Below are 144,179 nucleotides of genomic sequence, written 5' to 3'. Positions count from 1 at the left end.
AAGTCTACTTAGACACAGTCAAGAATCTGGCCTACTAAGTACAAATTATTATTATTGCTTACCATGAATTATTAGTTATTTGAACACAACAAAATCATTTTAAACTGAATGGACTACATTCATTGCTCCAGTATACATGGCACTACTCATTTGAAATCAGTGGTGCTGCATCTTCTTGTAGTGTGTTTCAGTTTAGCCCTATTCAATTTCTTTTTCTTCCTTCCTTTGTTTTCTTGTCAGGCAAAAATAACAGAACCATATTTTGCCAAATCTGGCAACAGAAAAAAAAATCTGTCCTACACAAAAAAATTCTGGCCCAAAGAGTTATATTTGCCATAGCTGAAACTGCTTGAAAACAGAGGGTTTGTTATGAATGGAAATAAATGCCTTCTTAATCTTAACTATATAGAAATATTGCAAACAATAATTGATATCAGTGAAATTAGCTGATATAATAAGGTGAGTTAGGATAAAGCAACACTTATGGATTTTGTACTTAAAATCCAGAGACTGATTCAGTATTTTGAAAGGAAAAACAGCCCACCCACATACACACTTGTAGCTAGAGAGATCTTAAGATCTAAAAAGTGATTGCACACCTTCCTCACTCATAATAGTAAATTGTATAGAACAAGTTTCATGGAGTGAAAAGGAAACCACAATCCAAGGCATTCATGGCAGGAACAAGAGAAAGGGTTGGAAAAAGGTAAAGAGGTTGTATGAAAGTTCATACAAATAAATGAACACTACAGTACAAGCATATGTGGAGTGAGCTTTTAGCCCTTTTCCTGGACCCATCCTGTTGCTTCTTAGCCAGAGATTTGAAATCATTGAGACCATTATGCCAAGTAAGGTTATGGAAGGCATTTAGTAATTCTACCCCAAGGGGATTCAGGTTGGGCAATGCAAATCCTAGCAAATTACAGTTACACTGATATCATCCTTTCTATAGTTGAAATGTCATGAACATTAAAAAATATTACAGTAACACCAAAATAAATTTTTCTAATCTTTACTTAATTGTATTTTTAATAACATGACTGCTTCACATTAGTTATTATTGTCTCTGTATTTGGATAAAAGAAAACTATTATAAATGCTTTTTAAATTAATGCAAATTGCAGGTTGTTCAGAGAGGCTGTCATACTAGAGATATCTGAGGAATTAGTGAGCAACAATCTTAGACAAACTAAGTTCAATTTTATTTATTTGTGTGTGTGTGTGTGTAATTTATTCTGCTGTATATTGTAAACAGAGGTATCTGAAAAGTTTAGCTGCTGAAATGTAAACTGGCAGATTTAGCATTTTTTGGCTTTATTTTCAGCACTGTAATTTAGCAGTAGAGTAAGAGTATCAGGTAAGAGCTAAGTTAGGAATCATGGTTGTAGATAACTTGCTCTGTCATTTCTCAGATTCCCTACTGTGCTGAAGGTATTTGAATAAGGGGCTTCTTCACAAACTTTCTCTCAGCTTGTAATAAACCTGTTGTACTAGGGCTACACAGAGGAAAGCTGAGGGACTGGGGAAAAAATCTATTAATGTACTTTCCCTTCTAAGCAAAACTAAATTTTCATAATCTTAGCCAAGGAACAGAGGCAGCACCACGGGACAGACAAACTTACCTTAAGATATACATTCCATGAGGAAAAAAATCATTCCTATGAGTAGTAGAAATAAGTCAGCTCTAGTGGGGAAATTCAGTTGTCTCCAAAGGGCTCCTCACTGACTTCAATGGGGCCAAGATTTTCACTGAGACAGTGAAAAACTCCAACTAGACTTGGTCAAAAATCAGAATTTCCATTCCATGGAAGTTCCAACATTTGAAGAATATATTCTTAATCTGAATCAGTATGTAAATTAACTAACTAAATCTAAATTTTAGAAGAAAAGAGTTTTGTTTCTGGTCAATTAAAACCAGTCACCAGGACCAGATGGCATTCACCCAAGAGTTCTGAAAGAATTCAAATGTGAAATTGTGGAACTATTAACTATGGTTTGTAACCTGTCCTTTAAATCAGCTTCTGTACCCAATGACTGGATGATAGCTAATGTAATGCCAATATTTTAAAAGGGCTCTAGAGGTGATCCCGGCAATTACAGATGAGTAAGTCTAACTTCAGTACTGGGCAAATTAGTTGTAACAATAGTAAAGAATAAATTTGTCAGACACATAGAAGAACATAAATTGTTGGGCAAAAGTCAACATGGTTTCTCTAAAGGGAAATCATGTCTTACTAATCTAGTAGAATTCTTTGAAAGGGTCAACAAACATGTGGACATGGGGGATCCAGTGGACATAGTGTACTTAGATTTCCAGAAAGCCTTTGACAAGGTCCCTCACCAAAGGATCTTATGTAAATTAAGTTGTTATGGGATAAGAGGGAAGATCCTTTCATGGATTGAGAACTGGTTAAAAGACAGGGAACAAAGGGTAGGAATAGATGGTAAATTTTCAGATTGAAGAGGGGTAACTAGTGGTGTTCCCCAAAGGTGAGTCCTAGGACCAATCCTATTTAACTTATTCATAAATGATCTGGAGAAAGGAGTAAACAGTGAGATGGCAAAGTTTGCAGATGATACTAAACTGCTCAAGATAGTTAAGACCAAAGCAGACTATGAAGAACTTCAAAACGATCTCACAAAACTAAGTGATTGGGCAACAAAATGGCAAATGAAGTTTAATGTGCATCAATGTAAAATAATTCACCTTGGAAAAAATAACCTCAACTATACATACAATATGATGGGGGCTAATTTAGCTACAACTAATCAGGAAAGAGAATTTGGAATCATCGTGGATAGTTCTCTGAAGACATCCATGCAGTGTGCAGCGGCGGTCAAAAAAGCAAACAGGATGTTAGGAATCATTAAAAAGGGGCTAGAGAATGAGATGGATAATATCTTATTACACTTCTATAAATCCATGGTACGCCCACATCTTGAATACTGTGTATAGGTGTGGTCTCATCTCAAAAAAGATGGCATTAGAAAAGGTTCAGAGAAGGACAACTAAATTGATTAGGGGTTTGGAATGGGTCCCATATGAGGAGAGATTAAAGAGGCTAGGACTTTTCAGCTTGGAAAAGAGGAGACTAAGAGGTGATATGATAGAGTTATATAAAATCATGAATGGTGTGAAGAAAGTGAACAAGAAAAGGTTATTTACTTGTTTCCAGAATATAAGAACTAGGGGCCACCAAATGAAATTAAAGAGCAGCAGGTTTAAAACAAATAAAAGGAAGTAGTTCTTCACACAGCACACAGTCAACTTGTGGAACTCCTTGCCAGAGGAGGTTGTGAAGGCTAGGACTATAACAGGGTTTAAAAGAGAACTAGATATATTCATGGAGGTTAAGTCCATTAATGGCTATTTGCCAGGATGGGTAAGGAATGGTGTCCCTAGCCTCTGTTTGTCAGAGGGTGGAGATGGATGGCAGGAGAGAGATCACTTGATCATTACCTGTTAGATTCACTCCCTCTGGGGCACCTGGCATTGGCCACTGTCGGTAGACAGGATACTGAGTTGGATGGACCTTTGGTCTGACCCTGTTTGGCTGTTCTTATGTTCATCAAATCAAAATGTTCCATTCCAATTTTTTTAAAAAAAGTATATTACAATTTATATTTGATAATTAATAACATAAAAATTAGAAACAAAAAGCCACTTACAAATGAAAAATTAAAAATTTATATTTTTCAATTTTTTCTCCTAAACTAAATTTTGTCAAAATTTACACATTTCCCCCAGAAAGTTCTGATTTCCATGAAACGAGCATTTTCTGACAGAAAAACATGTCAGAGAACATTTTATACTAGCTCTAACTCTGACTTTCTTTTCAATTTGGTAGCAGAATTTTAACAATGGACTTTTGGGAGCCCTCAAAAGCCTCCATCTGTATATAACTTGCCAGATAGCTTATCTGAATTAGCTTCTTCTCTTACCTGGAACTAGAATCATTTGGGCTGTTGCCTTAGGAGATGTCAATATTTTGCTGGAACATAGCTCATGTACAGGAAGTGGGATCAAAGTCGCATGGGTGCCATAGTTAAGTCTGAGTACAACTACTACTTATGCTCCCAGCAGGACAAAATGTCCAGTTTTACTATGCCACTCTTGGAGACAGATGGACCCAGCTGAGTGTCAGATTTCTCTGATGCTGGGGCATTGGTTCAGTACTGACTAAGTGACAGGAACTCTGTCAACTGATTCCTCAGCACCATCTCTTGCAGTATCCTGTGTTTTATTTCAAGGTTTTCCTTCTACCAAACAATGTATATTGGCTAGACTTAACCTTGCATAGATCATTCAATAGGACAAGATCAGAATAGTATGGCTGCACAGTTGTACAGTAGTGGTGTGGGTGTAGTGGTATAAGAAGATGGTAAATTACCCATGACTGGAAGCATATTCCTGCTGCAAGTGTGTATTGAGACTGGCTCATCTCTCATATCAGTGCACTAACAACAATATGTTCTCAACTTATTACCTTATCACACTGCTGAACACTGCAGGAGACATGACCATATACCCTTTCAAAATCTGGTGGGCAATATGGTGGGAAAGTAATTTAGTTAGCAGGAAAGGTTTCCTACCACTTTATTTTCATTGTTTAACACATGAACATAATTATTTAAAAAATGACTACAATACAAGTTAGAACAGAGCAGTTTTATATGGAAAAAAGCAACAGGCATAGGGTTCTAACTAAAGTTGGTGAAGGGAACATTTCATTGCCTTCTTTATTATTGTTTAAATAAATTATCAGCCCTGCATCCTATTTGATTCTCTGCACCTACAGCATGAAAAATAAGGGGAAATATCTAATAGTCTTTTTAATTCTTTTTAGCAAAATAGAGATGAATAATCGACTCCTAATGGGAAAGGGCAGAAAGCAAACAATGACTGTTCCTTTCTCTTGCTGAGAGCTTTCTCTATTGTATTTGCTCACTTTTCAGTATGAAATGAGTATTTTAGGCAGATAGTTCCATTTTTCAGATGAGACACACAACAAAGGTCTTGACTTGATGTTAAGCTTTGCCTGAACCTTTAGACACACCATGAATAAGGGGTTGCCTCAGTAGGAGACCTGGGGTGGAATTGTGACTCAGAGTCAGACTCAGTCACAATTTCTCCCGTATGCCTTCCTGGATCCAGAGGGAAAGTGTTTTAGTGCACCCCTGGAAAAGATGTAATTTGCTTCCTTCCTTGAGCCAGGTCAGCTCTGTGGAGAGAAGCATACCCAAAGCTTTCCTTCCTTTCTGTCCCTATCCACTCCCTCTCTGCCCATCAGCTAATGGAAAGGAATATTGGGTACACAGCTCTTGCTTTTCCTATCCTGTGCCTCTACCCACAATATGGAGATCGTTATTGTGGAAATCCAGGCAGGGTGAGTAGGGTCTTACTTCCTCCCAATTCCCCTGTCCATCACATTAAGGAGAATCACGATCTGGTTCAATGGGATACCAAGTCCCTTTTTACCAAAGTTGGGGCGTTAGCCCAGTTGTCCTGGCCAAATTCCAGTATCAGTGATTACAGTGTATCTGGCTATGGTTAAGCATCCTATCCCTTACAACTAAAAACTGTTGTGCCAAAAATCTGAGGTGTTTTGCCTTAAAAGTGGCTGAATTTCAGCAATGAATAAAACAATTCCTGTATAAACATAGGAAAAAAATTGCCCTCACGTATTTGTGGTAGTTTCTGACTCTTGACAGCCCCATAATAGAACTCCGACTGATATAATTAGGAAATTACCTACTTGCATTCTTCTGCTTTTGCTGGTATGGGTCTGTGCTCTCTAACCTCCTACATAAAACGCATACTTTTGCCAATGGCTGCCTGTATTTATGCAGTCATTCAGGGCTCTCTCATCCTTTATGTTCTTCACTAAAATACAGATGCTAAAAGGTAACTCTTCTCACTCACTAGGTTTAATTTCTGAGTGCATGAGTGTGAGCTAATTCTAATCCCACCTCTGCCCTTCATTGAGAACTTGTGCTTGTTGAAGTCTGTAAAATCTTTAAATTGTTGGGCCAGGTCCTCATCTGCTGTAAATTGATTGTAATAGTGCTACACCAAATTGCACCAGCTGAAGAGCTAGTCCATTGATTTCAGTGGGAGTAGTCATAATACTGACCCACCTCACACAGGTGATGAGAGCATTAACTGGTTAGCTTTTGTAAAGTGCTGTGGAGGTGTTGACTATATTGTATGCACACAAAAATCTTCATAACCATGGAAAACCACTAGATCTTACCAGCAAAAGGAACCAATATAACAGTTATCACTGTGTGTGACTGAGAGAAATAAACCCAGAATTAGTAGGATAAAGCCTTCCAAATCCAATACACTTTGACATTTACACAAGCCTATGTAAGGGGCTCAGTCCTCAGCTGAGCTGAACAGAAAAGGTGTTTTTAAACCACATTTCTGCTCCCCCACTCTTGGACCAGCAGAGTGTCAAAACAGCACCAAGCATAACTTCAGCAATCTTGAGGCTCCCCTTAGTGGCACCAGCTGTAGACAGCTGCTGCACCAGCCAGTGATCTGGTGGAATACACAGCACTATGCCTGGCCTTCTGAAACGCCTTCCACATCTCTGACATATCCCTTACATGGTGCAGGGTAGAAGAAGGCAGGTACTGTGGAGACAGCTGCACAAGCTTTGTGCCACCCAAGGTTACCTCTGCATCAGGGAGAAGTCTCACATGCCCCTTTAGGGTAGCTTTCTAATTGCTTTAGTCTAGCACACAGCACAAAGAGGCTTTAGGTAGCACAAAGCATTTGGAACAGGGACCAAAAATTGAACCCAAGGTGTGCCTTTTTCTTGAGAATATATAGAAAGTTAACCCTTAACATGTTATAGACATCCACATTACAGTGCAATGGTCCAAACACACATTTTCCATGTAGTATAATATTTAAAGACCCTGGAAAGCTATGAAAAATATTTCATTCTGGAGAAAATGCTGCTGCTGCTATCCTTCTGTAAGTTACATTTTTGGTGGGGGGGTTTCAATTGGCTTTATCAATTCAAATTTAGATTGTTAAAAACAAGTGACAAAATTCAAAACAAATAGAAATGTTTCTACATAGTCTTTTAATTCAAATGGAAACAGTTGCTTTATAATAAATGTGCTCATATAGTCAGTATTACATTCAGAAATCAGGACTCAAAAATTATAGGATTTTGAAAATTAATAAATGTTGTCTTTCATATCTTTCTAGCTTTTGAGTCTTTAGGATTCACCTTTTATTTTTTCCCCATAATTATGAAAGCTAGAAACTGACTTTTCTTCTTTCAAATGAAAGCTGAGATTTGTGTGTGATCTCAGGAGTCCAGGAACTGGGGTTTTATGACTAACACCAAATATTATGAGACTTGATTTGCTCCATTTTCAAGCCAAGCACTGCAGATTTGAGGACCTGAAATCCAAACAGAAAATTCAGAAGCCATGAACCCAGGGGAAGAGTCAGGGCAAGAGGACAAAGGAAAACCACCTCCATACAAGGGCTCTTCTTAAAAGTCATTGGGAGAAATCGTTACCCCCACTCTGTCTGCTTTACAACATGTAAAGGAGCCAGAGGAGCATAAGTGGGTCCTGAAAGACACATATCTTGGTCAGGGATGAGTCTGCCACTGTAGTCACTACTCCATCACATATAGGGATTTGCCTGGGATGGGGGCTGGAAGAGCTTTTCAGTGGTGGGGCTGCAGCACTTTGGCTAATGGGAGAGGCTTTTTAATTTATAGGTCCACCAGAGCTCTCAATATTATGCTGGGGGCTGAGTCCCTGGAGCATCCTGACCCTGGGCCACAAGTCATGTGCTTCACCTCTCAGAAGGGCAGCACAAAATCTTACCCTGTAGGGTTGCCAGCTTTGGTCAGTCCTGGAGAGTTGGCAACCCTACAGCCATGGGGACCTTCCACAGGTCCTCCATGAATTCAGATGGACAGGGATAGGACTCAGGAGATACATTGCAGATGATTTAGCATATACTCTTCTAATCCAATAGTGACCCCTATGCATCTGCTCATGCTGGAATTGTTTATGTTACATGACTGTCTGTGTGGTTATTTCTGAGCCAGACAATTCTGTCTGGGCTAATTCAAGCTGTTTTTGCAGAATATATTTGCACATATTTTGAGAGATAGAAAGAGAAGATGGAGAGAACTGGGCTCCATAATTCTGAATTAATGTTTTCCTTTATTTTAAAAGAGAGAAAGAATGATGTCTTATAACACTTTGTCACTCCATATATCCTCATTCCATATCCACACAAACACAGAGTGTAAATAATGAGTTTAGTTCACAGACAGCAACACCACACTGTTAAATAAATGAATTCAGCCACCAAAATTCTGCTCTCACTTTTATAAGCTCATGTATTTAGATCAGCTTAAATTGACTGATTGTTGACTGTGAACAAGGGTAGAATATGGGATGAGGTCATTCATTCCAATAAATACCTTCCCTATTTGAAAGAATAATTGAAATGTAGCTATGTTAATCTCACTGGGTGTTGCTACAGATATGAGCAAATACATATGTTTATAATTTATAATTTGTATTCTAGTAGCACCCAGGTGCCCCGATTTAAGATCAGAGCCCCACTGTGATAGGTCCTGTGCAACCATACAGTAGGAGATACTCCTCACCCAAAAGGAGTTCTAGTCCAAGGCCTTCATCTTTCAAATGTGACATGATGTTCAGTGTGTGTTACATCTTACTTTCTGTGCCTCAGGATATGACATTGTTACCCCTTACATCTAGTAGAGTCAGTCTCTTAACTCAAGTTATACCGATTCTGTGCACAATTTCATTGACACCAATGCTGTTTTACACTGCTTTTGTCAGTGTAAAGATTCCTTGACGACCGGCTCCAAGATTTTTTCAGGGACTGAGGTGAGTCTGGTGGGTCTGTAGTTCTCTGGATTCTCCTTCCCTTTTTTAAAGATGGGCACTATATTTGCCTTTTTTCCAATCGTCTGGAACCTCCACCGATCACCATGAGTTTTCAGAGATAATGGCCAATGGCAATGCAATCACATCAGCCAACTTCCTCAGCAACTCCTGAGGATGCATTAGATCCAGTCCCATGCATAGGACTTCTGCATGTCCAGCTTTTCTAAATAGTCTTTAACCTGTTTCACCACTGAGGGCTGCTCACCTCCTTCCCATACTGTGCTGCCCAGTGCAGCAGTCTGGGAGCTGACCTTGTCTATGAAGACCAAATTTAAAAAAAAGCATTGAGTACTTCAGTTTTTTTCCACATCATCTGTCACAAAGTTGTGTCCCTCATTCAGTAAGGGTCCTACCCTTTCCCTCATCATCTACTTGTTGCTAATATACCTGTAGAAACCATCCTTGTTACCTTTCAAATCCCTTTGTTCAGTCCTCACGGTCAAGTCATGCCTGAGAAACCTGATTGCCTTCTATGATGAGATAACTGGCTCTGTGGATATGGGGAAAGCGGTGGAAGTGATGTATCTTGACTTTAACAAAGCTTTTGATACGGTCTCCCACAGTATTCTTTCCAGCAAGTTAAAAAAGTATGTATTGGATGAATGGACTATAAGGTTGATAGAAAGTTGGCTAGATCATCGGGCTCAATGCGTAGTGATCAACGGCTCGATGTCTAGTTGGCAGCTGGTATCAAGCAGAGTGCCCCAGGGGTCTGTCCTGCGGCTGGTTTTGTTCAATATCTTAATTAATAATCTGGATGATGGGATGGATTGCACCATCAGAAAGTTTGCAGATGACACTAAGATGAGGGAGAGGTAGATATGCTGGAGGTAAAGAATAGGGTCCAGAGTGACCTAGACAAATCGGAGGATTGGGCCAAAGGACATCTGATGAGGTTCAGCAAGGAAAAGTGCAGAATCCTGCACGTAGGATGGAAGAATCCTATGCACAGCTGTATCCTATGTAGCTGTATCAAGCTACAGACTGGGGAGCAACTGGCTGGGGAGCAACTGGCACTTCTGCAGAAAAAGACCTGGGGATTACAGTGGATGAGAAGCTGGATATGAGTCAACAGTGTGCCCTTGTTGCCAAAAAAGCTAACGGCATATTGGGCTGTATTAGTAGGAGCATTGCCAGCAGATCAAGGGAAGTATCTATTCCCCTCTATTGGGCACTGGTGAGGCAACATCTGGAATATTGTGTCAGTTTTGGGGCCCTCACTATAGAACAGATGTGGATAAATTGGAGATACTCCAATGGAGGGCAACAAAAATGGTTAGGGAGCTGAGGCACATGACTTCTGAGGAGAGGCTGAGGGAACTGGGCTTATTCAGTCTGCTGAAGAGAAGAGTGAGGGAGGATTTGATAGCAGCCTTCAACTACCTGAAGGGTGGGGGATTTCAAAGAGGATGGAGCTTGGCTGTTCTCAGTGGTGGCAGATGACCAAACAAGGAGAAATGGTCTCACATCGAAGAGGGGGAGGTCTAGGCTGGATATCAGGAAACACTATTTCACGGGGAGGGTGGTGAAGCACTGGAATGGGTTACCTAGGGAGGTGGTAGAATCTCGATCCTGAGAGGTTTTGAGGCCTGGCTTGAGAAAGCCCTGGCTGGGATGATTTAGATGGAGTTGGTCCTGCTTTGAGCAGGGGATTGGACTACATGTCCTCCTGAGATCTCTTCCAACCCTAATCTTCTATGATTCTATATTTTAAAGTGGGTATATGTTACACTGAGGGTATGTCTACACTGCACACTCCTTTTGGCAGTCTATAGAGTACATACACTGCATGTTCCACTAGCCTGGGTATAAACAGCAGTGTAGACAGAAAGGCACTCCCTAGGCAAGTAAAGACACCTCTGTATCCTGTGTGTATGTAGCTGAGTACCCTCCAGGGCTCTCTACTCACCCAAGTTCTGCTTCCCCACCTATATTGCTATTTTTAGCAGTGAAGTGTCCTGCTGCCTCCCCACTGCTAGAATCCTTCCCAGCTGCATGAAAAGGCTCCAGCAATGGTGGAAGACTGGTAGGAGGGAAAGAAACCTGCAATGGGGAGCTGCCAGAGCCCTGTTGCAAGAATATTTCCCTGAAGCAAGGAAAGGCTCCGGAAGCTCCCAGCAGTGAAAGACTCCCTGCTACCTCCCCCTGTGCCAGAGCCTTTCACTGAAACATGTAGCTAATGGACACAGCAAGCTTTTCACTGGTGCATGTAGCTACACAAAGCCTACATGCCACCACTAGTGGTTTGCAGTGTAGAAGAAGCTTGATACGCATTATACACCATCAAAGTGATGGAAAGTGGCCCTTGTGTAAATGAGAATCGGGGCCTTCAACTCTTAGAACTTGAGGTCCCTAATGTTGATCAAGATGCTTGTTTTTATATGAATTTAGGCACGTAAGTAACTTTACACATGTGAATGCTGACTATTTGTGCACTGACTAAGTGTAAGGATCAAGACCTAGAGTACGAGACACAACAGGCAGGTGGGTGTAGAAGTGGAGAGGAGAGGAAATTAGGCTAATATCAATGAGGCCACATGGTTATTTAGGTCAGTAATTTTCAGGCTTCAAGTCAGATTTTTTTTAATTGCCTGTATTTAATATCTGGAATATCATACCATGGTATGTTGCTCAAAAATTAGAAGAAGATAATATAGTGGGCATATGAAGTATATGTTTTTTAATATTTTAAACATGCCAAAGATGCTTGTCATCTGTGAGGACAAAGTTTACATAAGATTTGAAGTTTTAAAGGCTAATCTTGGATTTAGTTTTATCAGTGGGAAAAAAAAATCCTGGAAATTCTTTTCATGAATGTGAGATGGGGGAGAATGAGTCAAAAAGAGCTAAACAGACTTTAACAAGACATTAAAATCAACAACAACAAAACCTTCATGTTGATAGCAAAACTTAAATGTTAGACCAAAAGTATTAGTTGTTTTTTTGGTCAGAAATATTTGTATTCCTGAAAATAAGGGTTCAGAACAAAACAAAACAAACAAACAAAAAACACATAGCTGTATCAAGCCCAGTAACATGCTAGACGAGGGACAATCCATTTTATTAAAACTAAATGAAAAGACAAGTAAAAGCCTTAAATCACTCAGATCAATTTACCAGCCAGATTGTAAGCCAATAAAAGTCAGTCCTCCTAACATAAGGCCTTTAAAGCAAATTTTCATTGTGTTGAATAAAATTTGATATTTGTGAAGCCTTCCACATATAAAATGCACAGGTAATTTTCCTTACTGAACCATGTGATTTTTAAAAAGGGAATACATTGTTACAGGACTAACCTTGGTCACATGGCTGTAATTATTCCTTTATAATTGTATGTTTCTTTCTTCTTTATTTACTCACATCCTCTGCTGCCTTGAGAATTTAAGAGGCTTTCGTCAACATATAAAACAAATATAGATGTGGCCATTACTTCATCTGAATAAGATCATGATTTTTATCATGAGAAATAATCAACTGTTCAACAGCTCAAAGATTGTAAGAATTTCAGATTAATCTGTTAACTAATGTGTTGAGAGAGGAAATGATATTCAGGAAATCAGGCCTCTTGTGTTTGTTATGACTGACTCCATGTGTAACTTTTTGCCTGGCACTTAGAACCAGATCCTGGAAAATCAAAATGAAATAAAAAATGTTATCAACATTTCCTAGCCTATGTGAAGCTGAATGGGAACATGCCAGAAAATGCTATGACATCTTTCTTGAAGGAAAAAGAGAGGTCAGTTAAAACTGTAGGCTTTGTTTTAAAATAGAACTGAAGGTCGAGGCTCATCCAATGAGTGCACTGAAGTTGAGAGTCAGATTCATCCCCATGCTAGTGCTAACACTGACGTAATCCCAAGAACAGAGGGGACATGGTTTAATTTAAGGATTGCTAGAGGCCAGTGCTATCCGCAGGGCAGGATAGCATTGCCACGAAGAGTGCTCTAAATTGTACCCCTTCTTCAGTGGCCCATTTGGGACATTGCAGGGGTTCCAAATCACCAGGGCACAGATTCACTCTGGCCAAGCACCCTCCCACTATCTTCCACCTCTGATTCACCCCAGCATAGCTTCAGAATTATGTGCGATTTATTTTTATTCTTTCAAGCCTGACTCAATTCACCCTTTCCATTTTGGAATACTTTATTATATTCTATATAGTTCAGTATTACTGTTAGTTACTATACACACACTTTATTGTTTCGTTTTTTTTTCTTTACCTTGTTTAATTGCTTTATTTGCCTTTGTTTACCTTTACCTACTCTATTTAAAACAAAAATACCAATGCTCTCTGAAGGAAGGAACTGAGTCTAACATGACTTTGTGCCTTCAAAGCAGTGTTCTACTCAAAATTTAGCCCTGAAGTCTTTTAGGGACACTTTAGCCCTGGAAAATGTAAACATTTAGGGCTGGATTTGGAACCTTTATTCACATTGATAAGCATTTACCCACATGTGTAGTGCAAATTGACTTGGAGTCTGACCGAAAGACCACTGAGGTTAATGGAAAGATTGAGATTTAAGGTCCTTGAGTGGGAGAAAATATTCATCAGCATGAATAAGGATTGAATATGCAGGCCCATTAAATAAGGATAATGTGGTGGCGCTCGAAACCTAATTTACTCCATATTAAAAAAAAAATTTCCACCAAATTGTATGGTCTATCCTGCTGATCAATTAGGTCTAGATCATATCTGTCAGGCACAGCCCATAACAAGGAGTGGTGACAGATTCATAATACCTCAAAGGGAACACTGAGAGACATTCTGCCTTGCATCTAAATTATAACTGAGGCAAACCAATGTGTTGGCAGATCACCTTACTGTACATTAAGGAACATAAATTTGAAAGCAATTATAAATTAGTTGCCTGGGCCTCTAATAGTTAAACTTATTTGTTGTCTTTCTATTTCTGTTTGTCTGCCGTATATTTTAGATTGTAAGTTTTTCAGGGCAGGGCTGTAGTCAAGTCTATGTTGTACAGTACTGAGCAAGTGAGGCACACCGGTCCCTGTCAGGTCTCCTAGGTGCTATCAGAATACAATAAATAAATAAAGAACTTAATATAATCAAAACTTAGCCCTTATCACCAACCTCCCCCCCAAAAAAACCAACCAAACAAAAAGAAAAGATATTTGATTGGGAAACGTTCTCTGGTCTTTAAAAGTAATTTCTGCAAGGTGCTGTTAAGTGAAGATTCTTCTCCTCCTCTAAATGTCAGAACTTGTCATTTGTTGAAAAAATGGGACAAAAAGAAATCTTCCTCTTGAAAGACAATATAATTTTAAACGGCTACCATGGAACAATATACTGCATTTTCAGCTGCTTAGACTGTGCAATTTGTGCTTCCTTGCCGCCTTGCAATTTGCAGGTGATTGCTAACCCCTAGTGGCAGCTTTCCAGTGAGTAGCTGCTCCTTTAGATTGTTGCTGGCTCTTCAACAAACAGATAATGGATTGCAAGGAGAGCTATTGGCATGTGAAGCCCAAGACGCTCCCTGCCTAACGTGTGTGTCTCTGTGTGCATGTAGTGCTTATTAAGAATTATGTTGGCCTGATTTTTCCAGGAAACGTTTAATGCTGAAAATAATTTTTAAAAGGCTTATTGGAAGAGCTTTTCTCAGCTACCCACATTAAATTCAGTTGAACAACAGTAGTTCCCTTAGGCAGAATATCAGACAGGTCTGTGCCTCTCATGCTGGGTAGATGCAGGCTCATATTTTGGAAATATTATCATTGTCATTTGTATAGATTATTTAATCATTTAAATTTACACAGTCAAGGTTAGAATCATCATCCATCCAGAGCTCTGAGTGCATTTCATGTATTTTTAAGATGTGGCAAACTCTACAACAGAAATAAACATAGCAGCCTCCCAAAACCAGAGAAATAAACCATCAAATCACTCCAGCTTCATATATTCACTTTTGCATTTGCACGTATGCTTGCCCTCAGCTCACCCTTCCTCCCCTAAAATCTGGGAAGAGATGCACTTTGCCCTGAAAGTCAAAAGATTGAAGCTATTTCAGACCAAGGGGAAAGCGATGCCTTTAGTCTTGGGCCCTTCATGGAAAGAAAATCCCTTCAACTCCCTCTCATTTAAACTAAGGGGCCTATGCTGACTGCAGCTGCAGCACTCTGAAAGAGGAAGTCTGTCAAAGTGCAGTTTCCAAGCCATGGAGGGTTTTATAGATCAATGCCAACACCAACCTAATAACCGGCAGGCAACCAACAGAGACCATGGGCCACTGGTGTCATGTTCACAACAAGGCACTCCACTTAACAAGCAAACTGCTGTCTTCAGCACCTGCTTCACCGCAGCCCATTCAGAGCACATTGCGGTGCTCTAAGCCCAGTTGCTTTAAAGATTAAAAAGCAACTACTAATATTTTTTCTTTGCTCATTTATTTTAATTCCCCATTTCTGGCAGGCAGCATTTAGCACCAGTCACAGGGCCAGAATCAGCATTTGCTACTTAACTGATTAAATACTATTACAGCCCCATCCTGGCAAGTAAAATGACTATTGGGCGATGCCTAAACACTGGTAACTGATTTTGGGGTTGAATACATCAAACAATCTCTTGGGACTGGGACAAAGGACTTAGGGCACTCTATGAGGTTGACAACACAGATGGCCCAACACATTTCACGTCTGTGGAGACAAGTGGGGATGACAGAAAGCGCAATGTGAATGATCATGTCAAGAGCAGCACGGCACCCATTACACCAGAAATTTTCAAGATCACAATTATGGCATCTCCACCCAGAAGCCTGGGGGCCAGATCCCTTAGCTGATGTAAATTGGTGAAGTTAGGGTTACAAGAATTGAGGTAGAATATGGCCTTTAATTTTGTTTCCAAAGTATAATTCATGCATTTGCTGTCTGTCCTTTCTGCCCTACTACACACACTTTTAATATTGCTGATCAGTTCTCTTGGAGCTGATGTAGCAGCTCTATTTTGCAGAACAAGGTCAGGCTTTGCTTCAAAGCATTCTATTTTTGTCGTAAGAAAAATCTGCATGAATTTAGGCACAATGGAATCCCATATAATACTTAAGAAATTAGGTTTCATAAAGCTATTCTGCGTGGGGAAATGAAGACAAAGCCATTCTCCTTATCTAGGAGCTGGCCTTTCGATTTCTTCAGCCCAAGTGGGCTGAGGAGCGTCTACCCTGTTCAGGATTTCCTGGCCAGTTAATCCAAATAGGTTTTTCATAAATGAAGTCACCTGCAAGTGAAATGTGAAAACACTCAAAATGTATGTATGCATTTGAAATATGAATGCAAACCTGAACATATGGCTGCAGCCAGATGGAGGTGAATAAGTCGGATAGGTGGAGCTACAAGTGCTTAAAAGGGAGGATTGTAGCAAGTGAAACAAGGAAGCCTGGCTTGGGGAATGTGCAAATAGCCTCAGCCCACAGTCATCAACATTTTGTAATTTAGTGTATGTCTTTACTGCAGTAAAAGGCTCATGGTGCAGCTCCAGCTGGTCCAGGTCAGCTGACTTGGACCTGGGCTGCATCTTGGACTCTGAGACCTTCTTCACGGGATCTCGGGACCTGGGCTCCAGGCCGAGCCCAAATTCCTACACTGCAATTTTTAGCCCTGCAGTCCAAGCCCTGCAAGCCCAAGACAGCTGACACTGGGACTTGGTGCTGCGGGTTTTTTATCGCAGAATAGATGTACCCTTAAGTTGAGAATCATGAGGACTACAAACTCTTCAAGCCTGAGGCTCAATTCCATTGATGATGCAAATATTTCACAAATCTTTAACACTGACAAGTGATATCACATCGCATGTTGTATTTGGTATACATTGCAGGGGGGCTAATGTCACACCCATAGCTATATCAATCAAAGGTAACTAAACCTCCAAAACAGAAAACCAAAATACTATTAAAAGCCAAATTTTCTTTATTTGACAAAAAGAAGATCTGGCTACCTTTTACCCAGTGTATCTTCCTCTGCTTTGAAATAAAGCTAAAAATTACAAGAAAGTGGAATTCCTCTTCAAAAGGAAATTAACAATTGAGAATGCAGCACAACAAACTGTCTAATGTGTGTATAGTCCAAAGAGGTGGGGAAGGTAGTGGGCATGTTACATTCCTTTAAAGTCAGATATTTTGAAATGTATAGACTGTATTTCTGTTTTCATTAGGATGCTTCTGTGCAGTTCCTCTCTTATTAAAAATATTTTAGGCCTCTGTCTTACCATATTGAAGGTAATGCCAAAACTTCCATTGATTTAAATGGTGTAAGATTAGGCCTTAAAGACAGGCCTGACCCACACACTAAATTCCAAGACTCATAAACTTTGCAGCTTGGGTCTGTCTTTACTGTCCCATTACAGTTTATCTGCCAAGGTTCCTACTCTCTGAATTGAATCTTTACTTGCCCTATGTTTTCACATATTTTATTTTGAGTTTAGTTAAAGGAATGATGTGACTTAAAATTGACTTTGTGAAAATATTGGCGAAAACTTTTCATAACATAGGCCAAGGAAGAGGAAGAAGATAAAAAACACAGGATATTACATTTCACAGGCTACCAAGTCCCTGAGAATCATCATCATCATCATCAAGCAAAGAAAAAAAAAAGTCATCTTGGATTTTCAGTGATAAAGTGACACTTTGAGACAAGGCTACAGATATCAGTAGATCTCTGCAATATTGTCTCTGTTTTGAAGTGAATTCCAACAAGATGAGCCCTTTTCTCTCAATCCTGCCGTCTGATGACTGATACTGTGGTGTGTGTACACGTGTGAGTTTTATGAAGTCCCTGACTTGCACTACACTTGGCTCCTGGCTGTGTTCCAAAAACATTGATCACAAGAGGCTGAAGCTTGCTGAAAGTGCAGGGAGAAGCAAACAGCATTACTAGGTGTGTAGTGAATTTTCATGGTATAATCTTATAAAAACTATAGGCAGGGATCAAGAGCACAATATCTTTTCTCTATCTCTGTCTTGGTTAAAATGCTCAAAAGGATTTTCAGTCTGAGGCCCATAAAAAAGCCAAGTTTAATAAACTTTTCTGCCAACATGTCTCTGTGAAAGTATGTTGTTATTACCAATGTGTTGGGGCCTGATCCTGAAATCAATATTCAGTCCTTATTCAGACAAATCTCCCGTTGATGCTTTTGACTGAGTAAAAACTATAGAACTAAAATCATTAGAACGTGTGCTACTTGTGTGTGTGTGCGTGGAAACACAGAGACAGAGGGCACACAAGACACTTCAGACAGCTTTTGTATGGGTGTTGGAAAAAAAAACCATTGTCAAAAAATGTTTTCAGTTAAAAATTTGAAATTTTCAGTTAAAAAGTTGTGTTCTCAACTTACCTCTCCCTCTGCCCCTTTTTTAATTGAAAACTGAAGGGAAAAAAAAGATTTTTTCACTGAAAATGGAAGGGATTTTTTAACCAAAACATGATTATTTTAACTGAAAATGTTAAACTGAATGAAAATGTTTGTTGCAGTGGAATAGTCATTTTACATCAAATAATGTTGCAACCGGAGTTTTGGTCAGCTCTATTATTCAGCTTGTTTGGACAAACAGTTTTCAGCATAGAGGCTGTCATAAATTATTCACTTTGACTATTCACTGTTTGGGTTGTGTGATTGGTTTCCAAAATCACATGGTATTATTTCTGCTACTTACTGAATGGCTAAAACATTTTAAAGAAGGGACTAAAGAATATCAAATCAAGTGTGTACCTCCAGTGACTTCACTGGGCTTTGGATAAGATCCCAGAAATCCTGCATACTGACATGTGGACAAGGGTATTCATAGAGAAAAAACATCCCCAAATATTCTTGCAATAACCTTTTTGGATCAATCTTCACTAACAGTGGGTCCGAACATGGTGGAACAGAATGTCTCTTCAAAATTCAAATTAATATTCATGAACACTGTTTTTGCACTGGTGACCAGTTCAAATGGTAAGAAAATAAGCTTTGAAAACATGTTTCTTTCATTGTTTTCTTTGCTGTTTTATATCATAATTATTTCCTCTTCAGTTCATAAAACATAACACAGTGCTATGTTAAATGATGGATTTTACTCTATCAAAGCTTCATAGTTTATACACCAGCATGTAAGAGACAGAAAAACAGGCACCAGTAGTAAGTGCTGATAGTAAACCTGCCTTGCAGCATTCTCTGTTTTTCATGCCCAAGTAAAGGACATAGAGAACAGATATGCCTTGAATGATTAATAATTATTAATTCCTCCTGACTCTCAAAAATTGGAAAAGCTATCCACCACTGTTTATCCCAAAATATGAGCCACCTATGAAATGAAAGCAATAAGAAAATGGTTCACATCATGTGAGACACTTTGTCAAGGACCCACAGACTGGGTAAAGTGTTCCACTCTCCAAGAACAGAAACTAAACAAGAGTATTGTTAATTGTGTAGGCAAAAATCTCTCATAATTCACATACCGATAAAATCTCTTTCTCTGTCCCAGTCTAGCTAAAAATAGTCTCAAAAGTTACACAGGAGGGTAACACCCTGCTTTCCTATGCAAAGTGGTTCATTGTACACTGTGAGTGGATCCAGAGATGGATGGGGAATTGACGATTGACACAGGAGCGGATTTACCATGAAACAAACCATGCGGTGGCACATGGCCCCCAATGATAGGGGGCCCCCAACTTGCAGGACAAATATCTGACAATCTGCCCCTGAGTGCTGGCCAGCAGCGCAGCAGAGCTCAGGCAGGTAGGCTGCCTGCATGCCATGGCTGGTGGCCTCATCCTGCTCCCGGAAGTGTCTGGCTGCTGGCACATCTGTGCATACCCCTGGAGGCAGGGGTGCAGAGATGTGCCAGCAGCAGGGCTAAGACAGCTCCCTGTCTGCTCTGCCTCCCTCCCTCCGCATCGTGCCACTCCCGGAAGCAGCCAGGATGTCCCTGTTGCCTTGGGGAAGGGGTGTCTCCATGCACTGGCCCCGCCCCGTGCGCTGACTCTGCAGCTCCCATTGGCCAGGAACTGCAGTCAACAGGAGCTGTGGGGCGGTACCCGCGGGCAGCGGTGCGCAGAGACCCCCTGCCCCCTCACACCTAGGAGCCACAGCCAGAGGGGTGTGTGTGCTGATCACTTTGGGAGCCGTGCCGCTCAAGCTAAGTGCCGCCCCCTGCCCCCCTTCCACACCCCAACCCCCTGACCCAGCCCAGAGCCTGCACCCAGCACCCAAACTTCCTCCCAGAGGCTGCCCCCTGCACCCTATCCTGCACCCTAACCCCCTGCCCCAGTTAAGGTACCTCACTTTATTTTCATTTACTTCCCATTACTTATAATAGGAGGAGGATGAAGAAAAAAATAATGAAAAATGGGTGGGGGCAGGAGATAAGAGAGAATGTTCTTTTTCTTGGCTAGGTCCTGAGGGGGTGGGGGTGCTGAAAACGAAGCTGTGCACAGGGCCCCACTAACTCTAAATCTGCCACTGGATTGATGTTATCAGCAATTGTAATACAACATCTTGGAGTTTGTCTTCACGTACAGCACTGCAGCTGTGCTTCAGCATTGCCTCAGTGAAGACACTACTATATCAATGGGAGAGCTTCTCCCATCATTGCAATTAATCCACCTCCCCAGTAGGTGGTAGCTATGTTGATGGGAAAATCTCTCCTGTTGACATAGTGCTATTTACACAGTGGGTTAGGTTGGTATAACTAAGCCCTGGTCTACACTAAGCTCGGGGGTTGAACTAGGGTACGTGAATTCAGCTACGTGAATAATGTAGCTGAATTCGAACTACCCTAGTTCGACTTACTTACCGTCCAGACGCCGCGGAAGCGAACTCCGCGGCTCCAAGGTCGACTCCGGCAACTCCTCCTGCCGCGGTGGAGTACCGGAGTTCGAACTAGCGCTTCCGGGGTTCGAACTATCACGTCTAGATCAGACGCGATAGTTCGAACTACGAGCAGTCGAACTCGCCGCGTCGACCGTCCCGGTAAGTGTAAACGTACCCTAAGTTGCTCAGAGGTGCGGATTTTTCAAACCCCTGAGTGACATAGTTATACTGTAAAAGCAACAAAGAATCCTGTGGCACCTTATAGACTAACAGACGTTTTGCAGCATGAGCTTTCGTGGGTGAATACCCACTTCTTCGGATGCAAGTGGTGGAAATTTCCAGGGGCAGGTTTATATATGCAAGCAAGAAGCAAGCTAGAGATAACGAGGTTAGTTCAATCAGGGAGGATGAGGCCCTGTTCTAGCAGTTGAGTGAAAACCAAGAGAGGAGAAACTGGTTCTGTAGTTGGCAAGCCATTCACAGTCTTTGTTTAATCCTGAGCTGATGGTGTCAAATTTGCAGATGAACTGAAGCTCAGCAGTTTCTCTTTGAAGTCTGGTCCTGAAGTTTTTTTGCTGCAGGATGGCCACCTTAAGATCTGCTATTGTGTGGCCAGGGAGGTTGAAGTGTTCTCCTACAGGTTTTTGTATATTGCCATTCCTAATATCTGATTTGTGTCCATTTATCCTTTTCCTTAGAGACTGTCCAGTTTGGCCGATGTACATAGCAGAGGGGCATTGCTGGCATATGATGGCATATATTACATTGGTGGACGTGCAGGTGAATGAACCGGTGATGGTGTGGCTGATCTGGTTAGGTCCTGTGATGGTGTCGCTGGTGTAGATATGTGGGCAGAGTTGGCATCGAGGTTTGTTGCATGGATTGGTTCCTGAGCTAGAGTTACTATGGTGCGGTGTGCAGTTACTGGTGAGAATATGCTTCAGGTTGGCAGGTTGTCTGTGGGCGAGGACTGGCCTGCCACCCAAGGCCTGTGAAAGTGTGGGATCATTCTCCAGGATGGGTTGTAGATCCCTGATGATGCGCTGGAGGGGTTTGAGCTGGGGACTATATGTGATGGCCAGTGGAGTCCTGTTGGTTTCTTTCTTGGGTTTGTCTTGCAGTAGGAGGCTTCTGGGTACACGTCTGGCTCTGTTGATTTGTCTCCTTATTTCCTCGTGCGGGTACTGTAGTTTTGAGAATGCTTGGTGGAGATTTTGTAGGTGTTGGTCTCTGTCTGTGGGGTTAGAGCAGATGCGGTTGTACCTCAGTGCTTGGCTGTAGACAATGGATCTTGTGGTGTGCCTGGGATGGAAGCTGGAGGCATGAAGGTAGGCATAGCGGTTGGTAGGTTTTCGGTATAGGGTGGTGTTAATGTGACCATCAATTATTTGCACCGTAGTGTCTAGGAAGTGGACCTCCCGTGTAGATTGGTCCACTTCCTAAACACTACTTTCATTCTCCCTGATTGAACTAACCTCGTTATCTCTAGCTTGCTTCTTGCTTGCATATATAAACCTGCCCCTGGAAATTTCCACCACTTGCATCCGAAGAAGTGGGTATTCACCCACGAAAGCTCATGCTGCAAAACGTCTGTTAGTCTATAAGGTGCCACAGGATTCTTTGTTGCTTTTACAGATCCAGACTAACACGGCTACCCCTCTGATAGTTATACTGATATCAGTTTGTTGTTTCGATCTGGTCTTCGTGATCTGCATACTTCCTTGGTGTAACCACTGAATCTCGACTCTAGACTTCGGCAATTACTTGCAAGACTATATTTGTGCTCAGTATATGCTTAGAACTTTGGTTGTGTCTACGCCTGATTAACTGTTTATTGCATACTCACTGAATTAATACATTGTTTTGTTAAGAGTGACCATATGTCCTGATTTGAAAGGTACTGTTCAAGGTAAAAAATGATCTGATAAAGAACATAGCATTACATTAGTAAGCTAACTCTCCCTGGACTCAGTAAAAATGACTTTTCCTTTAGATTCCTTCTAATATTCCATGCATCCGATGAAGTGGGCTGTAGCCCACAAAAGCTTATGCTCAAATAAATTTGTTAGTCTCTAAGGTGCCACAAGTACTCCTGTTCTTTTTGCGGATACAGACGAACACGACTGCTACTCTGAAACTTCTAATATTGGGTATAATATGCATCAAATTGGTAAATCTGGTTTGTTAGATTTTAGCTTGAAAATTTAACTGGCACATTGATAAATTCATAAATGGATCCCTTTCCATGCTTACACACATCAGTACAAGTCTATCTACAGCAGGCAATTTTAGAAAGACATTCCCATGGATTCTGCTATTGGTACAGCTGACCAAGTGGTTGCATTTCTAGGAACCTTAAGTACAGCAGGGTCCACTTACTTCCAGCATTTTGACCATCATGTTAGTTAAACTGGCTTTGGATCAGTTTTGACTTAACATGATAGTTATAAACACCAGAAGTAGCCAGAGCTCTGTCTACCCGAGGGCTCCTATTATTGCAAATGCTGATCTAGGTCAGAGTCATCTCTCCAGTGGAAAAAAACATGCTGTTGATTTTGCTGCTAATGTTATTTGTCTTAATGCTGTGAAGTAGTAAATTAATCAAATGCTGCTGTAACAAGCACAGAAATTCTTCATGTTTATCATTTTGAATACATAAGTCCTATGATGGGAAAGGAAGGGTTTGGTGAGGTTTGCAGCATCACCTTAGGCAAAATCTTCGCCACCCCATCTGCCAGCCCAAATGCTAAATCCAACAAATACCATTGAATTCACCCTCTGTTGAGCTAAACCGCGTCAGTGGTTTTCATCAACAACCAAGTGTTACCACATAAAGGGTCAGGCGTCTGGTATACAGCCCAGAGGGACCATAACTCTAAAAGGGTTGGCAAACAAAAATAATGGGGGAACTAGTAAATGTAAACCAGGGATGTTAGTTTCTGGACAGCACACTTACATAAATGGTGTGAAGCAAGGTGTGAAAGTCATTCTAGAAAGTCATTCTAGTTCTCAGGCAAGTCTAGCTCACAAAGCATGCTCCTCCTATTGTTGGCAGTATTCATTTCCCAAGGATGAGCTATTTATTGGAAAGCACAAATAGATTTAGCCACAAGCCAACTTTCCTCTCTCAATAGAGCATGCATGACTGATGTATTTTTCCCTGTTCACTACAAAGTGGTAGACTTTTAACAGGAAAAAAGTTAACAAATTGAGTTTCTGGAGAGACATTCTGGCCAAAGCTGACTTCAGAGATCTGAATTTTTAACATTCAGAAGGATCGTCATGATCAGCCACCCTGTACTGTAATCCTGTCACATCCCATAAACTAACAAGGATCAGGCTGTGTCCTTATGTGAATGAGAAACATCCGGCAGCCACCTCTATATTTCAAGAAGTTGATGTCAGTGATTCAGAAGCTGGCACTCTTTCTCTTGGATTATTACTGAGCCAATGCTCCAGAACAGTGCTAGATGACACTAAACAGCTGGAGGTGCAGATTTTCAGATGAGACACAAAGAGTGAAGTCTTGACTGTGTGCAGTCATTAAAAGAGCCAATGACATTTTCCCCTGCGGCTCTGGATTTTAAACTGGTTTCCTGACCATGTGCCAACTTGAGCATTAACTTTTTTCCTTTGGAAATTCCCCTGCATTTTCAATTCAATTGTAATACTGCTATTCTTTGTAATTTACTGGACTAAACTCTTGTGGAGTTCTGCAGTTTATTGTTGCTGCCACATTCTATCTCAGAAATTGAGACTTCTGTTCAGTGCCCTATATGAAATGAGTTTGTTTAATTTCAGTTCAGTTTCCAGTGGATATTTGTTCACATCCAAGTAGGCACACCAAATTTTCACTTTTGTTTTTTGGCACCCTCAGTCTGGGGGCCAAGCATCAAACAGTTCATTGAGAGGCCTGCTTTCTTACTGTCTTCAGTAGCACTGATCCCTTCAGGTCAGCCACAGCTTGTGACAGTGTGTGGTAGTGAACTTTGTAAATAAAAAAAGAGCCTCGGATTCCAGGACTACCAATTTGGCACCTTTCACCAGCACCAAATTTCTGAGTGATTGAAATATTGTAGAATACTTTCTCATACACAGTTCCTATTTATTTATTTATTTATTGTTAATTGGTCATATTTATTGTGACAATTGCAAGGAAAATCCAATTTTCAGCTTATACTAACATTCCCTCAGTGATGCCTTTTAAAGCCTCTAGTGTGGTCCCCCTGATATTATCCTATGGCTGTAATTAAGTGCCAAGCTTGTTTCTGATTCATGCCCTTATGTTGTTGTTTTTTTGTGGGGCAGGGTGAGTTATTCCCTTTCTCAGGACCTAGAGCCAAAGAGTAATTGGAAAGATTTGTTGATCTTCTGCACTAACCATTCCATCATTTGGTTCCCAAAATTGTTTTTTCCCCTTCTTTTGGCACAAGACAAGCATGTATTCCCTTGACTCAGTTTTGAGAGGAGGAGATGATGCGGTGATAGCAGCAGGTTTGGCATGATGAGTGGCAGCATCAGGAGTCCCCAGAGGACTGGAGAATGCTTTTTGAGGTAGTCACTAGCACAGTGTCATGAAGCCTACCTGTTGTTGAATTTCTTGTGCTGGGGGAGGTTATTTCTGTTTTGGTTAATATCATGCCAAATGTTCTCTCCTTATGAGGTCTTATTCAGTTTTCATAAGGACCAAAATTTTCCTCGAGGGCAGATTGGCAGAGGCCCTGGAGGTTTTTCGCCTTCCTCTGCAGCATGGGGCACAGGTCACTTTCTGGAGGATTCTCTGCAGCTTGAGGTCTTCAAACCGCAATTTGGGGACTTCGATAACTCAGACATAGGCTAGGGGTTTGTTATAGAAGTGGATGGGTGGGATTCTGTGGCCTGCATTGTGCAGGAGGTCAGACTAGATGATCATAATGGTCCCTTCTGATCTTAAAGTCTATGAGTCTATGAGTCTATAAATAAAAAGGGAAGGGGGTTTCTATTCTACCTTAGTATAAAATGTGCACTCAAGACCTTGATTCATGGTCTACCCAGATGTTGCTCATAACTCTGCATTTCAGAGTTCCTTTTGAATGTCTATGATATGGTTGGTTATGCAGAGCAAGCATAATAAATTAAATTAACATATTAAAACAATACAACAGAAATCAGAGCTGGAAAAGACCCATTAAGCCATCGAGTCCATTCTCCTGCTCATGCAGGATTCTCTGTACTACATATTACAGTGTTTTATCCAGGCTACTTTAAAAAGTCCCAAGTGATCTAATTTACTCCACTGCCTTCGTGAGATTACTAGAATCTAACAGATCTCATTGCCATGAGTGTTTATCTGATATTCAGCTGAAATATTCTCGGTCTTAATTTTGTCCTGTCATTCTTAATTTTACCCCTTGTGCCATCCTCAATAATGTTGCTAGCAATGAAGGAGGTTTGTACACGGATTGTAGCAATTAAAAAAATCAAAACCTCTATCTCAGTCTTTTCAGAATTATCTTTTCTTACAGCCAAATCCTGCAGTTCAGTTTCAGCCTCACTTGGGTCAAGCTCACATGGAAGTCAATGGGAATGTGCCCAAGGGAAATACTAAGAACTCTAGTATTTAGTCATTATGTGGTTATAGCATAGCTAAAGCTAGAACAAGTTGCATAATTAGTTGCATATAATATTTGTTACAAATTTTCTGAGAGTAATTATTCATGAATAAGTTTTCCACTATTCCACCATCTCTGCAGGTTGTCAAATTATATTTATGAAACTAGTTTTTCACCTTTTTACTCACTCAGTTGGTGAATTATCCAAACATTAAATATTTTTTCCGCTATTTAACCAGCATTACTTAGAACAGTGAACTCTGTAAAATGGTACCTCTTTACTCAACGTATTGGCTCCCTGTTCAGCTTTGAATAATATCTGCTTATGTTACCAACAGAGAAATGTGTTTTTTCCTGTTAGCTGTGAAATGCAGCTAACCAAGATTGAACCCTGGCTAATTTAGCTATTGAAGAGAAATCTAGATTGTATACAGACTCAATCACTGTCACTAAGGGACCTGTTGATGCCAACTGGCAAAGGGCATAGAGGGGTGCAAAAGGGTTACAGAAATCCACTTGGTCTGGTATTTACATTCTAATTCACCAAAGGGGTCATGTGAGGTATCTAATAAAAGCACGTGACATGTTGCTCATAAATATTATTGGAAAATGCATGGACAGATGTTGGGTAAAGCATTCTGAATATACAGTGAAAATTATATTCTTGTGGTCTGTGTCTAGGGACTGGTCACCAGCAAAGGTGAAAAACAGGTTCTCTTTCAGGCAAGAAATATTTATCTCTCTATTCACATGTAAATTAAGTATTGTATGGTTCACAATGGGCCTCCTAGCTGAATATGAATCATCAATATGTTGAAGCTGCAAAAAAAGCTAAGAAGATTCTGGGGCATATTAACCGGAGTGTTGTATGTAAGACACAGGAGGTAATTGTCCTGCTCTGCTTGGCACTGGTGAAGCCCCAGCCGAACCACTGTGTTCAGTGCGGGGCATCAGAATTTAGGAAGGATGTGGACACATTGGAAAGACTCCAGAGAAAAGCAACAAAAATGCTAAAAGGTTTAGAAAACCTGCCCTATGAGAAAAGGTAAAAAAAACTGGGCATGTTTAGTCTTGAGAAAAGAAGACTGAGGAGGCACCTTATACCAGTCTTCAAATATGTTAAAGGCTGTTATAAAAAGGACAGTGATGAATTGTTCTCCATGTCCATTGAGGGTAGGACAAGTAATGTCCTACCCTAAATCTGCAGTGAGGATTGTGTTTGTATGAGGCAGCAAAAAAAATGGAATTTTAGATCCCAGAATTATTTTACAACCCTTATAAATGCAATAATAAACAAAACCTAATAATCTGATGTGTAAAGTGAGCAAATTTGCTATGTAGAGTGAGGGGGGAAATGGACCTTCATAATATCTTTTTACAAAGTCACTTTTCTTACTATTACCATATTTAACTTTAAAGTTGCTTCATTTGACCCTGGGTACAAATTAAATAAGATCCTATCTTAGAATATATAAGAAAGAACCATATGAGTAATTATAACAGAATCAAAGTTTACTGCAAGTGAAAATGAATGACTTCTATCCTAACACAGCTACAATTTCTAGAACATTACTCAAGTTGTGAAAGAGGTCTTGTTTTTTGTTAGACAAAAACTACGTTGCCACCTGCGTCTCACAACGTATCTGTAAATAACAGATTGGACCAATTATGTTAGTGTTTTGCTGCCATGCATTAAAATGAAATGCAGCAGAGGGAATGATTTATGGCAGAATGCACCGTTTTGATTTCTAAAGCTGATAAGCAGAGAAGCATGAATTATTAAACTGAGTAGCAGCTTTATAGAAAGGCCAGTAATCAAGATTTGCTTGCACAAAACAAGAAAGCTGTGACTAATTTCATATAATGATGTTTGCCTAACAAAATGGTACATTTAAAGGTCAGCTTAATAATGGAAATCGGATTTTAAGGGAAAGGAGCACCTTTAATTTTGCTCTATAATTCACTTGACATACACAGTATGTTGAGAGAAATAATGCAGAGTCTCACTGCAGCTTCAAATGGAAGCTAAAAGCATTTGGTAAGAGTTCAAAATGTTCTTTTAAAAATGTATTTTGTAGCCATGTAAGAATCTGAAACTGTATGGAGGAAATGCTTGGGCAAGGACCCAAAGTTCAGATACTTTTAAGGGTTCTAAAAAGTATCTGAATCGCTTGAGTGTAAAAACTATGGCTAATAGAGTCTTGATGACATGCTTGATTATTAGATTTCTGATACTTCTGGATTTGGGAGGGACTGAAAATATCTTGAGTAGCTTTTTTCCTGGTGTTTCAGATCTTCTGCTTCTAGGCACAACCAAAAAGTAGAAGAGAAGAGGTGCATGAAAAATGTTGCTCCATGTGCCTACTTTTATCTATCAATCTTACTATCTGACCTGAAGATTCATGTTCCTATTTTTCTGGGCTGGATCATCTTTCCTTAGCATTATAGTATATCTTTTAATACCTTAACATATCTAAAAAAAACCCCTCCTTATAGAATCGTTGGTATAGTTCTACCATATCTGAACCAGGGGCAAGGGGAGGGGGGCAGGGGGGTGAGGCCCCGCCCAGAAGAGGGGCCCAGGGCTCCGCCTCCGCCCCCCCCCCCCTCTCCCGCTCTGTCCTCCTGACAGCGCAGACAGCAGCGCGGCAGCCAGTCCCCGCCCGCCGCCCCTCGCCGGGAGCCGCCAGGAGCGGGGGGCGGGGGGGGGGGCTGCTGGGCTGAGCTGGCTCCGGCTCGGCTGCTCGGCTCCCCCCCCCCCCCCTCCCCCCCCCCTGCCCGGCGGGGCAGGCAGGCCCGCCCCGCGCTGCGCCGCTGCGGCTGCGGCGCTGAGGAGGCGGGAGAGCCGGGAGGAGGGGGGAGAGGGGGGGGGGGGGCGGGGGGGGGGGGGGGGCCGCCTGCGCGCCAGCGCAGCCCGGCGGCAGGCGGGTGGGGGCCTTCCATTTCCATTCCGGACCGCCGGCGTGCCCCGAGACAGGGGCCCCGAATCCTCTGGGCGGCCCTGATCTGAACTGTAGACACTAGGAAAATCAGAATGGTTGGCTGGAAGGAACAACCATTAAGTATGAATTCTCTACATTTAGGGGCATATCACTCACTACTACTTCCAGTACTCATGAGTAATGTCTGTCAGATAGCAGAAATTAGCATGATTCAGCTACATGGAATGTTTGGAGAAAGTGTAAGAAGCCATTTTAGGGACACTGCAACTCCTGCATGGTGTTCAGTTGGTCTCTATCTGTAAAAGTGAAGATAGGTATTTTGGGAGAGCTGGTGACAGTTACTGAATCTACAACTAAGCAGGTCCACAAGGCAAACCTCTCCATAGGGAGGGCAGACTAAGGTGCCACAAGGATTCCTTTTTCTTTTCTTTTTGCTAATACAGACTAACACGGCTACCACTGAGAATGTACTGTAGTAGTCTGGTATTGAACAAAAAATAGCACTGCAGACACTCTGTTTCCTGTGAAGAGAGAAGCCCATTTCTCTAATCCTGCAAGACTTTCCCCTTACTGCCTGTTTGTTTGCACTGTATGGAAGTACCAGGATTATACAGTTGATGCAGATTTTCCCTCTGCTATTCCCTGAAATGCATTATATTTAGGAGTACCCTCCACTACTGGTGCCTCTGCCTGACAACTGTTCCACTGTTGAATTGCTCTTACAGTTGGAAATGTTTTCCTTTTATCTAATCTCAGTGTACTGTTCTTTAGTGTAAGGGCCAGTCCATCAGTTGTAAGACATCCTTAGTCAACCTTGCATAAGTCTTCTCCTTCCTCCTGTTTTATCTCTCGAGTATTTTTTCAGCACTATTATCACATTCCTCTGCTCCTTTGTTTTCTTACTCTAGAAGATGTTCAGTCTCTTCATGTTTTACTCATATATCAAGAGCCTAAAGTTCTGAAAAGAAAAGAACAGAAAAGCTCATATTTGAGAGGTTTCACATAAAACAAAGAAAGCTGAGAATTATCCTGGCACCTTCATACCAGATTACTTAAAGCAGCCTTTTATTTAATGTTGAGAGGCCAAAGTCTCTTTCTGATGGGCTTTCAGTACTTTCAATGTCTGCATCTACTGTTTTCAGGAACTTCAGAAAAATATTTAAAATATTTACAGGGTTTGAATGTTTTACACATTCTGTCACCTTATAGCGTTAATGATCTTGGATGTGGGTGCTTATCTTGATTTAGCAACACTTAAAACCTTTTAGCTCTCTTGTTTGCTTTGAGTGTAACAGGATGAAAGGAAAACTTAATAGCAAATAAATAGTAAACTACAATATGTATAATTTCTAAAATGAATTAAGTCATTTAGATTAATAAACCATAGAAAAAGTATATGCATATAAAAAAGCCCCATCCTGCTCCCACTGAAGTTAATGGAAAGACTTCCATGGGAGATTAAATGTGTCCAGTAAAAGGAATTATCCATGATTTTGGAATTCTTTAGAAAGAGGGGAAAATCCCTCCCAGTTGGTAATGAAAGTGAGAGTTGAAATATAAAGTAGAGGAGGCTAAGTCACTTTCTTGAACAAAATGTGCTTTCATTTAATCTTATGGTTGGTGCCCAGACAACATGATGAGAAACACTATCTAAAAATAAAATTCTAAGAATAATAGATTTAAAAGGTTGGCAGGCTATATATGCTACTATTTTTTTTAAACTATTCCTCTGTGTTATATGATGGGATCGGACATCTGCAAACTTGGTAGAGGGGCCAGCTGTGCACCATCCCCTCTTGTCCATCAAAGCATAGAACTGGGAACAACTTAAAGTAGCCCTAAGGCTGCTATAACTTTCACCACAGATCCATGTAGCCTCTTGCAGAATTGGGATAGGCCTGGAGGACTGTGTAAAGTTGTTATAGTGCCACCTTTTGCCCCCAATCTGCTCTGATCCTGCAGAACCTGGCCAGACTGAGGCATCTGGCTTCCTTTGTTTAGCAAGTTCATACATTCCAGAAGGGATCATTATGATCATCTGGTCTGATATAGTGTATAACACGGGCCATCAAACTTCCTCAAAATAATTCCTAGAGTCTGTCTTTTAGAAAAACTTTCAGTCTTGATTTAAAAATTATCAGTGATGGAAAATCCACCACAACACTTGGTAAATTGTTCCAAGGGTCAATTACTGTCACCATTAAGAATTTACTCCTTATTTCAATCTGAATTTGCCTTGCTTGAACTTCCAGCCATTATATGGTGTGATGCCTTTCTCTGCCAGATTGAAGAGCCCATTATTAAATACTGATTCCCTAGGTAGGTAAATACAGACTAATCAAGTCAAGCCTTCTCTTTGTTAAAATAAAGAGATTGAGCTCCTTTAGTCTATCCCTATAAAGCATGTTTTCTAATCCTTTAATCATTCTTGTGATTCTTTTTTGAACCCTCTCCAATTTATCAACATCCTTCCTGAATTGTGGGCACTAGAACTGGACACAGTATTCCAGCAGTTGTCATAACAGTGACAAATACAGAGATAAAATCACTTATCTACTCCTAACTGAAATTCCTCTATTTATTCATCCCAGCATTGCATTAGCTTTTTTGGCTGCAGCATCAGACTAGGAGAAGGATCGGCAACTTTTGGCCCACGGCCCGCCAGGGTAAGCACCCTGCGGGGCTGAGCCAGTTTGTTTACTTGCTCCCACTGGCCATAGTTCGCCATCCCAGGCCAATGGGTGCTGCGGGAAGCAGTGCGGGCTGAGGGATGTGCTGGCTGATGTGATTGGCTGAACCTGCGGATGCAGCAAGTAAACAAATCGGCCCGCCACGGGGATTACCCTGGCGGGCCATGTGTCAAAGGTTGCCGATCCATGCATTAGGAGTTTGCATTCAGCTGATTATCTACTACGACCCTCAAATATTTTGCAGAATCACTGCTTACCAGGATTGAGTCTCCCATTCTGTAAGGATGGCCTACATTCTTTGGTCCCAGATGTATACATTTACATTTAGTCATATTAAAATTCATATTGTTTTCTTGCAGCCAGTTACACCCAGATCACTTTGAATCAGTGACCTGTCCTCCTCATTGTTTACCATTTCCCCAATTTTTGTCTCATCTGCAAACTTTATCAGTGATGATGTTATGTTTTCTTCCACATCACTGAAAAATGTTTAATAGCATATGTTCTTGGCCCTATCCCTGAGGGACTCTACTGGAAACAGACATACTTGATGACGATTCCCCATTTATGGTTACATATTGAGACATATCAGTTAGCCTGTTTTTAGTCCATTTAATGTGTGCTGTGTTAATTTTTTATTGTTCTGTTTTATATTCTTTAATCAAAATATCATGTGGTAAAAAGTGAAAGACCTTACAGAAGTCAAAATATATTACATCAACACTATTACCTTTATTAACCAAACTTGTAAACTCATCAAAAATAGATATCAAATTAGTTTCACAGGGCATGATCCATTTTCCAAACACCCATGCTGATTTACATTAATTATGTTAGCCTCCTTTAGCTCTTTATTAATTGAGTCCCATATCAGCCGCTACATTATCTTGCCCAGGACAGATGTCAGGCTGACAGGCCTGTGATTGCCCAGGTCATCCCATTTACTGTTTTTAAAAACTGGCACATTAGCAATCTTCCAGTCTTCTGGAACTTCCTCAGTGCTCCAAGAGTTATTGAAAATCAACATTAAAGATCCAAGTTTCATGAATATAATTTAGGAACATAAAAATATAGGAATTGCCACACTAGATCAGACCTGGTGTCTTTCTATTCCAGTATTTTGTCCCCAACAGTGGCAAGCACCAGATGTTTCAAAACAAGGTGCAAAAAACTCTGCAGTAGGCAGACATGACACAGGCTGCTCCCCAAAAGAGTCACCTCCTAATTCCTGACAATTAGAGATGTCTTAAGCCATGAATCATGAGGTTTAATTTTTTTGTTTAATAGAAAGCTCATCAGGAAATGTTTTCTGTTCCCAAGAAAAATATGAAAAGAAATAAAAAATAAGTTTTGCTCTTGCCAATTTCCTTTCCCGCCCTCCAAGTTCAGGTTTTTGTCTCACAGCTAAAACCCAAGTTGGTTTTGTTTTCATTAGCTGAAAACAAAACAGAAATATGACAATCATTTTTCTAAACAAAACGCTTAAAAAATCCTGTGAATAGCTGGTTTGATGAAAAAACATTTTGAATGAAAAAGTTCTACAAGCTCTACTTTTAAAACTATTTTTTTAAGCATTTATTATTATAACCCTGGAAATTTTGAATCTTGTTAAATTCTTGGCTTCTGACATCTTTTAGCAATGAGCTACACAGCCTAATTATGTATGTTTTTTTAAAATGTCCATTTATTAGTTTTCACTAAATGTGACCTTAATCTTATTTTATGAGATGGGGAAAGTAGAAGTTGCCAATCCACTTTCTTAGAAGCATTCATTTTTTATTTTTATTTTTTTACTATTAACTTTTCATTTAAGTGATTACTATGAACCTTTGTCTCCTCTAAAATATTCCATAGTACTAAAAGATAGAAAAAATGCATACTGTTTTACTGTATTATTTTTTGAGAAATAGTATGTAATCGTGTAATTGATGACAGTGGGCCTGATTCTACTCTTCTTTACATTGGGGTCAATTAGAAATAACTCTACACCAGCTGTGGATCTAGCCCACTATTTTTTATCCTAATTTTAAAGATATGTGGATAGGACCTGATTTACGCACATTACACCAGTTGAACTAGTTCAAAACCAGGTTTTGACACAGTTATATTGGCTTAAACATGACTTATATTGGTAACAGACTAAACCAGAGTAACCAGTTTTAAACCAATCTAAATTTATCCACACAGAGATCTGCAACATCTTAACTAAATTGTTTTTTAAACCAACTTTTCCTAAACCAGTACCACCTGCGGGTGTAGACAAGGCCGAAGACGGATAGAAATTCAGTAACTCATCCAATTATAGTCAACACAGTGCAGAAAATAGGACCAAGGAGTTCTGACTCTGAACTCCTTGCTTCAAGACACTAGACAACCTCTATGTCCAGACTACATTCTTTGTATCTGTGCTGTTCATGACGATGACGTAATTTCTCTGATCCAGTCCCCAAACAGTATGAAAGTATCTCTTTTCTCATGACTGGACAATTGGAGGGAGGAAACGAGACTCATGCTATCACACAATTAATACCATGCATTGATCTCTTTGGATAATTAAATCTTTATGGAAGGAAGAATAACCAGTTAACACCACAACACAAAGGACAGCTCACAATAAGTTGGGCTAAAGCCGCATCATCTCTTACTGAAATATTTAAATAAGAAAATTTGTTTGTCTTACATTGTATAATGGAATCCAGATATGGGCAGCTATGACTTGTTTCTTTTTTTAGCAATTTTTATCACAATTTGTTGACAGTAAACATGGGTGAAATCCTGCTCTCATTTAAGTCAATGGCAAAGTTCCCAATGGCTTCACTGGGGCCAGAAATGGGAGTTTTGTCATAGACTTTAATGAGAGCAGGATTTCACCCAATATGTTTGTATTTCTGTAATGTGTTTTTATATGGTCATTTTGTTGGATTAATTGCCATCCTTACTGGTCAGCACAGCCATGGCTGTCAGCATGACACTGACTTAGCCAACAAAAGAACCCACCACCTGTATATTGAGAATGACTAAACAAAGAAAGAATAATCAGAGGTGGAAGAAAAATAGGTAGGTCTGTAATTCACAGGTCAGATTCAGTAATCCTTATTCACATGAGTAAGATTATTTGTATCAAAAAGGCTTGCAGAACTAAACAGTAATTTTGAAATATTTTTGTGGTAAACATTGTTTTAATCTCAAACCTGAGCCAAAATAAAGACTAATTCAAATAAATTAAGACTCAAATCCAAGCTTTTCTGAGTCTGAAAAGAGTTCAATAAAATGTATACTTCCTCCTCTCACTGTTCAGCTACACCAGGAGAGGAAGTAATGAAATAACCAGGAATTATGTTCTTACTGTATTTCCTGCATGGCTACAAGCAGGACATAGTAGAAATAGTAAAATGAGAAATAGCTGAAAAAAATTTTAAAAGATTTTTCCAAAGAAAAAAACCCACATATTTTGAAGCTGTTCCCATTTCTCGGGTTTCAAACAAGTTGGTTTAAAAAAAAGATTTTTTTAAAATGATTGACATTTCAAATTTTCAAATTTTTATTTTTTCTTCTTCCTCCCCCCTTTGCCACTGAATACAAAAAAAGAATTATGTACCCTTTTTTTCCCTTTTGCATTCAGCGGTGACATAGAATAAAGAGAGAGAAAAAATTGAACTAACCAAAATTTTAAATTGAGGCAAAGAATGAAAACATTTGGGTGGGGGACAGGAAGCTTTTTGTAAAAGTTTTTTTGGTTTTAATAAAAGGCCATTTTTCATTTTTTTTTTAAGTTTTTTTTTTACCAATTCTAATCACACACGCTCTAGAAAGACTCTCAGCATAGGCCACAGTTCATGAAAGCACCCGCTTCTGGAAGACTCCGATAGCACAAGCTTAAAATTAAGCACCTGTTTAAACGCTTTCTTCAGTTCGGGCAGTCATCTGGATAGTTCAGATAAATTCTTATGATCTTCTCTGAATTGCATTGAATCATCTAATCTCACTGTCACAGGGTACATGGTGAACAGCACTGCCTTCTTGCGGTCTTCTAGTCTCAAACATACAGTGCCCTTTTTGGGTTGTTTTAAACCACGTATACCTTTAATTCTCAGTTTCCAAATATGTCAGGACATAGTACAGTTATGCAGCAGAAGGAGCTTTTCATCCTTTTTTCTTCTCTGACCTCCCTCTTCCTCCCAATTATGTATCCTCCCCTTTACTAAACCAATTACCGCATTAGCCCAACAATTTCCACCAAGCATCTGTAATCCCAACCAGTAACTGGTTGATTGATTCCAATTAAACCTTGCATCCTTCTCTGTGCTTCAGCAACCTCCGTGAACAGGGTGCTACAGCATCACACTCTCCTATGTACTGTACTTACCCCAGTGACAAGTACATGTAATTTTAATCCATCAAACATATTTCCTAGTTGATCATCAAAAAGAAAAGTTAATTGCACCATTATCAGTATTGAATATAAAAGTTTAGGTCTTCAAATACTAATTTCTGCACTTCCCAACATGAAAATGCTTGGAAAAAACACTGTACATAATAAGACCTACATCCCAAGGCTGCTTCCACCTATTCGGTCCATCCATCTTCTAATACAGGGAAGCAGAACATATAATCAAATTCATGTTTCCAGGTAATAGTCTTCCTAAATAAGCAGCTTTGACTAAAAGTTTGCCACAATTCGGTTTATTCAAATTTCTTAGAGTGATGATATATTAATTAAAACTAATACATCTTCGAAGTAGGAGTGCTTTCAAACTTCTTTTATCGTGAGGAAGGGCGTGCATGAATCACTAATTACAAAGCATTGCTCAGCTTCTCTACTTACTTTCATCTTGTGAGGAGATTAATAGTCATCCTTGGGACACCAGCTGCTTTCTATTTATCAAAGGGATGCCAGGGGCTGACAGCTTTTCTCAGGAACCATGGAGGAAGACGGGGTGTGTGGAGCAAGAAGCATCCTTGGAATCATGCAGGGGAAAGGAAAAACAAGTGCTTCTGGGTTCTAAGTCTGATACTCCCAAGTGGCTTAATATTTATTTATTTGTTGTATGGATGGTATGATCATACAGCCTTCAAGATTTCTGTTATGTTACTCAGTTTAGCTGGCAAGCCATGCTAAGGTCAATACAAAGTGTTACTTCAAAAGACTACAAATTAATTTCATCCTTCCCCCTCCACTCCTCATCTAATAAAACATGTTGTCTTTCAGCTGGAGCTATTCTTGAGCATGCATTGCCAGCCTCTGGCATTTCATTCTAAGGATGTCTTTTGTGCTTTGTATCTATGATGACTATCAGACCCCATCAAATGCAAGCCTTTCTTTATTTTATTTTTTAAACCCAACACATTCATTGCAGGCTCAACGATGGCAACTACAAAAGACATATCTCCACCCACATTTCTCACCAAAATATGACTAACTGTATTATGTATGTCTGTGATAAACTGGCATGAAATGGTTCTTTCCTTTTAACCTTTTTCAATATGAGAGTAAAGTGAGAATCCTTTTAGATGTCATATACTGAGGGTACAGGCACCATTCAGTATATTATCACATGTACCACAGAGTGTTCAAAATGCACAAAAAGATGTATCAGCTGTTTATGATTCAACTTTTTATTGTGATTGTGTTTTGTGTCAATTCTTAAACCCAAATGAAAAAGGTGGAATTGGATGCCAACCACTTAAGAATTTTACAAAAGTAATTTTGTCCCTCACAAAGTGTTCAAATTCCTAATGTTTTACAGCCACATCCTTTAATACTGAAATCAAATAAAAGTGAAAATCCCCATTTATATTGAAATAGAAAGAATGTCTAATATTATTTCAATGTACAAGTTACAATATGGAATTTCTCATTTATGTGTCCACACCCTGGAGTCCTTAGTCAGTTACAACAGCCCCCCCCCCCAAATGTGGAATATTTGTTTTAATTTCTCAGTGAATTTTCTTTTTCTGTTTATATTCCTATGTGCGGGTCAGAAAAAGGCTTTAACACCACAAAACTCCCCTATAAGTCTTCAAAATAAGACTTAGCATAGGCCTTGTTCTGGCTAGAGCTGGACAAAATGTTTCTTGCAAAAAAAATAAAGCCCAGAAAAAATAGATTCAGGTTTGCTGACTTGTTTTGGTTAAAAAAGTCTGAAAAAATATTGTATGTTGACATTTTTTAACCAAAATGTTTTCTCTATGAGGAAAGAAATGGAATTTCAAGCTTCAGGGTGATAGAAGAAGGCACAAGGATAAGAATAGTAGAAGGGTTTAAATAGGAAATGTGATATTCAGTAACTGAATCATTTAACTAAGATCTGAATGAGCCCAGTAGCAGTTTGCAAAATTAAGACTTTAGAGCAGGGGCGAGAGGGGATTTTTTTTTGGGGGGGGTAAGGGGGGGCCGGGGGGCATGGGGAGGGAGGCCCCATGGGGAGGGAGGCCAGGCCCCCCCCCCCCCCCCCCCCCCCACCCCCCCCCCCCCCCCCCCCCCCCCCCCCCCCCCCCCCCACACCCCCCCCACCCCCCCCCCCCGCCCCCCCCCAGCCCCCCCACCCCGCCCCCCCTCCCACCCCCCCCTCCCCCCCCCCCCCCCCCCCCCCCCCCCCCCGCCCCACCACCCCCCCCCACCCCCCCCCCCCCCCCCCCCCCCCTCGCCGCCCCCCCCCCCCCCCCCGCCCCCACCCCCCCCCCCCCCCCCCCCCCCCCCCCCCCCCCCCCCCCCCCCCCCCCCCCCACCCCCCCCCCCCCCCCCCCCCCCCCCCCCCCCCCCCCCCCCCCCCCCCCCACCCCCCCACCCCCCCCCCCCCCCCCCCCCCCACCCGCAACCCCCGCCGCCCCCCCCCCCGCCCCCACCCCCCCCGCCGCCCCCCCGCCCCCGCCCCCCCCGCCCTCCCCCCCCCCCCCCCACCTGCTCCTCCTGCCTCCTCCCCTGCCTTCCCCTGCCTGGCTGCAGTGGCTGCAGTGCAGCGCACGCCGGCACGCGCGCCCAGCCCCCCACACACGCCCACGCGCCACTGGAGCACGCAGGGGCTCCAGAGCCTGGGCTGCTGCGCAGCTGCCAGCAGAGCCACAGCAGAGCCTTGTGCCGGCTCCGGGCAGAGGAGAGGGCGGGCGGGGGAGGGGGGGGGGGGGGGGGGGGGGTGGGGGGCGGGGGGGGCGGGCGGCGCTCGGGGCTGGGCTCAGCAGGCTCGTCGGTGGAGGTCGTCGGATGTGGCCAGGGCATAGTTGCCCACCCCCACTTCTACACTCACTTGCTCTTCTTCTTGCTGCCATGGGTGGTGCCATTTGGGGTGGGTTTTCTTTTTTTTTTTTTTTTTTTTTTTTTTTTTAGTTTTTCTTTTCTTTTTCTCCTGCTCCATAGTGTTGAAACTGAGAAGAAGTGCAGAGTTGAGCTCAAGCGCCATGGCCGCCATATTATATTATATTTTATTTTTTTTGCTGGCCAATAAAAAAAAACTGACCCGCGGGCCGCAGTAGGCCCGCGGGCCGTAGTTTGGACACCCCTGCTTTAGAGGGATGCAACCCTTAAGATCAAGTCACCTCTGAGGATCAGGCCCCTAACAGAGCATGTGAAACTAAACAAAACATCCTCAGCTTTGCAATTTAAGTAACTTATGCTAATTAAAAATATCTAGGATTTAAAACATTCCATTACTAGCTTTTGTTTTGGTTGAATGTTTGTACTTTTAGTGGTAAATCTTGACTCTGATGGTTTCCTTAAATACACGGGAACGTGTCTGGGATTTCCAGATATATAGTTTAAGCAGACTATCAAAGTCAAGAATTCCACTAGATATTTTTTCTTTAAATGGGCAGTGGTGTTCATTTCTCCAGTGTAAACGACTTTCTAAAACATCAGTTACATGCTTATTTATGAGGTAAATAATTTTCAACCATAAAAGTGAGGGAATACTACATTTGTGTGGAAATTAGGCAATTATGGGTCTAAAATGAACGAAGATCTTTAAATGAAGGATATTTGAGAGATACCTCTCTTGCTCTCTCTCTTTTTTTGTGGTATAAAAAGCATGCTATGAAATGCAGTACCTAAGTATCATAGGCAGTGTGTATTTGAAATATCATCTGTTTTTCTGTTTAAGTATAATCAGATCAAAATCCATAAAATAGCTTTTGTTGTTTTAAATGAATCTTAGTTGTGACAGGAAGCTTAGTAATGAGACTAATTCTGTTACATATGTTGTGGTCATATACAGTATACTAGAGGCACAGTGTAATCTCATTAGCCTTCGTTCTAATGTAGAGGGTTTTCTCTTGTTATGTTGATGACTTCCAGCATGTTTCACGTAAGTTACATTTTCTTTTATCTAGCATTCTTCCTTCTTGGAAATAAAAAGACAATCTGTCACTGGAAATGAGATAATTGTGTGTAGTTTTGTTTTTATCATTATCCGTATTACATTACAGTACATCCCTGGGCAATACAACTATTTAAGTTACATGGATAATATTGCAATGAACTTTCCTGAGTGAGGCATATACATATTTCATTTTCATTACATTTCAGTCTGTAGGGGTGACAGGCACACATTAGCTAAAACATTGTGTTCTAATGGTTGGAGCAGGGAAATCTGAGACAGGATTTCTAGGTTCTATTAAGAATTGAGAAAACTAGTCATAGAAGAGATTTGATCTGATGACTTTAGACAGGTTATTTTATTTATTTATTTGCTCATGAATTATCTGGGAAAAGACTAATTATTTCAACCTTTTTTATTGGTAGTTATTTGGGAAAAATGCTTTATATAGATGTTACGGGCGAAGCTACCCTGCACTGACCCTGCAGGTGTTAACTCTGCATTGCAGGCAGAGGAAGCCATGCCACTCCATCCCTGCTGGATGTGATCAACCTGGAAACAGGGTATAAAGGGAAGCAGCCCACTCAGTTGGGCCAGACTGCTGAGGAGGAAGGATGCATACTGCAAGCTTGCTCCAGGGAGCTGCCAGAGCCCTAGTCTTTGGAGACCAGGCACACAGAACCCCAGGCAGATACTGGACAGCCTGCAGAGATGTGGGAGGGGACTGAGTTGCTGCAGATCTTACCAGTTGATGACCCCAGAGGACCCGTGGACTGTTATATTGGAAGACTAGGTAGGAAGTGACCCAGGGGAAATAGACACTAGTCTGGTTGTAAGACCTAGAAATCTGTCAGCATGTTTTGGACAGATCGCCACTGACCCAGTGGTGGAACACTATGCCACTGTTAGGGGCCTGGACTCGGACCCAGTGGAGTGGGGTGGGTCTGGGTCCCCCTAACTCCTGCCAACCCCACATCGGGGTGGCAACTCTACCACCTTAAGCCTAGAGGCTTGCAGTTGTCTACTGTTCATCAGAGTTAGAATGCTGGACTATGTTTGCTGCTCCACCTTACCTGAGGGCCTGAGCACCTCAGACTGTGTGTTCACTGCTCTGCACTACCTGAGGGCCTGAGCAGCCCAGACTGTGTGATCACTGCTTCACCGTGTCTGAGGGTCTGAGCATCCCAGACTGTTTGTTGCTTTACCCTGCTTGAGGGGTTGAGGCTCTGGATGATGGCCTAATCTATTCTGACCCCGAGGTTGTGCTGCCCTGAGAGCAAGGGTAGCCTCAAGGGATTCTGACTACTAGGTCACACTGCCCTGAGAACTAGGGAGCCCTAAGGGCTCTGACTGCTAGGTTACCCTCTCCCATTTTGTGGGTTAGACCATCAGATAGACTCTAGCGTTGGGGCATAACCTCCTTTGATGGGGTGTATCTACCAGTAGCCAACAATAGCCTTTGGAATATGCATGGATTGTTTGTAAATGATTTACTCTGACTATTTCCTGGTTATTCGGTCTTTAATATCACAGTGTATGTTTGGCCACCCATCAGATCATATTGCTTATGTTCACTGGTTGGATGACTGCAATTTTTTTTAAAAACAAGAAGTGAACATTTCCAGTGCAGAGGGGTAAAAAAATCACCCAGCCACTGGGAAAGTGGCCTGGACTTTGATGCACCCCAGAAAGGGAACTGAATTCTATTAGTGTCCCAGCTGAAGAGTTGGGGCCAGGAAGGCCTGGAGAGGTGAAGAGTGTCCAGAGTGGGAGACCTGGGGGGATGTGGCCCCACCCAGGGCCAGGACTGCTTGGGGAACAGGGACAATTTGAGAAAGCCAGGAAGAGGCTGAGAGACAGATCAAAGCAGAGTACTGTGATAGGCCCTGCTGGACTGATTGAGGATTGAGCCCAGAGATAAGACTGCAGCTCAAAGGACCTTATAGAGGGTGTGTGATAGGCCCCTTGTTGGACTTATACACCCAGAAAGGGTTTGCTTTATTTTATTTCACATACAGACTCTGTGTGACTTGACTGAAGGGCTGAGTCACCAAAGACCCACCACAAACAGAGAGAGAGAGAGTATAGACACACAGACTGAGTTGGGGGCACTCACAAGAGGTGAGTGCACCCCATTACATGACCACTTTGCACTACTTGCCCAATTCTCATTCCATTGTCAGCTCCATTGTCAATAGCTCTGCTATTGAGTTCCATGAGTGAACATGGAAAAGTTCCTGAACCATTCTTTGACTTAGTTTCCCCATCTTCAGAATGGCTAAAATAGTGTTTCTCTACCACATAGGGTGTGGAGTGGAATGAGTGTATAATTAATTATTGTTTGGAAAACACTTTCATATTTTTAAGTAAGAGTTGAGAAAACTATTAATAAAAGATAATTTATCTGATGAATTTAGGCATTTTTGTCTCCCCATGAATTATCAGTTTTTTATGGGTAAACCAACAATAATCTATAAATAAAAATTATTTCATTAATAAAATATAAAGGACTAGATTTAGAAAAGATGCACAATCCAGGACTATATCACAATGTTAATCTCTACATTTTAGTGGCAACTCAACCCCTAAAACATCTGTGTTACATCTTTATTATTATAGATCAGGATCAGCAACCTTTGGCACGCGGCCCATCAGGGAAATCTGCTGACGGGCCAGGACAGTTTGTTTACCTGCAGCATCCTCAGGTTCAGCCGATCGCAGCTCCCACTGGCTGCAGTTCACTGTTCCAGGCCAATGGGGGGCTGTGGGAAGCAGTGGCCAGCACATCCCTCGGCCTATGCTGCTTCCCGCAGTCCCCATTGTCCTGGAACGGCAAACCACAGCCAGTGGGAGCTGCGATCGGCCAAATCTGTGGACACTACAGATAAATGAACCTTCCCAGCCCGCCAGCAGATTTTCCTGACGGGCCTAATGCCAAAGGTTGCCGATCTCTGTCATAGATCATATGAGGTATTGTCCTGAATTTACTATTTGCAGTTTGTCCATTCCTAGTTTATCAGCCCCGGTAGTTCTATTTTAGGGTCTGGCCTATGGCTAAATATGGTATCAGTGTAGAAGCAATGAGAAGAGAACAGTAGGTGGTTGTTGTTTTATGCCACATTCCCCTTGCACCTCCTGGCTAAAGGTTTCAATCTCTCCACTGACATGCATCCGACAAAGTGGGTATTCACCCATGAAAGCTCATGCTCCTAATACGTCTATTAGTCTATAAGGTGCCACAGGACTCTTTGCTGCTTTTACAATATCTCCACTGTAAAAGTGCAGGATCTGTTCTGTGCTAACATCCCAGCAGGGCTTACATGAAGGTGATCTTCCATTCAGAAGAATGTGTTACCCTCCCCTCCATGTTGCACATGCAGACATGCACCTCCTGCACACCTGAGAGCTCCAAGAAGCACTTTCCCTCCCTGAGGCACAGTACCTCCTGTTGCTCTACCTCATTCCTACTCCCCACACATGTTGAGCTTTGCCTAAACAACATACTAGTACCCTAAGCTGAAATATCACACCATTCAAAAAACCATTTAAATGGAACGTGAAGATCCCACTTTGGAGAGTACAATTTTTGGATTGTTTGAATGTCTCAAGAAGAAATTTTTGGCTTTAAATTCTCTCTCTGATCTATTCTCTCCATAGATTCATAGATTCTAGGGCTGGAAGGGACCTCGAGAGGTCATCAAGTCCAGTCCCCTGCCCTCATGGCAGGACCAAATACTGGCAGACATTTATCTAACCTACTCTTAAATATCTCCAGAGATGGAGATTCCACAACCTCCCTAGGCAATTTATTCCAGTGTTTAACCACCCTGACAGTTGGGAACTTTTTCCTAATGTCCAACCTAAACCTCTCTTGCTGCAGTTTAAGCCTTCTTGTTCTATCCTTAGAGGCTAAGATGAACAAGTTTTCTCTCTCCTCCTTATGACACCCTTTTATATAGACTCTGCTAAAAGATGTTGTGTATAGTGCTTGTAAAACTAAAATTATAACTGTTGTTCCAAGAAGGGCCAGAATGTGGCATCTTTCACTTTATCATAGGGTGACCAGACGTTCCAATATTATTGGGACAGTCCCGATTTTAGGGGACTTGTCCCACGTCCCGACCTTACATCAGTAGGGACGCACTTTGTCCCGATATCGAGGGACCGTCTGGGGGAGGACTCAAGCTGGCACTTCTGGCGCCGCTCACCTCTTCTTCCTGGGCCTTGGTGCAGCGAGCTGAGCTCCCAGCGCCTGCTTGCTGTCCGGCAGGACTCTACAAAGTGCTGCAGCCCCACGCCCCAGGCATGCACAGAGGCGGCGAGGAGGTCTCCGCTGTGAGTTCAATCCTTGAGGAGGCCACTTAGGGATCTGGGGCAAAAATTGGTCCCGCTAGTGAAGGCAGGGGGCTGGACTCGGTGACCTTTCGAGGTTCCTTCCAGTTCTAGGAGATTGGTATATCTCCAATTATTACCTATTACCTTTTATTACCTGTGTGCTGCAGGGGCGGGGCTTGTAGTCCCCGCCCCTGCTCCCACCCCAACCCGACCCAACCCGACCTGCGCACAAGCGATGCGACCTTAGGAGCCAGAGGGATGGGACTACCTGCTGGATTCTTCCTGGGAGCTGCTCCAGGTAAGGCTAGCACTGCTGGGACTCACCTGGCCCCCTGGCAGGTCCCTCTGGCTTGGGGGGGAGGCTCTGCATGCTGCCCCCACCCCGCTTGCGCTGATCAGCTGTATGGCGGCACAAGCGCTGGAGGGAGGGGGGAGGTGGAGATGGAGCGGAGGCGAGCTGGCGGGGGGGCGGGGCGTGGAACTGCCGATGGCTTCTCAGACCCCACTAATTTTTCCTGTGCTCTGGCGGGTTATTTTTTTTTTGCTTCGCCGCCGGCTTGTTTATCCCCATCCTCCCACCCCCCGGTTGCTGCTGTTTGGGAAACATTTTAATACATGACACACTGGGATGAGGACAACTGCTTAGTCTTTTGACTTTCTGTGAGCCCTCAAGCCATGGAGAGAGAATTAGAGGCTCTAATCTGAGAATTAGGCCACTACTGCATACACAGAATGATTAATATTCTTTCATTGCTACCCTGAGGAACTGACCTTGGCACTGGTGGGACCTGAATCCATGAAAAATCCCCATCTCATCTTTCATTAATATTACCCATCATGGCCACAGCTTTGCCCAGATGTTGGGCAGCTAAGTGAATCACAGAATGATCTTTTATCATCAACACATGTGAACTCTCCCATCTATAACTTTTACAAATAATAGAAAGGAGGGGGGAAGGTGGAGGAAAAAAATGCATAATGTATGGTTATTTTTCTTTTCTCTCTCACCTGGCATTTCTGTTCCTAAATAGCTCAGCTGTAATATTAACAATTACATGAATCATGCTACATGATTTTAACTTTCTTGGTTCTTATATAATAATAGCTTAGAAGTTTTTAGAAATCACTTTTCATTATTACAGAGTGACTGTGAAACTGTTCTATTATTCAAGATTTTTTTACAACAAACTATTTTCTGGCTGCTACTCTCTATTGCTTTGGGCAAAGTGTCCCAGGTGATTTGTCTGCCATATAAACATCATTGCTATTGTTTTTATTTTGCCTCTTGTTTACATTTTACTTCCAAAGTGTCCTTTCCATGGATATCCAAAGATACAGATTCCATGGAAGCAGAATTCCAGAGTGTTTTTCTATCATTTGCAATATGCATTTGTTTCTCCCTCTCCATTACAGGATAGAGCAACTGAACATTATTTATGCTCATTTAATGCCCAGTCATGCTCCCATTGAAGTCAAGAGCAAAATTCTTGTAAAGATCAGTGGTACGGGGTCAATACGGACCCTGGACTTCAGAAAAGCAGACTTTGACTCCCTCAGGGAATTGATGGGCAGGATCCCCTGGGAGGCTAATATGAGGAGACCTGGCTGTATTTTAAAGAAGCCTTATTGAGGGTGCAGGAACAAACAATCCTGATGTGCAGAAAGAATAGCAAATATGGCAGATGACCAGCTTGGCTTCACAGAGAAATCTTCGGTGAGCTTAAACACAAAAAAGAAGCTTACGAGACGTGGAAACTTGGATAGATAACTAGGTAGGAGTACAAAAATATTGCTCGAGCATGCAGGGGTGTAATCATGAAAGCCAAATCACAATTGGAGTTGCAGCTAGCAAAGGACGTGAAGGGTAACAAGAAGGGGTTCTACAGGTATGTTAGCAACGAGATGAAGGTCAGAGAAAGTGTGGGACCCTTACCAAATAGGGGAGGCAACCTAGTGGCAGATGATGTGGAAAAAGCTGAAGTACTCAATGCTTTTTTTGCATCAATCTTCACTGACAAGGTCAGCTCCCAGGCTGCAGTGGGCAGCACAGTATGGGAAGGAGGTGGGCACTCCTCAGTGATGAAAGAACAGGTTAAGGACTATTTAGAAAAGCTGGACGTGCACAAGTCTATGAGACTGGATTTTATGCATTTGAAGGTGCTGAGGAAGTTGGCTGACGTGATTGCAGAGCCATAGGCCATTATCTTTGAAAACTTGTGACGATCAGGAGAGGTCCCGGATTATTAGAAAAAGGCAAACATCTTTTAAAGAGGGAAGAAGGAGAATCTGGGGTACTACAGACCGATCAGCCTCACCTCAGTCCCTGGAAAAATCATGATGCAAGTCATCAAGGAATCCATTTTGAAGCACTTGGAGGACAGGAAGGTGATCAGGAACAGTCAACATGGATTCTCCAAGGGCAAGTCATGCTTGACCAACCTGATTGCCTTCTATGATGAGATAACTGGCTCTGTGGATATGGGGAAAGTGGTGGATGTGATATATCTTGACTTTAGCAAAGCTTTTGATAGTATCTCTCACAGTATTCTTGCCAGCAAGTTAAAGAAGTATGGATTGGATGAATGGACTATAAGATGGATAGAAAGCTGGCTAGATTGTCGGGCTCAATGGGTAGTGATCAACGACTCAATATCTAGTTGGCAGCCGGTATCAAGGGAGTGCCCCAGGGGTCTCTCCTGGGGCCGGTTTTGTTCAACAATCTCATTAATGATCTGAATGATGGGATGGATTGCACCCTTAGCAAGTTTGCAGATGACACTAAGATGGGGACAGAGGTAGATATACTGGAGGGTAGGGCAGGGCTGGCTCCAGGGTGTTTGCTGCCCCAAACGGTGGGGGAAAAAAATTAAAAAGGCTGCGATTGCGATCGGTGGCAGCTCCACCGCACCGCTTTCTTCTTTGGCAGCAATTCAGCGGCAGGTCCTTCCCTCCGAGAGGGACCAAGGGACCCGCCGCCCAAAAGCCCTATGTGCCACCCCTTCCCCTTGGCCGCCCCAAGCACCTGCTTGCTGAGCTGGTGCCTGGAGCCAGACCTGGGGTAGGGATAGGGTCCAGAGTGACCTAGACAAATTGGAGGATTGGGCCAAAAGAAATTTGATGCGATTCAACAAGGACAAGTGCAGAGTACAGCACTTAGGATGGAAAAATCCCATGTACTGCTACAGGCTGGGGACTGACTGGCTAAGCAGAAAAGGACCTCGGGATTACAGTGGACAAGAAGCTGGATATGAGTCAACAGTGTGTCCTTGCTGCCAAGAAGGCTAACAGCATATTGGGCTGCATTAATAGGAGAATTGTCAGCAGATCAAGGGAAGTGATTATTCCCCTCTATTCGGCATTGGTGAGGCCACATCTGGAGTATTGTGTCCACTTTTGCCCCCCCCCCACACACACACAGAAACGGTGTGGACAAATTGGAGAGAATCCAGCGGAGGGCAATAAAAATGATCGGGGGGCTGGAGCATATGGCATACAAGGAGAGGCTGAGGGAACTGGGCTTATTTAGCCTGAAGAAGAGAAGAGTGAGGTGGGGATTTGATAGTAACCTTCAACTACCTGAAGGGTGGGAGGGTTCCAAAGAGGATGGAGCTAGGCTGTTCTCAGTGGTGGCAGATGACAGAACAAGGAGCAATGGTCTCAAATTGCAGTGAGGGAGGTCTAGATTGGATATTAGGAAAAACTGTTTCACTAGGAGGGTGGTGAAGCATTGGAATGGGTTACCTAGGGAGGTGGAGGAATCTCCATCTTTAGAGGTTTTTTAAAGCCTGGCTTGAGAAAGCCCTGGCTGGGATGATTTAGTTGGGATTGGTCCTGCTTTGAGCAGGGGGTTGGACTATATGACCTCCTGTGGTCCCTTCCAACCCTAATTGTCTATGATTCCATGATTCTAAGACCTGTGACTTGAGTGGATGACTTCACACATTAAACTAGATATCCAAAAAGGTCAATTGATTACTATCAAGTAAGTAATCAATACCTAAAGAGAGCCTGATCCTGAAGAAGATGAGCATCTGCCACCCACATTGACATTCACCTAGCTCCGTTAGGTCCCTCTTGAGTTCCATCTTTTTGTTTTCCATGACCTATGGTAGAATGGAGAGGTTCAATTTTCCTTTGCCTGAGCCTCACTTTTGTGTCAGATAATGTTTTATAACTCTTGTAACAATTCTTTGAAGCAGTTTGCTTTTATTAAATTGTATAATAGAGATAATATTCTGCAAATAAATCAGCAGTAAATAGCCAGGCCAGGAGTCAATAGGATCGTTTGAGGACAGGAGATGGAGGGAAGCACATGCTACATGAATAAGATATTGTTAGATGCATTAACAAATTATTTGTCTTAGTCTTTACAAGTGATATGAAAGGGCACATTCTAAAGGCAAAATAAGAGGCATGAATCTGTGTTTATGTAAACCCTGTCACCCTTTGGCTGGGGTGAATAGGACTGCCCTTTCTATCAGGACTGTGTGGTCTAACCGCCAGAGTCAATAGATGCCCTCTTTGCCAGGGCTGTGTGGCCTAGTGGCCAGATGGGTTGGAGGGTTGGGCCACCACCTCTGGGTGGGTGATGACCAGGGTAGGGGTACCTGAGCCATCCCTACTGCAGTGGGTCCCAACCCAGGGCGGTGGCAGGGATCCTGCCAAAACATGCTGAGCTAACCTTTGGCTCCATGCCCGATTCCCCATTAAATTCCTCTGGGTTACTTACTACCTGTTCCTCCACAGCTTGTCATCTCAGGGTTCCCACAGTCTCTCCTTCCTATGTGGGCATCAAGAGTCTGAGGCTCATGGGTCGTCACCTTCTGGCTGGCCTCCATGTCCTGAAGTGTCGGCGGTCCTTCCACAGGAGCCTGAAGTGTACCTCCATTCAGGAGTGGCAGATGCTCCCTAAAAGTGGGTGGGGGCCACCAGTAGGGTTGCCAACCCTCCAGGATTGGCCTGGAGTCTCCAGGAATTAAATATTATTTTTTTATTAATCTTTCATCAAAAATCAATCTTTGTGATGAAATTTCCAGGCATACATCAAACCAAAATTGGCAACCCTAGCAACCAGGGCCCAAACCATTGCCCTGCCTCCCGCCCACCTCTAATCCCTGAGCCCCTAACCTAGCTCTGGCCCTTTCCCCAAGGCACCAGTCCTGCACTGCTTCTTCCCCACCCCAAGACCCTGCCTCCCACTCACTCCTCTCTGCCCCTCCCCCGTTGCTTGCCCTTATGACCCCTGACCTCCCCTGTTCTGGTGCCCCTGCCTCTGTTCCCTCCTGTGGTCAGCCCAGACTGAGCTGAATTGCTCCCTTTTATATCCTGGTTCCAGCAGGAGCAGGCCCAGCAGAGCCAACGGGGTGTGGCCTCCTTGGTCCAGAGAGTAGGATTAACCCTGCTGAACCACATCAGAGTAACTAGGAAGTTGGATGGACTGAAAATAAAAAAGTGGAAAAGTAAAATTATGGTACCATACAGTCCTGAACTTCCAGGAAATAAAGCGCTAGACGGTGTCACTTTCATTCACATGGAGTAGTGCCTTACTTCACACGTAGTCCCAATGACATCCAGGAGTGAGGACAGAGTAAGTGCATCACATTCTGTCCCAGAAGTAGAAACTCTGCACTACATACTTACAACTCACTTTTTTAATATGCAAAAAAAGTGACCAGTATGTCAGTGTCTAACGCATTTTTTTCATGTTTTCCTTTTGGTTCTATTTTAAAAAAAGGGATGACATCAAAATACATTGTTAGGACTGGGTATGTATTCATGGGGTACGTACAAAGAAGAATTAGGTACTTAATTAAATGAGATTCTTCCATAGCATCATTCCAAGCAATGGTTTGGTAAATGATATTGCACTGCTTGAAGTGCTGTCTTTTGTATAGGATATAAAACTGAGATTCTGACCACCTATTAACTAGTAAAGACCCCATGATCTCCCCCGCCTCTCCAGTGTATAACGAGGATGACCAGATGTCCCAATTTTATAGGAACAGTCCCGATATTTGGGGCATTGTCTTATATAGGTGCCTATTACCCTCTACCCCCAGTTCCAATTTTTCACACTTGCTATCTGGTCACTCTATGTATATCAGGGGTGTTCGCTTGATTGTCCTGGTCAATTTAAACTCAGATAATTACATTCTGCGTAATTGAAATTCATCTGTTTCAACTGAATATGGCATTCCTTGTTCACTGTGTGTCCTACGCTGTTTAATGTTTGTATTCTACACCAAAGAAGGCTGCATTTGATTGATGGCTATATACAGTTTGTATCTCAATATTTTAGGGCATTGGGTATTTTTGGAAATAAAGAGCATTATAATTTTACTCTAACTTAATAATTACGATTATGCCTTTTGGCAGAACTGTGGAAGTATTCTTTATCTTCTTCTATGGAAGACTCATGGAACACAGTAGAGTTCTTTCTCCACTCTGCTGTGAACTCGGAAGGCTGTAGAAGCATTCCCCACCCCACCCCAGCCCCACCCACAGGTTCAGAGGTTAATTCAGCAAAACACATTTATTGTTAATACAGGGCCCTTATAAATCAAATGAATGTTTTAACAATCAGGTAAGTAAATCTGATCCTGAAAGTAACAATTTGTAAATCAAGCCTTAAGAATTAAGATTTACCAAAAGGATTTATAAATCAGAATTCAGCTGTTTGGATCTGTTTTCTATTATGCCAACTCAAATAAAATTTTCCATAATAATGTGAACAAACAGCACCCATAGTTCATCATGCAGCAAAGAACACATCAAATAGACTGTCTGAAATGCATTGCAGCTTCCTAAAGACAGCCACCCACCCATGTACACAAATGACCCAGTGCACACTACACAACGTAGCCACCCAAACGTCTTAGTATGATAAGACACAAAGGGGGTGGGAGGGAATTAATGCTTTGTTTTTTTTTAAATAAGTGTAATCTAATTTAGGATCACAAACAATAAAATGCCTTAATCATAATAATGATTATTGCCTGGTGTCCCTACATAGCAGAGTTAAGGTTGGGTGCCCTAACTATGCAGTGCCATACCGTAACAATTTTGGATTTCTCTGAAGTGTAACCTTAACTCTTCATGGGTTTATAATGTTTGGTCTTGGGATAATTAACAGTCCTGTAATGTATCTTATCCTAAATTATTAATACATATCCTTAACTTTATCAATATACTTTTGTCTGAGAATACTACACCACTTTGGATACCTATATAAGGATACAGTTGTACCAGTTCAGGAAACACCAGGGGATGTTCTCACTCAGAGGTAAAATTCCAGTCTGTTGTTCCCAGCATGCATGGGGACCATTCCCAGAGCTTAAACTCTCACCTGAACTTTGGGTGTTTTAAATCCAGAACCAAATTCTGCATCTTCAGTGCTATAGGCCTGTGAATTAGACATCTTATTTAACTGAGCCACAGAATAACTGAGCCACACAGATGTTAAGGACTTAGGGTAAAGTCCTGGCCTCAGTGAAGTTAATAACAAAAGTCTAACTTCAATGGGGCAAGAGTGAACCCCTTTTTAGAATGATATGCACCTGCAGCTCCAGCTGAAGTCAAAAAAGGAGCTGTGGATTCTCACTCAGCATCTCTGAAAATCAGATCCTAAGTGACTTGATCAAGGTCAAGGAGTGAGTTGATGACAGAACTGATCACAGAACCCAAGAGTTTGTGTTGCAGGGCCTTGCTTCAGCCATAAGAGAATGCTACTCTACTTTCTGTCCTTTCTTTGCATATTAATACAGAAATTATATTTCTGTATTTACAAACCCAATTGCATTTTTAGTCATTCTTTAGACGTCCCTCAGTTTGAATCATGATTCCTTCCCTTAAGAAGAAACAAGCACCAGCCAAAAATATTAACCACATCAACTAACACTGCCTCCAACTCCAAGTCCTCACTTCACCTCCAATAATGCCAGATAAATTCCTTATTTAATCATGAACAACAGAGCCAGCCCTTGGGACTTCACCCCCAATGAAATGCATACACCAATCTATACCAGATAGACAATGATATTAAACACCCAAAACATATAATACATATTTCCTATTTAAAAATGAATGTAACAATCAGGAAAGGTGTTGACAGTCTTGGAAATGGACATCTGCTTATCTGTTGAAAGGAACCAGCACAGGCAGAAGTGCAAGCTTACATCATAATACCCTATTAATAAACCTAGTTGAATTAGTTGTTAGGAATAACAACCATTGTGAATTCAGACATTTATCCTGCTCAAGAATTGTTTGCAATCCTATCCTGATTTATATAAGTATCTTCATCTTTCATAAGTATTATAGAGATAGTTTGGATGAACAATTTTCAGTGATTGATTTTCGTGAGCTATTCAGTTAGACTATTTGTCATACACTGGTCATTTCTGAGGCATGTGATTGGTCATCTAAGTTCCAGGATATTATTTCTGCTCCCTGATTGGATGGTTATATTAGCAATAAATGATACAGAAAGCAGACAGAATTGAAAGAAACTGTCATGCTTTCTCCAGTTTCAATCATGACAATATATGGATGGCTGAAACTTTTGAAAGTAGGGAATGGCAAAAAAAGAAATGAAAAAGATGAGGAATATATCTTCCTCTGTGAATTTTCAACAAATAAAGATATGTGCTAAAATGTGTAAAGAATTTAGGATTCATGAACATTTGAGATATCTAGAGGTTTTCTGAATATTCACGAACAAGTAATATGACCTCATGAATAATAGAAAAAAACAAACAAGGCACTTCTAATCATGAATATATTCACAAATCAGTTTTTAAAATAGTCTACCATCTCAACAGAGAAATGTACCTCAAACCTGATATGGAGAATATTTAGTCTGCATAGCTCATTTAGTCCTCAGACTCTCTGCTGATAAGTTCAACAAATGTCATGTGTGATACTGGCTTTATTTAATTAAATGTGAATACCTGGACCCAGGTCCAGCCCTATGGTTGAGGAATTCAAGCCAGTTCCAGGAGGTGGTGCAAATGTAGCTTTATCCACCTTTGTGCTACCTCAGTCCTTGCGCTGTCAAGTTATCAGTTGAGTTCTCAGAATAAATCAGAGCAGCCTTAGGCTACTCTAATTTATGGTGATTGCTTATGGTCCCTAAGAGCTGTCCCAGCTTCCAGTTAGCACTGTAATATACAGAAGAAAAACACTTTTTCCCCGGACCATGCCTTCAGGGCCAGCAACTAGGATGGTGATGGGATCAAGATCCAGCCTCCTTCCTCGGGGGAATATCCAGGTGCTGGCTACTGCAGCCTTAGAGCAACTTTGCACTGGGGGAGTGGTGCAAATAAGCCCTAATGTACAAGATATTCTGACACTTGTTCTCCAGAAATTGAAATAATAGAATCATAGAAGATTAGGGTTGGAAGAGACTTCAGGAGGTCATCTAGTCCAACCCACTGCTCAAAGCAGGACCAACCCCAAATAAATCATCCCAGCCAGAGTTTTCTCAAGCCGGGCCTTAAAAACCTCTAAGGATGGAGATTCCACCACCTCCCCCTAGGTAACCCATTCCATTGCTTCACCACCCGCCTAGTGAAATAGTGTTTCCTAATATCCAACCTTAACCTTCCACACTGCAACTTGAGACAGTTGCTTCTTGTACTGTCATCTGCCACAACTGAGAACAGCCTAGCTCCATCCCCTTTGGAACCTCCCCCCCCCCCAATCCTTCAGGTAGTTGAAGGCTGCTATCAAATCCCCCCTCACTCTTCTCTTCTGCAGACTAAATAAGCCTAGTTCCCTCAGCCTCTCCTTGTAAGTCATGTGCCTCAGCCCCCTAATAATGTTTGTTGCCCTCCACTGGATTCTCTCCAATTTGTCCACATCCTTTCTGTAGTGGGGGGCCCAAAACTGGATGCAATACTCCAGATGTGACCTCACCAGTACCAAATAGAGGGGAATAATCACTTCCCTCGATCTGCTGGCAATGCTACTACTAAAATAGCCCAATTTGCCATTAGCCTTCTTGGCAGCAAGGACACACTGTTGACTCATATGCAGCTTCTCATCCACTGTAATTCCCAGGTTGTTTTCTGCAGAACTGCCACTTAGCCAGTTGGTCCCCAGCCTGTAGTAGTGCATGGGATTCTTCTGTCCTAAGTGCAGGACTCTGCACTTCTCCTTGTTGAACCTCATCAGAATTCTTTTGGCCCTGTCCTCCAATTTGTCTAGGTCACTCTGGACCCTACCCCTACCCTCCAGCGTACCTACCTCTCCCCCCCCAGCTTAGAAAAGCAACTCATTTATATGCACAACCCAACAGAATCCGATGGTAATGACTTTCATTCACTACCAAGCCAATAATACACTCAAATAAATGAGAGATTTCTTAGCAGATCCTAAGTTTAAAAATATACTTACAGGAATGAAAAAGTTATTACTGCACTAATTCCACAATTTGAAACATTACTCAAAGTCTGCAAAATTGTCTTGAAAAGAATCACTTATATTAATCAATTATTTTGATCCAAGTAAAGTAATTATTGTGTAAAATGGAATTTATTCTTAAATTTCAGAAGTGATTACTTGATGATATGACACTAATAAAATGAAATTATGGAGTTGGTAATTGCAGCAATTACTTTTTTTACTTAAAACAAATAAAAATGGAACATTTTAAAGGAGTGTGCAAATACATAACTAGCATTTATGAGCCCAAACAATTATAATAAGTGGCAGTGAAAGAATAAGCATATGCCTTCTATAAAAGTGTTAATTGGGTCTTCTATAATGGTGTGGGAGTGGTGTAGCATGTAGGGCAAATGAGAGCACATAATTCTGAAAGGCATGTCTTGCCCTGTGAGAAGATGAAGAGGAAGAGATTTTAGGTGTACAAGGGAGCAGGACTGAGAGGAGGTCATAAAATAGGAGTAGTAGGTTGTGTCTCTTTCTTGATGCATAATAAAGTATATTTTGCAGCTATCTGTGTAAACAAAACATAAACACATGCAGCTGGATGAAAGATGCACCATTTACCATAGAAAAGAGATGCTAGGAGAGTGAGAGGGAAAATGTATTCTATGTTTCCAAATTATTTCCCCTGCTTTTTAACATAAAGTGCTCCACCATTTCTCTGGTGGAGACTAATGCTCTTCATTTACAATAGGTGGCCTTTTAAAATTCTAGCTGTCCTGCAAGGTGAATGAGTATCCTTAAACAAGAGTGCCTCTTTTGTTAAGGGAATCACCAATGGCTGGCTATTGCAGCCTTAGAACAACTTCTCATTTCATCTCAACGACAAACTCATTTTACATACACAACCCACTAAGAATCAGATATTTATTCTTAGCCCAGTACAATCCATCCTCACGTGCATTGACATGCATTTCTGACAGCTTTGGGACAGAATGAAGAGTATAAATACTGAACATCCATGTTTTCTCCCATGAAGAAGATCCAATGTAGAGGATGAAATATAAGGGAGCTTGTGATGGGGTGTATAAACTCCACACTGGGCAACATGGGGTTAAGGGATTATTTGGGGCTCAGCCAGCCCTGTCCCACCACACCTGCAGCAAATTCTCCATCTGCTGGAGGAATTAAAAGACAGAGAACTATCTCATTTGGTTTGCAGAGCTGGAGGTGAGCAGACCTGCAGCCCACAGCTCCAGTAGTGCAGCAGGAAGTCTAAGACTCTGACACAGCTGCCCAAAGGGGCTCTCCCTGAGAGAAGGGAGGATCCACCCCAGAGATAGCCAGAGAGGGAATTATCCTGTGGACCTTGGACACTGGTACTTATTGTGGTTTGGGTTTCCCCACCAGGGGAAAGCCTTGGACTTAGCTGAGGGGGGATGAGAGGAAGAGGCCCAGGAAAGACAGCCTTAAGCAGCCTTGGTTGCCAGACTACTGGTAGCCCAAAGGGCCCTGGGTCAGAGTCTGGTGGAGTGGGAGGGACTGGGCTGTCCTCCCCACAACCAACTTGGTAGTCAGGAGTTGTGGCTGTGACCTTTAGTCCGTGCTCCCCAACCAGACCCCAAGCACTACAGAGCTATTCCTTGCTCAATGTATAATCAAATGAGGCCATTAAATACACATGCTGTATGGGAAAGAAGCTCTTGTTACTATCACTACACAACTAAATGTTTACTGTTTGGAAACTCTGGCCACCTTTACACAGAGTTTTCTGTCTGGAGCACTGTGAACCGATGTGTACTAGTGTCATAATGGTGAAAAGTAAAACCCAGTTTCACATGTAAAGCTCTACTGGTATCTGGGCAAATAGTGGAGGTATGTCTGTTTTGTTTACTTCAGTGCATGTACTCTGAGTTTAACACTGTTATAATTGTAAAGACAGAATTTGGGCAGTTATGAGGCTCATTCACAACCTATCTCTACTTCAGTGCGTAAGCACTGTCCAAATTGTGCACTGGATCAGGTGAGTATGCCACAGAAGTGATAGTGTTTGTACCTATTTATTGTGTATGCACATATCATAATGCATGCTACATGGTGGCAGAGTTAAGGTTGAACAGGGGACCTTAACCTTGCCATTCCCTGCTTTTTTTTAGTGATCATCTATGAGAATATAATGTTCTTCAACTGTAATATTTGTATAAATTATCAAATGACAATTAAGTTTTGGAGGAAGGGCAGAATCATTTCACAGACTATCATCAAAATCCTAATATGTTAGTATTCCTGCAGCTGCCCTTATTTGGGCTGAGAAAGCTACCACTGAAGTCAACCCCCCATGATTTCAGTGAGAGTTTGATCAATCCCATAGTACTATGACCCTCCACTTAAATCTTACAAGACATGGGGAATCTTTGGATGCAAGACCCTTAACAAACACCCAGATACATATTTTCAGGCTCCTTGACAAGGGCACTCATGACTAATGGCCAGAGCAGGGTCAAACCTGAGGCTGAGAGTAACAGAAGAATTCATAGTCAAGATCCAGGTCAGGGTCAATAGCAAGTATCAGAGAGCAAATCAGTTTTCAGCATCCAGATCACGAATGAAGGTCCAGGTCAAAGTCAGGCATTCAAGAACATAGACAGCTACAGAAGATCCTGGACATTTGCTGGAATGTTCCTTACGTTTATATAAGGCAGGAAGCCAATCAGGAGCCATGAGACTGCTGCCTGTCAGATCGGTTGAAGCAGGACTTCCCAGGGTCTGTGTCTGCACAAGCCACGGATAGTAAAGCATGAGCTAGTGACAGCTGCTGCTAGGTGGCCGTGTGGAGATGTTCTCTGTCTAGTAGTTCTATAGGCCTTGGTCTGAGACATACTGGGCCTTACACATATAGGAAGTGGAGGTAGTGATTCACCTGAGTCAATATTGCCTACTTGGTGGTGCCATTTTTCAAATGAGATTGTTAAAGGATGACTGGCCCCTTTCAGAGGAGTCGGGGACAGTCTCACCTATGCCATAATTAATTACTGCTTCCAGCCTCAGGAGGTAGGGCTAAGGGAGTCAGCTGGTGCTTTAATGGACACTGGGCCTTATAAAAGGACAGAGTGCACTCTGGTGTGTGGAATCCCAGAGAGTGGACAGGGTTCTCTAGAAGCCTCTGAGCCAGGGCCTATAGAGTCCAGGTACTTCAGGGGAACCAGTGTTGGGAGACTAGTGTTCTATATAGGAGCAGAGAAGGACACAATGGACAGAGCTCAGCAGGGGCTGATGACAGTACTTTAGGGGAACCAGCCTGAGGGCTGTGTGGGCTACCCCAGAGCCAGAAAGACTCTAATAGATAGCCTAGAAAGGGGCTGGGAACAGTGCCCAAATGGTGTGCTGAAGAGAAGCTACCAAAGTGCAGAAGAACCTTTTGGTTTATTTGGACTCTTGCTACCCTGGAAAGTATTAAGTTTGTGATTTGTCTGGAGGGCTAAGTCTTGTCTCCAGTACTCGCTCGTGTGTGGAAGGCTGAGAAGACTCAGGTGGGAAACTTAGATAAGGAATGTTGTCATTGCCACGCTTGGCCAATAGGGGTTGTTACAGAACAAGCATGCTCCATGACAGAGATCTAGAACTCAGGTCCTGACCATTTTTTGGCATTAAAAATCTCATAGTACTTTTTGCAGTCCTAGGAATATTAACCCTAGTGCCATTTGGGTAACTACATTCTGCCTTCCTAAATTCCTCCTGCAGTTTCAACTGGCTACAAATATTAGTTTTGAATTCCTTCCCTAAAATATCATATAACGTTGTTCTGAGCTGTTCAACAGCTACTGTATTTCAGCCCAAATATGGCTGCTTTCTGCTGACGAATAGCCTGTTTGTTAAGCACTCTAGTATCTTTTGGGATAAAAGGTGCTATGTCAATTCACTATATTATTATTTCACTTATTTTATTAGATAAAAGATGTTAAAGCTCCAGAAGAAGAACATGAATGAAGTTATAATTTCTAGCCAACCAATGTAGCTATTTTTTTCAGTGTGTTTTCCCATTTTCTCATATTTTATGGATTTCATGCATCAGGGAAATCAAATGACTCCAATATTAGAAAATAATTTGCTTATTAATATAGAGCATTAACATCAGTGAAGATCTTTTTTTTTCCTCAGTGATAAAGAGGTGCATTTTAAAAAAAAAATCTATGCAGTTATTCTAATGACTGCTATTTTCAGGTTCTATCGTACCACTTTCTTCTGTATCCTTGTTCAAAGCCACAGGTGCAAAGATGTGTGTGTCAATTATTAACAATCAGCAAGAGGGTGCTTCAAAGAGACTTTCCACCCAGAGAATACAGAATACTCAAAAGAGGAGAAAGAACAAAGAAGAACTTATATTTGATGCATAACACATTAAGCTGGGTTTAGAATGTTAATATATATGGTGATTATTAATAAAAGTTGTCAACAAGAAAAAATGTAGACTATAGAGTGTCTAATTTGCAATGGTTCAAACCCCTATTGAAAATTGCCTATTGAGTCAAATGCAATATGTCCTCTACAAGAGCTCTTTGCCTCAATGTAGATGTCATTTACTGCCTACTCTGTACTGCAGATGAACACTGAAATGTTTTCCTCCTTGATCTAAGTAAAGAGTACCAATTGTAAAATGATGTCATTTAAGAGACTATTGTGCTCAAGGTGTTTCTGATACCGTTTGAAAAGAAGCTTCTCTGGGGGTCAGGGAAAGTCTGTGGTAAGTGCTTCAGAACTAACCAATATATGCTGTTGTGGTTCCTATTGATGTCATCCTTGCTTTCCCTCCCGCTAACCCAGTTGTGTCTACATCCCTCTGCTGTGTCTTGTCTCTATTTAGATTGTAAGCTCTCTCAGGCAGGGGCTGTCTTTATGTCTGTGCAGGGCAGAGTACAATGGGCTCCTAGACAGTACTGTAATGCAAATGTCTGCTACTCATTACAGGTAAAGCCACAATCTTGACAGGGGGTTCTTCTAAATTGTGTGTTCTGCATCCCCAAACTATGTTTGCCACTTTATCAGTTAATTCTTGGGTGTCACAGCATCATGACATTCCATCATCAAATTGCAATTTGTGGTGCCATCACACTGCATGATGATGATCTTCATGGGCCCTGATGGTAGTCCTAAGATTCTATGTGGGACGCAAGTCGCCCTGCTTAAAAAAATAACCCTGGAAAAAGCAGAGTGGTTGGCAGCCCAAGGTCCTAGCTACTTAGTCTATGGCTGTCTTCTGCCAAGTCATCTTCTGTCCATGTATTCCACACACTGCCACAAGCAATGTCTTGTTCATTCTTATTTCCAGTATTCAGACTACCACAGGGGTTACGAGATTTTTTTTCCCACTTGAAACCTATTTGGTAACATAATTCTTACCTCCTGATTTCTTATTGTATAGACTTTTCAGCTACTAGGAGTGTATAAAGTGATTTACTGCATGAGAGTTCCTTTAATCATTCCTGCTTCCTTATAACTTGACTGGGATTTTTTAATCATAACAGCAGTGAAAGGAAAACCAGCTATGCCACTGCTTCTCTAAAAAGAAGCCCTGCTCACAGAGAAGGAGGTAGTGGGAAACAGAGAAACAGCTTTAAGATTCTTTAAATGTCAAAAGCATTAAATGAGAGTTTGTAACCAAAGCCACAGTGAGTGGCCCTTAAAGAGACTACTAACATATATTAAAAAAACCCAGACCAACAGACAAAGAGAGCAACTTATTGTCCTTTTGAATGTCCATAAATCAAGTATGGGTGCAATGTGCCAAGCGGGGAAGAAATGGAGATGAAATTACTCCATTTATTCAGAAAACAGGGATAGCGAGGCAATAGCAGGTAAAACTAACCCCAGTGCTTCCTGACCATTTGCCTCAGCCTTGATATAGATAACCTGCCATTAGGGGGCAAGACTAAAAGAAAGATAAACTGTAAATGTATTTCTTAGTTGGGCTAGCTCTTTTCTGTTGCAACTGCTGGGTTGAGGTGGCTTTTTTGATGTGGAACATCAAACTCATAGAACACTGGACAGCCATCATGTGGTGCCATCTGTCACTAACAGTCTGGTTTGGATTAGACCTGGCAACCTAGGTAAAAGGATCTGTATTCTCCAATCCCTCATCATAATCTATTTATGCTTAAAGTAGCTCCTCCAGTTCCATAGGTAACAGGCACAGAAAAGGTTAAAACCCTCTTTTAGCTAATTATTGCAAATGTAGATATCACCCATTAAATGAACTGTTTTGCGGAAGCCAAGTTCTTTTCTAACCCTATTGCCTAGCTAGTCTTCTGCTGCTCCTGTATCATTTCAAATTTACAGCAAGATTTTAAGATTCCCAGAGTTCTTACTGGGAAATATTAGCTTTAGAATTATACAGTATCCTATGCTTTGTGACAGAAGATTTCCTTTCCTGGGTGGCTCAGCATCCTATCTCATTTATGAGCTTTGGAGGCTGTCTCCTTGAACAAAAGAGAAGTCCTCATTCTCATTCTATAAGGAAGTAAACAATTGCTTTGTGTGCAGTTAAAAAAAAAAAAAAGCTGCCACTGAGGCTGGGGAAAGGGCAGGGGCATATACAAAGACCGGCTAGTGTGATGATCTTGAAGTTGTTTTCCTTTTACTACTGGACATGAAGCCAGCCTTGTTTTCTTTCAGAATGAAAATCAATTTTATATAACTAACCAACAAGACCTTGAAGAGAGTGTGAGGGAGGAAAATTGCTGCAAATCATAGGAGGGAAAAAAGTGGCCTGTATGTTTAATGTATTCCTTTGTTTTCTACAGTGTGGGACGAGCCCTAGCAGACAACTGACCATCTGTATTAGAGAGAATAAAGATGGAGCATTGCAACTTGGGACTTGTAGTCTCCACAGGTTGACCCTCTGCATTAAAGAGGATGGGGGGGGGGAGGGCTGTAATTTGCTTCGTTTTACTGTGATGCCCCCTCCAGATGGATAATTCCCTCTTAAAAGTGGAGAAAGGGCTCGGGAAGCTTTGGGAGGGAGACACACAGTCATGGAGCCAGGAACAATCTGCAAGGGATACTTGATTTGGTGTGGGATAGTTGTGTACCTCCAGCATGTTCTGGAGATTTGGGAAGATCTCTGGAGATCTGCACTGTTTGGAGTAATTCTGGGATGTTTTAGCAGGAGTGTTATAAGCAAGACATGAGAAGTAATTCTTCTGCTCCACTCCACACTGATAAGGCTTCAACTGTGTCCAGTTCTGGGCACCACATTTCATGAAGGATGAGGACAAATTGGAGAGAAATCCAGGGAAGAGTGACAAAAATTATTAAAGGTCTAGAAAACATGACCTATGAGGGAAGATTGAAAAAATTGGGTTTGTTTAATCTGGAAAAGAGAAGACTGAGGAGGGACATGATAACAGTTTTCAAGTACAAAAAAAACCAGGAGTACTTGTGGCACCTTAAAGACTAACAAATTTATTTAAGCATGAGCTTTCGTGAGCTACAGCTCACTTCTTCGGATGCATAGAATGGAACACACAGACGGGATATTTATACATACAGAGAACATGAAAAGGTGGAAGTATGCATACCAACAGGCAGAGTCTAATCAATTGAGATGAGCTATCTTTTAGCAGGAGGAAAAAAACTTTTTGAAGTGATAATTAAGATGGCCCATAGAAGGTGTGAGGAGAACTTAACATAGGGAAATAGATTCAATTGGTGTAATGACCCAACCATTCCCAGTCTTTGTTTAACCCACAGTTAATAGTATCTAGTTTGCATATTAATTCAAGTTCAGCAGTTTCTCTTTGGAGTCTGTTTTTGAAGTTTTTTTGTTGCAAAATTGCCACCTTCAAGTCTGTCACTGAGTGGTTAGAGAGGTTGAAGTGTTCTCCCACTGGTTTTTGAAAGTTATGATTCCTGATGTCAGATTTGTGTCCATTTATTCTTTTGCGTAGAGACTGTCCGGTTTGGCCAATGTACATGGCAGAGGGGCATTGCTGGCACATGATGGCATATATCACGTTGGTAGATGTGCAGGTGTATGAGCCCCTGATGGCGTGTCTGATGTGATTAGGTCCTATGATGGTGTCACTTGAATGGATATGTGGACAGAGCTGGCATCGGGCTTTGTTGCAAGGATAGGTTCCTGGGTTAGTGTTTATGTTGTATGGTGTGCGGTTGCTGGTGAGTATTTGCTTCAGGTTGGGAGGCTGTCTATAGGCGAGGACTGGCTTGTCTCCCAAGATCTGTGAGAGTGAGGGATCATCTCTAAGGATAGGTTGTAAATCTTTGATGATGCGCTGGAGAGGTTTTAGTTGGGGGCTGTAGGTGATGGCTAGTGGTGTCTGTTATTTTCTTTTTTAGGCCTGTCCTGTAGTAGGTGGCTTCTGGGTACTCTTCTGGCTCTGTCAATCTGTTTTTTCACTTCAGCAGGTGGGTATTGTAGGTTTAAGAATGCTTGATAGAGATCTTGTAGGTGTTTATCTCTGTCTGAGGGATTGGAGCAAATACGGTTGTATCTTAGAGCTTGGCTGTAGACAATGGATCGTGTGGTGTGTCCGGGATGGAAGCTGGAGGCATGTAAGTAAGTATAGCGGTCAGTGGGTTTCCGGTATAGGGTGGTATTTATGTGACCATTGTTTATTAGCACAGTAGTGTCTAGGAAATGGACCACTTGTGTGGATTGGTCTAGGTTTTCAAGTACGTAAAAGGTTGTTACAAGGAGGAGGGAGAAAAATTTTTTTTCTTAACCTCTGAGGATAGGATAAAAAGTAATGGGCTTAAACTGCAACAAGGGAGGTGTAGATTGGACATTAGGAAAGACGTCCTAACTGTCAGGGTGGTTAAGCACTGGAATAAATTGCCTACCGGGGTTATAGAATCTCCATCATTGGAGATTTTTAAGAGCAGGCTACAGGGATGGTCTAGATAATACTTAATCCTGCTGTGAGTGCAGGGGACTGGACTAGATGACCTCTCGAGGACCCTGATTCTATGATTCTGACTCTTACTTGAGGCAGAAGTGGTAGTGGTGTGGGAATGTGCACCCACCACCAATGGCAGAATTTCACAGATTTACTATTTTGCTTCCCCTTTCACATGTTTCCCCCCACCCCTCCCCACAGGAGGGCACAATCTGGCACCAAATTAGTTGTGACATTTAAACTCCTGTTAAATTGTCATTTCATCCCTTAGCTGGGCATAGTCTGAGCAGCCTTGCTGTGGAACTAACTGTGAAGCTGTCTACAAGCTTGCAAAAAGGCACCGTAAACAATATTGCTTGGAGAATTGGATTGCTCTGGTTTCATGGTTTATGATTTTGTATCATGAAGAGACATGAGAACTCCTGCTGGGTATAAAATAATCAACTGTTGTTGTAACATGGAATATGGATTGTTTGAGTTAGCTTAGGAAATGTAAAACAGTGCAGTGTACTTAGAGCATAACAAAAAGCTCCTTGTGACAGAGACTTTGGTTTTTTTTTTACATGTCTAGGTGCTACTGTAACACAAATAAAAATAATAATTCAAAACTATATGATCGAATAAAAAAAAACATAACATAATTTACTTGCCTCCCTGTAGGCTGCCTGAATGATAGTTATTATGTCCCAGACTGATGCTTTATGGACTGTCCAGTAGAATAAAGCCTCATTTAGCATGACTTCTGAGGCAAGTGGACTCTTTTTTTTAAAGGTGAATGTAGTGAGTTATCTGCTTTTCTACCTGGTGTTTTCAGTATATACCTCTGCTCTTAGCTCATTTTTTCATAAAATCTTTGCAGACTACCTAAAAAAAGATAAGTACTTTGCCACCCAGAAAGCCTTACTGAAAACTTCTACAATTCTTTTGTTAAATGGTATTATTTTGGAATAACAAAAAAAAATCCACACAATTCAGTGAGAAAGAGAATATATATTTCACATATAACTAGAAACTTTTTGGAATTTGTGAATGCAAATATTCAGTGTGATATATTTGAATGAAAATGCATCAGCTTTGTCACATAGTGGATCTTTTTTCCTCACACATCAAATCATAGTTTAAAAATATCATTTTGAAATCAAAACATTGGATTTTGAAAAAAGACCATCTTTTTTTTTTTTTTAATTATAGTTCTGTGGAAAATTTGGAAAAAAAATCCCTCTGGATTTAGAATTAAATGAAAACTTTTTCAGATCTTTTGAGATGATGATTGTAAAATGCATTTTAGTCAGCAGTATACTGAAGCACACACAAAGGATAAATTCCATCCCAGTACAGAGGAGCCATGTCATACCCTTCACTCCATTTTACAGTGCTGGAGGCTTAACATTCCACCTTTCCTGCAAGGTAAAAGGAGAAACTTGCATCCTTGCAGGACAAACCTGTGATTCTCAATCTCACATTAACAGCTGCTCTGCAGATGGGGTTTTACAGGCCCTTTCACTGGAATAAAATTCACTGAGTGAAAGCAGGAAAGGACGGGAATGATACAAAAAATCAAGGTTTCCTTGTGATTTAACTTTGAGGTAGAGAACACCTGAAACATCAAGGGCTGCAATGGCAAATTGCTGAGATCCTAATCTGAATATAAATATACACAAGGTCAAATCCTAGGTCTTTTCTCCATATTATGTACTCAGGAGCTGATCATACCTCTGAGATACACATGTGGATGGATCCACATGGATCTCCTCCACCTACCAAAGAAGACGACTAAGCTGCCTCCAGACAGCTTCACACTCCTCTCTTTGGATCCAGAAAACATTCATGAAGAGATGGCAATGGGTGGGACATGGACAATGGTTCAGCAGGAGTGGAGGCAATTTTCATCATCCCGCACTAACCCTTTTGAGAACAGGGTGGAAACATAGTACATTCCAGAAGCTTTGTTATGTTTCCAAGATGCCTTTCCACACTGGGGAGCCCCGGTTAAACTGGGAAAGCTCCACTGGATCTATGCTGCCAGAAAACTGGTAGCTCCAGATACCAATTTAATGCTGAGCTCTGAAGATTCTAGGGGGAATCTGTAGGGTTTGGGAGCCAGTCTGTTGGTCTGTTCAAACTGGGGAAAAACAATGTCTGTGCAAATGGAAAGAATGGCGCAGACATTTCTATTTAGCAGAACCTTGTGGATATTTCTTTCCCTTTCTTCCCTTTCTGTGAGCTGATTGGTTTATATTCAGTCTTTAAGATAGACAAACTTCCCATAAGGAAAGTATAAAAATTAAGAAAGTATCTCAGGAGTTGCTTGTGTTTGAATTTTTCTTTTTAGACAAAGAGCTTGTTGGCTGAGTTTGCCAGCAACAGAACCCTGCAGTTCATCTGTGCTGTCCCAGCAACTGCAGGGAAAGGGGATCTAGGCACATGTGTTTTGTAACTGAGGGCTTGTACATGTCTGTTCCTTACCCTTCATCTTCTGTGTTCTTTATTGAGAGGCGTGACTGTGAGGGCAACTTATTGGAAATGCTTCAGTCTCTCTTAAATGCTGAATGTTCACATTGCTCATGCATATTGAATAGTTGCTCACAAAACCAAATATGTGAAGAATGCCTGTCTGGTCAATGATTCTTACATCTGGAAGGTGGCAGAGGGGCTGTTTGAGTAGAACGGGGGTAACTGTAATTTTTGGATGACAGTAATTTTATCTTTAAAAAAATACTAAAAATATTTAGAGAAACAAGTAATGATAGGCCAGCTCTTACCAATTGTTTCTCTTACTGCAACTCAGGGGTGTGACTCCCACTGTTTAGTCACACGGCTTCTTTTACATATATTAGGGGACACCATGAAGAAAACTAAGTAAAATAGTTATTAAACATGGTGATTATTATTAAAGAAACATTAAACAAAACAACACAAGTGAGATAATACAAGTGATAAACTGGTGACTTCCATTCCAATCTTCTCTGAATGTCTCTCTGTAGAGAACCTTAACGGAGATTAGAACTTTCAGAGTGACCCCGCATTTGATGGAGCACTTTGTTTGGTAAGTTAAGACCAAAGTATATTTTTCCCTAAAATTATTGTGAATCTATTCTTTAGTACATCATTACGTAATTAAGAATCTTTATAGAGGAGCAAAATAATTTTGTTTCAGGGTAGGTGGACCCAGGGCCATCCTTACTCATATGCAAAGTACACAGCTGTGTAGGGCACCAAGAAATTTCCTGGTGCCCTACACAGCTGCATGCTGCTCTAGCAGATCCCCCGACCAGCTGAGACGCCCAGGAAAGCTGCCCCTGCCCCCGCCTCTTCCCCCTGAACCCCGCCTCTTCCCACTCCTGCTCTGCCCTACCCCTGCCCCCACTCCATCCCTTCCCCAAAGCCCTCGGCCCTGCTCCACCTCACCCCAGCCCCGCTCCAACTCTTTCCCGCAGCAGGGACTGGGGACTGCCCTGCACTCACGGTGCGGTGGTAAGTAGAGTAACCCGGCCCCAGCCCGCTCCGCACTGCTGGCTCCCAGTCATGCTGCCAGTGAGTGCTGGGGGGGCAGTTCCTCCCTGCCCCCCAAGGCTGGGAGCCAGAGGAGCAGAGCAGAATGGGCTGGGCTGGGTCACTCCACTTCCCGCCGCCCCATGAGTGCGGGGCCAGGCCTACGCTTCACTCACTGGGTGGCAGGAAGTGGAGCAACCCGGCCCCAACCCGCTCCACTCCACCGGCTGCTGCTGGGGGGCGGTTTCCCTCCTGCCCCCCAAGCCTGCTCCTGCCCCTCCATGGAGGCCTGGGGACACCATTCCCCCCCCGCAGGGGGGCTGTTTAGGGCACCAAAATGGCTAGGGATGGCCCTGGGTGGACCTGTTTTTTATTAATAAATAACCATCCAGTTTACAGTTGAGCAAGATAAGCAATCTTAACTACATCCCATGAAAGAGAGGAAAATATTTAAATCAGTTACTTAGAAGAAGCCATTTAAAGAGCTGCCTTGAGACAGGCCAATTATGAATATTAAGCATATTAAATCTAATTAAGTCCCACTATTTCTCAGTTTAGCACATCTCCCCTCACATGTTGATTAACAGGAGAAACTCTTAGTATTTTAATTTACAACAGACATCTTGTATCCCAGTAAAATCATTACAAGAATTTAAATCTAATCCCTGGGCAGTGTCTTAGTTACTTTCTCTCACTAACACTTGTTGAAGTTTTGGGGGAGATTTTTCTTCAGTCTTCTCTGTTTTGTTTTGTTTTTACTCTGTCAGCTTGCATGCAGTAATGGACAGGATAAGTTAAGTGCTTGCTGTTTGTTTGGGCAGGGTAGCAGAAGGTGTGCATGTGAGGGGTGCTCATTTCAGTTTTTTTCATATCCTTCCCATTTCCATGATGTTAGGAAAGCACACCTCTTTGAGGCTTGTTTAGATTCAAATTGGTTACTGTCACTCTTTCATTGCCTCCAAGACTTTGTGGTTAGTTTAGCTCCCAATTATGCAGTCTGCCTAAAAAATATGCAACATTTATTGAATTGTCTTTGTTCATCTTGTGGTGGGAAATAACTTTTAAAGTTAATTTTAAGTCTCTCTCTTTATTCACCTGAGATATTATTTCAACTTTATTAGAGTTTGAAAGAAAATGTTTTCAAAAAGTTCAAACACTCCTTTACATATGTTTTTACTTCTCAAAACAGCTGTGTTAAATTAAATAATTCTTAGAAAGCATTAGCTTATGTTGTTGATTCTACATGACAGTTTTGGGAAACATGATTTTTCTTGTTTTCTGGGTGGGGTGAGAGATGTTTGAGCACTGCCAGTAATTAATTCATTAATATAAATATTCTTTACTCAAATGGCTTCTTATATTAGTAATCAGTTATAGCATCAAATTAGCCTGCTATATTCAGACATAAAACATCTTATATTCATATAAAAGTTATATAGGGCAGTACATGAAGACTTGCATTTAGATAAAAAAAATTGCAAATAGAAGATTATGCCATCTTAAATGTTTAAGAAACAACAAAGCTTTAAAACACTTCCTGCTACACATGTTTTCCTAGAGGCTTTCCTGAAAAGTTTTTAGAGTAATTGTAAAATTCATTTCACTAGGATATTTCTGGCATCATGGAGAGTTTACTTTGTGCAAGTTTACTTAGGGTTTGGCTACACTTGCAGATGTACAGTGCTGGGAGTTAAAGCTGTCTTCGTACAGCTGTGTAGGGAAAGTGCTGCAATGTGGCCACACTGACAGCTACCAGCGCTGCAGTGTGGCCACATTTGCAGCATTTGCAGCGGGAGTGGTGCATTATGGGCAGCTATCCCAGCGTTCAAGTGGCTGCAACGTGCTTTTCAAAAGAGGGGGGTGGGTGGAGTGTGACAGGGAGTGTTGGGGAGACAGAGAGAGGGGATTTTTAGAGCCGACACTGTGTCAGCAGCTGCCTTGCAAGTTCTGACCCCTTCCCCCACCTCTCTCTCATTCACTAAATGCAAATTGCCTTCTTTGTTTTTTTCCTCACAAACCAGATAAGCAGCTGCTCCGAAACGGACACCTCCCGCCCCTCCCGCCATGCTGCTTCTCTCCTCAAGCAAACACTAGCTGGGATCCCCTTGCCTGCCTCATTCACAGCAAACACTAGCTGTGTTTGTTTTTAGATAAGCAGCTCTGGGAGCTCTGAGTTCACAACAAAACAAACAGAGGCATCACAACAAAACAAAGAGTGTTATCTTTACTTAAAACCATTATGGGAAGGTTCCCGGAGGTCAGTTACAGTGTAGTAAGATTAATCATTGTTTATACTGGCACCCCAGCGCTGCAGCACCAGCGCTGTTCTCTTTATTCCACTTGTCGAGGTGGAGTATGTGCAGCACTGTAGCCAGGGAGATACAGCGCTGTATGTGCCTTGCCAGTGTGGACGGGGAGTAAGTTACAGCACTGTAAAGCCACCACCAGCGCTGTAACTCTCAAGTGTAGCCATGCCCTTTGTTTTACTACTCTGATAACATACCCTACATTCCTTTCACAATTAGATGTCTTCCTAAAACATGGATGTTAACAAAATCATCTGTTTTCATGATTTAAAGATCATATTATACCAAACTGATGTCTTACACAAAAGGGACATGTGACAGCTTGGATCACAGAAACCCCATTAGGAACTAACAACTGATGTGCCAAAACTACTTCTGCCCCACTTTTCTGCCTTTCCAGCTTGGGACTCCAGCACTCTGTCTTGTTGAGCCAGACAGTCTGCTCCAGTCTGCTCCAACACAGACCCAAGTCTGAACCACATGCCCAAACATCTGCATATTTAACTGAAAGCAGCTTACAGAAGTGTTTTTGTCTTTAAAACTCAGATGCCCAACTCCCAATGGGGTCTAAACCCCAAATAAATCTGTTTACCCTGTATAAAGCTTATATAGGTTAAACTCATAAATTGTTCGCCCTCTATAATACTGATAGAGAGATGTGCACAGCTGTTTGCCACACCCCTCCCCCAGGTATTAATACATACTCTCGGTTGTTTAATAAGTAAAAAGTGATTTTATTAAATACAGAAAGTAGGATTTAAGTGGTTCCAAGTAATAGCAGACAGAACAAAGTGAATTACCAAGTAAAATAAAATAAAACATGCAACTCTGAGTCTAATACAGTCAGAAAACTGAGTACAGATGAAAACCTCACCCTTAGAGGAATTCCAGTAAGCTTCCTTTTACAGATCAGTCTCCTTCTAGTCTGGGTCCAACAATCACTCACACCCCCTGTAGTTACCGTCCTTTGTTCCAGTTTCTTTCAGGTATCCATGTAACATATCTCTTTAGCCTACTGAAGACAAAATTGAGGGGTCTCCCAGGGGTTTAAGTAGACTTTCATTTGTGGGTGGAGACTCCCTTCTCTCTCCTATGCAAAGTCCAGCTCCAAGATGGAGTTTTGGAGTCACATGGACAAGTCACATGTCCATGCATGACTGAGTTTCTTACCAGCCAAGCCACATTCCTGGGAAAGCTCCAATGTGGACTGGCATCTTTGAGTTCATTGTTGGCTTAAGTAGTTCTTGATTGGGAACTTAATTTGCACATTCCTTTCTCAAGAAGCTGACCAAATGCTTTACTAAGTCTACTTAGAAATCAAGCAAGTATACAGCCAATATTCCTAATTTCAAGTACAAAAATAATACATGCATACATGTAGGAGGAGTGTATTCAGTAGATCATAACCTTTACAGAGATATGTTACATGGCATATGTAGCATAAAACATATTCCAGTTATATCATATATACATTCATAAGCATATTCCCATGAAGCCTTATGGGGTACACTGTCACAGGACAAGTCCTATTTTTTGATAAGACACTCGGCTTGCTTTGTTTGCTTTTCGACCAATGGTTTCTAGATTTATTAGCTACCATTTACAGTATATTTACAATATGTAATTAGACTTATCAGATATTCTACTATAAAAAGAATGAATTGAAATAATTAACACTTATAGAAATCTTTCAAAACATAGTAAAAAAGAAAATAGTATAGAATGTAAATAGGAGTTATAACGCTGCATTCCATCCTGGAGATAATAAACACACCTGGTAATAATATGTTTTATGACTATAAAGACATGTTTATCTTCCCTGATATTTGCTTGTCCTGGAGAGATAAGGTAGCTGCCTCTTGGAATTCCTTTGACTAGTTTTAGAGACACAAGGTGCATAAGGTAATTTTTTTTTTATTGGACCAACTTCTGTTGGTGAAAGAGTCAAGCTTTCAAGCTTACGCAGAGCTTTTCTTCAGGTTGGTCCAGTAAAAGATATTGCTTAACCCAATTTATTTCTCTAATTTCCTGGGGCCAACACAGCTACAATACCACTTTCTTTAATATTAACATTTTGCAGCATAACTAGCTAAACATAATATGTATTCTTGGATTTCCAGGCAACCTGGCTGTATTATACTTGTAGTTATATCTTACTATTCAGAAAAGATGCAAACAAGTTTGTGACAACCTAAAAATGTTATAATATGATCATTTTTGCATTAATATTGAGGTCTCTCCCCTACAAAATCAAACAAAAAATCCCAGTGTAATAGAAACACATTCCTGTATTTGGATATGAATATTAAACTATGCTAATTTGATACATAACAGTTGTTCCAGGCAGATTCTATTTACAGTCATTTTCTGCCATTAGCAAGACATTGATATCCTCCTTCAATAAGTGTTTCCATAAGAAAACCCTCTGTCATGGTGCATCATCACTGCACATTAGTGATGCATTATAGACTCAATAACACCACTTGAATGCTAAGCGCTGAATCTTGAACAAACTACCAGATTTCTTCTATAACTGAGGCTAGACTTTTCTAAATGGGCAGTTCCAGAAGAGGTGTGAGAAGAGTTCTGAACATACATGTTAATTAAAAGATGGTAAGGTAAATCATCTAGTGCGGAATATTTCTTTGCACTATACCACCAGCATAGGCTAGTTGAAAAGATGATTTAACTAGCCCGGGAGGATTATTTCAGTGCAAGGGCATAGGCTAATATAGGGGGCATGAGACACCCCTAGGCCATGATGATCCTGGACTATATTTTTGGTCCCTTGTAATTAGTGCATCTGGCATATGTTACAGGAGGCTTTGGGCCCGCACAGAGCATTACCAAAATCAGGGGATTGCAAAGGAGGAGTATAAACTGCTTTTGCATACCACCTTTTCAGGTTGGCTGTATCTGAGGATCTGGCTTCTTACTTTTACTGGAGAAATCCTTACACCTGACATCGGATTTCTATGAAAGTTACTTGTCAAGGATTTTTTCTTCTGTTGTTCTTAAAAGCATTTAAGAAATACATCAGAACAGCATAATTTAAGCATAGATATGGTGTAAGTTAGAATTGTCATAGTTCAGGGCAACTGCACCTGTATCCCTGCTCTGTGATCCCACACTAGGCTCCCAGCTCCTCAGCCATCCCTCTGTTGGGCAGAGGCCCACGCCTCTCTCCATTCTGACCAGGATTTTTCTAGTCTGCACAGTTCCCTGCCTACGCTGTGATATCCCCAGCAAGCCAGACTGCCTAAAGGGCCAGTGTCTGTGCTTTGGTATCTCTCCAGGGCTATGAACAGCAAAAATGCCCACAGTTATAAGTTACGGTACAGCTCTTCCTAAGCAAGCCCATTTATTGCTTAAAGTGAAAGAATTTCAAAGAAAACATATAAAAAAGTAAAATATGTTATACACATGCTAAAAAAGCTTACCAGAGATCACCCTAACTCTAACTTCAAACTCTACTAGATGTCAAGCTGATAACTGTCTCAGATTCAGAAACAGAACAACCATCTGGGTAGTTCATCTGTTTCTTTATATAGCACAGGCATTTTATCTCATTTCCAGGAACAGATAACAAGGAGACAAAAACTCTCTCCTCAGAATGTAATTTTAAAAATCAGGGTTTTTGCATAACCAGAGATAGAGAATTTACATTCATCTTCCCATACGCATTCCCCAAGGAAGCCACTTAACACTTTTTGTCCAAAAAATCTATTCTTGTCTGGCACATTGTTCAATATGCTCATAACACTTTCTAGGGTTCACATCGTATTTCCCCACTGGAGACACTACATACAAGCCCCAACCCTCAGTAACACATAAACTTTGCATTTAATACAATGGACCACCAAAGATACTTAAACTTAATTCAATATGGTTTCTTAAGGATATTATATGAACTGCCATATTTGTCATAAGCACAAACAAGAAGAAAACAAAGTATAAAGAGAAGAATGGCCCACAGAGTGGTAGGAAAGTGTGTCTCAAAAGTCAAGGCAAGACCATAGATGGTAACTATGTAGTTGAGTCCCTCATCTATTCCTAAATGTTTTTATGTGCATGTCCCATGCACCACATAAGAACACAGAAGCTGTTACATCAACACACACCAATCCTTGTTCTTTTCCTGTCTCCAGCTGTGGCCATGTCTTCAAAAGAAGGTGTAAAACCCTCCTAATATACCTACTTCTGCACTACTGTACCACAATGAAAAAAACAACGAGGAGTCCTAGTGGCACCTTAGAGACTAACACATTTATTTGGGCATAAGCTTTCGTGGGCTAAAACCCACTTCATCAGATGCATGGAGTGGAAAATACAGTAGAGAGGTATAACCCACAAAAGCTTATGCCCAAATAAATGTGTTAGTCTCTAAGGTGCCACAAGGACTCCTCATTATTTTTTTTAATACAATACAGACTAACATGGCTACCACTCTGAAACCTGTACCACAATGGGGACTTTTTTTCCTGCAGTACTACATAAGGCTGAGATCTCCTTAGGCACTGAAGCCTGAGGACTCCTTTTGTAATTTTTCTCTTTCTGGTGTAACTGTAGTTGCTATTTTTATTAACCAAATATTTTAGTTTAATTGCTAAGCAGAGACAAGATTAAGCCACAAAGCTTGAATTTTTCCAAGGCTTGGGAATATTCTGATCCATTCATATTCATTACCAATCTAGGTCTAGATCCAAATCCAAACTTTTCCAAAGTAGGGGGGACATTTGGATCGCCATTACAGTTTGGGCATATATATAAACAAGGTCAATTTTATAGACCCAAGAGATTCATCAGAATTTGGAGGGAAAGGGTGGTATTCAACCTAAACCTCAAAATCATGGTTGTGCATTCTTCATTTAACTATCAAAAACAACTTTACTGGGTGAATCATAAGGGGTATGTCCATCTCTGAGTTTCTCTCATGTGGAAAAAGCTCAATGCATATCTTATAGCTGTAATATCCAAATACAGCTACTTGAAAATAGCTCCTCTCATTTCCTGCCAACATCACTGAAGAGGAAGTGGGGAAAAAGTGCCTTTCATGGATGAAAGTGGATTATTTTTAGACCCTTGATCTGTCCATTGAGACCTACGTAAAAGACAGGAGGGCTGCTAAATTGAGACGCTTTCATAAGTCACTTCACCATCGTATACAGTTAAAGCTAGAATGGGTGCAGTGTTGCTGAATAAATCATTTTCTGCTAAGAAGCACTGCATATTTTTAGTGATATTACAGGATGTTCAGTCACTCTGTGGCAAGGAAGAAATCAGAGAGAGTATATAAACTGGATTTATAAAATGATTTATATATCAAACCAAAATGAATTTCCAAGCCACAAACTTTATAAAATACAGTCAGGTTATTTCTAACTACAAAGATGGGTGTAAGTGCTGAGTGCAAAATGTTCTGGGTTGCATTTTAGAGATATCACCACAAAAGACAGATTATTTGTAATTTCACAAATATAAAGTCTATCATAGAACAGCACAAAGTACTGATAGGCAGATTTATGCCTTGTGTTTATCTATCTAGCATCTGCATTGTGCCCATCACACAGTTGCCAAGTTTCCCACAAATTTCTTAAAGGTAACACAGTGTATTCCTGGAGATTTTCCACTTGGCATATTGGCATGCTGTGGGCTCTTGTTTCCTTTTCTCAGCCATCTACCTTGTCAGTCTTTTACATACCTCTTTGTTTGACCATCAGTCATTGTTTTAGCAGCAAAGTTCCCTGAAAAATAATCCATCAATTAATTAATACTTAAAATAAACAGTGAGGAAGCACTATTCTGATGAAACACCAGTCATGAAAAATTTCACCAGTGTCTGACACACGTTCTTTTAGCAAAATGATTTTTAGCAAAATGATTTTTGCTAAACACAAATTCAGGCAATAGTGAATCCTTTCTTTTTTGCTTCTTGACAAAATGGAAGTCACAGGCTCCCTCTCTAATGTGATGTTTTGTATTTAAAAAAGAATAATCCACAACACATTATCTAGCAATTTTTCTCCTTTTACTACCCTTCCTCCCCATTTTCCCAACATAAAGAGCCAATTGGTGTTGTTTGTTGTTGTTTTATTCAATAATACTTTTACATTTTCATTGCACCTGTTACCCTGAAAGATCCCAAAGTGCTTTAGTGACTCTGCATACTATTACTACACAGAACAGTCTTGCTTCTCCAGATAGCATAGGGAGTGCTGATATTCAAGTTCAGATAATCAAGGATCCAAATAATTGATAGAATTTGCAATAAAATTAATCTATATCAAGGAGGTTGGCTTTTTTTTATAACAGGGAATTTTGGTTAAAATATCAGTGCCCTTACCCACCAGAATTTTATCTAGGAGTCATGCAGAGAGGACAGGAAAGGTTTTAAATAGAGATCATAATGTCAATAACAGAGAAGTCAGAAAGGAAATGACTCACATCAGCAAAGTCAGACAGGTTTGTTTCATTGTCCCTCCTGCAACCTGTGCTCCCCTCCAAGTTCTGTGCAGGTTACAAGGTTGATGAACAGAAGATTACAAAGTAGTGAATAACATAGTGAGAAAGAGGAGGAACTTGGTGAGAAAGAAGGGTTGATACTCCACTGCTTGAAAACTTTTGTCAGCTTTCACACTAGTTCACAGAGTGCGGTTTGGGTGTAAAACTACCAAATCAGAATGCTAGCAGCCTACTCCCAGTTGTATACATAATGGCACAAAGGGCAAGACATTGGCCCATGCATATCAGGAATAATGCAGTGTTTAAGAAGGACCGCTTGAGAAAGTAACCAAGATGATGAGCAGGGAGTCAGACCAAAGCTGGAAGTCAAAGGAGAAGGTTTGTGAAAGGTAGTGACTCATAGAAGAGGAAAGATAAGTTGTTTAGGAAAATGGTAGAAGAGAGGAAGAAGGAGAGCTGGGAATTGAAGCCTCGGAGAAATGAGATTGGGCATGTGGGAGCAGGATAGGAGGAGTCTGAATGCCCAGTGTGTGGAAAGGAGGATAGAAGTGAAGGACAGAATGGACTTCAGAAGAGGATAAAATGAGGTTGGGGGGGAGAAGGAAGAGATTGAAAACAACAAATGAAAAGGAAAATCCCAATGACACTGCCTGGCCTTTTCATCATGACAGTGCGAGGAGAGGCCACTGAATATACTGAGATGCTTGCATGAAATGCCTTTGAAGAAATCAAAAGGTGCTACAGAAAGTGGTCTTGACTGAGAAGGGCTGCACTGCAATTCCCCTGCAATGGCTCAGCATTGCAGTGAGGTGTCCTATGCTGCTGGTGGTGCCAGCTTTTAAAGTGAAGTCCTGACCACTTTTAGTCATTGAAGATAAAGTCACATTAGTGTGGGTGAGGTGTCCAAATTCCAGCTTCTCAACTACTCACCTAAAATACATTGTAACTTCATTCAGCTACATTATTATGTAAGAGGAAAGATGATCCAGTGTTTAGGGACTTGTGAATCCAGCTCTGACACACAGACTTCCTGAGCCACCTTTGGCAAGTCAATTAGTCTTGCTGGGCTTCAGCTCTCCATCTGTAAAATAGCACTTCTTTATCTCACAGGGATGGTGTGAGGATACATACATTAAAGACTGATACTATAGAAATGGGAGAGGGGTATATAAGTACATAATTAGATGGAGGCTCTTGTCCTAAGTGTTGTGCAGAATTCTTACTGTGTCCTACCTCAAAAGTTCCTTGAGCTCAGTGAGGAGTATGTGTATGTGAAATGACTTCCAGCAGAATTTTTATATTAGAGTTGGCTGAAAAAACAAATTCCATTTCGTGGATTTTTTTCCCGAACCAGATCAAAACCGAGAGAATTTTAAATTTTTCACACACACACACACAAGCAGTACACTGACTAGACAATAGTCCAGTCAGCCTCCTCACTTGGGATCTAGAAAACACAGTGATTTAGTGCTTCACCTGATTCAGACCGGCCTCTTTCATATGCCACAGGTCTATAGAGTCAGTCTCCGGCCCAAAGCACATTTAATTCTTTATACAAAGAGAAACAGCTGTAACAGGAAAGGTTGAGTCTATAGCCCCATGGTTAGGACACGCCTTTGGGATATAGGAGATGCAGGTTCAAATCAGGCTAGACCAGGGACTTGAATGAGGGGGTATGAGTACACTGGAATAAAAAGCCCATGGCATCTTGGGCTGTGAGGCTAAAAATAGCAGTGTAGGCTTTTGGACTCAGTGACCCTCCCCCATCATGGGGTCTCAAAGCGCAGGCTTGATCCTGAACATCTATACTATAATGTTATAGCCCTGCAAGCTCAAGTCAGCTGACCAGGCAGTTATTATAGTATAGATGTATATCTCCTACATCTCAGGTGTGTACCATAGCCACTGAGCTATTGGCTAGTCTGGGACTCTTTTGGTCAGTTCCATCCTGGATGTGAGAAACTTCCCTCTCCTCCACCATCAACCCCCACCCCATTTCAGTTCACAGTTTTGGTTTTGATTAATGAGCATTTAAAAAAATATATTAAAAAAATCTCAACTGACTCTAGTTTTATATATCCTTTTGGATGAGCTTTTCAAAGGACTTTAAGGAAGTTAAGTGCTCCAAAACCAATGGGAGTTGGGTGCCTATTTCCTTTAGGTTTCTTTGAAAATTCTAAGCTGTATAAATATATGTAAGATATTATTTATTTATTATTTTATAACCTTGCCATCGGTAAATGGATTTTATGCTATCAGAAATCTTTTCCCCCCTGAACATCAACAATTTTGAATTTTAACTTGTTAAATAAATTTTAAAAATCCAACAAACTTTTAAATGTTATTGAATCATTGCAATTTTTACAGTATTTTAAAATACTTAGAAGTTCAATAACATACCTAGAAATACATACATAACATACACAAAAACATACATAACAATAACCAGTTGGTCTCATTCTATGAATTTTTTATGAACTGCTCATGGGATGGGAGGCTTTTAACATGCAATATATAAAGAAAATGATCAATTTTGCATGGATGAACATGGTACTAGGACACAGAGGAGAAGGTGCTAATGTGAAGTGGATTAACAGGGGAACATGTGGCTATTTCAGAAGCTTATGTCCCACTGTGTTTGCCTGTCAGACAGTAGCGCAGACACTTGCCCTAGGTAATGCACATAGGCAAGAGCATCAGGAAAACATGACTTAAGGAAAGCAAACTGATTAAATGGGAATGCTTTCAGTGATTAACCCTTTAAAGGGACACAGAGCGTAGTGACAATCTGTGGATTTCCCCACTGCAGGAGGTCTTTGAGGTAAATTCTGTGTGGGGAGGCTACACATATGCCACATAAATGTAGAGAGGTAAGCAAAATGTCTTAATTAACATCTCCCCTCCACTTTTTGCCAGGATCAGGGTTCATCTCTTCCACTCAACCACTTTTGCCTAGCAGGAAGCAAACTACTTCTCCCCTTCAACTCAGCTACTGCATCACTACTGAAGGCTAGTCCTAAAATACCTATAACCCCAGGAGGGCTTGTCATGATCTGTGAATCCTCTGAGATGAAAAGAGCACCCTGAAATTCCCACCCACAGAGCCTTACTCTTATTCATGTCGGTCATTGCTATGGCTGGAACCCGATAGTTATATAAGGTGTCAAAAAATAAGTCCCTATCTTCTGTATTACTCATCAGCACTGTGACATTGTAACAGGGTGGATCCCTGGTCCGGGGTTTGAAGGGGTTAGAAAGTGGCCTGACAGGGCTGAGCTGATTAGGGAAGTGGCTGCAGCTGGGGGCCACGCCCCAAACTGAGGAGCAGGGCCTTATAGAAGGCAGGGAAGCCAGAAGCCCAGACAGTCTCTCTCTGGCTCTAGAGAGAGACGGGCCTGGCTGCTTAGGAGCTTGAGACTAGACACCTGAGTGCAGCAGGGCTGGGGAAGGCTGAGGAGCCGGGGAGCTCCAGCCTAGACAGCCCCAGGCTGCGGCCTAGCAGGGGGCCAATAGGTACTGGGGGTTGCAGAGGGCAACCTAGGGGTAGGCCAAGGCAGCAGGTCCAAACCCAACTTTGCCTGTGATGAGTAGGCTGATACTGCAGTCTGCCCCAGAGTGTGGGGCTAGACAATGACTGGCAGTAGCCAAATACTGAGGCAAGGTAGAGATAGAGGGTGGGGGTTCCCTGAGAGAGAAAGGGAGACCCAGAGAGAAAGGGGTTGCTGCTAGGGGGCAGCGCCCCATGTAAAAGGGCACCGGGTCCAGGGAGGGACACGGGGGCCTACGAACAGGTGGATCACCGGCCTGCAGAGGGTGCTCCAGGGCTGGACTGAGCTAAATTTGGAGAGCTACCAGTAGGAGGCACCGCAGGGGTGAGTCAACCCGTTTACAGACATCATCTGCATGAATGAAGATTTTCAGACAGAGTGAAATTCCTCTCCCCCAATCCATGCATTTGAACCCCATGCACAGTCTGCTGTAAAGAATCCAGAGAAAAGAACAATTCAACAAAGGACTCAAAGGGCGATCTTGTCTTACCCCAGAATGTACCCAGGTAGCATCTCCTCTTTTCCCATTTACTAAAGGATTGCGTAAACATACAAGATTCATAGCTCGATAGTATACTATATCTCTAGGTACTGTATGGTGATGCAATATTGAGCTAGAGTGAACCTGCCTTACTTATGGTTGGTTCTATAAACAGCTTTTGCCTGATCCAAGGCCAAAACATAACCCTCCCATTTTCCATGTCACCCAATTTCAAACACACCCTGAAAAGTGCACAAAGTGTCTGCAACTATGCAATGTTTGACTGCATTAGACAGACTAGGATGTAATAATTTCCTTGCTATTTCCTTCGATCTTTTGGCTAAAATGGAAGCCAAATTTTTGCAATCCATGTTCAAAAGGGAATAGGTCTCCTCCTATACCTGATATCTTCCAAATACCCTTTTTTCTTGCAAAACAAAACCACAAAAGGACTTCATAAAAGGAAGATCCTAATATGCCTGTGGTTTCAGTATTTTTGACAGCCCATTAAAGTATCATAAAGAGGGGGAACAAAGAACTTTTGATAAAATTCTGCTCTCAAATATCAGTTCCAGGGCAATACCTTCTTCATTGACAAGATAGCTGCTCTCTTGGCTAGGTCTACACTGTGGGGGGGCGGGGGGAAGTCGACCTAAGATACGCAACTTTAGCTATGCAAATAGCGTAGCTGAAGTCAGCGTATTTTAGGTCGATTTACCTGGCCATGAGGACAGCAGCGAGTCGACCGCTGCCACTCCCCCATCAACTCCGCTTCTGCCTCTCACTGCGGTGGAGTTCCGGAGTCGACGGCAGAGCACTCGGGGATCGATTTTATCGCATCTACATTAGACCTGATAAATCAATCCCCAATAGATCGATCACTACGCGCTGATCCGGCAGGTAGTGTAGACATACCCTAGTGTCTCTTTCCTCTTTCTCCCTCATATGATTACTAGACTGACATTTTCTAAAGAGCAATCAGATATAGGTTAGTATTCCCATACTGGCACATTTGTCTCCTGGTATTTGATGGTATCTCTTGGCTGAAAAAGTCTTACCTTCACTCCAGATCTTCACCAACAACAGCTACAGCTAAAACCGAATGCTTCTCCTCCATAATCTAAGACAGACCCCTGGAAAGTGGTGCCACTTCAGTGCAATTATATAAGAGCCATGTCATACAAAGATATAATGGGTAAAGACAAATATCAGGATCAATTTCTTGCTCAACAACTCAAAGTAGTTAAGTCAAATTCAGACCTGAAATAACTGGTGCTACTCAGTGAAGTGAATTTGTCCCTATGCTTCCTAAATTTAACCCTAAACAGTTAGCAATCAGTTCTTCAGGCAACTTCAGAAACATAAAATGGTCAAATCTCACATACCCCCACAAACACCAGCTTCCTTGTTCCTCACCTCCCTAAGTAAGGCAGAAATATTGTGATTCATTTCAAAACTCAGAAGAACTGTATAGTTCTTCTGCAGTGGGACCTGACACTCAGGCCCGGTTTGTCAAAATGTTCACAGAAGTTTCTTTCAGCAAACCTGAGCAAGTTTGAACCAAGCTGGGTCTGAATCTCGAGCAACCATAGGTCATATTTCAGCCAATTCTGGGTTAAGTGATGGTTTTGGGTGAAAACCAGCAAAACTTGGCAATTTCAGATAAGTTTTACTCTGGTTTTGAATTCTTCTAAAACAGACATGGGCAAACTATGGCCTGCGGGCCACATCTGGCCCACGGGACCATCCTGCCCGGCCCCTGAGTTCCTGGCCGGGGAGCCTAGTCCCCAGCCCCTCCTTCGCTGTCCCCCCTCCCCTGACGCTGCACGGGCCGCACTCTGGCCTGCCACTCCTGCTGGACAGCATGGGGAGCACAGCTGGCTCTAGCCGGGTGTCACGGCTGCAAGCTCCTGCTGCTGGCAAAGGGGCAGGGAGCAGGGGGGTTGGGTAAGGGAGTGAGGGGTCCTGGGGAGCAGTCAGGAGGAGGGGGCAGTTGGATGGGGTGGAGGTTCTGGGGGGCGGTCAAGGGATAGGGAACAGGGAGGGTTGAGAGTGGGAGTGCCGGGGGGCCTGTCAGGGTGCGGGGATATGGCTAGGGGTTGGGAGGGTAGTCAGGGGACAGGGAGCGGGGAGGTTGGATAAGGGGGTGGGATACCAGGGGGCAGTTAGGGGTGGGAGTCCAGGGAGGGGGTGGTCAGGGGATGAGAAGCAGAGGGCGGTTGGATAGGAGGTGGGAGTCTCGGGGGGCCTGCCAGGGAGTGGAGGTGTGGATGGGGGTCGAGGCAGTCAGGGGACAAGGAGCAGGGTGGGGTTGGATGGGTTGGGAGCTCTGAGCGGGGCAGTCAGGGGGTGGGAAGTGGGAGGGGGCGGAGGGCCAGGCTATTTGGGGAGGCACAGTTGCACAACCCCGATGTGGCCCTCAGGCCAAAAAGTTTGCCCACCCCATTCTAAAAGTTTCACTCAAAAGTGAATGTAAGGAAAAGTTCAGAGCTGATGTACGTAGGTGCAACTGCACTGACTTCCGTTAAGACGTACCCATTTCACAAGATTTCTATTTGTTCCAAGAGGCAAAAATCTCCATAAAAAACAAAATCCTCTCCCCAAAATGATGCGTATGAACCCATGAAGTTGTTGGATGTTTTTATTTTATTTGTTCATTCACTGAATATTAAGTGAGCTTCTCCGAATTAATACCCATTTGCCTTGATGAAGAAACCTCATATTTCTAACATAATTGTTCCTTTAACATGTCTTAATTTTAATAGACTCTGCTATGAGTCAGATTACAGCAATAAATCCACTCAATCCAAAAGATGTACAATGCAATCATCTAATTGAGAAGTATAGAGTTTCACTAGGTATTATCTAGGGACTGGATGGCTCATTGGGCTAGTAAAGCTTTTGACCTTTAGACCTTAATTGAAATTGGACCAGGGAGACTAGAATGATTAAGACAAGCTGGTTATAAAAAAAGAAGTGCTGACTGGAGTCTGATCATTTCAGCTCAGCTCCAAGAGGCCTGATGTTCGCAAGTGCAAACTTACACACACTTGTCACAAGGTTGATTTAGACAAATGGAATGCATTCAAAAGGGATGAACATTGCTTAAATATCTCAGGAGTTAAAATGAATGAACCAGAGTTAAGAGTATCTCTTTCAGGTCAGGTGTACATTCAGCTGAAAGTGGATTTACCCAATATCCATGCCTATTGTGATTGTAACTTGTCATTTTCTATTTAATCTGGGAAACTGGGACATTTAGGGGGAAGCTGAATGCTGTACATATATATTTAGGGTTTTATGGACTAAGTAGAAGAAGTATCTGAATTCCTATATCTGCTATCAACTTTAGTGGGTTGTGGGTTCTCACCTCCTGTGAAAATTTGGGTACTCTTTCAGCATCTGGAACAATCTCTTAAGGTCTCTGGCTCTCTAAGGTCTCATTGACACACACTAGTTGTACCGCTTTAACTATGTTGGCACAGGACAAAGTTTTTTGTATCATGTTGGTTAAAGGTGTAATTTTTTTTTACCAAAATAGTTAAAATGGTACAACCTCCCTTGTATGGATGCAAATATATTGATATAAAGGTGCTTTATACTGGTGTATCTATTCCCATAGAGGGAGCAGAATAAGTACCACTATAAGTCGCCTTCCATGTTCACTAGGTATTGTACCAATATAGCTATTTTGTTTTAAAAAAAAGTCACCCTCTAACTGAAATAGCTACTATGGTACAAAAAACATGCATACACCAGGCCTTAGGGTTTGTTGACATGTGGAGTTGCAAAGCTTTAACATGACATAGGATTTTAAGATGACCTAGTTAAAGTGGTCCAAAAGGCCCATGTGAACACTCTTATTTTGGTTTAAACCATTTTAATTCAGGTTTAGCTTAAGTTGTTTAGGAACAGGTTTTAGCCAAATTGAAATAAAAGTGTCCACACAGGTATTTGCCCTGGTTTAATTAAATAAGTTTGCTTAAACCAGTACAGGTTTCTGGGTTGCAAAGGCCACACATTAATTCATTTCCATTAGCAAGACTATAGCTCTCAGATTCCAGTCAAGTCTGAGATACCACAAAGGTTTTGATAAGATTAATGATGACATAAAAAGGGATTTTGTTGAAGAGCTGCTACTGTCAAACAAAAAATTAGGCTTTTTCTCTTCTTTTATCCAGGTCATTATTTCAGGAACGTAAATTTATTAGAAGTCTCATTTGTTTTATTCATTTTGTATTTATTTCAGTCCTCTAAATCATCTTTATGTGTCCCATTTTTCTAACACATGGCCTCCACAAATTTAAATCCTCCCAGGGATGTGTGGACTTCAGAAATACTGAGCCACAAATAGAAAGTCTTGCCCTCATCTGGCATTTCTGAGATTTATAAATTAGCAGTCTTCTATTCTAATGTTTGGCTAAATCCATTAGGCTGACAATCAGGGCAGCAGTTGAAGACACCATTGCACTACAAGTCAAGTAGACAGGGGTGAGCAGTCTAAGTGTGCTGAACCATCACTGTCTGCATAATACTTCCATTCCTAGCTGACCCAAGGCATTCATAATAGAGAGGATTGGCACTCTATATCAGATACATTGATCATCAACCCCAATGCTTTCTATTTCTGACCAACACCCAATGCTTCATTGGAAAGTGACAGACATTTTCTGATGTTATTCACTTGGCTATTTGTGCAAGGTTGTCAATGGGGATATACAGGTGAGGGCAAAGAATAATCTTTTGCTGCAGTTCTTTTACATTTATTTGTAACCAATTATCTTTTTTTCACAAGTTTAAAATAGTCAGGAACATAATAGCATAAAAAACCAGGAATGCAAATGTAATGGTGTTCAAGTTGGGGTTGAACTTTTGAGCTCATGGTATTTAAATGAGTACAAAACTAGGCAACGCAGGTTTGCCTATCCTTTCTGAAAAGCACTTTTGAGATGAAAAACTCATGAGATGCTATATATATTATTATTCTCCAAGCTAAACTGAACCTCTGAACTTTTGATGGGCTACTTTTTAACTAAAATACTAAACTGACTGACTTGTTCAGGGAGGAAAACAAATCACTGTACATTATATTTTCATAGATGTTAAATCCAGAGGGGTCCATTATGGTAATCTAATCTGACCTCCAGAATAAGAGGTTGTAGAATTTCACTCAATGATTCCTGCATTTAGCCCAGCAACCTGTAGTTGAAATAAGGCATATTTTTTTAGAAAGACATTTTTAAGATTTGATGCTATTTTTAAAGCATTCCCAGGATTTAAGAAGTTCTTTCAGAAAAGTATCACCTTATTTCTCCAACAGCATTCTGTGCTTTACAGAACAATTACCTGGGTCAGCAGAAAAAACAGTAGATATGTGTCAGTCACTTTCTTACGTAGTGTTTGTAAGGAGGGGTATATTTTATCCTCTGAATGTCATATCCCAGGCCTATCAATAGTCAGTGCCATGATAAAGTGGGATGGTGTAAATGAGAAAGGATTTATGGCTTTCCCTATACAGCTAGGATTACTGCTTAAATTAATGCAGTGCTGAAGGAGTGGCTGATCTAAAAATATCAACCTGAAACTTCAGTCTCTTACTGCCTGTTCTGAGCATAAAGGTGGTGGGACCCTTTCCCCCTCGCATTCTCCCCCAACATCATGGATGTGAGGAAATACATTTCCTTAAACAAAACTCAGGATCCCAACTATGTCAGTCATCCAAGAGGGTGTAAAGTCTAAGGGTTGTTGCAGACAGCAAATAACAACCCTAAAATCAAGTTGTTTATCTCATTATGCCATGCAAATATGATGTGCTCCTGTGCCAATGATTACATTTCTTCTCATACAAGTCCCTGAGATCTTTCAGTGCCATCCTTCTTTAATAAAATAAATCAAACAGATCAAAATATCCTGCAGTATCAGAATTCAGAAAGCAATTATAGAAACTCCAAATGCTAAGTGCCCTAACTAACACAGGTCTGTTTGCTGTGATTAGATGGCACCGTTGCAATAAATGAATGCTGTGATATGTAAGGCTCTGGACTTGAACTCAGAAAATGTAGGTGCATTCCTGCTTCTGCTACAGACATCCTCAGTCAAGTAAGACAAAGGGACAATCTAATCATTACGTAATATATATACATATAAATTCCATACAAAGTAAGTGACTGAACTTTGAAACACAAAAATGGACAATGGAACAGACTGAGGTTCACCAATGCCCCAGGAGCTCTGCAATGACAGGAAAGCAAGTATGCAAGATATACCCAACTGATAATGAATGAATGTTAGTAAGTCAGGAAGGAAAAGGCAAAACAAATAAACAAAGTGATAAGGTCTTTGTCAATATTTTATGCAGGAAAATTCCCGTGTGACCTCAGTTCTGATGTTCAGTTCAACTCAGTGCATGTGAATTTATAGAGTAAATGTATATTTTTAAAAAAATCCCAAAGACTTTCTCAGAAGACTCACATAAATCAATAGCAGTTTAGCCTAAGTAAGGACTTCAGAATTTGGCCCCATATTTGTTAAAGGAAAACAACTCCTCTCTCAAATTATTCCAATCCTCTGAATTTCCCACCATGGCCTATCTCCTCTATGTTCTTCTTTACGTGCCCAATCTTACAAAAACTTAAGCATACAAGTATCACATGACCATTGCTATTACCGATAACACAGATCCTGCGAGCTGTTCTAGGCAGGAAGTTTGCTGTGGCCATACCAAAAAGTTTCAGGACTGGGGACTTAGACTGTAAACTTCTGAGGGCAGAAACTGTCTTCATACCGTATACAGCACAAAACACATTGCTTTTAAATAAACAGTTAATAATTGTGAGACTAATCTTCGTTTTGCTCCGACCACCATTTGGCAGTTAAAGTATGAAGCATTTATCGCCATGAATAAAATATAACATAGATTTATTGACATAGTGGCAGGGGGTTGCAGGAAAAGGTGGTTTTGAGGATGTTTAAAGGCTAGTGTATGGCACCATCCCCTTGCTATTACAGAATGACATCTTTGTTTTTAATGTAAAGCTTTAAAAAATCACTTTTATTTAGCATTAATATTCTTATAATGATTGTTTAACAGGTATTAATAAAGGATGCAGCAGTGTCTACTAATGTCACCTCTTAAGCAAGATGGCTGCCACAACCAGCTGGAGGCTCAGTGCCAATTTGAAAATGTTATCTTGAAAATACATTTCACAGTTCATTTCACAGCTATGGCCAGACATGCCTCTTACCTCTACGATTTGAAAATATCTGGGCTGAGCAAAATGGACAGATGGAAATCCGAAAACTTGTTTATTCTGATCTTTCAGAAACCATTGCTCTGCATGAGCCAAATTCATTGCTGGTGTAAACTGGTTCAGCTTCACTGAAGTCAGTGGAGCTCTGTTAATTTACACGAGGAGAGAATTGTAGCCCTTTAATTTCATACTGTATTTCACTCTCTGACTTTCTCTTTTTTGTTTGTTTTTATAGTGATAGTGTCTCATCAGGCAGGTCTACACATAGTTTTTGAACACACTGAACTATATCAATATACACACCAATATCGTTAAATCAGTGCAAAAGCTGTGTGTCATAGACAAGAGCTTACTAAGCTGCCATCATGCAGGTATTTCAAATCTTGCCTTGAAAACGACAGCAAGCATTAATGTCTCACTATTTATTCTGAACATTCAGAAAAAATGTGCCTTGCTTAGAAAGACACTATAACCTGTTCTCTTATTATACTTCCCTCTATATAGGTATCAAGACACTCCACACATATAGCAGCCCCTAGACCTCTGAAATATCTGTTTATAATTAGAAGATCTTTGAGCTTCAAAGGCACAAATATATTTCTATAGCAGCCAGTGCTGGAAGTGAGAAGGAAGAAGCAGGCAGCTCTGAGTGCCAGTAATTTACTAGAATTCCATAAAGGGAAAAAAAATGGTCTCACTTTTCAAGACTAAGAAAAAAATCCAATGTACACATTGAAAGAGGAAGAATAAAAGCAAGAGGCTTATTAAAGACTTAGGCTGGAACTGTTGTGCAGTGCTCACTCCTGCACTCTCTGACCCATGCTGTAACATTATAGAAACTCCTCAGCTCTACAGCCTTCCCCTGGGCTCTGAACCCCAGCTCAGATGAACACGGCAGAATTACAAGCAGTCCCCTGGTTTCCCATCTCCCTCTGTGTGGTACTCCCCAGCTGAGCATTACAAGAGTTTACCTGCTTTTGATTCTCCCTTTGAGTACTGCCTACACTATGATTGAAAGGGTGGGGGGGATCCTTTTTAAATAAAAAGGTAACAAAGTTAGAAATAAGCCCAAACCAAAATGCTGCATCCTAACACTCTGAAACTTGGGGAAAATTTGAATTTTAGTCTTAGATCCGTATCTAAACTTGGCATATGGCCCTATTTCAGGACCCAACCAAACCTGGGATCTGAGTACACCTGAACTTTGGGGCAGTTCAGATCCAGATCAGCCCCATTTCTAAAGAAAAGCATCTCTTGCTGTGCTGAGATTGATACGCGGACAGAAGAAGATGAATGTAACTCCCCTGAGTGTGAGGAGTTTGTGTCATAATGAAAGTACCTGCTGCCTAAAATAAATTTGATCATAATGGGGCAAAATAGGCCACTGTAACTATTGAAGAAATCCATTTCATGTGCTCCTGAGTCCTACCAGCTCCAATTCCAGAGCGAGACCCTGAAATTGAAAATATTCAATAAGGTTAATCCTGCTACAGTGTATTTCTATTGCTCCATACTGTATATTATCCACAGGCTTAGCAGCTTCCTTTAAATACACCATAAGACCTGTACGGGTTTCATCACATAGGCTCTTTTACAGAAAAAACTCCTGCTCCTTCTGCCCTCGCAGAAGACTTTAGGGGAAGAAATTGGCCCTGTTATCTTCATGCATGGTAGAGTTTATTAATGAAAGAACCATTCCTAACACGATGGCACCTTTAAAAAATTATTAAATTACACCAATAATTCTCTGTTAGCCATGCTACCAATCCCATTTGGGTTTAAAGTTATGGCTCGTTATGTTTAGCATCTGCTTTATGCACACTGTTTTCTCATTATGAATAAATCAATAAATCAATTAGGGCCACTGAGCTTGCACAGGCTTGTGGGAGAGTAATTGAGGAGCATGGAGCATGGATTCCATTAGTTAACCCCTGATGCCCTATAGTAGCTTTTTCACTATGACTATTCCACCCCAAAAAGAGGAGAAAAATGCTGTTGATGATCATGAATTGAATTAACTTTAAATATCTTCAGAATCCATGCTATTAAATGCAAAGGTTATGTATTATATTGGGCCTGGATGATCAAAGGACTATATTGAACAGCGTGGCAGACAAGAATCTTTTCTTGGGACAAATCATGTGAAGTTGATTTGCTGTGAATCTCTAGGGGGAGGTTAATGCCCCACCCCAGTTATGCAAAAACCCAGGCTTTTGAAGCTATGGCCCACGGAGTGGATCCTTTTCTGATGATCACCTGCTGCATGAGGTCAAGATCAAAGATCCAGGCTTACAAAGGAAAGACTGAACTATTCATGGGTATTCTAGTTCTGAATCTGAGTCAGTTATGAACTTGTAACCACAGTGAAACCCCTTTTGTGGGGGTTGAAGGACTCAGTCATACAAGAGCCCCTGTTGCAAATGAGTGTGTGTGTGGCGGGGGGGTGACCTCCGGTTAGCTTTTTAGCAGGTGTCTAGTTTCTTTTATTGCTTTTAATATTTTTTTCTGTAATGCTTTCACCTTAAGAATAAATGCGCTTGCCTAGAAAAGGTTGTATGGTAACTTGTAGCTACTGGCACTTACAGCTGTTCATAGACTTTTAGGAAGTCTATCACTATCACAGTGTAGGCAGGGAACTGTGCAACCAGAGAAATACCCGTCAGGAGAGGGAAAGATATGGGTTTCTACCCAGGAAAGGTGAAGGCTGAGGAGTTTGGAGCCAGAGTGGGTGCCCTCAGGGAACCATGGCAGGAGGGGGGACATACTGGTGGTTGCCCTCAATGTGACAAACCATATGGTTGGGGCTGGAAGAATTTTTGGAAGTAACACAACACTTATCAAATTGCTGATTTTAGTGAATTGCTGCTTATAGAGGAATAATTGATGATGGGAGGGTTGTTTGTTTGGAGGTGCTTTGTTTGTTTGTTTTTGGCTTCTAAAGATCATTGATTTCTGGAATAAAGATGGCTGGCCTACCTATCTCCCTGCCCTGTATATATTTGTTCACACCTATTGGAAATCTAGAAATGACATTCAGCTTAAGACTATTTGTTTCAGTATGTCATAGTGTAAGTACAGTACTTCTAACACTTTCTTAGGCCTAGCTGGCTTGATGCCCTGAAGCTGACTTTTGCCACATCACCAACAATTGCAAGTCTCAAGCATTGTTGCTGTGTATGCATGTGCATGATTATTCAGAGACCTTCTGGTCTGGATCCACAAAGGGGCTTAGGCACCTAAAATATCAGAGGAACTCGGAGATCCACAAAGTCTAAATTAGGTGCCTGAGCTCCCTATACAAATAAATGGGGAGAAATAGGCACCTAAGAAAGAAAGTGTGGAGGTTGTACTCACCGGGCGGCGCTCCGAGTCTTCGGCGGCACTTAGGATTGCCGCGCTCTGGCCAGGGGAAGGGGGCCGCGGGGCTTTCAGCTCTCTGGCCGGGGAAGCGGGGCCGTGGGGCTTGCCGTGTTCCAGTTCAGGGAGTGGGCCTCATGCTTAGAGCTGTCTGTCCAGCGCTCCGGCTGGGGGAGCAGGGCCACGGGACTTGACGCGCTTGGGCCGGCGCTCTGGCTGGGGGAGCAGGGTCACGGGACTTGCCGCGCTCTGGCTGGGTGTGGGGCCCTCTTAGGTGCAGGGCCCAATTCGGGGGAATTGGCCTAAAGCCGGCCCTGCCTCTGCCAATTTGCCCTGGAGGAAAATTCCTTCCCAACCCCAAATATGGTGATCAGTTAAACCCTGAGCATGTGGGCAAGACTCACCAGCCAGCACCCAGGAAAGAATTCTCTGTAGTGACTCAGATCCCACCCCATCTAACATCCCATCACAGGCCACTGGGCATATTTACCTGCTAATAATCAAAGATGAATTAATTGCCAAAATTAGAATATCCCATCATACCATCCCCTCCATAATCTTATCAGCTTAGTCTTGAAGCCAGATATGTCTTTTGCCCCCACTACTCCCCTTGGAAGGCTGTTCCAGAACTTCACTCTTCTAATGGTTAGGAACCTTCATCTAATTTCAAGTCTAAACTTCCTAATGTCCAGTTTATATCCATTTGTTCTTGTGTCCACATTGGTACTACGCTTAAATAATTCCTCTCCCTCCCTGATATTTATCCCTCTGATATATTTATAAAGAGCAATCATCTCTCCCCTCAACCTTCTTTTGGTTAGGCTAAACAAGCCAAGCTCTTTCAGTCTCCTTTCATAAGACAAGTTTTCCATTCCTCAGATCATCTTAGTAGCCCTTCTTTGTACCTATTCCAGTTTGAATTCATCCTTCTTAAATATGGGAGATCAGAACTGCACACAATATTCCAGATGAGGTCTCACCAGTTCCTTGTATAATGGTACTAACACCTCCTTATCTTTACTGGGAACACCTCACCTGATGCATCCCAAGACCGCATTAGCTTTTTTTAACGGCCATATCACATTGGCGGCTCATAGTCATCCTGTGATCAACCAATACTCCGAGGTCCTTCTCCTCCTCTGTTACTTCCAATTGATGTGTCCCCAATTTATAACCAAAATTCTTGTTATTAATCCCTAAATGCATGACCTTGCACTTTTTACTATTGAATTTCATCCTATTACTATTACTCCAATTTACAAGGTCATTCAGATCTTCTTGTATGATATCCTGGTCCTTCTCTGTGTTAGCAGAACATCGTCATTCGGTAAGCGCCGCAATAAGACCCACACTTTGTGCCGGCGCTGCGGATCCAAGGCATACCATCTCCAGAAGTCCACCTGTGGGAAATGTGGGTACCCTGCTAAGCGCAAGAGAAAGTATAACTGGAGTGCCAAGGCTAAAAGACGAAACACCACTGGTCCCAGCTTTGTGTCATCCGTAAACTTTATTAGCACATTCCCACTTTTTGTGCCAAGGTCAGTAATAAAAAGATTAAATAAGATTGGTCCCAAAACTGATATTGGGAGCTTGAGCAGGATACATCTACCTTAGCTGGGTGACAGCATAATATTGGGATGCCTAAAATCACCTTCTATAATTGAAGCTTATTTGGGCATCTAACCTTGATTAGTTATGCCTATTCACTTCAGATTTTTGCCACAGAGATGGTTATTTTTAATACATTGTTTCTCTTAGCCCCTTCTAATGATCAACTTTGCAAAGTTTCTATCGCTACAAGGGGATGGTATAAAATTGGATTAGGGGGTGTGTGTGTGTGTGTGTGTGTGTGTGTGTGAATAACAGATGAGACTTGAACCAAAATCTTGGGTTGGAATTGTGAGGAAGTTTGGCTCCTAGCTGAACTTTTTGGCGCTCTCCCCTCAGCTAACAGCTAAAGACAGGGACTTGGAATGCCACAAGAGCTTCCTAGAACAGCTGGAGGGGCAAAAAGATTTAGAGAGAGGAATGGGGTAGGAAGATTTTTATGCAAAGAACAGTCCTTCCTAACAACACAATCTAGAAAGTATTGTTGGAGAATGATGAGTGTAGGTGCAGCATTATTATTTATTATTATTATTATTATTATTTATTAATATTTATGTAAGATGCAGCTGCAGGGAATACTATAGTCAAAGGAAAAGGTCAGAAAACAAACAAACGCTGCATAAGATGGGACATAACTACAAGACAAATCAGGACTGTCTCTATCACTCTATAAGTAAGGATGAGCAAACCTTGAGCAGCTGTTTATTTGGAAGAATGCTGGAGAATTATTCAGGCAAGCTGAGCACAAAGTCCATTGAAATGAACGAGAAGAAACCTTGCCTCATTGCAATAAGTACATAGTGTGCCAGCAGGTATTGCATGAGTCAGAGAGAGAGAATCATTGGAAAAGGGCTTGAAGTAGTTTAGGGAGTTAGCTGTTTTCTGAGCCTGGATGGATAGAAGGCATTTTGGGAGGGGTGGGGGAAAATGGTTTTATAGCTAAAATGTCTTTGTGTGGTAGTCATGTGCAAAAAGTTCTGACAAAGGTGAACCTGACTTTAAATATGAACATACTATCCTCAGATCAAACAGAACCATGTTGTCAGTTCAGATCAGTTTTGAAATGATCACCTACCGTCTGAATTGCTTACACAATCCAAGGAATATTCTGGCTTTGTGATGGCAGATACCTTGCAACTTCACTGGAGGATATCAGCAGACCTCACTGTGTGCACTCCAGTTCTGCAGGAACCCAAATACATCCACATATCTCTGACTGTATTTGTTTTTCATGGACACTTTGTTCTTGAGAGCCATTTACAGAGCCAAAACAACAGAAAATGTGGTGATCTTACAGTATTTCCACCATTCAGAAAGACAAATCCCCTTAAGAGCCCAGATCCTATTGTATTTTGGGGGCCCATAAATGGCCCTGTGTGATTAAAAAAGCCTGTGCAAAACAGAATCAAACTTACAAATACTAGAAACTGAACACTCCCCTACTGGTTGTCTGCTATGATTTCCAAAAATCAGACAATGTGGTGCTCCCGAGGGGTCAGACAGATGAAAATTAATTCCAGGGCATTTCTGACATGGGGAATTTCTGGTGTGTGTGAGATTTAAGGCAGCTGCTAGCACAGCACAGATTGCCACACTGCCTGAGATCCCTGCCAAACAGTTGGCAGAATATTAAGGAAGACAGTAGGATATATGCAGTGATGGGGAGAGAGGAGGCTTTGAATCCAGTTTTTCTGGTTGTTAATTTCCTCAAGGATGAGCCAGTATCCTGTGTGTACTCTGATAACTTGCCCATAAGGTACATTTTGAATTTTTCTTGGACATAGAAGTGAAAGCCCTCTGTTGCTTTTTATATAACTAATATCCAAAGTGAGAGACCTCAGTTCTTCCTGTACTGTCTTTTTATGCAAAGGCACAGAAATGATGCTTCTAATTTGTGACATTGGTGGTTCAGACATGTTGTTCTCCCTACAGCCATCCTCAGGGAGTGGCTGTTTCTCAAACCCTCATCTAGCACTTTCTATGCTCATAGTCAAAATATCACCCTTCCAAATCGCTGAGAGAGGGATACCATTTAGAAGTCACTTCTCGTTATGCCAAATTGCTGTACAGGGATTTGTTATAATGTCTACTTTTTATATATAAGTTTAAGAAGAAAACAATGACAATTCATGCCTGATGGGCATTCTGGAGGACTATGATTCTTTTGCATCAGTGATCACCAGTGACAATCTGTTCCTCCAAAATTCATTAAATCATTAGCTGTCCTGAAACATAAATATTATATATTCTTTGGAGACTGTCTTGCAAACTTCCTCTGCCATGCAAACTTCCTCTGACAACTCAGTCTTTCTGCCTAACCTTCCATATGTCAGCCCACGATGCCCTGTCAGAAATACTTTGTGTAGGGTTGAAATCTTCCTCTTCAAAGTAATATCCTTGAGCTTTGACCTCTGTTTGCCTCTGTTAACCTGGAACTTTTGAGTACCATGTTTTGCTCAGAGCTGACTCTTTACTTTGCCCAGATGATCAAAATTGAACAGAATTGGCATATGCCTCTGTTTTCTTCCTTGTTCTATTTATCCACATTACAAAATTCTCTGTAGTCCCTCAGAGTTCATTGAAAAAAAAATCTTCACACTTTCCTTGGCAGAATTACAATCTGTGTACTCACTAAACTGTTAGTTAGAAGACAGTATCCTTAGGGCTGAGAAGAGTTACTCGATTATAGGACTTGGATTGTGTGATTCAGTTCCACTGGTCTACTATTAAAGCAAGTATGTGTCTCTAACTAGTGATGGGAGAACCTCAAAAAATTGGGGGACTGATTTTGAAAGGAGCTGTGCACCCACAGCTCCCACTGATTTCTGGGTGCTCTGTACTTCTTAAAATCCAACCTTGGTTAGTTTAGCTGAAATAGTACGTTTGCTGTACTAGCGGTGGGCCTGAAATAAACTTTGGATTATACTGTCCATATAAAATGTAAGATAGTTAAGATCTGGATCTAGATTTTGTATGTGACCTCTATGGGATCCAAACTCCCTGGAACTTATGGGAGTTTGAATCTGGATCCAAAGTTTGAGGCTCAGACCTGTCTGTAATGTACATTGTATAGAGCTAGACTAATACCAAAATTATTTACGCAAGTATTAGTTCAGATTTGTAGATGAATGCAATCCAGGTTTGAGTCCCTTTTATGTTTTTGTCCATTAAAAAACAAGTGGTTGGGAAGTTCTTTCAGAAATACCAGCAGAAGGTGAATTATAAACTAGAGTGCCCAAAAAAATTCCAATTAGATGGTTTGACTTTCAGCCAAAAAAATGAAAATTTTCAGATTTCAGTGAATCATTTTTTGATCAAAAACTAAAATTTTCCACAAAAGTAGACACCTATTACCATAATAATAATAATAATAATAATAATAATTAATAAATAAAAATAAATAAAATATTAAGTTTCAGAGAGAAATACTTTTTCTCTTATTTCAGTGCCAATAGATATAAATAAACACAGCTGCCCTATAAAAGGGCTGTGAGCCAGGAGCTCAAGAGGAGAGGCTCTCTCTAGCTTCTTGAGAGAGAAAGACCTGGCTGCCTGGGAGAGCAGGGTACCAGAGGTGGAGCAGTGCTGGGGAAGGGCAGAGGGAACTGGGGAGCTCCAGCCTAGAAAAACCCCAGGCTGCAGGCCTGGAAAAGGACCTATGAAAAGGTATTGGGGCTGCAGAGGGGCAGCCCAAAGATAGGCACACGCAGGTGGGCTGTAGGAGGCTGAGCACTCTGGCTATTTGCCGCCCTGGAGCTCAGCCTCTTTGTCTCCCTCCTGCCCAGTTCTCCCTGTGAAACTGACAAGAGCCTTCCAGACAGGCAGCCAGGGTGCTGTCATTTCAATTTTTGCAATAAAAAAACCCAAACTCTTTGGCAATTTTGTGAAAAGAGCATTTTATGTGGGAAAACCATTCTGACAGAAAATTGCTGACCACCTCTACTCCAATCCCCATATTCTGAATCAGGAACACCTCTGACATCACTTTGGGTGTTCCTGAATTTATTCACTCCAACTCTGTTATAGCTTGCATGAGCCTGGGTTGATATGGCTTTAGGCACCCCCTCTTTTCATGCTGGATGTTAATGCACCACAATCATACGGCTGTGCTTTGCAAACTCCCTTCTATTCTTACCTGCCAAACTCACTCCTTTAGCTCACAAGAGTAGCATATCTGGAGGAAAATTTCATTTTGCATCTCTGGGTGCTGTTTTGTGTGCGTGTGTGTGTAATGTCTGAGACAGATTCACATATCAGCTGAAAACTATTCAGTTCTCAGTGCAGTTGTTAGAGCTTTTAAAGGTGTGCTTGTTCCTTCTGTTCAAAATGCTTTAAACCCACTAGACACTGCTGTTCATTGGCATATTCCACCATTCTCCCATAGTTCAGTGGCTGTTATTATAATTAAAAAGCTTCTTTTGTAGCTTATTCTCTGAATCATGTTTGAAAGCAAGAGACTTCAGCGATAGAAATGGCAATGTTTTTCATGCCCCTTTCATTCCTTTCTCCTCCATGCCCCACACTCCTTTTCAGCATCCTTGGTTATATGACGGCAAACTCCATCCCAGGGCTAATCTGCTTTAACTTTGGACATTGTCAGCCTTTTGTTGTTCATAAAGAAGTAATACTCAATTTCCAGAGGAACAGCAGATCTATGGCTTTCAAGAGACTAAAAAAAATGGAGACAGTGAAGTATTATTTGTATTATTTTTAACTTAAATGATGAAAATTAAGAAGATTTTTCAAAAGGACTAGGTGATTTAATGCAAGCTAGCTTGATACAACAGGGAGAGGTACTTGAGAAAATTCACAACAGCTTGGTGTTGAACAAATTTCCAAAGCATCATAATAGAATATTTCTAAAGACATCATTGAAATATACATTTAGGGTATTTTGGAAAGTTGTTGTAAATGTCTTCCTTCAAAACTTATTTTATGAATTTGCTGCTCATAAATCTGAGGGTGTCATAGCCAGGGTGTCAGTCAGGTATTACAAAGGCAAGTTTTTCTTCACAGAGCGCTGCCAAATACTCCTCAGTCGTGCCTTAAAACAGACTTTCAGCAATTCCAATGCTTCACTCACACACAGATCTGCTAATGCACTTCTGTCTTCTCTTCCATTACACTACCTACTATTCCAGTCCTGGCATCCTTCACCCAGCTACACCAGAGATCCTGAACCCCAATCCACCACAAACTTATTGCTATTCCAACATGAGAGGCTGAGTCAAAACATGTGTGATTCTTTGGAAAATCAACCGAGCACACCCAATTATAACAGTAATAACAATAAGTAAATAAGATTAAACCATCAAACAGTGGATGGGTTTGAACTAGTCAGAAAAAATGGGCGAAAATGTAATGGGTAAAAAAAATTGAATCTATTCAAAGCAATAACCAAACTGCCAGGATGGTGTTGTCAACTGAACACACATATAACCTGATTTCCTAAAAGTAATGGCCTTTCATATACAGTGTTAGATATTAACAGATGTATATCAGGTCTCTGCTGAGACCGTCGCTTTGAATATTTGCAGTATTTATCTATTGTTGACATTTTATATACATTTTTCTTGCAAAATCCATTAGCCTACTACATTATCAGGAGAAAATATTCTGTCTGCATTAAAAAACCACACAATATTAAGATAGATATCATTGTAGTAAGAAATAAAAAATGAAAAATGTGACAGTGAAGGAGATTGCCTGCATGGAACTAACTTCTCTAGGGGACTGACACAGTGGGTGAATAAATATTTGACTAGGTTTTTGGTGGAAAAATATTCCATCTACTGGGAAGGTTCTTCAAAGTAAGGAGCCATTTTGGCATCTCTTTGACTTCACTACCATTTATTTAGGATTATCTTCATTAATCCACTTCTGTCCTGAACAGTGAAGCTGTAGAAAATTGTTCCTATTGCTTCTCAGATAATTACTTCACAGAATCACAGAAATGTAGGTCTGGAAGGATCTTGAGGCAGGATCAAATATACTTAGATCATCCCTGATCGTCTAACCTGTTATTAAAAAACCTCCAGTGATGCAGATTCCATACCCTGCCCTCCTTGGTAACATATTCTAGTCCTTAAACATCCTTATAGTTAGAAATATTTTCCTAATGTTTAACTTAAATCGTCTTTGCTGCAGGTTAAGCTCATTACTTCTTGTTCTACCTTCAGTGGTCACGGAGAATAGTTGACCACAGTCCTTTTTTTAATGGCCCTTAACATATTTGAAGACTGTTATCAGGTACCCCCTCAGTCTCCTTTTCTTGAGACTTTTTAACCTTAAACCCAGGTTTTGGTTTTGTTTATTTATTATTTCCTCATAGGTCAGGCTTTCTAAACTTTTCAACACTTTTGCTCTCCTCGGGACTCTCTCCAAATTCTCCACATCTTTTCTTAAAGTGTGGGCTCCCAAAACTGGACACAATACTCCAGCTGAGGCCTCACCAGTGCTGAGTAGAGTGGAACAATTACTTCCCAGGTCTTTCATATGACATTCCCATTAATACATCCCAGAAAGATGTTTGTCTTTTTCACTACTACATCACATCAATTCGTATTCAACTTGTGATCTGCTAGAACCCCTATAGGGCCTTCTCAGCAGTACCACTGTCTAGCCAGTTATCCCCCATTTTGTAGTTATGTATTTGATTTTTCCTTCCTAAATGCAGTATTTTTCAGTTTTATTATTGACTTTCATCTGATTGATTTCAGACAAATTCTCCAATTTAGCAAGTTTGTTTTGAATTCTAATCCTGACCTCCAAAGCGCTTACAACCCCCTCCCAGTTTGGTGTCATCCATAATTTTATAATGCATACTTTCCACTCTATTATTCAAGTCATTAATGAAAATATTGAATAGTTTTGACCCCAGGACAGACCCCTGGAATCCCACTAGATATGCCCTCCAGGTTGACAGCAAACCATTGATAACTATGCTTTGAGTATGGTTTTTCAGCCAACTGTGCACCCTTTTTATAGTCATTTCATCTTGACCACGTTCCCCTAGTTTACTTATGAGTGTATCAAATGAGACTGCACCAAAAGCTTTCCTGAAATCAATATATATGACGTCCACTGCCTTCTCCTTATACACTAGGCCATTAACCCTGTCAAAGAAGGAAATTAGTTTGGTCTGGCATGATTTTTTATTTACAAATCCATGCTTGCTACTACTTATCACCCTATAATCCTCTAGGTGCTTAAAAATTGTTTGTTAAATAATTTGTTCTAGAATCCTTCCAGATATTGAACTTAGGTTGATTGAGCTATAATTCCCCAGGTACTATTTGTCCCCCCTTTTCAAAGATGGTTACAACGTTTTCCCTTCTCCAGTCCTCTGGGACTTCACTTGAACTCCATGAGTTCTCAAATATAATTGCTAACAGTTCTCAGATTGTTTCATCTAGTACTTTAAGTACCCTATGGTGAATTTCAACAGGCCCTGCCACTTGAATAAATCTAGCTCAAGAAATGATGAGGCACCATACATACATGAGGAATCTGAAAATCTCTCTTTTGGTCACAGAGCTGAGTGCACCTCTTTCTCCTCTCTGAATGCAGTCTTTCGGATACACTTTCCCTTACCTGCATTGGGTTAGAATTTTGCAGATCTCCCACATTTAGACCAGAGTCTGGGTTCAGTACCCCATCTATGCCAACCATTCAGAGATTCATAAACTTTAAGGCCAGAAGGCACCATTATGATCATTTAGTCTGACCTCCTGCACATTGCAGGCCACAGAACCTCATCCTCCCACTGCTATAATAAAGTAAAAATATATGTAGTTAGGCCAAAAAATAATTTGAAGAGAAACTAGCAAAAGACAGACAAAATATTTTTAAATACATCAGAAGCAGGAAGCCTGCCAGTGGGGCCACTGGATAGATAAGGTGCTAGGGAGTGCTCAAGGACAATAAGGCCATTGCAGGGAATCTAAATTAATTATTTGCATCTAGGGTCACCAGACAGCAAATGTGAAAAATCAGGACAGGGAGTGGAGGATAATAGGAGCCTATATAAGAAAAGGACCCCAAAATTGGGACTGTCCCTATAAAATCAGGACATCTGGTCACCCTATTTGCATCAGTCTTCACTATAGATGGTGTAATAGAGATTCCCATACACGACCCATTCCTTTTAGATGACAAATCTGTGGAACTGTCCCAATATGAGGTGTCAATAGAGGAGGTTTTGGAAAAGATGGAGAAATAAAACAGTAATAAATCACCAGCACCAGGTAGGAACTCAAATTAGAAATTGCAGAATTACTAACTGTGGTAATGTAACCTATCAGTAAAATCAGCTTCTGTACCACATGACAGATAAATAATGGGACACCAATTTTTATAAAGGGCTCCAAAGGCTATTTTGGCAATTACAGGCTTGTAAGCCTCACTTCAGTACCAGGCAAATGGGTTGAAACTGTAGTTAAAACAGAATTATCAGGCACATAGATTAACATGATTTGTTCAGGAAGTCAACACAGCTTTTGTAAAGGGAAAGCAGGCCTCAACAATCTATTAGAATTCTTTGAAGGAGTCCACAAACCTGTGGACAAGGGTGATCCAGTGGATATAGTATTCTTGGATTTTCAGAAAGCCTTTGACAAGGTTCCTCACCAAAGGCTCTTAAGCAAAGTAAACAGCCATGGCCTGAGTGGAAAGGTTCGCCCATGGATCAGTAACTAGTTAAAAGACAGAAAACAAAGGGTAAGAATAAATGGTCAGTTTTCAGAATGGAGAAAAGTAAATAGCGAGGTCCCCCAGGGATCCCTACTGGAGTCAGTGCTATTCATCATTTCATAAATTATCTGGAAAAAGGGGTAAACAATAAGGTGGGAAAATTTGTAGACAATGCAAATTTATTCAGGATAGTTAATTCCAAAGTAAATTGTGAAGCGTTACAAAGAGATAAAGGGTGACTGAACAACAAAATAGCAGATGAAATTCAATGTTGATAAATGTAAAGCAATGCACATTGGAAAACATAAACCCAACTATACAGTCAAAATGATGGGATCTAAATTAGCTGTAAAAACTCAAGAAAGAGATCTTGAAGTCATTGTGGAAAATTCTCTGGTCAATGTGCAGCAGTAGTCAGAAAAACTAACAGTGTTAGGAATCTTTAAGAAAGGGGTAGATAAGAAGCTAGAAAATATCATAATGCCACTATATAAATCCATGGTACGCCCACACCTTAAATACTGTGTGCAGTTCAGGTTGCCCTGTCTCAAAAAAGATATATTAGAATTGGAAAAGGTACAGAGAAGGGCAACAAAAATGATTAAGGGCATGAAACAGCTTCCATATGAGGAGACATTAAAAAGACTGGGATTTTTCAGCTTGGAAAAGAGATGACTACAGGGGGATATGATAGAGGTCTATAAAATCATGACTGGTGTGGAGAAAGTAAATAAGGCAGTGTTATTTACTCTTCATATAACACAAGAACCAGGGATCACCAAATGAAACTAATAGACAGCAGGTTTAAAACAACCAAGGCCAAAATTATAGTGGGATTCAAAAAAGTATTAGACAAGTTCATGGAGGCTAGGTCCATCACTGGCTATTAGCCCGGATGGTCAGGGATGCAACCCCATGCTCTGGCTGTCCCTAGCCTCTGAGGGTCAGAAGCTGGAAGTGGATGATAGGGGATGGATCACTCAATAATTGCCTATTCTGTTCATTCCTTCTGAAGCAGCTGGCATTGGCCAGTGTCAGAAGACAGGATACTGGACTAAATGAATCATTGGTCTGACCCAGTATAGCCGTTCTTATGTTTTTCTGGCCCATAACCTCTGACTGAGAGACTGAAGTTATTATTTTATTATTTTATTTTTTTATTATTATTTTATTATGATTTTAAAACTTCAAGTTACAAAGAATCCACTATTTACTCTAGTTTAAACCTGCAAGTGACCCATGCCCTATATTGCAGAGGAAGGCAAAAAATAACATGGGGTCTCTGCCAATCTTACCTGGGGGAAAATTCCTTCTCAAACCCAAATATGGTGATCAGTTGGGCCATGGACATGTTGGCAAGCCCCATCAGCCAGACACCTAGGAAAGAATTATCTGTAGTATCTCAGATCCCTTCCCCTCTAGAGTCCCATGACTAGATTATCTTTAATCTCCATCCTATCCTCAGTGTTTAGCGACCCCAGTTCTTCTTTCTTTCTTTTCTTTTTATTTATATGGGTATAGAAACCTTTACTATTGCTTTAAATAGCCTTTGCAAGGCCCAACTCTGCTTGGCTTTTGGCAGTTCTCACTTTTTCCCTACACTTTCTGACCTCCAAGAAATAGCTTTCCTTGAAGATCCATCACTTGCAGGGTTTCTACTTTCTCTTAATCGCCTGTTTGAAATGCTTGCTCATGCATTTTGGGCTGCAGAACTTCTGTGATTGGGTGCCTTCCTCAAACTGGGCTCTAAGGGGTTAATAGAGCCCTTGGGAGGCTGCGCAGGAGGCGGCCAATCAGAGAGTGGCTGCGAGGAGCAGCCAATCAGGGCTGGGCTGGCCCATATAAGAAGGGCTGCAGAGCAGCTTCAGTCACTCCCTGGAGCTTGAGGAGGGAGGAGGACTGGTGGCCTTGCAGGCTAAGGTAGCAAGCACCCTTGACAGAGCAGTGCTGCAGGCAGCACCCGGCAGGCTGCAGGGATTTGCAGGCTGAGGCCCTGAGACAAGGGGAAAGAGGGTGCTAAGCCCCTTGGGGAAGTGGCCCAGGGAAACTGAGGAGTTGGAGGGGGCGCTGCAAGCGGCAGCCATCTACAGGGTCCCTGGGCCGGGACCCACATGGCCAGGTACTCCCTCTACCCCCACTAGCCACTGAGGAAGGGACTGTGACATTCCCCCAGAAGGGGGAAGCACAGAGTGCGGCACAGCCGGAGAGCTGTGTCATGAAGAGGATGCTGCAGTCCTGGGAGTGACATGGGTCTCTGGAGCTGAAGTGACAGCAGCAAGATGCCACCGGAAGAGGGCGCATTGGCTAGCACAGCTGATCCCTGGGACATCCAGCATGGGACACCCCATCACACCTTCCCTATGGTTTTTTCCCCTTGCTTGGGATGTAGGCTTCAGATAACTTCTGCAACTTTGACTTAATGTAATTCCAAGGCTCCTCCATATTCAGATCCTTGAGTTCTTCAGACCAGTCCACTTCCCTAACTAATTCATTTAATTTTTTTTAAAGTTTGTCCTTTTGAAATCAAGGACCCTAGCAACAGACCTATTTTTTGTTCATTCTTCCCTTTAGTTTAAACTGAATTAGCTTGTGATCACTCAAGCCAAGGTTGTTTTTCTATGGGGTCCTTGCTACTTACTAGTACTAATCTAAAATGGCATAATCTCTTGCTAGTTTGGTAACTATTTGGTGAAAAAATCTGTCAACTCTCACATTCCAGAAAACACAGGCACAGCACATGGTTTTATCACCCATGAGACCTGGCAAACTTGTACCAATGTTAGGCTGTTTAGGGGATTGTATTTAGTTGCCTTTCTGGTCACAGACGTATAGCTGTGTTGCAGCTAAGCCAGACTCTTTTATTGGACAGAAGGCAAAGAGGGGAAGATAGAAAAGAGAAGAAATAAGTCAGGGAAGGAAAAGGACACATAGGGAGGCAGAGAATGATGAAGTTTCACATCCTAAGTGGTGTCTGTAATTTAAACTGAGTTGGTGGAGGTGGCAAAGTCATCTGAGTCCCTCTCTCTGGCCCAGTCTGGTTAGGACAACTCTCCAGATGAGGATGAAGAAGGTCTGGTGTCCCAGGAGATGGTTACGGTGGTAGCCAAGATGGTGAAGTTCACTCCCTATGAACTTCACCATCGCCTTGTCTCATCTTTCAGTCAGCCATCATTGTGATAACCTGCCTTCCCCCAAATCCTATTTTATGGGTCCCAAAATGGAGTGTTGGGTGGAATAGCCCATCCACTAATAATTTTGTCCACTAAGCGGGCCAATTTTGGACATACCAGTTTTGCTTCATTGATTTTCTCACACTATTCTTGTGTACCAGATATGATCTTAACACAGTCCTTGAATTATATCAATAGGTCCTAATGTTTGGACTAATTCAGTCTTTCTGTCTCAACATTTGTTTTTATTGGTTATTGACATTTTATGAACTTTCATTCATTTTGTACAGTTGAAATAACAATAGGCTAAACTTGTAGGCCCATTATCACAACAAATGTATATTTATAATATACATTCACTATGTTATTCAGGCTTGGAGAAACAGTCATGTTACACAACAAAGTGCCTACAAAGGATTTCATCTAATTTTTGTCTTTCTCATTTTCAGTAATAATTATATATATTGTAGTAAACATAGAAATTGCCAACACAACATGTGTGTGAATATGTAAAAATGAAAATGACTCTTGCTAATTGGGTTAATATTCAACCAAATATCATGTAAGAAAATAGTGAGCAGGATTTATTTTATTTTATTTTTCCCCTGTTGGTTTTAATTAATGCATAGTTATAATTCTATAAGTACTTCAGTCTGTGTGATTTTGCTTGGATGACTTTAATTGCTGCTAGTATTTTCCATAAAACTGCCAGGGGGCCATTATGCTGATGAAGATTGTCAATGTACAGAGTTCTTTGACCTTAACTCCTGTATGCCTCCTAAGCATCTCCTATGATAGGATGCTGGAAAAGGCTGCAAAAATAAGGGGTTTTAAGACCCCTTTGTGCTTCTCTGCTGGCACAAAGGAACCCAAATGAGAGACTGCATGTGGCCTAAAGATTGTTTGACTATCAGCAGGGACAGTCACTTATCCATTTGTATAGTGCCTACCACAATGGGGCCCAACTTTTAGGCACTACTGTCATACAAATATTCTATGACTAATAACAACAACATGTAATGTTATATAAATACTGCTTATGCAGTGGTGATATCCATGCAATAAATTCCAAAGCCAAGTGTTAAACTGCATTTACCATCCACCTTTTATCACCTCCTCTGCATTTGGTCCTCTAATCAGTCTTCACAGAGACTAATTCTACTAGTCCAGAACTCTCAGGAGCTCCAAAAAGCTACATAGGTTTTGTTTGTTTGTTTTCATTCTAATAAATCATATTGCCAGGTAATGTTTCCTCCTCTCCTTACAAATGTAGACTTCCTCCTTCAAAATTACACTGATGTGAGGAGAAAGATAGGTACTATCCAACCCTACACAAAGGATTGGTTCAAGGCCTTGTTTCTCAAGACCCATTATGCTAGATGTGTGAGCTTTGCATTATTAGGAAGCCAAGAAACTCTCTCTTGATCCTTCCAAATGGCAAAACCAAATTTGCCTCTAACCTTGTAGGATTGTGAGCTACTGGATTTTAGAATAGGGACATTAGATGTTTTAAAAATGTAATAGTATGTTTCTCTCCTTCAAAGTCCTATGCAGTTGGTCTAATTGCATAAAGGGAGTCTAGCTTTAAAAGTAGAAGAACATGGGGGAAATATAGCCCTGTAAAAATGTTTAAAATTCTCTAAACTATTTCTCAACTATTTTTTCTGGACAAAAAAACAACAAAAGGTGACTTATACGGAGAACATGATGGTGTGATCTCGTGTAAAGATTTTATTGTTGCTCATTTGAACCAGCCTGCATGGCTCCTTCATGGCTTCCTCATTCATGAATAATGCTGACATCCCATTATAATCTAGATATTACACCACTGTAATGTATTCTCAATATAGGGACAGAAAGAGCTAACTGTTTATACTCCTCCTCCTCATGACATCTGATTACTTAAAATATGGTCTTTATAAAGATGATGGGTTTTAGTTCTCTCTTCTTTCTAGCCTTCAGTCAAATAGCTTGCCTCTGCTGCCACTATTCTCCTTTTTCTTCATTGTTTAATTAAATTTGTTTTGAGCATGTGCTGCAATTTGCAAAAGTTTCTCGGCTGCAATTTGGCAACAGGACACAGAGGGGAAAGCTTGCACCTTTTAGTGCTTAGCTCTGAAATTGAATTTGTAGCTTTCCTTTATATTGGGAACTCCTGAGTCAACACACTTCAAGTCAGCACTAGGTCATTCTCTTTCCAGGAGAGAAGATGGACATTTCTCTAAGCTGGTGTCAAGTTTGAGATATCATAAGGGCTTTGGTCTGTTTCAGTGCAGCTTAGACAGATCTACACACTGAACTTTGTGGCTGAAATATTCATTAGGAAGATCCCAGCACATACATTAGCAATAGCTTTAATTCCATCCCTATAAACCAAGTACACATTGATCATGGTGTATGGTATTCAAAGAGCCACTTCCAACTAAAAAGTGAGAGAAAGATGTTCTCTTTTGGATAATTAGTGTTCATATTGCAGTAGTGACAAGTGGGGCTACTTTGTGCTAAGAGCTGTACAAACACATATAGTAAGAGACAGTCCCTGCCCCAGAGAGCTTGCAATCTAAATGGACAATACAGGCAAAGGATGGGGGGAAAGGATTCATTATTAGTCTATTTTACAGATGAGCCGGTCTGGTTTAACTACGGTGACCAGATGTCCCGATTTTATAGGGACAGTTCCAATATTTGGGGCTTTTTCTTATATAGATGCCTATTACCCCCGACCCTCTGTCCTGATTTCTCACACTTCCTGTCTGGTCACCCTAAGTTTAAGTATGGCCTTCTTGTGCCTATTTAAGCAAGTCACTTTATCTCACTGTGCCAAACTCAAATGTCTTGAGTTCTAATTCAGGGTTTTAACCACAAGGTGGGCTTTCCTCTCTGATCACATCTTAGATCTGCAGCATACAGAATTTTGAGGGTTTCAAATTCAGTTGTGGTTCAAGACTCAGGTGTGGAAATACACAGATGATCCACAGCCAGTCTGGCTGCTGGATGAAGAACTGTGAATACCAATAGCTTGATCAGATCACTCTAGTGTCAGGCCACCATTTGGCAGTGCAGGCACCAAAATATGAACCAACTATAATGCTGATACGTTTCATTTTAAATTATGTTTATGGTGGTACCTGAAGCTGTCAGTTTTAATTTTCAGTCTCACAATATCTGGTGTTTTTCTTCTAGCCCTAGATGCTAGAGTCTTAGGATTATGTGAGAATCAAAAGTTATGGCTTTTAAAATTTGTTTTATTTATTAACAATCTATTCTGTTATAAAAGAATTCTTATAAAACTTGTTTTACAGCTTAAATAGAGTATAATATAGTGCACATGTGAATACTAAAGCTGGAATGATGAGACCTTCTACCAGTCACTTTCTTCCACTTTATGATATTGATCATTAGTGTAGTAGATACTTTTCTACTCTTCATTGTCTCTCTTTTGTCTTGTCAGTTTGTTTGGTTTTTAACTAAATTTCTAGCTCTCATAGTTGCAGAGAAAAACTTGAAAGAATGAGCCTTAAAGATTCAGATACCAGATGATGATGATGATGATGATTAAATCTAATGATTTTAAGCCAAATCTAGTGGTATTTGGAAGCCTCACTCATGATTTTTGAATGCTTGGTTTAGTAATATTGTGCATGAAAAAGTAGTAGATATCATATATTTTTCAATTTCATAGTAAGTATACAATTGTAAAAGGACTTATTAGATTTGTTCATTATTTGATGCATGCATTTTATCTGATAAACAAGGTGGTCTTTTTCAAACTTTGCTAACACCCACAACCATTCATCAAAACAAAAATTTAACCACAATCCAAATTTACCACCCATGGAGTTATATTTTTTAGCTCTGCCCCTTGAATATGAACACAGCAGAAGTGCTGAACGTCCACCCTCTCGTTGAGAGGGCCAGAGTGGATCCTGATACGGATATCTGAAAACTAAGTTGAATGATGAGGATTCAGATTTTGAACAGCTGTGGGTTTAAGAATATCATAGTGTAGGACCAGACTGGAAACTCCTTACTTACATGAGTAAGTAGTTTCTTACAGGGGAAGCAAGAAGAGTTCAAATCAATGGGATTGTTTTTGTGGATCTAAAGGTGGAAGACGCCTGGGATTATTTCAGGTTGAAGTTGCAGGAGCTGTCAGAGGCCTGTATCCCGAGAAAGGGAAAACGGTCCGTAGGTAGCAATTTTAGACCGAGCTGGATGAGCAAGCGTCTCAGAGGGGTGATTAAGAAAAAACAGAAAGCGTACAAGGAGTGGAAGATGGGAGGGATCAGCAAAGAAACCTACCTTATTGAGGGTGTAGGGATGCAGTGAGAAAGGCCAAAAGCTAGGTAGAGATGGACCTTGCGAAGGGAATTAAAACCAATAGTAAAAGGTTTTTTAGCCATATAAATAGGAAGAAAACCAAAAAAGAAGAAGTGGGACCGCTTAAAACTGTAAACGGAGTGGAGATTAAGGATAAGTTAGGCATGGCACAATATCGAAACGAATATTTTGCCTCGGTCTTTAATGAGGCTAATGAAGGGTTTAGGAATAGTGGCAGAGTGACTGATGGGAATGAAGGTGCGGGGTTGGAAATTACAGTATCCGAGGTAGAAGCCAAACTTGAACAGCTTAATGGTAGTAAATCAGGCGGCCCGGATAATCTTCATCCTAGAATATTAAAGGAATTGGCGAGTGAAATTGCAAGCCCGTTAGCGATAATTTTTAATGAATCTCTAAACTCGGGGGTTGTACCGTTTGACTGGAGATTAGCTAATATAGTTCCTATTTTCAAGAAGGGGAAAAAAAGTGACCCGGGTAACTACAGGTCTGTTAGTTTAACATCTGTAGTATGTAAAATCATGGAAAAAATATTAAAGGAGAGAGTAGTTACGGACCTTGAGGTCAATGGCAATTGGGACAAATTACAACATGGTTTTATGAAAGGTAGATCGTGCCAAACCAACCTGATCTCCTTCTTTGAGAAAGTAACAGATTTTTTAGACAAGGGAAATGCGATGGATCTAATATATCTTGATTTCAGTAAGGCGTTTGATACGGTACCGCATGAAGAATTACTGGTTAAATTGGAAAAGATGGGGATCGAAATGAAAATCCAGAGGTGGATAAGGAACTGGTTAAAGGGGAGACTGCAGCGGGTCATATTGAAAGGTGAGCTGTTGGGTTGGAGGGAGGTTACCAGTGGAGTTCCTCAAGGTTCGGTTTTGGGTCCGATCTTATTCAATCTATTTATGACTGACCTCGGAACCAAAAGTAGGAGTGGGCTGATAAAGTTTGTGGATGAGACGAAGTTGGGAGGTATTGCCAATTTGGAGAAGGACCGGGATATCCTCCAGGGAGATTTGGATGACCTTGTAAACTGGAGTATTAGTAATAGGATGAAATTCAATAGTGAGAAGTGTAAGGTTATGCATTTAGGGATGACTAACAGGAATTTTAGTTGGAAGTAACGGACGAGGAGTAGGACCTCGGAGTCCTGGTTGATCGCAGGATGACTATGAGTCTGCAATGTGATGTGGCCGTTAAAAAAGCTAATGCAGTCTTGGGATGCATTAGGCGAGCTATTTCTAGTAGAGATAAGGAGGTGCTAGTCCCGTTATACAAGGCGTTGGTGAGACCTCATTTGGAGTACTGTGTGCAGTTTTGGTTGCCCATGTTTAAGAAGGATGAATTCAAACTGGAACGGGTACAAAGAAGGGCCACTAGAATGATCCGAGGAATGGAAAGCCTGTCGTATGAAAGGAGACTTGAGGAGCTCGGTTTGTTTTCCTTAACCAAAAGAAGGTTGAGAGGAGATATGATTGCTCTCTTTAAATATATCAGAGGGATAAATACCAGGGAGGGAGAGGAATTATTTCAGCTCAGTATTAATGTGGACACGAGAACAAATGGATATAAATTGGCAGTCGGGAAGTTTAGGCTTGAAATTAGATGAAGGTTTCTAACCATCAGGGGAGTGAAATTCTGGAACAGCCTACCGAGGGAAACAGTGGGGGCGAAGGACCTCTCTGGCTTTAAGATTAAGCTTGATAAGTTTATGGAGGGAATGGTTTGATAGGATAACGTGATTTAGTCAAAAGGTCAATAACGTGCCACCACTGGTAATTAGTACCGAGGGTCAATGTTGGGATATTGAAAGTCTTTTTCCTGAGTGTCTGGCTCGAGAGTCTTGCCCACATGCTCGGGGTTCAGCTGATTGCCATATTTGGGGTCGGGAAGGAATTTTCCTCCAGGGTAGATTGGCAGTGGCCCTGGAGGTTTTTCGCCTTCCTCCGCAGCATGGGGCAGGGGTCGCTTGCTGGAGAATTATCTGCTACTTGAAGTCTTTAAATCAGGATTTGGGGACTTCAACATCTGAGTCAAGGGAGAGAATTATGGGTCAAGGGTGGGTCAGCTTTTGTGGCCTGCATCTTGCGGGAGGTCAGACTAGATGATCATAATGGTCCCTTCTGATCTTAAGTTCTATGATTCTATGATTCTATGAATAATTACTCATTAATGGGAGACTAGGGATTCATAATCTGGACCTTAGTTTACAGCAGTTCCACTACCTTAATGTAAATCTATGGTTTCTCATATTGGTTGGTAATATTAACAGTCTTATTCCCACTGGAAATACTGATTTACCAACAAAATGTTAAATGATGATTAAACTATCTGTAGAAGGCACAGAATGGTAATTAATGTGTGTCAGCACTGCATATTTTCTTATGTTAATTTGACCTTCTCTATGTGAGTCAAAGGTAAAAATACACACAGCAATTATTTCAGTTTAGTAGATGTATTAAGACAGCTTGAAAATCATCAATAATAATATTACCAATAATAATACAGAGTCAGAATTCAACCTGCTAAAAAAGGTGTTGGGTTCTAAATCTTTTGTATGATGTTTGGTTACCTAGTGTGTTTCAAGCAATTATTTCCCCAAAAGCCAGGCACTAAAGGAAGCTAGTGTACTTACAAAGCCTTTGTAGTTTGTAAGAACATCTAATTTTCCTCCTATTAAATTGGCAAGTGCACTCATTACAATTTTTATTCCTGGGCCTAGAATTGATCAGTTCAATGAAACTGTTCTGCCATTTTAGTACAGTTTGTCATATATTCTCTTGTAGACTTATTTTCAGTCTCTAAATATTTTTATTTGGAATGGAGGCACCAGTGGCTGGTGACTGATGTTCCTTCTGATAACATTAATTGAAAGGAACGGACTGGGCCCCCTACAACCAACGAAGGAAGAATTGCAAACCAGTCTTCCTAAAACTAGAGAAAGGAGAAGAACAAAAGGCTTTGAGGCCTCACTATGCCAATATCATTTATCAAGGAAACACTTAGATACTACAGTGATAGGCAACATTGAAAACTCTAAGATGAAAAAAATATTTTACTCTGAAACTGGAATCCACCAAAAATAATCCATATGCAATATAGCTAAAGTATGAACATAAGAATGACCATAGTGGGTCAGATCAATGGTCCAGAAAGCCCAGTATCCTCTCTTCCAGCAGTGGCTAGTGCCAGATGCTTCAGAGGTAAAGGACAGAACAGAGCAATTATCAAGTGATAATTTGTTCAGTCCAATGTTCTAGAACAGGGATCGGCAACCTTTGGCATGTGGCTCGACAGAGTAAGCACCCTGGCGGGCCGGGCCGGTTTGTTTACCTGCCGTGTCCACAGGTTCGGCCAATCACAGCTCCCACTGCCCACAGTTCGCCGTCCCAGACCAATGGGGGCTGCAGGCCGAGGGATGTGATGGCCGCGGCTTCCTGCAGCCCCCATTGGCCTGGAGTGGCAAGTCATGGCCACTGGGAGCTGTGATTGGCCGAACCTGCAGACGTGGCAGGTAAACAAACCAGCCCGGCCTGCCAGGGTGCTTACCGATCCCTGTTCTAGCAGTTAGAGATTTAGGGAAACCCAGAGCATGGCGTTGCATCCCCGACCAACTTGGCTAATGGCCCTTGATGGACCTATCCTCCATTAACTTATCTAATACTTTTTTTAAATCCAGTTATAATTTTTGGCCTTCACAACATCACCTGAAAATGAGTTCCACAGATTTCTGTGCATTGTGTGAAGAAATACTTCCTTATGTTAGTTTTAAACCTGCTGCCTTTTAATTTGGATTGCATTACAGGAGAAATGTGACTTTGGATAAGCAAGATTTCAGAATAAATGCTCTTTTCAGTAGCTCTTTATGAAATCTGTTTCCCTCCACTTCCCCCCCATTTTCCTTTTTTCATTGTCCTTAACAAGTTTCAGTTTTTGATGGTCTTTTGGTCATCCTATAAACATTCTCCTGAAGATCTGTCACTTCTGATTAGAATAGAGTTGAATAGAAACCCAAAGCTAAGTAGTCTGTGAGAACACAGCCCTAGTTTATGGAGGGAAGGAGAGGAACAGCAACTGAGCACCCGGAGTTTGTTGAGATTTGAAAAAATCCAGTTAGGATTTTTTGTGAGTGGAGGTTCATCATGCCAGCTGAAAGAGCTAGTATTTAAACCATGTTAAAATTTGTCCTTGTGACACACTGGCAGAGGTATCCCACATGCTGTGACAGGCCTGTGTAGGACCCATGGATCTTGACAGGTGTGTTGGGGGGCGGGGGTGTTGATGTCTGCAGGTTTTGCAGCTCTTGTTCTGACAGGCTCTGCTCCCTCTTTGAGTTGGTGGGCCAAAAGAAACCTGATGAGGTTCAACGAGGACAAGTGCAGAGTCCTGCACTTAGGACAGAATAATCCCATGCACTGCCACAGACAAGGGACAGAGTGGCTAGGCAGCAGTTCTGCAGAAAAGGACCTAGGAGTTACAGTGGACAAGAAGCTAGATATGAGTCGACAGTATGCCCTTGTTGTCAAGAAGGCTAACAGCATTTGGGGCTGCATTAGTAGGGGCATTGCCAGCAGATTGAGGGACGTGATCATTCCCCTCTATTCGACACTGGTGAGACCTCATCTGGAGTACTGTGTCCAATTTTGAGACCTACGCTACAAAAAGGATGTGAAAAAATTGGAAAGAGTCCAGCGGAGGACAACAAAAATGACTAGGGGGCTGGAGCACATGACTTATGAGGAGAGGCTGAGGGAACTGAGATTGTTTAGTCTGCAAAAGAGAAGAATGAGGCAGGATTTGATAGCTGCTTTTAACTATCTGAAAGGGAGTTCCAAAGAGGATGGATCTAGACTGTTCTCAGTGGTACCTGATGACAGAACAAGGAGTAATGGTCTCAAGTTGCAGTGGGGGAGGTTTAGGTTGAATATTAGGAAAAACTTTTTTACTAGGAGGGTGGTGAAGCACTGGAATGGGTAAGCTAGGGAGGTGGTGGAATCTCCTTCCTTAGAGGTTTTTAAGGTCAGGCTTGACAAAGCCCTGGCTGGGATGATTTAGTTGGGGATTGGTCCTGCTTTGAGCAGGGAGTTGGACTAGATGACCTTCTGAGGTCCCTTCCAACCTTGATGTTCTATGATTCTATGTGGGACCAGTCCAGAACAAATTACCAGAAAACTGCCAAAAAAAGCCTGTTCTTGAAAAATATCAAGTTTGCTATCTCAACCACAATGTTTTGGATAGTCTGAATAGGTTTCTGATGAGCTTCGAACTCTTTTATTCTTATCAAAACCTGTAAACTAATGTTATAATCTTTGGTCATTTTCAGATTCACCAATTGTTTTGTGTAAATTTCTATTTCATTTGTCTATAAATACAGCAGAAGACAATGTGTATGAAGTCTGAGACATTGCTTTATTATTGTTCAGGTGTATTTATTGAAGTCCACAAGGAGGAGAGAGAGCATCATTTGATAATTCTAGTAGAGTTTATTCACACCAGGGATAGATTGGCTGGGGAAGAATTGTCATTGTCTATTTTCCATTCCAAACTGAATTAAGATACATTGGCCACTACCATGGAGAAATTCAGTCCTCAGTGTTTTCAGTAGAGTTATCACACATATGAGAAGGGTCTCAGCCTCCAAGTGAAGACTAAGATCCAGACATTCCTAAAGTTTGTGGGGTTATTGGTTCCTAATTTTATTTATTCAGCTCATGAAAGAGCTAGAAGATAACTGCAAAGTTTGAAGATGTTCCAGTCCAGAAATTTGCTTTCAACTGCTTTCTAGTTGAAGCTTGGAGATGTGCTCTGATATATACTATTCTTGTGATTCTTTTCCTATGGTTTTCCCCATCTTAATTCATGTGCTTCTCTATGCCTGACAATTTCACTCCTCTTTGCAGAAGGTTTGATTAAAAATAGAGTGTGGTTTCCAGATCCTTCTGATGCAATATATCTGGTTGTACATCCTGCTCAGTATTTAACATAATTAAAAATGACACAGCAGATCTGTTTCAGGTTGGTGATCCAATTTTTGATGAGCTCTAAATTGGATCAACTTTCCAAAACATAAATGAAAAAAATTGCTCCAGATTTTCCAAACATTTAGACATACGCATAACATTAATCATATATGTAGCTCTCAATGGGAACTACTTATCTGAATAAAGTTATGCAGGTACATAAATGTTTCCATAGATCTAGGACTTTGTTGTAAATGTGCATTTTGCCTTCCTCTGTTGGTGTTTTTGAATATTTTCATGTGATTCATGCTTCCAAGTCAGTAGTTACTAGATCATCTGCAATGATAGGTAGACAATACTAGCAATTAATGTATATAAGATATTTCCTGAGAGAAGGCTGTAAGTGTAACCCATATGCCTAATAGGGAGATATCTCTTTAAGAGACCCATTGGGGGGAGGTAGGAGTGAGTTGTGTCTGGGTCACTGTTGGTAGGCAGATTAAGCACTCCACATCCAGAAGCTTCTGGAATGGGTGTGGTAGTTTGGGGTATGCTCAATAGGTTCCCTGTTGCCGGCGCCAGATTCTATGAGGGCAAACTGCTTTCCAGAAGGTCATGTGCCCTATGTGAGTTGGGAGAAGATGAGCCCAGGAGCAGAAAGCAGGCTGTTGTTCCTAACTCTGAAGCATTTTGCAGCAGGTTAGTGATATTGTTAACCCTCTAACAGGGAAGCATGGGCAATGCTAATTATAGCAAGGGGAAATTGGGAGGGAAAAATAACTTCTATTGTAATTGTATGTTTTGCATGTTGTTTTGATTTTAGCCAAACTGTGCTAGTTAAATTGTCTCAACTAGTCTGATTCACCAACTTTTCTTTAAATGTAGTAATGGGGGAAGAGTTATTTATATTTTGCTACTCTCAGTTTTGTATTTTCTTGTAACAGGGTTTTCTTTAAATCTATACACTTAACTGAGGGTATGTCTACACTACCAGATTAGTTCGATATAAGTTAATTTGAATTTGTAGAATCGACCTTACAAAGTCGAATTTGTGTGTCCACACTAAGGACACTAATTCGACTTTGTGAGTCCACACTAACGGGGCAAGCGTCGAAACTGGAAGCGGTGCACTGTGGGAAGCTATCCCACAGTTCCCGCACTCCCCGCTGCCCATTGGAATTTTGGGATTTCCCCCCAATGCATGCTGGGGGGAAAACTGTGTCAAGGGTGGTCTTGGGTAACTGTCAGCATTCAACCGTCACTCCCGCCGGCGGGAAATCAGTTCGCGCACTTTTCCTGTTAGTGACAGCGCAGACGCCACAGCACTCCACTCCACTGTGATCATGGAGCCCGCTGCGATCATCGCTGCACTTATGGCCGTTGTCAACTCCTCGCACCTTATCGTACACCTCTTCAACAGTCAGATGCTGAGATTTCAGGCGAGGAGGCTCCAGCAGCGCGGTGAGGACATGAAGTCTCAGAGTGGCACAGACCTCTCAGAAAGCACGGTACGCCACGCCGTGGAGATAATGGTGGCAATGGGTCATGTTCATGCTATGGGACGGCGATTCTGGGCCCGGGAAACAAGCACGGACTGGTGGGACCGCATAGTGCTGCAGGTCTGGGATGAATCACAGTGGCTGCGAAACTTCAGGATGCGTAAGGGCACTTTCCTTGAACTCTGTGACTTGCTGTCCCCTGCCCTGAAGCGCAAGGACACCCGCATGCAAGCAGCCCTGACTGTGCAGAAGCGAGTGGCCATAGCCCTCTGGAAACTTGCCACACCAGACAGCTACCGGTCAGTAGCGAACCACTTTGGCGTGGGCAAATCTACCGTGGGGCTTGCTGTGATGCAAGTAGCCCACGCAATCATTGAGCTCCTGCTCTCGAAGGTAGTGGCCCTGGGAAATGTCCAGGTCGTCATAGATGGCTTCGCCACGATGGGATTCCCAAACTGCGGTGGGGCTATAGATGGGACTCACATCCCTATCCTGGGACCAGCCCACCAGGCCAGCCAGTATATTAACCGAAAGGGCTACTTTTCAACGGTGCTGCAAGCGCTGGTGGACCATAGGGGATGCTTTACCAACATCAACGTCGGGTGGCCGGGCAAGGTTCATGACGCGCGTGTTTTCAGGAACTCTGGTCTGTTTAGATGCCTGCAGGAAGGTAGTTTCTTCCCGGACCACAAAATAACTGTTGGGGATGTGGAGATGCCTACAGTGATCCTCGGGGACCCAGCCTACCCGCTAATGCCCTGGCTCATGAAGCCCTATACAGGCACCTTGAACAGCGACAAGGAACTCTTCAACTACCGGCTGAGCAAGTGCAGAATGGTGGTGGAGTGTGCTTTCGGACGTCTCAAGGGGAGATGGCGAAGTTTACTGACTCGCTCGGATCTCAGCGAAAGCAATATCCCCATTGTTATTGCTGCTTGCTGTGTGCTCCACAATCTCTGTGAGAGCAAGGGGGAGACCTTTATGGCGGGATGGGAGGTTGAGGCAAATCGCCTGGCTGCTGATTACGCTCAGCCAGACACCCGTGCAATTAGAAGAGCCCAGCGGGAAGCGCTGTGCATCCGAGAGGCTTTGAAAGATAGGTTCCTCAGGTTGCAGGGTAACCTGTGACTGGTCAGGTTCTTTACAGAGAAGCTGAACCTGCCCCTCTTTCAGTTACTGTTGACTTTCTTTTGCGGTTACATAGCCCGTTCACCACGTTTCCCCCCTTCCAACACACGTTTAAAAATAAAGTTAATGGAATATTGTTAATTAACAACGTTTTCTTTACTAATGAATTCGCATTAAAGGGTTGAAACAGGGACGCAGACTGTGGTGGGTAGGGTGTGCAGTGATGTACGGACCGCTTCTACACTCGAGGAATGACAGGCTCCTGCTCCTAGAGCGGTCTGCACTGCCGGACTGGTTGTTTCAACGAAGCCTGCCATCCCTCTGTTTTGGGACTCTGTGTGCGGGGGCTATGTGGCCTTGTGGCGAGGGAGGACTGGGGGGAGGACGTTTACAGGTGGGTGTGAAGGAAGGGTTGAGGGGTGCAGGCTCTGGGCTGGGGATGGGGGCGTAGGAAGGGGTGAGGGGTGTGTGGGAAGGGGGAGGAGGTGTAGGGGGATGAGGGCTCTGGCTGGGGCTGAGGGTTTGGGGCATTGGAGAGGCTCAGGACTATGGTGGAAGGGCAGGGTAAGGGCAGCCTGCCTTGCCATTTGTGGATGGCAGGCGCTAGGACCCTGGGGCACCAGACAGCATTTCTGTGGGGAGCCGCACTACTGTCAGGCAGGTACGCAGCGCGGCGGGACGGGGGAAGACCCGTGTGGGCCAGGGCCCGATCCAGGCAGGGCTGAGGGAGAGACCCAGCTCCAAATATAGCTGGAGCAGGGCACCTGCCGCCTATGCACAGAACATGAAAAACACCTCCCAGACTGACCAGGGTGCCTAGTGACTGCACTATGTGTGTGTGACCTGCTGTAGATCCTGCACCAGGTAATGGTGACCGTCCTATGCAATTACCAACCCCCTCCCCTCCCTTCACACAAAGTCTTCTGTAAAGAAACATGACGGAAACAGTAATGAACAGCAAACTATTTTTAATAATCAACTACACAGTGAGGGGATGAAACTGGGATTTGGGCTTGGGTGATCCAGGAAGGGAAGGACTTCTCAAAATTTAGCGAATGAGAGCTTTTTGGTACTTGAGCACTCTGCTTGGGTGGAATGACAGTTTTCACGGCCCCTGGCGCACCTCCTTCTTGTTATTTTGGGTGAGGGGGGTATTGGACTTTGTGGCGGGGGAGGGCGGTTGCAGATACAGTGCAGGGGGGCTCTGTCCTCCTGCCTGCGGTCCTGCAGAACATCCACAAGGCGCCTGAGCGTGTCCGTTTGCTCCCTCATTAGTCCAAGCAGCGTTTGAGTCGCCTGCTGGTCCTCCAGACGCCATCTGTCTTCCCGTTCGCTGTGTGAGCACTGCTGCTGAGAGAGGTTCTCCCTTCACTGGCTCTGCTGGGCCGCCTCGGCTCGGGAGCAGCCCATAAGTTCAGCGAACATCTCGTCCCGTGTCTTTTTCTTGCGCCGCCTAATCTGTGCCAGCCTCTGTGAGGGGCATGCTGGAGCAGGTCGGGATACAGTTGCAGCTGTGTGATGGGAAAAGGGGATTGACTTCCTTATAAAGATACATTTTTGCAAAGAAGAAACATAGTCTAGTCAGTCTCTGTGAACAAGACCATGCACAGCACTCACTCAGGGAAAGTTCAAATTTTTGGAATTCACTTTCATTGCCTGGGGGATTGCACTGCAAATCAGACAAGCGGGGCAGGACAGCAGAATCTGTGGAGCAGCCAGGCATGGTAAGCCAAAAACTTTTGGCTGCTTAAAAGTCAATGTATACCACTGTCCTCTTGCTACAGGCAATCCTGAAAGCATAAACTCTGCCCCTGTTGCACCCCCTCGCGTCTGTTCCCTGGGAAAGATCCCTGTATGATGCCACTCTGCAGCCTCCACCACGTGGCTGTAAAGTGACGCTCATTGTTATGCAAAGGAACAGTGAAGCACTCCCAATACTAATAGTACACAAATTACTCTAATTAAATGCAGGAGTCTCAGAGCGAGATCACCCTGAGGAGGGTCACTGAGGCAGATAGAGAGTGCATGCTGCGTGAAAGCCAGCATGAACCAGGGGCCTATGCTGCCATGCTCGTGGAGGCAATGGTCCCGGAGTACCTGATGATAGCCTGGCGCGGAAGAGTGTGCTACCACGGAGCACCCAATAAGGCAGCTCTCCCCAGGAACCTCATGCGGAGGCTTTTCGATTACCTGCAGGAGAGCTTCTCGGAAATCTCCCAAGAGGATTTCTGTTCTATCCCCATATATATTGACCTTCTTTTCAACTATTCCTGCTCCATTAAAAATAAATGTTAACATGTTTAAAGCACTTACAGACTGATCCTTCCCCTGATTCAGGGTCTGGGGTAACGGCTGGGGAGGGTTGGTAGGGGGTCTCAGTGAGGGTGATGAAGAGATCCTGGCTGTCTGGAAAATCAGCATTGTGAGCGCTGTCGACTGCCCCCCCCTCCTCATCTCCTTCCTCATCTTCCCCGTCCGCGAACATCGCCGAGGAACTGGCCGTCGACACTATCCCATCGTCGGAGTCCACGCACACTGGTGGGGCAGTGGTGGTAGACCCACCGAGAATGGCATGCAGTGCCTCTTAGAATTGGCATGTCCGGGGCTGGGCTCCAGAGCGTCCGTTTGCCACTCTGATTTTTTGGTAGCCTTGTCTCAGCTCCTTGACTTTCACACGGCACTGCATTGCATCCCAGCTGTATCCTCTGAGTGCCATGGCCTTGGAGACCTTCTCGTAGGTCTTTGCATTCCGTTTGTTGGAGCGCAGCTCCGAAAGCACAGACTCATCGCCCCACACAGCAATGAGATCCAAGACTTCCTGGTCAGTCCATGCTGGGGCCCTCTTTCTAGTCTGAGATTCCCTGGACTCCTCTGCTGGAGAGCTCTGCATCGTTGCCCGTGCTGCTGAGCTCGCCACGACGTCCACACAGGAAATGAGATTCAAACTGGCCAGACAGGAAAAGGAATTCAAATTTCCCCGGGCCTTTTCCTGTGTTCCTGGTCAGAGCATCCAAGCTCGGACTGCTGTCCAGAGCGTCAACAGAGTGGTGCACTGTGGGATAGCTCCCAGAGCTACTAAGGTGGATTTGCATCCACACCTAGCCTAATTCCACATAGTCATGTCGAATTTAGCGCTACTCCCCTCGTCGGGGAGGAGTACAGAATTCGAACTAAAGAGCCCTCTAGGTCGAACTAATTAGCTTCCTGGTGTGGACGGGTGCACGGTTAAGTCGAATTAACGCTGCTAAATTTGAATTAAAGTCCTAGTGTGGACCAGGCCTGAGTGGTTAATCAGCTGACTGACTAGTAGTGATTTCAGCAGAGGAAGAGCCTGCATGGATTCCCACTGAAGATTCCTACAAGCAAATGGAGGAAAGATGTTTCTTTAGACTCAGCAGACTGTATAGATTTGATGATCAAAGACTCTAATTGAGAGGTGAACAAAACCTAAGCTTTGGGGAACCTTCAGTTTCTTCTCACTGTATTTCTGTGGGGACTGAACTGTTCAGATTTTAATTTGTTTTCTTTATTTATGTTTATGTTTAACTATGAAGGTAATGTCTGTGGATTATAAAATAGCCATGTCATGCTGTAAAAATTAGATTATTATTTGTTTCTTTATCATAAGATTGTATATAGTTATTTAATTAAATTCATTATTCTTTAGTTCCTTTTCGGACTTGAATGTGGGGAGGTTGACCCTGTCCAATCCTTCCTGAAAATCCTTAGAGACTGAACTCTGGGTCTCCAGCTACTTTCTATGGGAGTTTGGTTTGGTTTTGTTTAAGGCAATAGAGATGGGAAATGAAGTGAACTGTAGCCCAGTGGTTCTCAAACTAGGGCCTCCGCTTGTTCAGGGAAAGCCCCTGGTGGGCCAGGCTGGTTTGTTTACCTGCTGCATATGCAGGTTCGGCCGATCGCAGCTCCCAGTGGGCGCGGTTCACCACTCCAGGCCAATGGGGGCTGCGGGAAGTGGCAGCCAGTACGTCCCTCGGCCCGCACTGATTCCTGCAGCTCCCATTGGCCTGGAGCGGCGAACCGCAGCCACTGGGAGCTGCGATTGGCCAAACATGCAGACGCGGCAGGTAAACAAACCGGCCCAGCCCGCCAGGGGCTTTCCCTGAACAAGCGGTGGCCCTAGTTTGAGAACCACTGCATAAGCCCACCCAAATGTTACAAATTGGCACCTGTACAGACAGACTTGAGGATTGCTCAGAGCTCACCTCTGGATTCTTTTGAGGAATATTGCAGTTATTTATAAAATAATGTGGTGTTATTGAACATTATTGAATTTGTGCACTATATTGATATTATTAAGATAATGGAATCTTATACACAGTTAGGGTTAGGTCCCTATAGGACCATTTTGGTCAGTGATGTGTCCCCTGTTGATAGTACAGCAGAAATTAAGAGGGCTGTTAGAATCTTTGGTCATGTGACTAATATGAAGTGGGTGAAGGGAGAACAAAAAGATGTGAATCTGAAGACACTGTTTTTGTGATACACATAGGAAGGAAATATGTGTTGCAGAAGCTAGGGCAGAGATGGGATGTGACTCCTATTCACTTTGAGATTTTGCCATTTATATCCAATGGTTCTGTGCCCAAAGTACCTCAGTGCAGGAATCAGGGATATTCTGTGTATTCTGACAGAGAGTTCAAGACTGAGACATAGACTGTGCTTACACCTGTGGGTGATAGCCAGACTAGGGTGGTTAATGGATGCTACACCAGGTGTAGACTGAGGTCCAGTAGAAGCCTCTTCTGCTGTGCAGCATCTTTTGTTAGAGAGAGTACTGAAATCTGCCAATTAAACTGTGACTGATGTGAAATTTAAACTGAAATGTTTTTTGGGTAATTCACCCAGACCCAGTGGAGAAGTAGATTATCCTACATGGCAAGCACAAGCTAAAGAGATGATGGAAGACAGTGAGATTTCTGATAAACTTTAAATAATCTTCCTTCTTTTGACTTTATTACCACCAGCATTGAAGGTGGCCTTAGGAGTTAGTAGCAAGGAATCCACTGTAGAATGCTTTGATATTTTAGAGAAGGCATATGGAAGTATCATAACGTATCTGAGTTTAAGGCTCAATTTTCTGCGGGTATGTCTACACTACGAAATTAGATCGATTTTATAGAAGTTGATTTTTAGAAATCGATTTTATACAGTTGATTGCGTATGTCCACACTAAGCGCATTAAGTTGGCGGAGTGCATCCTCACTACCGTGGCTAGCATCGACTTACAGAGCGGTGCACTGCAGGTAGCTATCCCACAGTTCCCTCAGTTTCTGCCGCTCATTGGAATTCTGGGTTAAGCTCCCAATGCCTGATGGGGCAAAAGCATTGTTGTGGGTGGTTTGGGGTATTTGTCGTCAATCACCCCCCATCTGTGAAAGTAACATCAGACAATCGTTTCACACCTTTTTCCCGTGCAGATGCCATACCACGGCAAGTATGAAGCCTGCTCAGCTCAGCTCACCATCACCGCTACTGTTGTGTCCTTGGTACTGCTGTCAGCAGACAGTGCAGTAGGACTGCTAACTGTCATCATCCCCAGCTTCCGCTGCAATTCTGCTCTCCTGCTCTTGTAAATTAGCTCAGTCTCAATAGCAAATTTCTCCAAGTTGTCAGAAATCTGCGCAGTGCTAACTGTCATCATCCACCACTTCCACTGCAACTCTGCTCTCCTGCAGACATGATACCACAGCAAGCATGGAGCCTCTCAGCTTACCGTCACCGCTGCTGTTGTGAGCACTGTAAACACCTCATGCATTATCCTTGAGTATATGCAGAACCGGGCTAAGAGACGCCAGCACGAGGAGGATTTTGATGAGGACATGGACACAGATGTTCCTGAAAGCTCAGGCTGTGGCAATTGGGACATCATGGCGGCACTGGGGCTGGTTGATACAGTGGAATGCCGATTCTGGGCCAGGCAAACAAGCACAGACTGGTGGGACCGCATAGTGTTGCAGGTATGGGATGATTCACAGTGGCTGCGAAACTTTCGCACATGTACGGCCACTTTCCTGGAACTCTGTGAGTCGCTTTCCCCCACCCTGAAGCACAGGAATACCAAGATGAGAGCTGCTCTGACAGTTGAGAAGCGAGTGGCGATAGCCCTGTGGAAGCTTGCAACGCCTGACTGCTACTGGTCAGTCGGGAATCAATTTGGAGTGGGCAAGTCTACTGTGGGGGCTGCTGTGATCCAAGTAGCCAATGCAACTGATGATGTTCTGTAATCAAGGGTAGTGACAAGGGAAATGTGCAGGTCATAGTGGATGGCTTTGCTACAATGGGGTTCCCTAACTGTGGTGGAGTGATAGACGGAACACATATCCCCATCTTGGCACCAGACTACCTTGATATAAACCGCAAAGGGTACTTCTCAATGGTGCTGCAAGCACAGACATCAGCGTGGGATGGCCCAGAAAGGTGCTCGCATATTTAGGAACTCCGGGCTGCTCGAGCAGCTGCAAGAAGAAACTTACTTCCCAGACCAGAAAATTACCATTGGGGGTGTTGAAATGCCAATAGTTATCCTAGGGGTAGCAGTGCGGGACTCACCCCTGCAGCACCTCCTGCTGGTTATCCAGGGAATTAGCTCTCCCAGCCTTGGAGCGCCCTCTGCAGGTTGGTATCCCACTGCCGCTTGGCCCCTGTGTCCTTCCCTGGACTCCAGTGCCCCTTTATCTGAGGTGCTGCCCCCTGGCCATACACCACTCAGTCTCAGGGTCTCCCCTCCCTGGGGAACCTCCACCCCCATCCCTACCTCTCCTCAGTCGTAGGCTACTGCCAGTCACCAACTCGCCCCCGCGCCCTGGGGCAGACTGCAGTGTCAGCCACTCATCATAGGCAAGGTTGGGTCTGGACCTGCTGCCTCTCTCTGCAACCCAGTGCCTCTGTGGGGCCTTGGACAAGGCCCTACAGCCTGGGGAGATGCCAGCCCCTCTGGCCTTTCCCCAGCCCTGCCTCACTCTAGGCACCCTGAGTTTTCCAGCAGCCAGGCCCCTCTGTCTCTGAAAGGCCCTTATTAAGCCAGCTTCAGCCTGATTGGGGCATGGCCCCCAGCTGAGGCTGCTCTCCCCGATCAGCCTAGGCTTGCTGCTTTCCTAGCAGCAGCCCTCTCACAGTCTCAGCCCTCTCCCAGGGCTGATATCAAGCCCTTCAGGGCAGGAGCGGGTGACCACCCCGCTACAGGGACCCAGCCAACCCCTTGCTCCCATGGCTCATGAAGCCTTACACAGGCAGCCTGGACAGTAGTAAGGAGCAGTTCAGCTATAGGCTGAGCAAGTGCAGAATGGTGGTAGAATGTGACTTTGGATGTTTAAAAGTCTCTGGTGCTGTTTGCTGACTAGATCAGACCTCAGTGCAACCAACATTTCCATTGTTATTGCTGCTTGCTGTGTGCTCCATAATATCTATGAGAGTAAGGGGGGGGGGCATTTATGGTGGGGTGGGGGGTTGAGGCAAATCACCTGGTGTCCGATAATGAACAGCCAGACACCAGGGTAATTAGAAGAGCACAGCTAGGTGCACTGCACATCAGAGAAGCTTTGAAAACCAGTTTCATGACTGTCCAGTCTTTGGTGTGACAGTTGTGTGTTTGTCTCCTTGATGCAAACCCGCTCCCTTTGTTGATTTTAATTCCCTGTAAGCCAACCACCCCCACCCCCTTCGAAATAAAGTAGCTATTGTTTTGAAACCATGCATTCTTTCTTTAATAATTTTAAAAAAAATAGATAACGGACAAGGTAGCCTGGGTGGGGTGGGGGAGGAGGAAAGGACAAAGCCACATTGTTTATTATAGCCACTTAAAAATCAAACTGCTTGAATGACAGCCTTCTGTTGCTTGGGCCATCCTCTGGAGTGGAGTGGCTGGTGCCTGGAGCCTCCCCCCCTGCGTTCTTGGACATCTTGGTGAGGCAGCTATTGAATGTGGGGAGGAGGGGAGGAGGTTATACAGTGGATGCTGCAGGGGTCTGTGCACTTGTTGGCTTTCCTTCAGCTCTAACCAGGGGCGGCTCTACAAATTTGGCCGCCCCAAGCAGTCATGCGCGGGAGGCGCCCCGGAGCCGCGGGAGCAGCGGACCTCCCGCTGGCATGACTGCGGAGGGTCCGCTGGTCGCGTGGCTCAGCTGGACCTCCCGCAGCTGCGGGCGGTTCGCTGGTCCGGCGGCTCCGGTTGAGCTGCCGCAGTCATGCCTGCGGGAGGTCCAGCCGAGCCGCGGGACCAGCGAACCGTCCGCAGTCATGCCTGCGGCAGGTCCGGTCATCCGCGGCTCCGGTGGACCTCCCGCAGTCATGCCTGCGGCAGGTCCACCGGCCCAGCCTGCCGCCCCCCTGGGAAACGGCCGCCCCAGGCGGGTGCTTGCCCCGCTGGGCTCTAGAGCCGCCCCTGGCTCTAACACACACTTCATCATGTCTGTTTGCTCCCCCAACAGAGGCTTCAGCATGTCCATTTGCTCCCCCATTAGCCTCAGCATCGCATCCTGCCTCCGCTCTTCGTGCACACTCAATTCTTTCCTGGCTTCTGCCACTGAATGCCTCCATGCATTGATCTGTGCCCTATCAGTGCGGGAGGACTGCATCAGCTCGGAAAACATGTCATCACAAGTGTGTTTTTTTCCCCGCCTTCTAATCAGCGATAACCACAGAGATGGAGATGATAGGGGGAGTGTAGAAACATTTGCACCTGGGGGGAGATAAAAAGGGAGAGTAAAATTGGGTTGGCTTCTTACACTTTCATAACATATGGAAATGTTTTCAAACTGCAGCGCCCCCCTTTCCCAGAGCAAGCAATGGGTTGGGTTTCACATTTAAAGGGAGGGGCTGCAGTATTTGGGTAGATGTGCAACACACACCTACCTCCACCCCACTGCGTGGCTATTCACTGTGATGATCCCTTTTAGCCAAGCGCAAACAGCCCAACATGAACGGGGTTCTTTTACTGTTCAGTTACAAAAATTCCCCTATTTCAACCAGATGACCATAAACACTATTGCTTTTAAACCCTGTAGTGTAGTTACAAATGTGCACTCACCTAGGTGACCAGATGTCCCGATTTTATAGGGACAGTCCCGATTGTTGGGTCTTTTTCTTATATAGGCTCCTATTACCCCCCCATCCCCATCCCGATTTTTCACACTTGCTGTCTGGTCACCCTACACTCACCAGAGGCACCTTCTCTGGCTTCAGGGTCAGGGATCCCACCTTGGGAGGCTATTGGCTCCAGGGTGATGAAAAGTTCTGGCTGCCGGGGAGAACAGATTCACCACTTGCCTGCTGCGCATTCTCCTCCTTCTCCTCTTCCTCATCCGCAAAATCCTTCTCTGTGTTCCATGAGATTCCCCCCTGGCAGGTGTCCCTGGAGACTGGTGGGATAGTGGTAGGGTCCCCCCCTAGAATGGCATGCAGCTGTTCATAGAAGTGGCATATGTGGGGCTCTGACCTGGAGTGACCATTTGCCGCCTTTGTCTTTTGGTGGGCTTGCCTAAGCTCCTTAACTTTCACTCAGCACTGCTGTGTGTCCCTGGTGTAGCCTCTGTCCAACATGCCCTGTTAGATTTTGGCAAATATATTTGCATTTCTTCTTTTGGATCAGAGTTCTGTCTGCACAGATTCTTCTCTCCATAGGGCAATCAGATCCAGTGTTTCCCTTTCGGTCCATGCTGGAGCTCGTTTGCGATTCTGGGACTGCATGGTCACCTGTGCTGCTGAGTGTTGCTGAGCTCGCCATGCTGACCAAACAGGAAATGAAATTCAAAAGTTCCCGAAGCTTTTACTGTGTACCTGGCTAGTGCATCAAAGTTCAAAGTGCTGTTCAGAGCAGTCACAATGGAGCACTCTGCGATAGCTCCCAGAGGCCAATACCATCGATTTGCATCCGCACTACCCTAAATTTGACCTAGCAAGATCCATTTTAGCACTACTCCCCTCGCCAGGGAGGAGTACAGAAGTTGATTTCAAGAGCCCTTTAGGTCAACAGAATGGGGTTGGTTGTGTGGACGTGGTCATTTTTAAATTGACCCAATGCGGCTAAATTCAACCTAACCCCATAGTGTAGACCAGGCCTGAGACTCACCAACACACTAGAGAACCACCTTCTGCATACCTGACTAGACTACACATATTAGCCCAAGACATTTTGGATGCTGGTGGAGTAAAAGATACTGAATTGGACTCTTATATACAGGATCAATTTTTCCATGGGTGTTCTCCTGAATTCTTATTAAATACACTCTTATTAAAGGGGATTAATTGTAGTGGTAGAAAAAAAGAGCATCTCTTATGCCATGCTGCTTTTTGAGGTAAGATCCATTGAAAGAGAGTACTCTGATAAACAAAAAAGAAAACTTTGACAAGAAGTAGAAGAAAAAGGAAGGCCATTGAGTAGGCGTAGGTTGCAGTTGATAAAGGCATATGAAATACTCCCAGTGCTCATGAAGAAGTCACTGCAATAGACTGGAAGGAGAAATAACTGCAGGCTGAGCAACAGTTGGTAAGACTGCAGTTGACCCAGCCAACTTCTGAAATGTCCATTTCAGATACACAATTTACTCCTCAAAGACCCAAAGAATTTAATAAACAAACAATACCAAGATTTAACAGAAGAAACATTTTGTTTTAACTGTGGGCAAATAGGACATGTCAGAATTCCTCTAACCCAATTTAATACATCAGCAGCTATCTGGTAGACATTGAAATCAGAGCAAGTTTGAGGCAAGAATAAAAGAAACCAAGAACTCTCAGAGCAAGGTTGTTAGTCAATGGATTCAGGAGACAGATGTTACCCAAATGGGTGTCAGTGAGGCCATCCGGCAGTTAGTGGGACCTGCTTGTCATGGCAATGTATACCTAGATGAAGTAAAGATTACCTACCTAATGGATACTGGTTCTCAAGTTACTTGCATATGTGAAACTTTCTATAATGAGCATTTATCTTATCAAAAGTTATAGTCAATTGGCAGTATACTTCAGATAGAAGGGGCAGGAGGGCAAATGTATCCATACCTGGGATATATAACCTTGAAGATACGATTCCCCCCAAAGTTCATCTGTGGGACTAACAAACAACATGAAGTACTAGTCTTGGTTTGCCCAGACCAACATATGAATCAACAAGTGTCAGCACTTATAGGCATCAGTATTCTGAAACATCTTTAAGAAGAAATGCAGTCCTGAAATCTTAAGTAGGATTTCATTACAAAATGAAACAATCATTTTTACTCAGTCAGAGGTTACAGCAAGAAGCTGATGAAGGGGCTGAAGTGGTCTTGAGAGGAAGAAAAGTGACAATTCCACCTGGCACATCCAAAACAGTGCCAGGAATTCTGAAATTTGCTGTGAATGAATTGGAGACTGCTGTAATGCTGGAAGATCCAGGTGTCACAAATGGACCTGGTAGGCTAGCAGTTCTTCCTCAATTTGTTCAAATCACTGGCTCCAGTATGAGAATAGGAGTACATATCAAAAACTTAACAAGGAAGGATGTCATATTGAAACCTCACACCGTCATTGTGAAGGGGCAAGCAGTTGAGTGGATAAAACCAGTGCCAACCCAGGTTTCAGCAGCTGTGACTAAAGAGAGAGATGGTGTCATACTGTCACTTGACTTTGAAGGATCGCCTCTCAGTGCCACTGAGAGGGAAATGATTGCTGAGACTATCAGTAAGGAAGCTTATAAGGATTTTGCTGTTCATGATCTATACTTTGAAAGAGTTTCAGGAGTGACACATCACAATGAACTCACAAATAATGTGCATTTTAAAGAAAGAACTCAAGGGTTTCACTCTCAGATTTTGAAGATCTACGGTACCTCAGCATCTATATGAGTTGGTGGCCCTGGGAGTGATTGAGGAAACATATAGTCCATATGCATCACCTGTGGTGCTGCTGCATAAGAAGACTGGAGCTCTTAGGATGGTGGTGCATTATAGAAAACTGAACAGCATTACCAGAAAGGATGCCTATCAATTACCCAGGATAGAAGAAACCTTTGCCTGATTGGCAGGATCTAAATGGTTTTCTATATTGGATCTAAAGAATTGATACTATCAAGTTCCAGTAGAGCCAGCTGACTGTCTGAAGATAGCCTTCACTACACCGTTTGGTAATTGGCAATTCAAAATGTTGCGTCAAGGTCTGACTAATGCTCCAGCTACCTTCCAACGAATGATGAATGTGTTATGTCTGGCACGACTCTCATAGAAGTTGTAGCATTCCTGGATGACTTAATCATATTTTCAACCACTTTGGAAGAACATGAGGAACGTCTCCTAAAAGTTTTGAGAAGACTTCAGGAATATGGTTTAAAACTTGCACCATCAAAGTGTAAATTATTTCAAACTTCAGTGAAATATCTTGGTCATATCATTTCTCAAGATGGGATCTGTCCAGATAAAGAAAAAACTGATGCTATCATCACTTGGCCAGTTCCAACTACTCTCAGAGAACTTGGTAAATTCTTAGGATTTTCTGGTTATTACCGAAGATTTGTAGAGAGGTATTCTATTATTGCAAAACCTTTTAATTATCTTCTTGCTGGTGGTCCTAAAGGAAGTAGATGGAACAGAAAACAGTCACTTGAGAGTAGATGGGATGCAGCTTTCCAATAGGCCTTTGAAACCTTGAAACAAAAGCTGATTACTGAACCAATCCTTGGGTTTGCTAATTGGAAGCTACAATATATTCTTCATACTGATGCCAGTACTACTGGGTTAGGTGCAGCTTTGTATCAGATACAGGATAGGAAGCTACGAGTTATCGTTTATGCCAGTAGAGGATTGAACAATAGTGAACATAATTATCCAGTTCACAAATTAGAATTTCTAGCCTTGAAGTGGACCGTTTGTGATAAGTTCCATGATTTCCTGTATGGAGCCCAATTTAAGGTAATGACTGATAACAATCCTCTTACTTACATCCTGAAGACTGCAAAGTTGGATGTGGCTGGTCATAGATGGGTGGCAGCCTTGTCACTATATAACTTTGATATAATTTATAAATCTGGCAAAGCCAATGTTGATGCTGATGCTTTTTCTCGGCGACCACATGGTATTCCAAGGATAGATGAAGATGACATGGAGCAGACCGAAAGAATTGTTAAAATGTTCTCTCGAATTCAATCCAGTTCAGATGAGTAGGATAAGGAAGTCTGCAAAGCAGTTATGAAAGTTCACACAGTACTCTGCAAATCTCATGAGAAAGATTTGGAAGCTGAGGAAGAAAAATTAATACTTGTCGCTACAAGTTTTGTAGAGACCTTGCCTAGTAATGAAGAAAGCATACCATCAAAGTTACAGGATCCACATAGTTGGCCAGAAAGACTCAGTGTTCCAGTCTCAGTTCCTATTGACTGGAAAGTCTTACAGTGATGGGGCAAATATATAGCCCGTTTGGTTCACTTTCTGGAGGCAAGTTATAGACCAAAGCCAGATGAGGAAAAGGAGGCATGTGAGACTCTGTTATATTTATGGGAGTGATCCAAACTTTTCCTTTCAAATGGGGTCTTGTACCAGAAAGCACAACCGAGAGGATAGGATATAGACGAGCTGGTAATCCCCTATACACAGCAGGATAGAGTGCTAGAAGGCATCCATGATGAAATGGGTCATCTTGGGATTCAGAGAACTTTGGAATTAGCTAGAGACCAATTTTATTGGCCTAGAATGACCAAAGCAGTAGAAAGAAAATGCCAAGACTATGAGCACAGTATTCAAAGAAAAGCTTGAGTGGAAAAAGCTGCCGAGCTTGTGAAAATTAAATTATATGCTCCTATGGAACTGGTTTGCATAGACTTTTTAATGTTAGATCCAGATGTTTTTGACACTAAGAATATTCTTGTGGTGACTGATCATTTCACTAAGTATGCTCAGACTTAGCCAACTGAGGATCAGACAGCCAGAACTGTAGCAAGTGTGCTCTGGGAGAATTTTATCCTTCACTGTGGTTTTCCCTGACGGAGCCACAGTGATCAGGGTGCCAACTTTGAATTGGAATTAATTATTGAGTTAAGTAAGATCACTGGAGTAAAATTACGCACAACTCTTTAGCACCCCAAAGGGAATCCAGTGAAGAGGTTTAATCTACTAAATATGTTAGGCACTCTTGAAGTGTATAAGGAAACCAACTGGAGAGGAAGTATGTTAAGCCATTAGTTCATGCATATAACTGTACCAGAAATGATACTACAGGACACTCCCCATATTTTGTTGATGTTTGGGAGGCAACCTATATTACCTATTAATTTGTGTTTTGGGATTAAAGCCAGAGGACAAGAAGAAGTGACTCATCAGGAATGTGTATGAGATTTACAATGCAGGCTTCGTTAGGCATATGACCTAGCTGCTAAAGAAAGTGAAAGGAGCCAATTAACCAACAAATTAAGATGGAATGCCAAAATAATTATGTCAATAATAGAACCAGGAGATAGGGTTCTAGTCTGAAACCTGAGTCTTAGAGAAAAGCAGAACCTTGCAGATAGATGGGAGTCAGTAGTACATGTGGTACTGGAGCAACTAAAAGAAGATATCCCCATCTATAAGATACAGGCAGAATCAGGAGATGGCCCTATCCAAATTCTTCATAGGTACATGCTAAGACCATGTGGATATATTTCTGCTCATAAATCAATGGAGGATAATCAGTTAAAGACTCCTGTAAGTGATAGAACTAGACAGAAAACCACAGGAGTGGTCATTTAGCTGGAGGATGAAGATGAATCTGTACTTGATTCATCTCTGTAGTCTGATTTTAGCCTGCTGGCAAGAGAGTTTGATCTGAACCAAAGTGTTCATTTTGAGGAAACTGAATGGGAAGACAGACGAGATGGGGGAAATTCACAAAATGGGCTCCCCACAGAAGATAGTGTGAATTGTTCTGATTCTCCAACCACTCCAGACGTGCTGTTGGAACTTTGCAGGACTGGTAGAATTAGAACACATCCAATTAAATATACGGATTATGTTCCTGATTTCCCCACTATTCTAAAAACTTCAGATTCACAGTAGATACAGGCCGATTGTACATACCTATCCTTGTTACTTGACTGTGCAGAAGATTATAAAATAGCCATTTATAAAGTAACCTGGTTACTCCTGAGGGCATTCTGCACCAAAAAAATTAAAAATTCTGCACCAAAAATTAATTCTGCACACAATATTTTAAAATTCAGCAAAATCCTGCAAATTTAATATGTCAAATAAATGTGGAAGCTCCAGCATGGCATTATGATGCACAGGTCACTGGCTGCATGGAGGTGAGAGATCACTGTGCAGCTCCCCCCTACCCCGGGACATGGGCTCAGCAGTAAGGGTACACCCAACTTTGACAGCGCGCAAGGACTGGGCCTGCTCCAGAAACACCCCAGGGCCCTGCTCTCTGTGCCAGGTGCACCAGGTGTGGGCAGGTAGGCTCAGCAAAGCAAGGTCCAGTTGTGGAGGGGCTTAGTGTGTGTGTGATCTGAGAGGATTCTGTGGGGGCAATCTGGGTGCAGGCAGCTTGGTGAGGGATCCAGGGGTTGGGGGGATCTGGATGCACCAGGGCTTGTTGGGGGGTTCTGGGTGCAATGGTAATGAGACTCTGCATGGGGGTCCAGGTGAAGGTGGTTGGGGCTCATCGGGGGGGTCTCATTGTGGTGGGAGATAGAGCTTGGCAGGGGGTTCTGGGTGTGTGGAGCTCAGTGTGGGAGTCCAGATGCAGGGTTGTGGGACTCAGAGGGGTGGGGATCCAGGTGAAGCTGGTTGGGGACTGGTAGGGTAGGGTAGGGATCCAGGTGTGGGTGGCTTGTTGGGGTAGCCCAGAGACAGGGTGAGTGGGGCGCATCAGGGGGGTTCTGGGTTCAGGAGGGTGAGGCTTGGCAGGAGGGTCTGGGTATGAGGGGCTCTGGATGCACAGGAGTTGGGTGGATGTGGAAGCAGCTCCCTGTACAGTGATTCCTCCCCCTGCAACTGAGGAGTGATGGATGCAGGAAGCACAGGGGGTGGGGGAGTTTACAGAACTCCGAGGGAGAAATCTCATGGTGGGTCTGACATGGCTTTGGATGCAGTGTAGGGGAAGAGGAAGTCCTATCCTCCCCAGCCCAGCCAGGACTAGCAGCTGAGCCCAGTGCAGGGTAGGAGCCACCAGCTAGATCTTCCCCAGTCCCGCCCCTGCCCCACAGTGATTTACCTCTCTGCCAGCTGCCCTGGGCACCTGAAATATACTGCTCCGGAAGGTCACATGACCACTCCTGTGGCTTCCTTATGCTTTCCCATCAGAAAGTCATTTTTCTGCGGGGAAGCAAAGAAATCTGCATGGGATATACATTCTGTGCATGTGCAGTGGTGCAGAATTCCCCCAGAAGTAAAACCTGGACTGACTCTAAAGGCTAGTTTTTCACAGGCCACCTCAAAGTTATACACCTAAAATGGGCTTAAGGAAAATTGCTTGGATTATGACTCAGGCCATAAATACTTTTATCCTGAGTTCGGATCCGAGGATGATTCAGGGTTAGAGTCTGGGTTCATTAGTGCTAAAAACTTGTGAGTTGGCCTAAATAATTATATGAATCTGGCAGATCTCATGAGATTTTCATTGTCTCTGTCACACTGTCTAGAGAGCCTCACAACCATGAGTACCTACCTCACAACAAACTCTCAAAAACAGGAGAGACATCCCAAACTGGTTCTATAATTAGATTTCACTAAACCAGGAACAAATGTGAACTCCTGGATGACTTAACAGACTTACCATGGAGTCACAGACAGTCTTCTTAGACCCTCCAGTCTATCTTGCCACACAGACAAACTGGATTTAGTGAAAAAAGGTCACTTACACCAAAACTCACCCCAAATTGTTTGCTCCCAGTCCCAAGAAACCAGTCCCTTAACTCAGATCAATTGGTACCCTAGAACTTACACCAAACACAACTCCTATAACAAACTATTCAAAGGCGTATTAACTAGGAACTAGGAAGAAGAGAGATATTTACAGATTAATGCAAGGAAACATGTAAGTCCTAATAGTGACAGAGTTGTAGTGATCTGTCAGTTCAAACTGTCTTTCAAGGCAGACCCAGGAGGCAGACCCTGGGGATCTCTGACTTCAGTTTGAAGTCTCTGGCTCTATCAGAATTCAAAGAACCAAAAAGATGGAGAATTTTCCTGTGACTTTGTTTTATTTCCTTCATTCAGTTTCCAAGTCCACAGGAGGAGCTTCCTTGCACATAGCATTTCTCAGGTGTGATGGAGTCATTAACCAATCATTTGTATAGCAATGTTCCTTGATGGCCCATCTGATTTTGGCAGATGGGGTGATTCCCATTTTCAAAGTTCTAAAGCAAAGCTTACATATTTTCTTATAGCATGGAATACAGACATTGCAAGTAAGATTAATGCATGTAGTAACTTATAAGGATTTTATAGAGTCTAAACACTAAATAAATTCTTGTAAGACTAATACCTATTCTGAGCAAAACTAATATACAGGCAAAAGGGTCTGCTCTCCAGTTATGAGTTTGTCACTTCTTAGCTGATGTCTGCAGCCTAGGCAAGAACTGGCATCTGGCCTGTCTATGTCGCAGTCTTTGGTTGCATCTATTCTGATTTCTGGGGGCAACAAAAGTAACCTTTCAATATTGGATTTGTTCTGGAACATGAGGTTTCAGATTGGAGCCCCATGACATTCAAGGTGAGGCAGGAGGTTAGATTTGTTGTTCTAGCTTATCCTATTTTTTTTTTAAAAAAAAAATTTAGTATTAAGTGATAGTGTCACTGCAGCACAAGGAAGAGAGGATGAAACTAGGCTAGAAAGGAAAACGTTCTTCAGTTTCAAGCACATCATTTTCAGTAAAGTCTGAGAAATATGGATACAGCTCTACCCCGATATATCGTGGTCGTGGGGAGCCAAAAATCCCTACCGTGTTATAGGTGAAACACCGTTATATCAGGGTAGCAGTGGCAGGGTTCTGGCGGTGATTTAAAGAGCCCGGGGCTACGATGGCAGGGAGCCCCAGGCCCTTTAAATCGCCGGCGGAGCCCCACAACCGCAGCCCTGGGGTAGCAGCAGCAGGGCTCTAGCGGTGATTTAAAGAGCTCCGAGCTCCGGCCGCTGCGGGGAGCCTGGGCCCTTTAAATCACCGGCGGAGCCCCACTGCCACAGCCCCAGGGTAGCGGGGCAGGGCTCCAGCAGTGATTTAAAGGGCTTGGGGCTCCCCGCAGCAGCCGGAGCCCCGGACCCTTTAAAGCACCACTGGAGCCCCGCTGCTACTGCGCTATATGCGAACCCATGTTATATCGGGTCGCATTATAGCGGGGTAGAGCTGTAGTTAATGTGAAAGTGAATTGTTTTTTTGTGTTAATGTTCGTGTTTCATATTTGCCTCCATGTGAAAGACCCCTTTAAGGAGAGAAACTCAAATTTATCTAACACAGTAACAAATAATGTTATGTTTAATCTGTTAGATGGAATTGATTCCCAGGATGAAATGGCATTTTAAAGGAAAATCAGTATACTGTACTTTATTTCCCTGAAACATAGTATTTGTATGGTTTGATCTCTCTTTTCTCCCTACAAAGGCACAAAGATACTACCATGTCTTTGACTTTTTTGTAAACTTGAGTGTTTTTGCTAAGGAGACTTAACCCAGCCATTAGGTCACAGGAAATTAAAAGGATTCTGCAGTTTATTTTGCTGAGAACCTTTGCCAAATAAAGCTTCATTTCTGAATGTACTCTGCCGTTTCATAAACAGCTGAAGTACTATCACCTGGGTTTTGCACTCAGACCTGGCACTAGGTGGTGTGAGAAAGGAAATCTTTTCTCAAATTTTGCAAGCTTCCGGGCAAGCAGCTACTCCCAAGTGTATAGCTGAACAATATATACAGCTGCTGCAAATCCGTTCTTTGATACTACTTGACATTTATTGTGCTTGCTAAATAAGCCTTTCATCAGAAGAACATTCAATCCAGCTAAAGACAAGAAGCCAAAAAATAGCTTTTAGAAATTAAAAATAGTAAAATCAAAAGGCTCTTCACTTCACTTAACTTGTAGGCTAATGGAGCTGTGTGGATAGAAAAACATTTAAAAAAAATGCCCAAGCAATTGTTGGTGAGGAGCTAACTGTCAGCTGGAGGTTCAGAGCTACAGCACATTTTGGAGTGAAAGATACACAAGCAAACAAATTAATACAGCCGCAGGAGTCTTTCATTAAGCAAAAAGATGTATCTCCTCCCGTTTGTTTAGTTCTATTAATTGTGAGTGGTATGTCAACTTAGAATGGATAAGAGAGATGACCCACCTTCCTGTATGATCTGAGAATGCACTATTCAGTGCTGTGTAGAAAGGATGGGCACAAATTAAGTGCTTTACAAAAGAGAAACTATTGTGTTGTAGATGGTTGTTTCATATGTCATCTTTTGTAATGTAAATATCCACAAGCATTCAAATTAGTCTGCAATTTTCTGAAGAAAAAATAAGACAGACAACCCATTTTCTCCTTTAAATGAAATATCCAGTGATTGGCAGGCACAAACAGTTAAAAGTCTAATTGGAGAGAGCAAAAACCTTTCTGGTGGAGACAGGATGTGGGGGGTGGGGTGGAGTATAACAAAGACCAGGGGTTAACTAGTCTCAGCTTCCTTTCTCTTTGCACAGGTCCTTAAGGGAAAGTCTGTATGTTCTTGTCTGCACTAGGGAACTGTAGCAAAAAAATGCCATTGTTACTATCACGAACACCTGTCAGGGATGGTCTAGACAGGTGCAGGGGACTGGACTAGATGACCTCTCAAAGTCACTTCCAGTCTTATCATTCTATGATTCTATTGGCTCAACAATGCTGGTGGGAATTTTCTGCTAACATTATCTAGTGCAGACAGGGGCTCAGAGTGGCTCTTGACAAACACTTCACTAGATATAGGACTGGATTGAACCCTTACCAGGGGAGGACTTATATTTGGTTATACTGGACAGTTTTAATTGTTTGTTGCATATGCTGCCTTCAAGAACAAATCTTGCGGAAGTAAATTTTCTGACTGAGGATACAAGGACATTTTAAATAAAAATTTCCCACTGCTGTCCTGGTACAACTGCACTAGCTGTTGCAGCATTGGGAGACTAATTTTGATGCCCTCCAGGCAGCCATTTTCAGCATGCAAGGTTAATTGAGGCAGGGCAGAACCCAGATTCTAGAAGTGGAAAAATTATACTAGGTGCAGCCTTTGAACCCCTAGACTAAGTCTACACTGGCATGCATACCTGAGTATTGTGTCATGTTCATGATAGCATGTGCTCCCCAAATCAGTGTCGAAGAGTCCACACATGTGCTGGACATGGTTATAATGCTGTGCACATGCAAATACCCTTATCCATGCTGGCAATCCAGTTACATGATGTTAGTGCTATCATTTCAGGGGTGGTATCCCAGGATTCTGTGTGTCACAGGGAGACACTCTAAGAACCAATTTGTTGTGTGTTGTTGGTATTCTTTCCCCACCTACACACAGGTGCCAGTGGCATTTCCAGATCACGTAGGCACTCACTTGTGTCCCTGGAAAACTGGGTCAAAGTAATGGATCAGCTGAATGATGAGGTACTGTTCCTGATTGTGGAATAATGTTTATGCAGTGGAATAGACTCTGTGTGAGATGCTGGATGCCATTTTGGCGGCATTTTCAGACTCATCAAAGAGGGCAGTCCTTGAAGCATGATGACAATTTATGTATGTTACAATGGACGGAAATGCTGAATATTGCCATTACCATGTTATACCCTCTGGTTGACTGACACTTTTGGTGCAGGACAGCCAACATGGTGCGGTGGGATCACATCATCTTGGAAACCTGAAGTTGAACAGCAGTGGCTGCCGAACTTCTGCATGAGGAACCATACTTCGATGGAGCCGTGTGAGGAGCTTGCATCAACCCTCCTGTGCCAGCATACGCAAGTTAAGAAAGCCATACTATTTCAGAAGTAGGCTGCTGTTATCCTATGGAAGCTGGCTACCCCAGACAGCTATAGGTATATTGCAAACCACTCTGGGGTTGGAAAATCCACTGTTGGGGTCATGGCTGTGCAGGTCTGTGAAGCAATTAACACTGTGGTTTACCCACTGTGATTGTCATAAAAAAATTCACTTTTTCCAGGGCCATTGGCATCAGGGTATGGTTTCTTGAGAAAAGGCTGGAGCAGGTATGTGGTGTTTCCCAAAACAACAGTGGACAGAGACATTGTACAGAACAATACTGTTGCTGAGGAATAAAGTCCCTTCTTACTACATCAGTTAAAATCCTGATCTCCTCAGCACCCTGGTGTCATGAACGAACCTTTACGGCATTATCCACGTTGCTATTCTTGAATCTGCCTTTGTGGTCCATGAAGCCTTTGAGAGTGATGAAATAGTAATCTTTTTTGGCTCACATTATCACTTGCCCCTTGTGGTGGACAAACTATTGTGATATAAATCCCATCAATGGCCCCTGCACAGTTTGAAAACTTTAGGCTCTGAAAACCAGCTACTATTTCTGGATTTTTTTATGACAACCACAGAATTTTATTCTGTAAGAAAATCAGTGCCAAAAATCAAACAAACAAAAACCCTGTGCAATTTTACACCAAATACATAAAAAACTTAATAAATTAAGAGAACAGAACTTATGAAGGGGAAAGAACATTCATGTCAATTTCAGCTACACATACATATCACTCATGGTTTTCACAGGTCAATGTACGTGAAGCTGTGATTGTCTTCACTATCCCCCAAATTGGAGTGATAGGGATAGTGTAGTGACCCCTGATGCTATATGAAATGTTGAACGGAGGTAGAGGGAGGTCCTGATATTGAGTTCTCAATGGGCTGCAGACATAGGCATTGCATGACTTTTGGTTTTGAGGAGGCTGGGCATAAGCTCCGGAAGCTCCCTAGAAGTTTGGGGGGTCACCAGTGCCTGGACTGTGCCCCCCCACACTCTGAGGCCCCAACCCTGCTTGGCTTCCCTACTTCTTGGGAGCTTCTGGTGGTGGGGTTCCAAAGGCAGCAAGCCAGTGCACCTCCAAAGGGAGGTGCGCTGAATTCAACATTTCTTGCCCCGTTTGGGGACAAGTCTCTTATACCTGCTGCCCATGGCTTCAGGTGGAGTTGAGCCTGGGATAGTTGAATCTGCAGGTCCGCTACAGTCTATAGCATCTGTGTTTGCTTCCTGAGAAGCCCTGTTCTGACCTAGTGCATCTCACTCTCTTTTTCTTGCTGGGACTCCTGGGCCCCACCACTCTTTCCTTGTCCAGACCATCAGCAATGTTCATCCTCAAAGCCCTGTGCTCATCGTCTAATGCAGCACTGGCTTGCAGGATCTTATTGAACATGTCATCCCGAGTCCTCTTCTTTCTTCTTACCTGGTTCAGGCATTCCATGGGTGTCAAGGGGAAGACCTTGAAGGCCGCAATGGCAGCAGCTGCAGATAAAACTCTCAGAGTCGCCATTGTCAGTGTCTTCATTATGGAAAGCGAAACTTAAGATGCTGAACTCATTCCCCTTGCTCCCCAGAAGTTTTAAGCACTACCTTCTCAGTTCTGCTTGGGATTGCTTGTGCACGGTGCCGGTCACAGTACCAGTCGTGGTGAGTGTGGCCCAATGGGTATTGGTGAAATGAGGAGGGAACTGATTGGTTAGATGTTTCTAATAGTATAGGGCAAAGGCACTGAATACTGACACCATTTTCCACAGATGATGGTGATTTCAGTGGATATTCACTCCTGAGGGTAACAAAGTCAGAGAATGCATAGCTGCTGCTGACATCCTGAAACCCCATGGTTAATATGTTGCTAGCTTGTGTACCGCAATGGTGTCTGCTGAAGTTATCACTCATTGGCATGGGAAAGTGTCCTCCCACTGAGGAAGAAACGAGGCAGCCCTCCCCAGAAAACTTTGTCAGAGGATTGCAGAGTACCTTCAAGAAGCTTCATCAAGATCTCTCAGGATGATTCAAGGGACATCTTTATGTACATACACAACTGCTCTGCATGCCCCCTTATCCCCCGCCCCCCAGCTAGAGGGGAATGAAAAGCAGATAGCAAGTCTACCTTTCTTCGTTGTACCACTACTTCTTCTAGCACAAGTAAATTAATGAAAAGTCAAAAGATGTGTCCTGCTACTTTTGGGATGCCATCCCTGTAATTAAAAAATCTATCTACACACTTACCTGAAGTTTCTTTCCTTGCACTGAACTCACCTGTGCTCAACTGGCAGGACTGGATGGACTGTGTTGGAGTAAAAAATAGTCCTGGCTAGCTGCACAGCTGGATCCCCCATCCCTCCCCCTCCTCCTCTTCTTTCATCATCCACCTCTTCCTCCTTTCTGTTAATGGTCCTGTGAGGGGCTCCTCAGAGGTATCCACCATGCTAATGGGGGTGGGCATCTTCTCCAAGTATGGCATGCAGCTCATTGTGAAAGTGGCAAGCTTGGCACCAGATCAATTGTTGGCTTTCTGGTATGCCTGCCACAGCTCCTTGGCTTTCAGGTGGCACTGCTGCTGGTCCAGAAACAATGCACAAAGGTACCATTGTCAGGGTATTCACTATGGAAAGCGAAACTTAAGATGCTCCAAGTATGGCATATGGCTCTTCTCCTTCATCCCCTGAGCAATTTGCTCATAAATGTTGACCTTCCTATAACTGGTTCAGAGCTGTGTCTGCACAGCCTCTTCTCTCCACAGGCCCGAAGATACAATATTTCCTGTCAACTCATGGCAGGACTGTAGCTGGAGTGTGTAGTTGGGCAGTTATACTCAACAATGGAGAGGGGCTAGGTGTGCTCATTACGATTGCAATCAGGAAAAAGGAATTTCAAAAATTCATAGGTCCTTAAAGGGCAGAGGGGTGCTTCCAGTCTCTGTGACCCCTGGGCAATGCAGTTCATAATGCTGACCAAATTGGACAGTGTGGGGCATTATTGGACAGCTGCTGGAGGACAGTTAGGGTCGACATAATTAACACAGTGTCTACACTTGTATTGCGTTGACCTAAGTACATCGACAATAGCTCAGTGCTACTCAGAGAGTTGGTATTACTATATTGGCATAAATGGGCATTTACAATTGGTGGGAGACAATTTTAAGTGTAGACAGATGCACAACAAAGTTGATACAAGTTACCTTGCATCGACCTAACTTTGTAGTGTAGACCAGGCCTCAATTTCCAAGGGTGATTGTAAGTAACTCTTCCTTAGACAATCTACTGTAAAGTTTTCTACAATTTTGTTCCCTTTCCCAAGCGGCATGTTCCCCCTTGATCTTAAAATCAGGACTTGAGACTCACAACAAGAAGGAATATTGATGGAGAAAGTGGGAGGCCATTGTAACTTACCAGTCTGGGATTTCAGTTCCTGCTGTGGTACAGGATTCTCCTCAGATTCATTATTAGTGGCTTCTACAACCTGAACTTCTGGTTAAGGTAGAGAATAATGTCTTCCTTGTCTTCTGCTGCCTCCTTGCTTTTCCCCTCCCCAGTGTCCTGTTGGACAATAAGACTGGCTGCCTCCTTGCTTTTTCCCTCCCCAGTGTCCTGTTGGACAATAAGACTGGCTGGAGGACATCATGAAGCCATTTCAGGCTCAGTACTGGTGGCCCTTGACAGCACCTGGTCCAGCTCCTCATAGAAGGAGTACGCCACAAGCCCTGCCAGAATGACTATGTGAGACTTTGGCCATCCTGTACAGAACCCTCAAGTTCTTAATCCATCTGAGCAGCATTGAGCAGTCCGTGGAATGCCTGCAGGCTCCACTTCTATGAAATTTCCCAGTGCAAGTGAATGTTCCTGCTGCTCAGGCTGAAATTGTGGAGGATGGTGTACTTTGCCCAGACATCGATCAGTGTGTGGGTATGCTCGGTGGGCCAAGTGGTTGCTCTTGGAGCTGTGACCATTGACTCTTGTATTGATATATAAAGAGTGCAGAAGAAAACTGTTCTGATGTGTTCAGTGCAGCATTCTACTACCGGTTAAAATGAGAGTGAGGGGGAGACAGAGGTCTTTATAGATTGTATGAAAATCAAAAAGAAAAAGGTTCAGTGCATTGTGGGAATAGGGAGTTGAGGACTAGTGAAACTTGAGACCTGGTACCCACCCCTTACCCCCATCCACAATGAAAACTGGCACAGATACGGGGCCAGGCCTCAGCTCATACATCTACTTACTCACTGCCCTCAGACATGCTAGCTTGCTCGCCCTCTATTCTCCTTGAGACATGTGGTCCAGGGGTTTCAGTGTGGAGAATAGTGCGGTTATGACTCAAGCCCACATACAGATACATATATAATTGCCAGTGTAGACATACCTGTACGGGCAACCTATTAGGACACAGTTGAACCAATTTGGGCAGAGGTGTGGAAACTTGAAGACTTGAATTGTCACTGCTTGTGCCATCCTTGAATAGACTAATTCTCCAGGACTGTCAGTTCAGTCTGGCACTTCCACACAGGGGCGGCTCCAGGCCCCAGCACACCAAGTGCGTCCTTGGGGCGGCATGCTGCGGGGGCGCTCTGCCAGTCGCCGGGAGGGCGGCAGGCAGGCAGCCTTGGGTGGCATGCCTGTGGAGGGTCCGCTGGTCCCACGGCTCTGGTGGACCTCCCACAGGCGTGCCTGTGGAGGGTCCACTGGTCCCGCGGCTTCAGTGGAGCCGCGGGACCAGCGGACCCTCCGCAGGAATGCCTGTGGGAGGTCCACCAAAGCCGAGGGACTAGTGGACCCTCCGCAGGCATGCCTGCAGGAGGTCCACTGGAGCCGCGGGACCAGTGACCGGCAGAGCACCCCCCACAGCATGCCGCCATGCTTGGGGCGGCAAAATGTCTAGAGCCACCCCTGCTTCCACAAACTCTAAAGTATAAAAATTCACTTTAAAAAGCTGCAAGACAGAAGTTCATAGCTGCTTGATACTGATACAAGAAAACACTTTCTTAATTATTTATTCATGTACCAAAAATACGCAGAAAAGAATTGAATTATGGTTTCCCATAGTGCCTTTCATACTCAAGCTATCTCAAAAAAGCATTTAACAAAGTAAGAGGACATTCTGATCTGCTAGCACTGCAGTGACTGTGTAGGGAAAGAGAGCACCTATTATGCTTTCAACAATAGCTCTCAAGCAGCCTTGGACATTAGAAAGATAATGTTGGTGCATACTTGGCCAGGACATCAGGTCCATGCTCACCTCTTTTGCAATACTTTGCACTTCTATCTTTATTCCCTTATAACATTAGAAGCTAATTGGATTTTGAAAATTCCAGCTTAGATTTCATAATGTAGCACGCCATTGAAACCCTAAGATAAATTTGTTAAATAGAATAGATAAACCTATGAATTGCCTGAGTGCTGGATTTCAGATCCTGTAGTCCTAACAATAAAAATGCTTTTAGAAAATGTTTTTTCCACCCTTATTCATGTGTGCATTCGGTATGTCCTTTGTAGGGTAATCTACTTAAAGTGTAACTTTATTCTACTTTCAGTTGGATTTCCATTTTGTGTAACAAGAGTGATATGGGTAACAAGTTTTCTAATGTATAGACATCCACTTTGTTAATTTTAAATACATCTTAAATAAAAATCCCTTATGGCCTTTTTTGTCTCTAAACATAAGTAAAAAGAAGGAAATAGAAGAGACAGACATCAGTAACATATATACTGTTAAACAAGGGTTGAGTCAGGAAATTCAGTTCCAATCCAGGGTCCAGAATTCTAGTCTGGCCAAGCTGTGCTCAGTGCATGATCAGGATAGGGATCAATCCTCAGATCCTACTACTGGCTGAAGGGTGGATCAGTCCTAACAACTGCTTTAAATATCATCTGGCTGTCCAGAGCCTCCAGGGGCCATTTCATAAAGATACTCCATTGTTGTTTCCTTCCCCCAGCAACAACACAGAGGCTGAGGAATAGTTGGCACAGGAGCCTCTAGGATAGTTCTTTTTCACCTAAGGATTCCCTTAGGCAGAG

At 42.5% G+C, this 144,179-nt stretch overlaps 1 protein-coding gene across 1 annotated transcript; it reads left to right on the top strand.

Annotated features, from left to right (window-relative positions):
* The first annotated feature begins 34,404 nt into the window (after positions 1 to 34,404).
* Positions 34,405 to 114,379, top strand: LOC120403947 (60S ribosomal protein L37-like). Its single transcript, XM_039535975.1, has 3 exons — positions 34,405 to 34,409; positions 92,133 to 92,322; positions 114,344 to 114,379. Exons 1-3 carry the CDS (start codon positions 34,405 to 34,407, stop codon positions 114,377 to 114,379), a joined length of 231 nt encoding a protein of 76 aa, XP_039391909.1.
* Positions 114,380 to 144,179: the final 29,800 nt, after the last annotated feature.

This window comes from Mauremys reevesii, linkage group 4 (genome assembly GCF_016161935.1).
Source record: "Mauremys reevesii isolate NIE-2019 linkage group 4, ASM1616193v1, whole genome shotgun sequence".
Classification (NCBI taxonomy): domain Eukaryota; kingdom Metazoa; phylum Chordata; order Testudines; family Geoemydidae; genus Mauremys; species Mauremys reevesii.
This window is presented reverse-complemented; position numbering and strand designations above follow the sequence as displayed.

Excerpts from the sequence above, each read along its gene's own strand:
- LOC120403947 (XM_039535975.1), top strand. Across the intron at positions 92,323-114,343 it reads GTCCCAGCTTTGTGTCATCC|CTCATGAAAGAGCTAGAAGA; the intron begins GTAAACTTTATT and ends TTATTTATTCAG.